The sequence below is a fragment of the Nicotiana tabacum genome, chromosome 24, assembly GCF_000715075.1.
Source record: "Nicotiana tabacum cultivar K326 chromosome 24, ASM71507v2, whole genome shotgun sequence".
NCBI lineage: Eukaryota > Viridiplantae > Streptophyta > Magnoliopsida > Solanales > Solanaceae > Nicotiana > Nicotiana tabacum.
This window is the reverse complement of record NC_134103.1, coordinates 63500372-63644550: the sequence shown is the minus strand read 5'-3', so window position 1 is coordinate 63644550 and position 144179 is coordinate 63500372. Positions and strand designations below refer to the sequence as shown.

Below are 144179 nucleotides of genomic sequence, written 5' to 3'. Positions count from 1 at the left end.
AAAAACTTAATGCTTTGTTAGTCTTATACTTGGTATATAAAATATATTTTTCATATATAAATTTATTCGGTAAGGTTCGGTATTTTTTCGGTTTATTTTTATAAAATTAAAAACCTACCCTATTATTTGGTATGGTTATAAGTTTTTACATTTTATTAAAATAAACCTAATAATCGGTTCGGTACAATTCGATTCGATCAATTTAGTCGGATCCATTTACATACTAGTATATAGTTATACTAAGTTCACAGTCATAATCACAGAAATAATAGGTGCAGTAGTATAACTAATTCCCTTTGTCTCTATCATTTCGTTTTTAGTCCGTATAAAAAAGAATGACATATTTTTATATTTAATAACAATTTAACTCTAAACTTTTTATTTTAGCCTCATGAAATGATTTATAACCGTACAAATTTTTATGATCTATTTTAGATCATAAGTTTGAAAAGTTTTTATTTTTTTTTAAACTTTATGCCCAATCAAACACCATTATAAAAATAGTAACGGCCACTAGAGTATTAAGCAGCAAGCTGGGCATGTAAAATTTCTGATTATTTAAAATTTCTTGCTATCTCTTTGGCAATCCTGAATGTATTTGGGAACTAACAGCCCTGCAAACATGCAGGATTTTCGATCTGTGTAGTCATTTGGGATCAGCTCACCATCAAACTTGGATTATAGAAGCAGTTTGTTTCCAAAAATCCACACGGACCTTGATTTTGTCGAGTGCTGTGAAAAGTCAAAAACGGAATTTTCAAATTCAATTTTTCAGAAACTTGAAACAGACACCAAGGAAAATACAAAGCAATAACATCAACGCCTGGGGCACAGTTGGAAGATGCATGGTTGTGTTTATATTGTGTCACAGGTCCTTGGTTGGTATTAAATCCTAGTTTTGGATTGTGTGCACTATATACGGGTGAAACCGGACCCATAAGCAAACCCGATTACCGATAAAATAAATCAAATAAGGAACGCGATGACAAGGAACCGGAGCACAACGTCCACCCTTGAGTATATAGAGGCCATGACCTCGGGATCGGTCCAAATCTCAAAAGACTTTGGAGAGCATTATTGGGCAATCTAACACGATTAACGGGAGGACGTAATATCCGTGACCAACCGGGTATCATGGCGCGGATCTCGGCAAGTACCGACGGGAATCCAGTAATTAGTTAAATGGGATATTTTTGCATTTTATGGAATTGTACCTAGAGTGGGATTCCCCTACTATATAAAGGGGGGGTCTCATTATTCATTGAACACATTGAAACACGCATCCCAAAGCAATATACTATTATAATTCTTTAATTCATAGCTCTTACATTGTTGATCAGTGTTTCATTATTATAAGCCCGAGATCGAAGACGTATACCTCGTTGAGGCTGCCCTCGAGTCCAGAATCATCCCCCCTTTATTTTCAAGCGGTTTTATAATTTATTACATCTCTTGCCAGTTTATTCTAGTAATCCTTACCGTTTGTATTGAATAAATTCACGTATCGTTAAAACCACTTACAAATTTAATTGTTATCTATTTTTTAAGGTAAACAGTTTGGTGCCCACCGTGGGGCTAAGGATAATAGTGACAATTTGATACAAATTTCCATAACACATCCTATTTTACACTTGTTTTTTAAAGTGTCTTCAATTTCACGTCAAAGTTCAAAATGTTGAACTCCCAATCTGTACCTCTAAACGTGGATACTGAGTCTGGTCACCACTTCGAGAACAACAATATAGTACCCAGTAACGAGGTGCCCCTGTCGATCCCAGCGGAGTTCCGGTCGCAGACCCGATCAACGCTAACTCATATGTGGCCATCAATGCGAATCTGCCTACCGATCCTGAGAACAGCGTCCGCGGGGAGTCCGATCGACAACCCAAAATACACACGATGGTAAAGGAGATGAGATCAACTTGCGAGTGATCTTCGAAATGTTGCAAGCCCAACAGGAAGCAATAGCCCAACTGCAGAACCAAAGCCGTGCCCCCAGCAGAGTTGAGCCCGAGCCGTCCCGGGAAATCACTCGCAGAAACGAACCAATCACGGAGAGGCCGAGTGAAGCTGAACCAGGGACTAACTCCGAGATCATAAAAATGCTCTAGGAACTGACAAAACGGGTAGAAACGGGAGAAAAGTAAATCGAGGCAAATGACAAACAGGTGGAAACCTACAATTCCAAGGTCGGCCAAATCCTAGGAGCACCACCGATATTGAAGGGTCTGGATTTCAAGATGTTTGTTCAGAAACCTTTCCCTCCGAGCGCAGCTCCGAAGCCAATCTCAAAGAAGTTTCGCATGCCCGAAATTCCTAAGTACGACGGAACAACTGACCCAAATGAGCATGTGACCTCCAACACATGCGCCATCAAAGGGAACGACTTGGAGGATGATGAGATTGAGTCCGTCCTGCTAAAAAGGTTTGGAGAAACTTTGTCAAAGGGAGCTATGATATGGTATCACAACTTACCCCCTAATTCTATTGACTCGTTTTCTATGCTTCCAGACTCCTTCATGAAAGCACGCATTGGGGCCGTCAAGGTCGAGACCAGGAAGTCGGACATTTTCAAAGTGAAACAAAGAGATAATGAGATGCTCATGGAATTCGTGTCCCGGTTTCAAATGGAACGAATGGACTTGCCTCCGGTCATGGACGATTAGGCCATTCAGGCCTTCACCCAAGAACTCAATACTCGAAGCTCGTTGGCTTCACAGTAGTTGAAGCAAAATATGATAGAGTATCCGGTTGTAACTTGGGTCGACGTACATAACCGGTATCAATCAAAAATTAAGGTCGAACATAATCAGCTTGGGGTCCCTTCCGGGTCCGTTTATCCTGTCAGAGCTATTGACAGGTCCAAAAGAGACATTGATCGTGAACCACGATCGAATAGGGACCGGTATCAACCATACAATGGATACCGAAGAGGTAATGGGTCTAGGCAAAACCCTGTGAGAACTGAAAGGAGAAACTATCAAGGTCAAAATAACCGGGGACTCATGAGCAGATGCGGTTTCGACAGGCCCATCGGGCCTAAGGAAGCGCCGAAGTTATCGGAGTACAACTTCAACATCGATGCTGCTACCATTGTATCTGCCATTGGGTGCATCAAAGACACCAAGTGGCCTCGACATTTACAGTCTGATCCAGCCCAAAAGGACCCCAACCTAATGTGCAAATACCATGGAACCCACGGCCACAAAACTGAAGATTGCCGACAACTGAGACAAGAAGTAGCCCGGTTATTCAACAACGGACATCTCCGAGAGTTCCTGAGCTATCGAGCCAAAAACCATTTTAGGAATAGGGATTCTAATAAGCAGATCGAGCAAGAGGAACCTCAGCACGTCATTAACATGATCATCAGTGGGATCGATGTCCCCTAGGGGCCAATGTTAAAGCGCACCAAAATATCCATCATAAGAGAAAAACGGACTCGAGATTATGTGCCAGAAGGAACCTTATCTTTCAACGACGAGGACGCTGAAGGCATCGTGCAGCCACACAACAATGCACTGGTAATATCTGAACTCATAAAAAATCTCGAGTTAAACGTGTGTTAATTGATCCAGGTAGCTCGGCCAATATCATCAGATCGAGAGTCATAGAGAAGTTGGGTCTACAAGACCAAATTGTGCATGCAATCCGAGTTCTAAACGGATTCAACATGGAATGTAAGACCACTAAATGGGAGATAACACTACCGGTGAACACCGCCGGAACCATCCAGGAAGCAAAGTTCTACATGATCGAAGGAGATATGAGATATAATGCTATGTTCGGGAGGCCGTGGATTCACAACATGAAGGCAGTGCCCTCGACACTGCACCAGGTGTTGAAATTCCCAACGCCACGAGGGATTAAAATAATTTACGGAGAACAACCGGCCACAAAGGATATGTTCGGGGTCTACGAAGTGGTCCCGATATCCGCACTTTCAACACCAAAGTGTTCGAGTTTGGTCACCAAGGAAGAGGCCAAATAGAAACCACCAACACTGCCCCCAACCGAACTAGAAAGACAGGGGACGGGTGAGGATGACGACTAGGGAGTTCCCAGGTCTTTCATAGCCCCGACGATTCCAACGCCACCAAAGGAACTGGAGCAAGTCATATTGATCGAGTACTTACCCGATCACAAGGTACACCTAGGCATGGGGTTAAGCTTCGAGCTCAGGAAAAAACTCATTAAGTTCCTTATAGCTAATATAGATTGTTTCGCTTGGTCCCGCCTTAACATGACAAGAATCCCGCCAAAAATAACTACTCACAAGCTGAGACTGGATCTGAAGTTCCACCCGGTCAATTAGAAAAGGAGTCCTCAGTCTGAAGTCAAGCATGCATTCATCAAAGACGAGGTATTGAAACTCCTTAAAATAGGATTCATTCGAGAGGTTAAGTACCTGGATTGGTTAACAAACGTAGTGGTAGTCCCTAAAAAGGGGAATAAATTAAGAATGTGTGTAGACCACAAAAACTTGAGTAAGGCATGCCCCAAGGACTCTTTCCCTTTGTCCAACATCGATCGCATGATTGATGCCACGGTCGTCCACAATATCCTCAGTTTTCTTGATGCCTATTCCGGGTACAACCAAATTCGGATGGACCCGGACGACCAGGCAAAAACATCCTTCATCACTAAGTACGGAACCTACTGTTATAACGTAATGCCATTCGGGCTAAAAAAATGCCGGTGCCAATTACCAATGCCTAGTAAATCGAATGTTTGAATAGCAAAATCAATGGAGGTTTATATTGACGATATGTTAGTTAAGTCCCTGCGAGCAGAGGACCATTTGAAACATTTGCAGGAAACCTTCAACATATGAAGAAATACAATATGATCTAAACCCGGAGAAATGCGCATTCGGAGTCGGGTCCGGAAAATTTCTCGGATTCATGGTGTCTAATTGGGGAATCGAGATCAATCCCGATAAAATCAAGGCCATAGAGAACATTACCGTGGTGGACAATGTCAAGGTCATTCAAAGGATAATGGGTGCATAGCCACGTTGGGCCGATTCATTTCAAGTCCTCCGACAAGAGCCATCGGTTCTTCTCGTTATAAAAGAAGAAGAATATTTTCTCATGGACACTGGAGTGTCATCAAGCCTTAGAAGAACTCAAGTGGTACCTTCCGAGCCCGCCTTTTCTTCATACTCCAAAGGCAGATGAACAACTGTACCTAAATTTAGCAGTATCCGAGATAGCGGTAAGTGGAGTCTTAGTTCGAGAAGAGGAAGGTATGCAATTTCCTATCTACTATGTTAGCAGGACTCTAGGCGAGGCCAAAACTAGGTATCCTCACCTGGAAAATTTGGCGCTCGCTTTGCTAAGCGCCTCCAGGAAGTTAAAACCATATTTTCAATGCCATCCCATATGTGTCGTGAATACTTACCTGTTGAGGGGCATAATGTATAAGTTCGAGCTCTCGGGACGATCTGCCAAATGGGCCATGGAAATCAGCGGGTACGATATCGAATATTGACCCCGAACCTCCATCAAATCTCAAATTTTAGTGGACTTCGTAGCTGACTTCACTTCGGCGCTAATACCTGAGGTCGAGAAGGAGCTGTTGTTGAACTCAAGGACCTCCTCCGGAATCTAGACCCTCTTTACGGATGGTGCCTCGAACGCAAAAGGGTCCGGACTTGGCATTGTATTGAAGCCACCAACGGATAATGTAGGTAATCTATTTGAACTGTAAAATTGACTAACAACGAGGCCGAGTATAAGGCCATGATTACAGGTATCGAGCTGGCTAAAAAGCCCGGGGGCCGAGGTGATTGAAGCTAAGTATGATTCCCTCATTGTGGTGAACCAAGTCAATGGAACATTCGATGTCAAAGAGGAATGAATGCGAAGGTACCTGGATAAACTACAGGTGATGTTACATCGGTTCAAGGAATAGACTTTTCAACATGTACCTCGAGATCAAAACAGCGAAGTTGGTGCTCTTGCCAACTAAGGATCATCGATTGATGATGATGAATTCAACTCGGGAACGGTCGTACAACTCATGAAATCGGTAGTGGAAGAAGGCCACGTCGAGATAAACTCGACAAGCTTAACCTGGGATTGGAGAAATAAGTATATAGATTTCCTGAAGACCAGAAAACTGCCCTCGGATCCTAAAGAATCAAGAGCTCTGCGCACAAAGGCGGCCAGGTTCAGCTTGTCTGAAGACAACACCCTATTCAGGAGAACGTTCGATGGCCCACTCGCCATATGTATGTGATCGAGAGATACCGAGTATGTTTTGAGGGAAGTTCATAAAGGCACCTGCGGGAATCATTCGAGTGCCGAATCGTTGGTTCGTAAGATAATCAGAGACGGATACTACTGGATCGACATGGAAAAAGACGCAAAGGAGTTCATACGAAAATGTGATGGATGTCAGAGACATGCACCAATGATTCATCAGCCCGGGGAGCTGCTACATTCGGTCTTGTCACCCTGGCCATTGATGAAATGGGGAAGGGACATCGTTGGCCCCCTTGCCATGGGCACCCAGTAAGGCTCAATTTATATTATTTATGACTGACTATTTTTCTAAATGGGTGGAAGCCCAGGAATTTGAGAAAGTCAGGGAGAAAGAAGTTATTGACTTCATTTGGGACCACATAATATGCCAGAATATCGGCTGAAATCGTATGCGATAATGGGAAACAATTCATCGGCAATAAAGTGAGTAAATTTTTCGAGGACCATAAGATCAAAAGGATCCTATAGACACCCTACCACCCTAGTGGGAATGGGCAGGCAGAGTCTACGAACAAAACCATACTCCAAAATCTTAAGAAGAGGTTGGCCGACGCCAAAGGGAAATGGAAAGAAATTTTTTCCGAAGTCCTGTGGGAATATCGAACGACCTCAAAATCTAGTGTCGGGGCCACCCCGTTCTCGTTGGTCTACGGTACCTAAGCGCTAATACCGATTGAAGTAGGGGAACCGAGTCTTATGTTTCGATATATGACCGAAGAGTCAAACGATGAGGCCATGAGCACGAACCTGGAACTGTTGGACAAGAGGCGCGAGGCCGCCCTCATCCGGTTGGCCGCCCTAAAATAACGGATCGAAAGGTATTACAACCGGAGATCCAACCTACGGAACTTCAATATCGGGGACTTGGTGTTAAGAAAAGTGACACTAAACACTCGGAACCCAAATAAAGGTAAGCTGAGATCGAATTGGGAAGGTCTGTATCGAATTATCGACATCACCGGCAAAGGATCGCACAAGCTCGAAGTAGGGAACGATGAGCGACTACCGAACAACTGGAACGTGACCCACTTAAAATGGTACTACTGCTAAGGTATGACCCCATTCATTCTTTTCTACATATATTATGAATTGAACTAACACTTGCAGGCAACAACCAAATAATGATGCGGTTATTAGGCCTGAAAGCACGCGTTGCACTCTTTTTTCCTTGAACCGGTTTTGTCCCAAATGGGTTTTCCGGCAAGGTTTTTAACGAGGCAACAGTAGATCGTGCTAACTTAGAATTGAAGACCGCCTATGAACCGGAGTCGAGGGTCACATCAACAATATCCGATCCCTCTTTACGATTGTCCTCGAATACTGGCGGCCATAACCCTCGGATAATGATCTTATCAAGGAAAGAAACTTTATGCTCAAACAGTCTGGGCTCGGTGGATAGGATTTATTGTAAGGGCCAAACTGTCAAATGAACCGTGCCCACATAGACCACTTAGGCCATAACACGAAGCTTGTACACATTTACAATCTTGTATGTTGCGCACAAAAATAAAAGAAAGTTTCTACCTCGTAGATACATATTTTATCTCCTAATAATTACTACATTTTGTTCCTTAAGGACATCGAACCCAAGGGCCATCTCTATCCGGATCCAAGAGATCACCCCCACTCAGGGACTGTCGTCCAAGGCAAACTCGGACGACTCGGGATGTCGAAGCCCGGGGACACAAAAACCTATTGGGCAGTGCCAGAACTTTAAAGGCTACGGCCACCCCCACTCGGGGACTGTCATCCTGGGCAAGCCTGGATGGCTCGGGTATCGAAGCCCGGGGTAATAAGCCTATTGGGAAATACCCAAACTTAAAAGGCTACGGCCATCCTAGAAACGGCTCAGAGACGTCCGAAACCCGTAACCAAAACATAAGGCCTTCAAAATTTCCAAACCAGTTCAAAGGCTACCCTCGACAAAATTATAATTTAAAAACTTCTAAGTGAGCAGTTTGGGGAAAGCTTACGGTCATAGCAAGCCCCCACGAGGTTTTAGCAAAATTATATCGAGAACAAGCCTTGTTCGAACCTCCGAACTAGACCTTATTACTACGTGCTAAGGCATTTAAAATCTTTGCAATTGTAAAGAAAAAGCGAAAAGAAACAAACTTGAAAGTTTCCAAAGGGAAAAAAGAAAAGCCTTGTATATATATAAAACGATCTTTACAAAGTCCAAACGGCCTCAACAAAATATACAAAAATACAAAAACAAAGAAGATCTACAAGGCACCTAAGCCTGATCTTCGCCGGAGCTCACCTCGTCACCGGGACCATCGGGATCTTCTCTATCCTCGGATTCGCCGGCACCCTCGTAGCCTTCCTCATCCTCGGGATCTGCCAACTTTTTGGTCTCGGCCTCTAGCCTCTTAGCGTTTTCGATCTCGGCCGATAGGTCGAAACCCGGGGCATGAACTTCCTCGAGAGCCTCTCTTCGAGACTGCCACTTCACGTATTCGGTGGTGACTTTCAGGCTGTCCTGGGCTGCCTTAGTGTCAGCCCTATACTGGGCCACCATCTCTGCAACATCGGCCCTGGTTATTTCCGCCGCTGACTTGGCTATCTTAAGCTCATTGTCAAGGGTATCCCATTCAGCAACGGTCGAGCTCAGTTGAGACTGGAGGTCTTTCGATTTTTTGGGACCGGGCCTCAGCTTTCTCTCTCGCCGCTCGAAGTTGGACTTCAGTAGAGGACAACTGCTCTCGGGCAGTCTCCTTTTCCGAAGCCAATCGGTCAATTTTTCCTTTCCACTCTTCGGCCATAGCCTTGACCTCGTCCATCTCAGCTCGAAGCTGGTCGATTCGATCAAGCTTCTACTGGACCTGTGGGTTTTGACCGTTAGTCACCATGCATAACTCATCATCACTAACTTCAAAGATCTTTCCCTGTTCCACCAGGGCGGCATGTTCTTTCTGAGCCACGTCCAACTCAACTCAGAGATTCTTGACTTCTCCCTCACGTTGCTCACTGAGAAGCTTATACATGTCCCTCTTCTCAGCAAGATTTTTGACTTCGGCCTCGAGTTGGCTAAGCTCATCCCGGTACCGGAGAAAGGTTTCATGGTGGAGCACCCAGGCCTGTAGAATGTGAAAAAGAAAAGGCATTAGAATCATCAAAAGTTGAATTCGAAGATAAAATAGTGTGATAACATTTTACCCAGTTCAGCGCCTGTTGCGTTTCGTTAAACAAGCATGGCTATCCACCTCGTTCATCTTTGATTGGTCTTCTTCGGTTACTAGGCACCGGAGGTAGCTAGCTACCCCGGCAGGGGCGAAAAGAACCCGGGCATCCTCCGGGACGGTGATAACTACTGATCGCTTCCGGCCAGGATTTATGCTCGGAGCGGGGAGCTGGTTGATCAACCTCGGGCTCGAGTTCGGCCCACCGACCTCCGAGGATGGACTTTTCTCGGCACCTCTAATTCACCCAACCCGGAGAAGTCTTCCAGGGCGATTGAGTCTACACCATCAAAGAAGCTTCGGAGGGGATCGTCTACTCTATGAGCCCCTTTATTGGATCGCTCATTCGTCGCTCGGGCTTTATCAAACATAGACTCTATGAATGAGGGCGATCTAGAAATTTCTATAACACCAGGAGGGGCGGAGACGGCGACTCAAAAGGTCTCAACCCTCACCTCTGTACAAGCCTCGTGAACTTTAGGGGGGTTAGCCCCCTTCGTTTCCCCCTCGGCTGCCACTTGTTCCTCAGGAACGGACGGCTCGCGGGCCGCAAAAAGGTCGTCCTCCTTGGGCTCGTCCCTGAGCCGGAAGAATGAATCCGAGTCAAGCACTCGAGAGCTAGAGCATTCCTTTGGCTTACGAGCCAACCTTCTCCTCGGTTTCTTCTTCTCCTAGCTCGGGGAACTCGGGGCCATCCTCTTTTTCTTCTCTCCGACTGTGACACCAGGCTACCCCGAAGCAAGAAGATCGGTGGGTAGGTCCTCTCCCCCTACCAAGGGCCTAAGCTCGATGGTCTTAGGCAAGCCTGTAAAAAGAAAAGAGAGAAAATAAGCAATGGGGACATAGTAGTGAAAAAAGAAGGTTTAAGGCTACTTATCCAGAGAAAGGAATCTTACCGTGAGATCGGGCCTCCCAGCGGCCCTTCGAGAGCTCGCGCCACGAGCGCTCAGCATAAGGCATCTAAGAACAAATGCCTCTGATCCACTCCTTGAGCCGAGGAATGGCTTTTGGAACTCGAGCTAGGGCTGCACCACAACAAACACCGATGGGAAAAGGGAAGATAAAGCATGAAATCGACGTTTAAAAGGAGTTATACTTACGTGATACGTTCCACTTCTCGGGGAACGGCCTCCACTAGGCATGTATCAGGTCGGCGGTCCTCACCCCGACAAAACGTCCTTGCCAACCCCGATCCCGGTCCTCGTCGATACTTAAAATTAGGGCTTTGCTAGCCCGGCGTACAAACTTTATCAGTCCCCCCAGAATATTTGGGGACTGTATAAGCGGAGCAGATAATCAATGGTAACCGTGCACGAATCAATTTTTTCACAAAGAATCATAGGAGTATCACGATCCTCCACAATGATGGGTGAATTTGGCCGAGACATACGTCGCACCTCCTGCAGAAGTCCAAGATGACCGGGTCCACCGGGCCCAATGTAAAGGGATAAGTCTAAACACTTAGATATCCCTTAACATGTATAGTCATATCGTCATAGGGCCCTGGAATCACTACATCCTTATCCGCCCAGCTGTTGTCCTTTCAAACTGCAGGAAGAACGGCCTCGGTAATAAAGCAGATGTACTGTGACACCGCCTCGCATCGGCCTTGAACCAAAGAGGGCTTTTCAACCTTGAAGTCGTCATTGACCTAACACCCACCGGGGACGAAAATTTTCAACGGGGGCTCGGCTGTCGGTTCATCAGTGTCCGCGCTCGGAACGGACTTCTCGAGGACGACCACATCAGGGGCGGTCTCCTCGACCTCAGTGGTCGGCCGTGAAGATGAAGGAGCATCTTTCTGGGGAATGGTCTTGGAAGTCTTTGCCATTTCTTTTATCTAGTTAAAAGGGTTTGAAACTATGAAGGAGAATGAGGAGATGACGGATGAGAACTTGCTAATAAAAACAAGCACACTGGCTTAAGTAAGGGGTAAAAGAAAGGTTATAACTTGAAGAATGAAGGTAAGAATATTGAGGGATGAAAGAAGACTGTAATATCTTAAAAGATCGAAGGTATAATCTTGGTCCAAAGTAAAAAATGAACGAAGGAAGGGGTATTTATAGGGGCTTGGTGTTGTTTCACATTCAGGCACGACCTGCCGACGGTTGACACGCGTTAGGGGTCATTGTGACGCTACTGATGGGACATTTCGGTTTCTTTGTCGTTTTGTGTCGCAGGGTGTTGAAGAAGAGATCGAAGAACTCATGTCGTTCCTCATCGTTTCAATAAAACTTGCTCTCTGAGAAATAAGGGGACTATCTGTATACGGGTAAAACCGGACCCATAAGCCGGCCCGGTTCCTGATAAAATAAATCGAATAAGGAACGCGATGACAAGGAACCAGAATCGAGGTAAGAGACTCATCGAGTCATGCACCGGGGACACGACGCCCGCCCTCGAGTATATCGAGGCCATGACCCCGAGATCGGTCCAAATCCCAAAAGACTTCGGAGAGCATTATTGGAAAATCGAACATGATTAACGGAAAGCAGTAATATCCGTGACTAACCGGGTATTACGGTGCGAATCTCGGCACGTACCGATGGGAATCCAGTAATTAGTTAAACGGGAGATTTTTGCCTTTTATGGAATTATACCTAGAGTGAGATTCCCCTACTATATAAAGGAGGCCTGATTATTCATTGAACACATTGTAACACGCATCCCAAAGCAATATATTATTATTTTTCTGTTATTCATAGCTCTTACATTGTTGATCAGTGTTTCATTATTATAAGCCGGGGATAGAAGATGTATATCTCATTGAGGCTGCCCTCGAGTCCAGAATCATCTCCCTTATTTTCAAGCGGTTTGATAATTTATTACATCTCTTGCCTATTTATTCTAGCAATCTTTACCGTTTGTATTGAATAAATCCACGTATCCTTAAAACCACTTACAAATTTAATTGTTATCCGTTTTTAGGGTAAACACGTACCTAATTTTAAATTGTCTCTCAATAATGAAGAAATTGATTATATATAGTCACATGTAGAGACAAATATTTTTGAATGATTTTCAATTTAGTGTATTAATTTAATTAGAAATATTGTGATTGATTATAAACCCCTTTCTTTTATAGATTGGATAATTAACTTTTTAAAAACGGGTCAAATATGGATAAGAACCATATTATTCACTTAGAAAATGGATAACCAAGTGGATAACCAATGGATAACTAATGAGTTTAACTTTTAATTTGTAAAACCACAAATTGAGGGTTCTTCAAGTTTGAGAGACTTGAAATTTTTCCAAAAGTGATCATATTCAAGAAGTTATGAATAATATGGATATTCATATTATCCACCGGTTAACCCGTTTTTATCCGTATTAAATATGAGTTAGGTCGGATAATTTATCCGATTTTGCATTATTCGTTTTCGAACCGTCCATATCTGACCCGCCCGTTTGCTTGAGTATGCTTCAATAGAGAAAGTTGCAATTGAAGACGAATTAGAACGACAAGACCAAAAGAAAAAAGATGGACTTTTGAAGGAAGAAACATACGATATAATTAACAAGGAATATATTAGCTCAAATTTCAGACACAACACCAACGTTAGAGGAAGGAATTAATGAAGCGAACAACATGATGAGCACAGAAGGACTAAACAGGAAGTTTGAAGAATTTATAAGAAAGATGAAACAAGAAATAAGGATTGAATTAGCTCACCAACATCTTATAGCTGTTTGATCTTTTTTATAAGTTGCAAAGAATTTTTTCTTCTTGCATGTTTCCACATCATCAATCTTGTCTTTTGTTTTATCCTTTTCCCCACGTCTGTTCATATTAGATTAATATTAGATGTAACTTTGATCATGTGTTAATGTTTGTGCCTTTCTTTTCTTTTTTTCTTTTCCTTGTAGGTGCTTTCATCATGTTCGATTCCCAATGCCGCTGGCCAAAAATGTCTTTAACTATCTGAAATAGCTCAAAAATATTTTTCATTTATTTTTGGTATCAAAAATATCTCCGCCGTCAATATTTTGGACTACAAATGTCCTTAAACTGTTAATCTTGTCATTGAAAGTGACATGACAGTCCAACTGGGTTAGATTTGCTTACATGGCTATCCACCTAAGCAATCCAACATGGCAAAATTATTTTTTCGAAAAAATTATTTTTTTCGAAAATTTTTTAAACTACAAAATCAACACTTATTCCGAAAAAATTAAAAATAATTCTGAAAAAATTATTTTCCGAAAAAATAACTTTCCGAAATTTTTAAAAAAATACAAAATCAACACTTATTCCGAAAAAAATAAAAAAAAATTCGGAAAAATAATTTTCCGGAAAAATATTTTTTTACTTTTTTCGGAATAAGTGTTGATTTTGTATTTTAATAAAAATTTTCGAAATATATAATTTTTTCGGGAAATTATATTTTCGGAAAATAATTTTTCCAGAATTTTTATTTTGTATTTTAAAAAAAAATCTTGAATTGTAGGCAATGTCAAGAAAGAGTTCATGTAGGCGACACCATTTATTTTATTGTGATTAAGATTTAAAAGCTGTTATTACACTTTTATCAGTTTCAACGTATACTCTAGTAAGAGATTTACCTTTCCGTGTATGGGTAGTTCAGAAACTCTTATTACGTTTTAAGAATTGTTATTTCTAATTGGAATGAAATGAATGCAATTAGAGCAGAAAATACACATAGGATTTATATAACCGACCTTACTAATAGCTAGCTAGAACGGATTTATATAGCAGATCAAGCTAATTTGATACTGTGACTTAATTAATTTGAGCAGAAAACTTTTTTCTTTTTTCGGAATAAGTATTGATTTTGTAATTTAATAAAAAATTTCGAAATAAATAATTTTTCGGGAAATTATTTTTTCGGAAAATAATTTTTCCAGATTGTTTTTTACTTTTTTCGGAATAAGTGTTGATTTGTATTTTAAAACAATTTCCGAAAAAATAATATTTCGAAAAAATAATTTTGCCATGTTGGATTGCTTAGGTGGATGGCCATGTAAGCAAATCTAACCTAGTTGGACTGTCATGTCACCTTCAATGACAAGACTAACAGCTTAAGAGCATTTGTGGTCCAAAATATAGACGGCAGGGATATTTTTGGTACCAAAAACAAACGGAGGGCATTTTTGAGCTATTTCATATAGTTCAAGGGTATTTTTGGCACTATTCCGTAGAAAAAGATTATTCAGCCTAAACAAAGTGGATAATTTAAAGTTAACCAGCGATTTATCAATTCTAAGGTTGGCAACTTGATTTAGAGGGTAGAAATCACTAGAAAAATAACGTAATAAAGCTGAGAACATGGAATTTAGAATCTAGATAGATTATCTATTTGGTATAATTACAATTTCGGTACTTAAATTAAGCATGTTGTACAACCAATTGGATAAAGAAAATTGTGTTATTTTCCTAACGAGATTGCATCCAAAGAAGACACTGATAATTGTACCAAGAACAGTTCCTCTAAGGAACAGATATCACCTGACATTACTTTATTGATGAAGAGCCGCGTTGATAGCATTATTTAATTAAACGCAAATTAAATTTGAGATATTATATATAGTTAAATTTAGCAGTAGATGCATATATATGCATGTCCAACCCTATTATTTGTTAAAAGAACTTAAACATACTACGTTTACCCTTACCCATGTGGCCATTCCGCGGAAGGGCCAGCTTCTCCAACACCAACACTAGACAAACACTAGAAGAGATTTGAGGTGTGTTAGATATATAGCACACCTTCTTGAGAGCTTGAGGACGTGAATTTCGATCCATTAGGGTGGCTTCGATAAACCTTATAATAAACTGTGTAATTAACATCTCCATTAGACCAAAAGAAACCAATAAAATTATCAAAATTTAATTTTCTTATAATAATTGTACCCTCATGTCTAAGAAGCAGCCCCACAATACTCCTAAACCATGTTGTTCAAATATTTCAGTTTGTTTTTTCCTTTTAATTTGTGCATTTAGATTAATTTTCTTCTATCCATCATGAGATAATAATAATATTAGCTTTCCTAATTATAACAAGATTTTGTAATATCATTTAGATTGTTCAAAGAGAAATTATATTCTTTTGGGTATGACAAATCATGTCCAGCGAATGGTCCCTAAGGGATTAAGGTCCATGCTGATTCTATTTGGGCTTTCAGGGAAGGTTGGGCTCGCCCGAGAGCTAGTGTAATGGAACCTTGGATTGGGAAAGACAAAATATAAAAAATACAAGGACAACTCGATAAAATTAGTGGCCTAAAGCTAAATTTTAATCAGTGCCCTTAAATTTTTTTAACTATATGTTTTCATATATATAAACACACAAGTTAGTGTTGCTTTTAGTTCTTGTACTTGTTTACAATGTAGTATATGTATAGGATAAAATTGGTTTACATTAAATGATCGAATGGTGTGACACATAGAACCGGAGACAGGCAGAAGACAAGTCGAGTAAGAACCAATACCGGGAACAACAGCTGCAGTTCGCATTGGATAGACCCCGAAGGGAGCACAATCAACATGAACAGGTCCGATGTTTGCCACCGAATGACATTCAATGAAAAATATCCCCTAGCATTAAATGGGCAGCCATTGCAGAGAATATTAGCATTCATGCCATGCCGTTACATATTCATCAATGGCCCCTTTATTGTCATTTAAGATGGGCTTGATCCTAGGATCTTGTTTCCCTAGGTATGGCTATAAATAGTAGTTTCAACAGTCATTGTAAGAAGACGAAATTCTTGGCAAAACTTATGCTACATTCCATTCTCAAGCTCAATAAGCTAATTTTTACTTGTTCTGTCATACTATTCTTACTTCTGTCCTCGGAAGCATCGCTCCCGGAGCCATGCCTGCCATTTTCTTTGATTTTAATCGCCAAGTCTTATTTTTAATCTAGTTTATTTATCATTTTTGGATCAAATCAGTTCGCATGTCTATAAATCACGTAATAAATTCAACTATACCGTTTTATGGGTAAACAGTTTGGCGCCCACCGTGGGGCTTAGATAATTGCGTAATTGAGTTGATCCATGCGTTTATTACTAACTCTTTTGATTCTCTATTCCTTAACAAGAAATCGAAAATGGCAGCTAACGATGTCAACATTGCAGACAACGTTGAGGCATATGAAAATCTGCCTCAGCCCGAGGATTCAATCAGCGACACCTGCAACGAAGGGGGCGAAGCAACCCCGGTCCATGGAGGACAATACCCCCAACATGTACGAGACCAACTCCCGATGACGTGGAAGATGAACATGTTGCGGAAACATTAAGGATCTTGAGAGAGCAACAGAAAGCCATCATGGGCCACCTCTCAAGGCAGGACTAGGTCATGACGAAATTGAAGTAAGCGTTGTTAGGCGCTTCCAACAACGCAAACGGAAGAGACCAGGTTCCTCCCCACGTTCCTGCAAATCAGACAGCTCAAAGAGTTGATAACAATACCCCGATGGGTGAGATCAGCTTTGATGGTGTCGGGGGGGCCGGTAGCGAATCCGATAACGACAACGGCAATGATACCTTCAAAATCAAACTCATGAGATTCATGATGGAGATGAACGAGTGGATGGATCAGAACGCGAAAGATTTTCACGCCCGAATGGATCAAATTCCAGACGCCACAAATTTTGAAGGGTCCAGATTCGAAAAAATATACTCAGTTGTCGTGTAAGCCGAGCGCAGCACCGGAGTTAATTCCGAAATGGTTTAAGGTGTCGGACATACCAAAATACGATAGGACTTCGGATCCTCAGGAACACATCACAACTTATACAATAGCGGTGAAAGGGAACAATTTGGCTCAACATGAGATCGAGTCACTCCTGCTAAAAAAGGTTGGAGAAACCTCACAAAGGGGGACTTGACGTGGTATTCACTCTTACCCGAGCATTCAATAGATTCTTTTGAAATGTTTGTAGATTTATTCATTAAGGTCCATGCCAGGGCCAGAAAGGTCCAGGCTAGGAAGGCAAACATATTCAGGATCGCATAAGGTGAGTCTGAATTGATGCGGGAGTTCGTGATTAGATTCCAGAAAGAGAGGATGTTTCTACCGGCCGTACCAGACGAGTGGGCAGCGGAAGGCATTCACAAAGGGCTTGAATCCGAGGAGCTCAGACGCCTCCCGAAAGCTGAAGGAAAGCATGCTCGTGTTCCAGGCGACCATATGACGGATGTTCATAACCACTATGAGTCAAAAATAAGGATAGAAGATGATCATCTCGGGTTTCCAACATCAACCAAAGGACGAGACCGAGACAAGAACCAGGAAAAATTCAAAGGTGATTTTGATGCAAACTAGCAATCTTCTAAAGGCCATTTCTTGCCTTACGAGAGAGCCGAGGGACTCGGCAGCAAAGGGTTCTGGTCCTCGGATAGGTCCGCTCATGATAGAAGAACTGACTGTGGCCGGAATAGCAGATCGTTACAAGAAAAAGAGGTATCGGGGACCCGGGATTCTACATATCTCAGGTTGTCAAATTACAATTTCAACATCAGCGTGGTGGAGTTGGTATTGGCAATGAGAAATACCTAAGAAGCATGATTTTCGAAGCCAATCAGATCTGATCCAAAGTCAGAGGGATCCTAACCTATGGTGCGAATATCACGGGACACACGGACAGAGAACGGGGGATTGCCGGCATCTGTAAGAGGAGATGGAAACGCTGTTGAAAAATGGCCATATCAGGGAGTTCTTGAGCGACAGAGCCAAGAGCAATTAAGGCTGCAGCCGAGACAACGTGGAACCCTCGAAGATAGGAGAAGACCCTCCTCGGTTGACTATTAACATGATTTTCAAAAGGAATGAAATCAATGGTGTAACCTTCTCGGTGACCAAGAAGAGAAAGGTATCAGTGACCCACAACAAGAGACTCCGAGAAGTCGCCGAAGACGACATAACCTTCACAGAGGAGGACGCTAATAGACTTCTTCTGCCGCATAACGACGTCCTAGATTTCAAGATTAAGCGTGTTTTGGTTGACCTAGGAAGCTCAGCCAACACCATTCAATGGAGAGTGATGGAACAAGCCAAATTAACCGAAAGTATCATTCCGGCAATGAAGCTCCTCGTCGGGTTCAACCTGGCAAGTGTGAACGACCGATATTACCGAAGGAAGCAGTTGGAGGATGGTGTTAACAGTTGCAGGATCAGATTCAACATCAACCTCCGTATTTTTGTCTTTCTTCAGACCTTCACCGAAGAAAAGATCGGTATTACCGAAGGAAGCAGTGTATGAAGATATGGTGGTAAGAGGTTTGCAAAATAAAGGTTTTGCTGAGAAAGTTGAAGGCAGTAAAAGATTTCTAAGTAAATGCAGAGAAGGAGAAAAACTTATAAAAATTGTGAAAGTAAAGAAGTAAAAATGATGAGTAGCGAAAATATTTGCTGAATCGTGAGACAACACGTGTTCGGGGTATTAAATGCGAGAATACGCGCGTCCTTTCAAGCGTCAGAGACTGTTCAGGAACTTTTTCGCCAAAAAAGGAATCTTCACTTACTTCTCGGTAACACTAAGTTACGTCACCGGAAAGTAGGGAGACTATCTGTATGGGGTAAAATTGATTGATAACAGATGGTCAAGTGATAACATGATACGTGGAACCGAATATAGGCAAAGGATGAGTCGAGAAACAACCAATACCGGATACAACGGGCGTGACCGATACCGGATAAATCCTAAAGGGAACTTAGTTGACGATAGGAGTTCATAGGTTTGTCGTCGGATAGCATTTAATGAAGGAATATTCGCTAACCTTAAATGAGCGACCGTTGCAGAGAATATTCTCATTCAAGGCCTACTGTTACATGTTCATCAATGACTCTTTTATTATCATTTAAGAGGAGCTTGATCCTAGGATCGTATTTCCCTAGGTATAGCTATAAATAACAGGGTCAACAGTCATTGTAAGGGGATGAAACATTCTATACAAAAAAGCTATATTTTACTGTTTGCTGTCAGATTAACAACTTTCTTTCACTTTGTCATTATTTCCAATTCTTCTCTCGGAGACACCGAGATCGGAGCCATGCTTGTTATCTTCTTTAATTTCAATCGTTAAATCTTAGTTTTAATTCTATCTCTTAATTATTTTTAGATCAAATCAATTCATTTGTCTATAAACCACGTAACAAATTCAACTGTATCGTTATACGGGTAAACATAAATTTAATTAAGTGAGTTAAAATTAAATAATTTTCAGAAAGTATAGAAACAACTAGGAGTACGAGGCTTTTACATATAGAGAGAGTTTAAAGAATAATATATCTATTTTATTGTGCTTAAAGTTAGTCATGCCGCAAAGTGCTACGAGGCTTTTACTTCTAGAGAGAGTTTAAAGAATAATAAATCTACTTTAATATGCTTAAAGTTAATCATGCCGCAAAGTGCTATAGCAAATGACTTATGATGCAAAGTTCAGATTGGTCTGTGGCAGCCAGATAATAAATATGGCAAAGAGAAAAGACATAAGTACCACCTGGCCTATAGCTAGATTTTTAACTACACACTTAAACATTGTAGGGGTCCTATACCCCTGGACTATTTTAAAGTGAAATAAATATCCCCTTGAGAGATGACGTGAGACAAAAAGTGTGTTCACTTTCTTGGAGGCATGTGAGAGCATGAAACTAACTTAAAAATTTATTAATATCTACCTATGTCATTTTACAGTTGGATATGTTATAATTTTACATCTTATTAACAAAATAATCTCTAACCCGTTCCCTCTTATTCGGTCGCTATAAGTGATTCCCACAAGAACTCGGGCGAACTCCTCGCCAATAGAAAATGGAGTCCAGCTCACCATTTTCATCTTCCTCCACTTTTGTTTTCACCCGTTGTTGCTCCCAAACACACACGCAAGTATACGTGGTCGTACAAGTAATAAAATAATAAGTCGAGTATCGAACCCACAGAGACTTGTATTAACTACCTACTAAATTCACCATTTTTGTTATTCAGTCAAGCTAAATTCGAGTGCAAGAATGTGATTCTACTAAACTATAATTTTAAGTAATAACTAAATTATCAAGCAGTAAAATGATTGTTATGTATTCAATAGAGACGAATATTCTAGGGTTGTGATTGATTCATCAATCCTATTGTGTTCTAGTTAACTCTCCCTTTTATACAATTCATTCATGATTGTTAATTAATCGATAATTTCTCTCATAGCCTTCTCTCGAAGTACTACTCCTCTATTCAAAGTAGATTTAACGCCTATATTCCTATGAAATCAATCTATTAAGAACGTATTAAGACTACGATATTTAATTAAGCACGGTGACTATGTATATTCCTATCATAACCACAAATCCGCCCCCCTAAGAGTTAAGATCATGCTCTCTTCAATTCTTCTCTAATCTAAATATGGCTTTCCCAAGCATAGCATAGATAGTAAATAGAACCTAACTGTTGGCCAGACAATTAAGCAATTAATCACAGAATTGAAGAAACAACCATATATTAGTGAATTGTAATCAAGGTTAAGTCAACGTTAAACAACAATATTCATGGCTAAATCACAACCCCAGAATTATGGATTTTAGCCACTCATGATAATAGAAAATAATTTCATAAGTGTTGGATAATTGAAAATACTAAAAAAAGATGAAGAAAACTGAGATCTCTTTGCTCCCGAATGTTTATCGTGTGTATCCTCCCTTCAAAGTGGCGTCTCCCTTCTAAAAATAAGCTTAGTCCTGCTTTTATACGTGTTGGGTAGGTTTAGGGATGAAATAACTTTATCCCGGGCAAAGTTTGACAGAAATCCCATCACCAGCATCCAGCCCAGCGCTAGGCACCATCACTGGCGCTGGTAAATTGCACATTCTGTCTGGGGCACCACAGGTAGCATGGGGCGCTGCCTGTGGCACTGGAAATGCCCCTTTCCCTTTTTTCATCCGTTTTGGCGCTAATCTCGCACCTTTCGCCCCCAGTTTCCCCTGGATCATTCCTACACATAAAAACACCTCGAATTCATATAAATCAACACATTTTACATACTAAATCCACGAAACAAGAGTAAAACATGAGGCAATATACATAAAAATATATTTACTTTAAGCTAAACATCAACACCCCACACTTAGACTCTTGCTCGTCCTCGAGCAATGGACTATCAAATATACCCCCAACTACGTACAAATCTCAACTATAAAGGAGCACTTCAACTTTTAACCATACATTCTACCCTTGACTATGATCAATACCGACAATCAAGCATGAACATGCAAAATATCACATTCTTCCCGTTTTAATCATGCCCAATTATAACATTTCAATTCAATCAATTCCAACAACCTATTTGTAACCACCCAACCTCAAAAATCGACTTGTTACCACTAAGCACTCTCAACTCGCGCACTCACCCAACAAGAAAGTTTACAACATTATCAATCATCCATGAGATCATGTGCCCTCACCGACAACAAAAGAGTGAATATAGACTAGTCCACACATTCAAATATGCTTTTGAATATAAATAAAAACATCACACAATTGAACAAAATTCGCTCACTCTCACAAAGAATTTATATGCATCCCGTGGTGGCACCATAAGCTTGCCCGTAGTGTACATCTTCACTAATCTAAGCTAGCCAAATCTAGGATCTATTAGGACTTTCAGGTTATAATGTAAGCCAAGGGATGGGTATGATACATTTAGAAATAGTGACTAACACTCCTAAGCACTTTAATACTCTACACTCACAATTCGAGCACATATTCTTCTCAACCAATTCACTTGCTACAAACCATATGCAACATAGCCCTTACTTTCATTAAGCACTTCTATACTCCCACTAGCACAAATTAATAAGATTTGGAGGTGTGTATTTTTCTGCACACTTTGACTATCATTTTTGTTTCTTTTCTTGCAATTTTTTCTTTTTTTCTTCACACACTCCATACATTAAAGTTCATCGGCTAGTGACTTTTGATTTCAACTTTAGTGCACTAAAGAGTCTTTCCATAGTTCCACTCAAAAATTACTCCCCAATCTCTCATCTTACTTTTTTTTAGCAACTAAGTGCCTTAGGAGGTAAAGGTTCAACAATCTTAAATTAAGAACAAAATAGGGGTACGACTTGTAATGTGGGTGCCAAAAGAAAGGTCTATAGGCTCAAGGGGGCTAGCAACGGAAAATTTTATTTTTGTGTGACAAGCACATCTATGATCAAGCAAGAAACGCCTATATCATATCCTAGATTAGCACAACTTAACAATTTCGCTTCGATTAACAAACGGGGCAAGTTCTAGACTACACAGGATAGCATAGAAGATCACAACTTCTCACACACACATTGCACATGACTCAATCAAGACGGTTCTGTTCAACTCTCAAGTCAAGCAAGCACACATAATTGAGAAAATTCAAGAAATAATACACTATGTGGCATACAAGTCAAACAACTGAGGAAAAAAAACATCACAAAATAGGCTATTTACTTTACTTAGGCGCCACAATTCAAACCAAATATATGGGAAGATAGAATGTATGTCATAGCCTAATGTGCCAGTACCAAACATGTCATTAAGTAGCTCAGAGCAACTCAGTTTCTTCCTAACCTACTTAAAAAAAGAAAAATTAAGTACCCGGTTCGAGCTACACTCTTGGAAAAGAACCAGTGCCCAAAGAAAAACCAAGGGATACTACCTAACTATCCTAAAAAAAAACTTTTTAGTGTTTTTAATCAGACTCTATCCCTCAAGAAAATTAAGTCATAGCCTAATGTGCCAGCACCAAACATGTCACTAAGTAGCTCAGAGCAACTCAGTTTCTTCCTAACCTACTTAAAAAAAGAAAAATTAAGTACCCGGTTCGAGCTACACTCTTGAAAAAGAACCGGTGCCCAAAGAAAAACCAAGGGATACTACCTAACTATCCTAAAAAAAAACTTTTTTGTGTTTTTAATCAGACTATCCCTCAAGAAAATTATCCAAAAGATCCATCGTCGGGAAAAGTTTGAGCTTTTTCTAATTTTTTTTTTCTAAAACAAACTAGACTAAAACTAGTAAAAGAAATAAAGTGATACAATTTATACAAGTACCTCACAAGCAGTATTCCTCCCACCCTACACTTATATTATGCATAGTCCCCGATGCATATGAAAATGTATAACAGAGTAGGGTGAAAAGAAAACTCCCTGTCAGTCGGAGTCCTCCTCCTCCTCAGCATGCCCTCCATCCGCAGCTCCGGGCACATCATCATCAGGTCCTAGAGGAACCAAAGCCAGGGCCCCCGTAACATCATCACCCATCTCGTCCTCTATGTCTGAGCCCTTAATAGTGTTTGCATCCTCCGATGAGTGAACTGGGCTGCCAGGTGCAATCCCCAACATCTCCTTAGACGAGCTGGACAAGTTATTGCGTAAATGCATACGCTCCTCCTCTGAAACACCAGCCCTGCTCATGAGTAAATTTAAAGAGTTATAGAGGTACCTGTTGAAGTTCTCATCTCGTTAGTTCCATGCTGCCCGAGTGAGCTTAGACGACGTCTCCAACAAGGATGTGATGTCCAACAGTCCTGTAGGCACCTCCACCGCCTCATCATACTCTGGGTACTCCGGCACTCCTCGGGAAAGCATATATTGCGTAAGTGAGTTGCCGAAGAAGAACCTCCTAATCTGCCCCCAAATCGCGTGCAGGCCATCTCACTGAGTATGATCTCACCCACATTAATGGGTCTGCAAGTCATCAAAAAGAATATGGCACACACTTGAGCTCGAGTGCAGTCTCTGTTGTGCTCTAAGGGCTTGAGTCGGTCTTGCACAAAATTCTGCCACACTTTGGCTGTCTTGTTGAAATCAGAGCGAACCATACGAAGGTGAATATCGCCTTGATTTCTGGTCCACTTGAAATTTGAATCGACGCCACAAAGAGTGTGACGTATCCTTGTGTAGTTTGGGCTTTGGACAAATTTCTGGAGCCTCCTCGGGTCAGAATTCTCAACCCCCAAAAATGCACATAAGGATCGCCTATCCAGTGGCATGTCCTTCCCACGTACATGTGACCTGAACAAGTTTGTATCCCAGTTGGCGTACAGTTCCCGAACCATGCTCAAATTTGCATGCTCGGGGCATTCTATGAGTTTGTCCATGTTCAGTGCACGCAACCGGCCAAGTACATATGGGAAGTTTCTCTCTAACGTTTTTACATTAATCCCCATTTCCGAAACGTATCGCACAGAGAGCACGAAATCCCTATGCCATGCAATAGCCTCATCAGTACTTAAATTCAAGCGAGGTCGCGGTCACAATGGTGCTTATTGTGATCCCTCGGCAACTTGTTTTCCTTTAGCTTGCCTCGAGGATCCTTCTCCTTGCTTGCGCTTTTTGGGCGCAGGGGCTGTGGTGGAGGACTTTCCTATTCCCTTGCCCTTGCTTGCCATAGCAACCTGCAACATAGATAAGCTTGAATGTGAGAACGAATCAACAAATCCGCCTAAGGTTGTCGCACGCGTCAAAAATGACCCCTACTTAAAACCGAAAGCTCAGTATATATGACTTCACAATTTTTGATCTAAAATGCACAAGTGTTGCACTCCAAAACCATGGGTACTCAAGACTTCCCCATGCCGCACAATAGATAAAATGCACTAATGATGCCACAAAAACAAGTGAGTGATCATGGCTAAGTGAATTCACCTTAATGCAAGCAAGTGGCATATGGTACTTTAATGTCCACAACTATTACAACTACACTAATTTATCTCACTCTACAATGTTCTACAATATACATAATATAAGATACATGGTGTGGGCAATATGTGTGCATTGAAACCAAACTCCCAAGCATGTAAAATTATCATCACATACCCCACACTTATCCCAATATCATATACAAATACACTTGGTTACTCAGACTTCACCGGTGCACAAAATACTCATTCAAACATTTTAACAAATACCTTACGGGTATGAAGTGTGTGCATTCTAGTTGAACAATGGTAGAACATGGTGGCCCTCCCAAATTTCAACGAAGTAGAGGTAATTCTAGTTTACTACTTCTTATACAAAATAACCACACAATATTCGACCAATCTAGACCACCCACCACAAAAAATTCTTAAGAAACTACATAAGGAAAAATTTGGGGATTAGGGTAATTGGGGAGATGAGAAATTCATGGCTATTGACCTATTAGAATATAAAAAGAAGAAGAAGAAGAAGAAGAAGAAGAAGAAGATAAAGAAGAACATACCTGTAGAGTTTAGGAGGAGAGCAAGAGAAGAACTTGAGAAATTTTTGAGAGAGGAGTAAAGAAGCTCGGCAAAAGCTGAAGCTAGAGAGAGAGAGAGAGAGATGCGTTTTAGTTTTGGGAGGGGAGTGTTTTAGTTATGTTCTTAATTTATGTTATGGGTGGGTATGGGTTATAAGATGGGTTATAGTATTAGTGTAGATGGGTATATGGGTTGGGTTTTATGGGTATGTGTTATTAAACTAATAAATAACTAAAATAATAATAAATAAATAAATAAATAAAACACAATTTACCTGATCACCCCCAACCCAGCGCTCCACGCTATGCCTGGCGTTGGGGGTTTTGAATATACTGTCTTGAGTGCCCCAGGCAGCATGGGGCGCTGGCCTGGGCACTGTTTTTGTGTTTTTTTTTAATATAACATCTCGATCCCCTGAGCCTTTTATATACCCAATTTACATGTCCCACACTATTCTACCTATAATTTCTATGCCTGCAAAGGAAATGCAAACTCTATTCTACTATAACTATGAAGTTAAGAAGCTAAACTATGAAAGCAATAAAAATTGGGTTGCCTCCCAACAAGCGCCTAATTTAACATCGCGGCACGATGCAGGGCCTCGCTTACTCATCAGCGAGTACAACTTTGGTCTTCTCACGATCAATTATTCCTCCCCAATAGTGCTTTACTCTGTGTCCATTCACTATAAATTTTCTCTCACCATTTAACGCGCGCAGCTCAATTGCACCATAAGGAGTGACTCTCACCACCTCAAATGGGCTTGACCATCTTGATTTTAACTTCCCAGGAAATAGACTTAGCCTAGAATTGAACAGTAATACATGTTGGCTTGGCTCGAAGTGACGCGACTTGATATGTTTGTCATTCCATCTCTTTGTCTTTTCTTTGTAAAGCTTAGCATTTTCATAAGAGTGCAGCCTGAACTCATCTAATTCATTCAATGCAAGAGTCTTTTTTTGCCCGCGGCTTCAAGGTTCATATTCAACTTTTTAATGGCCCAATACGCTTTGTGTTCAAGTTCAACAGGCAAGTGACATGCCTTCCCATAAACAAGCTTATAAGGCGACACCCCAATTAGCGTTTTGTATGCAGTTCTATATGCCTACAAGGCATCATCTAACTTTGCAGCCCAATCCTTCCTATTCACACTCACCGTCTTCTCTAAGATTTGCTTTATTTCTCGGTTCGACACCTCAGCTTGTCCACTTGTTTGAGGATGACATGTCGTCGCAACTCTATGGCGGACTCCATATTTGGCTAGAAGGTTATTCAACAACCGATTGCAAAAGTGTGTCCCTTCATCACTTATCAAAGCACGTGGAGTCCCAAACCTTGAAAATATGTTCTTTTTCACAAACGCAGCTACCACCATGGTATCATTTGTTGGTAATGCGATCGCCTCTACCCATTTTGACACGTAGTCAACTGCTAGCAAAATGTATTTGTTTACTCTGGACAATGGGAATGGTCCCATAAAATCTATCCACCATACATCAAAAATATCGACCTCCGGGATATTATTCAAAGGCATCTCATGCCTCTTTATGATTGTTCCTATTCTCTGACACTGGTCACACTTCTTAACAAATGCATGGGCATCCTTGAATAATGTTGACCAAAATAAATCGGATTGTAATACCTTTGCAGTTGTTCTATCGCTACCATGATGGCCCCTATAGGGTGATGTGTGGCAGTCATATAACACTAGTTCGACCTTCTTTTCTGATATGCATCTCCTCATTATTTGATCGGCACACTGCTTGTACAAATATGGCTCATCCCAATAGTAGAAGTTCACATCATGTAGAAACCTTTTTCTAGCTTCAGATTCAATTTCAGGAGGAAGTACCCCACTCACCAGATAATTCACATAGTCTGCGTACCATGGGGGAGGGTCTTGGGTGATAGCAAAAAGTTGCTTATCAGAAAATTCTTCTTTAATTTTGCCACCCTCCTCCACGTGATCGTGATTTTCCAGCCTTGATAGATAGCCAGCTACTTGGTTCTCTGTGCCCTTTGGATCTCGTATTTTCACATCAAATTCCTGTAACAACAAAATCCAGCGCATCAATCTAGCCTTAGATTCTTTTTTTGTAAATAGATACCTGATTGCTGCATGATCGGTATGGACTATGACTTTTGTTCCCACCAAATATGCCCGAAATTTCTCAAAGGCCCACACCACAACTAACAACTCCTTTACAGTGGTGGTGTAATTTAGCTGCACATCATCAAGAGTCTTACTCGCATAGTAGCTGGAATAAAATATTCAGTCCTTCCTCTGGCCTAGCACTGCCCCAATAACATGGTCACTTGCAACACACATAAGCTCAAATGGTAAGGACCAAACAGGTGCCGCAATAATGGGGGCAGCCACCAACTTCCTTTTGAGCTCTTCAAATGCTTTCAGACAGGCGTCATCAAAATTGAAAGTTACATCTTTTTCAAGCAACCTGCATAAAGGAGTAGCAATTTTAGAAAAATCTTTAATAAAGCGCTGATAGAATCCCGCGTGTCCCAAGAAACTCCGGACACCCTTCATAGAAATGGGTGGAGGTAATTTTTCAATTGCCTCCACCTTCGCTTTATCAACTACAATGCCACTCCTAGACACTCTGTGACCCAACACGATGCCTTCCTGCACCATAAAATGGCACTTTTCCCAATTCAATACCAGATTTGTTTCTTCACAACGGGCTAACACCTTGCTCAAATTCTTCAAACAATCATCATAAGAAGACCCAAAGATTGAAAAATCATCCATAAAAACTTCCACAAATATTTCCACCATATCAGTGAAAATAGCCATCATGCATCTCTTTTAAGTGGCTGGTGCATTACAAAGACCAAACGGCATTCGCTTGAAGGCGAAAGTGCCATAAGGACAAGTAAAAGTGGTTTTCTCCTGATCCTCGGGGCATCTGACGATCTGGTTGTACCCCGAATAACCATCAAGGAAGCAGTAATATTCATGCCCCGCTAATCTGTCCAACATTTGGTCAATGAATGAAAGTGAGAAATGGTCCTTGCAGGTTGCTTTGTTGAGTTTCTGTAATCAATGCAAACTCTCCACCCCGTCACAATACGATTAGATATTAGATCATTTTTTTCATTCTCAGCCACAGTCATCCCTCCCTTCTTAGGCACACATTGCACTGGGCTTACCCAGTTGCTGTCAGCGATAGGAAAGATGATACCTGCATCAAGCCACTTAATCACTTCCTTCTTCACGACTTCTTTCATGATAGGATTTAATCTCCTTTGTTGCTCAATACTGGGGCGGTGTCCATCTTCAAAAAAAAATTATGCATGAAAAATGATGGACTGAGTCCTTTGATGTCAGCAATTGTCCACCCTATAGCCTTTTTATGCTCGTGAAGTATCTGAGCAATTTTTCTTCTTGTACATTAGTCAGGCCGGACGAGATAATTACTGGCAATGTTTCTGAGTTTCCCAAATAAGCATAGCGCAGATGTGCTGGAAGAGGCTTTTATTCTAACTTTGGAGCTTCCTCAATAGATGACTTAGGAAAGGTTAGAGTAACAGGCCTGCCCAATTCCTCAAACTTCCTAAAAACATGGACATAATTGCATGATGTGTCAAGTACTTGCTCAATTTAGCCCATCATCTTATATTCAATGTCTTCTTCATTCCCAATCAAAGCTCGTTCAAGAGGATCTATGGGTCTCATATAAGGCACCAATGACGTAGCATTGCTTTCCACTACAGAAATTATGGATAGCTCTTCATAGTGGGCTGGCAATCTGAGTGCTTTGTACATATTAAATACCTCCACTTGATCACCTACTCTCATCGTCATCCTTCCTTCACATACATCAATAATAGCTCGGCCCATGGCTAAGAATGGACGCCCCAAAATAGCTCGTAGTCCAAGATAATGAAATCAGCAGGGAATATGAAAAAACCCACTTAACCTAACACATCTTCAATCACTCCTTCTGGAAGAGCAAGGGAGCGATCAGCCAACTATAAGATTACCGTTGTTGGGAGTGGCTCACCTAAACCTAATTGTCTGAACACATAGAGCGACATCAGATTGATGCTCGCTCCAAGATCACACAAAGCTCGCCCGACTGCATGCTTACCAATCGAGATTTGGATAGTGAAACTACCTGGATCCTTCAATTTTTGAGGTATCTTGCGTTGGATTCTCGAGCTACATTCCTCAATGAGTGCCACAATCTCGAATTCAGTCAGTCTCCTTTTATTTGCCACTATGTCCTTGATGTGTTTTGCATATTTGGGCACTTCTTGCAAGATGTCTACCAATGGAATATTTATTTGCACCTGCTTCAAAATATCAAGAAACCTTTTATACGCGACATTATCCTTCACTTTCTGCAATTTTTGAGGGAACGGAGGTGGTGGCCTCGCAACTAATGGTGGGGGTTGCTCAGCCACCACTTCTTCAGCTGGCTTCTCTGATTCCTTTGATTTTTCTGATTTTGATTCTATAGTAGATGGCCTCTTATTAAAAGTTACATGTTTTCTCTTTTTTGAATGGACTTCTTCTAATTGTATCTCATTCCTAAATGACACGACATTAATGGATGCCTTAGGATTAGCTTCAGTGTTACTTGGAAGAGCTCCAACTGGTCGAGTATTTTGGGCACTGGCAAGTTGTCCCATTTAGCGCTCCAAATTTCTCATTGTTGCGGCTTGGGCCTGCTGGTCAACCATCACTTTCTTTATCATCTCTGTTGTGTGGGCTTGTTGGTCAGCCATCAATTTCTTCATCATTTCCTCAATGTGACTTGTTGAGTTTGCATGTTGTTCAGCCTGAGGTGGCCTATATTGTTGTTGAGGTGCTTGTGGTCGGTATTGATTTTGAGCACCTTGATTTTCACCCCAAGAGAAGTTTGGGTGGTTCCTCCAATTGGGATTGTAAGTATTCCCATACTGGTTTGTCAGGCCCCTATTTGCATTACCCACAAATCAGACAGACTCTGGATTAACTAGGCATAAGTCGTTTGTATGACCCTCTCCACATACTTCACAAAACAATTGAACCTGTTGCACTGGTTGAGCTTGTTAATAACCAAGGTCATCTAATTGATTTGGTTGGTCAGTGTAGAAATCTGTGCTGATAATGCCGGGATGATATCTAACTAAAGAACCCCAGCAAATTTTTGCACCGCGTGTCTGCCCATTTCTCCTTGCCAATCCGGATAGCTTTTGGAGAATTTGTTCAATAATGCATATATCTCGTCAAAGCTTTTCTGCAACACTTGACCTCCAGCTGCAACATCTACCACAATTTTTGTTTCAGGATGTAGCCCCTCTATGAAAGTGTGAGCTAACACTTTGTTGGTCTGATTGTGATGAGGACAGTCTCTGAGCAGCCCTTTGAACCTCTCCCAAGCTGAGTATAAAGACTCCCCCGATTTTTGTTTGAAGGCGACTAACTCACTTCTGATCTTTGCAGTTTTGCATGAAGGGAAGAACCTTGCCAAAACTTTCCTTGCTAGATCATTCCATGATGTAATAGAATTAGCCGTTTCTGCCTTCAGCCATCGCTTTGCTTCCCCCAACAAAGAGAATGGGAAAAGTGTGAGCCTCACGTAGTCTGGAGTGACTCTGTTAGTGATATAAGTATCACTAATTTCCAAGAAATTCAGGATATGCTATTGTGGATCCTCGTGTGGAAGACCCATAAACTGCACATTCGCATGAAGTAGCTGGATCATGCTCTGTTTTAGCTCAAAGTGCCCAGTGATCCTGGGCTTCACAATGCTGGAAGTGACATTAGCAATGATGGGCATTGCCACCTCCTAAATAGCCATATGTTGCTCCTCTGCCATGTTCACAGGAAATTGAACAAGTGCCTGAAGATTATTTGTATCCTTTGCTTCCCTCAGCCTCCTATGAAATGTTCTCTCAGGTTCGGGGTCAAAGCCTTGAAGTCTGTCCTGGCTTCTGACCCTGCGCATTCAATTAAAGTTCTTGAGATCAGAGAAATAATCAAGTGACGTTAGACTCGATGAAATAAATAATGAAAGTGAAAACTAGAAAGTAGTCAATATTCAAGTCCCCGGCAATGGCGCCAAAAACATATTGCTCCCAAACGCACACGCAAGTATACGTGGTCGACAAGTAATATAGGATAGTAAGTCCATATATCGTACCCACAGGGACTTGTGATTAACTATTTACTAAATTAAACTAATACAATTAATCTACTCAAGCAATTTTCTAAAGTGTGATTATTTAACTATAACTAATCTAGAGTAGCAAACAAAGAGATTAAAGGAAACAAGTTGGCAATATTAAAGACGAATTCAATGGGAGAAAATATTCCAGAGTTATGAGTTGGCTAACAATCCCGTTGAGTTTTCCACTTAAATCGTCTAATTAATTTATCTGGTTTATTGGTTGGCAGAGTTAATATTGCTCGTAGCCTTCTCCCGAAGTACTACTCGCCTATTCAAGCTAACCTAACACCTATATTCCTATGAAATTAGGATTAACAAGAACGCATAAATAATTCCCGTATAATAACCAAGCAAGGCGATTAGGTATATTCCTTTTCTAACCGCAAATCCACCTCCTACTCAGAATTAAGATCTTGCTCTACTCAATCTTATATGCAATCTAGAATTTCCTCTCCCGAGTTCAATCCTAGATTCGTAGATAGTATTCAATTGGTGATCAAGCAATCAAATAATTAAGCACAAAATTTAATAAATAAACCAATATGATAAAATAATAAGAACAATTTAAACTTCAAACTACAACATTCATGTAGCACCCAAAACTCTAGAACTAATAAACTATAAAGTTAAAGGAAGAGAAGAGAAGAAAACCTAATTAGAAGCCTCCTCCAAGTGTGGTGTGTGTTCCCCCCACATGAATTCTCCTTCAAAGTATGTTAGATATCCTCCAAAATAGGTTTAGAACTTCTTTTATATGAGTTGGAGGGGTCTTGGGCCGAAATAACCTTGTCCCGAACGAACTAGGAAAAGTCCCGTACCCAGCGTCTAGGGCAGCGCCTCGCGCTGGCCCTGGCGCTAGAGGCAGTAACGTTTTTGCTTAGCTTCCATTTTTTTTTCTCCCAAATGCACACGCAAGTATACGTGGTCGTACAAGTAATAAAATGATAAGTCGAGTATCGAACCCACAGAGACTTGTATCAACTACCCACTAAATTAACCATTTTTGTTATTCAGTCAATCCAAATTCGAGTTCAAGAATGTGATTCTACTAAACTATAATTCTAAGTAATAACTAAATTATCAAGCAGTAAAATGATTGTTATGTATTCAATAAAGACAAATATTCCAGGGTTGTGATCGATTCACCAATCATATTGTGTTCTAGTTAACTCTCCCTTTTATACAATTCATTCATGATTGCTAATTAATCGATAATTACTCTCATAGCCTTCTTCTGAAGTACTACTCGTCTATTCAAAGTATATTAACACCTATATTCCTATGAAATCAATCTATTAAGAGCGTATTAAGACTACGATATTTAATTAAGCACGATGACTATGTATATTCCTATCATAACCACAAATCCGCCCCCCAAGAGTTAAGATCATGCTCTCTTCAATTCTTCTCTAATCTAAATATGCTTTCCCAAGCATAGCATAGATAGTAAATAGAACCTAACTGTTGGCCAGACAATTAAGCAATTAATCACAGAATTAAAGAAACAACCATATATTAGTGAATTGTAATCAAGGTTAAGTCAACGTTAAACAACAATATTCATGGCCAAATCACAAACCCGAAATTATGGGTTTTAGCCACTCATGATAATACCAAATAATTTCATAAGTGTTGGATAATTTAAAATACTAAGAAAAGATGAAGAAAATCGAGATCTCTTCGCTCTCGAAGGTTTTCTGGGAGCCTGGGTAGTTTGCCTTCACGATCGCGAGACCTCTTCCGCAATCGCGAAGAAGGATTGTTGGGCAGTGGACTTTAATAATATGGGACTTTGGCATATTTCGTTCATTTCTCTCATCTTTTGGCCGATTTTAGAGCTTCTTGGAGAGGGGTTTTTACCTAGCTATTGAAGGTAAGTGATTTCTATATAATGTAAGTTAAATACATAAATTATGGGTTGATTTTAACATGTAAAATATGAAAAATTTTAGGAGTTTGTTGAAAAACCTAAATTTTGATAAAAATGAGATTGGACTACGAAAATGATTATGAAATTGGGTAAAAATTATATATTTGTGTTGATGAGGTTATGGGTAACATTTATTTACGAAAATTTTCAGAATTCGAGTACGTTGGCCAGGGGTGAATTTTAGGAACCTTTCATATTGGATTAGGTAATCACTCTAATAGTTAAATTATGAACTTTTGAGCAATTAATTATTAGTTTTTACAACATTTATCTAGTTTCAGATTGTTCAGCACCGACTTGGGGCTTTTAGAGTGATTTGTGGACCGGAAACTAAACTTGGGAACGAGGTAAGTCTCTTGTCTAACTTTGTAAGAGGGAATTAACCCCATAGGTGTTTAAATTGTTATTTTCTACTAATTGTGGGTGTTACATACGCACTAAGTGATGAGAGTCCGTGCGTAGCTAAAATTAATGTTATGTCCGGGTAGACATAGGCCTTATTATGCTATTATTTGCACTATTTGAACTCAACTTGCTAGTTTAATTACTTGAATTAATAAGTAAAATTTGGTTAAAGATTATGTTAAATCGAGCTTCATTACTTAGAGATTCGGCATAATGTTTAATTATTGATGGAAATTTATATTCTTTTATGGGCTTACCTTGGAGTTATAAATATATAATTCGTAATCCGAAGAGTTTTCCTATTCATGTGGATCGGGTCGAACGCCTCGAAAATATTTATATATATTATGGGATGCATCCATGGATCGGGTCGTATGACCTCGGTAGTATATGTACACGATTATTACGGATCGGGCCATACGACCTCGGCATAACTCGTGCGTGTTGTTACTCGGAGTCCGATTATATTTGATATATCTTTCATGACTTGTGAATTTATAAATACATATTGGCCCCATACTTGTTGAGATTAGCATGTGATATTTGGGGGCTTTTAATTGTTATTTTGTTAAAGGATCATTTAATTATTGCCTCTTATTCCATTATTGATGGTGTATGTCATGCCTATTAAATATTCTTGCACATTATGTATATTGCCCACTAGTAAGTGTCGATGTCGACCTGTCATCACTACTTATTCGAGGTTAGACTAGATACTTATTGGGTACACGTTGTTTATGTATTTATTGCCCACTAGTAAGTGTCAATGTCGACCTCTCATCACTACTTCTTCGAGGTTAGACTTAGATACTTACTGGGTACACGTTATTTACGTACTCACGCTACACTTCTACACATATTGTGCAGGTTCTGAGGCATGTGCATCTGTAGTTCGTCCGGGCACACATCCGCATTACCCGGAAGCCTAGTGGTGAGCTTCTTCTCATGCTCCGTTCTGCAGCACCCGGAGCTTTCTCTTGTTATGTTTTATCATTTCTGCCTATTTTATTTCAGACAGTAGTTCTTAGAGAGTTTTTTATTTTCTACTAAAAACTCATGCACTTGTGACACCGGGTTTTGAAAATTCTAGTAGACACTCGCGGGTTTTGATTATTTAATTCACTATCTTACTAGTTGTCGCACATGAGGAGCTTGGTCACATGAGGAGATCACCGCACTAGTTGCCGCACCAGTTGTCCGGCCTACTAGAGGTGGAGGGCAGGTGTGTAGGAGTCGCCCTAGAGGTGGAGGCCAGTCAGGTGGCGCTCCAGCTAGGTTCTATGCTTTTCTAGCCAGACCAAATGCAGTAAACTCAGATGTCGTGATCACATGTATTATTTCTCTCTGCGGTAGGGATGCTTCAGTACTATTTAATCCAGGGTCTATATATTCATATGTTTCTTCTCTATTTGCTCACTATATGGATGTCTCTTGTGAGTCCTTGGGTGCTCTTGTATATGTGTCCAAGCCAGTGGGCGATTCTGTTGTTCTAGATCTGGTTTACCGGTCCTGTATTGTGACTTTCTGTGGTTATGAGACAAGAGCAGATCTACTGTTGCTCGACATGACCGATTTTGAGGTCATCCTGGGCATGGACCAGTTGTCTCTTTATCATGTCATCCTTGATTGTCGTGCCAAGATTGTTACCTTGGCGATGCAGAGTTGCCTAGATTGGAGTAAGGGGTTTCATCTATCAGTACATCTAGTCAGGTTATCTATTTCTTGAAGGCTCGACACATGGTCGAGAAGGGTTGTTTGGCTTATCTGGCTTATGTTCGAGATACCACTGCAGAGACTCCTACGGTTGATTCAGTGACCATAGTACGAGAGTTCTCTGATATGTTTCCTTCAGATTTACCAGGCAACCCACCAGATCGTGATATCGATTTCAGTATTGATTTGGCACCAGGTACCCAGCCTATCTCTATTCCAATGTACCGCATAGCTCCGAAAGAGTTGAAAGAGTTGAAGGAACATCTTGAGGAGTTGCTAGCGAAGGGGTTCGTCAGGCCGATTGTGTCGCCTTGGAGTGCACCGGTATTATTTGTGAAAAAGAAGGATATTAGTATGCAGATGTGCATTGATTACTGCCAGTTGAATAAAGTTACCATTAAGAACAAGTATTCGTTATCGCATATTGATGATTTGTTTGACCAGTTGCAAGTGCTAGGATATTCTCTAAGATTGACTTGAGATCTGGGTATCATCAGCTGAAGATTCGTGCTTCGGATATTCCGAAGACGGCTTTCCGAACTAGATATGGCCACTATGAGTTTCTAGTAATGTCTTTCGGCTTGACCAATGCCCCGATGGCATTTATGGATTTGATGAACCGGGTGTTTAGGCCATATCTTGACTCATTTGTCATTGTCTTCATTGATGACATATTGATCTACTCACATAGTATGGAGGAGCACGAGCAGCATTTGAGAGTTGTGCTTTAGACCTTGCGGGAACAGAAGCTATATGCTAAGTTCTCCAAGTGCGAGTTCTGGTTAGATTCTGTAGCATTCTTGGGAAATGTTATATCAGGTGAGGGTATTAAGTTGGATCCTAGGAAGATCGAGGAAGTCTAGAGTTGGCCTCGTCCTACCACAGCGACCGAGATCAAGAGTTTCTTGGGGTTAACAGTTTATTATCGTCAGTTTGTGGAGGGATTCTCATCTATTGTAGCACCTTTGACTAGATTGACCCAGAAGGGTGCTCCGTTCCGATAGTCCAATGATTGCGATGCGAGCTTTCAGAAGCTCAAGACCACACTGACTACAGCACCGGTGTTAGTGTTGCCTTCCGGTTCAAGGATGTATATTGTGTATTGTGACACTTCACGTGTTGGCATGGGTTGTGTATTGATGCAGGAGGGGAGAGTTATTGCATATGCTTCACATCAGTTGAAGCCCCACGAGAAGAATTACCTCGTACATGATTTGGAGTTGGTCGTGATAGTTCACGCTCTCAAGATTTGGACGCATTATCTTTATGGGGTGTTCTGTGAGGTTTACACCGATCATCGTAGCTTGCAGTATTTGTTTAAGCAGAGGGATCTTAATTTGAGGCAGGGAAGGTGGCTTGAGTTACTGAAGGACAATGATATTAACATATTTTACCATCGAGGCAAGGAGAATGTGCTTGCGGATGCCTTGAGAAAAAATGTCGAGAGTATGAGTAGTTTGGCATTTATTTTAGCAGAGGAGAGGCCATTGGCTTTGTACATTTATTCCTTGGCTAACAAACTTGTGAGGTTAGATATTTTAGAGCCCAGTCGAGTTCTTACATGTGTTGTGGCTCAGTCTTCATTGTTTGAGAGGATCAAGGCTCGTTAGTATGATGATTCGCACTTGCTGGGTCTTAGAGAGATGATACTACGAGGTGGTGCCAAGGAGGTTACTATTGATGAGGAAGGTGTTCTGCGACTCCAGGGCCTATGTGTTCCTAATATTGATGGCTTGAGGAAGAAGATTCTAGAGGAGGCACACAGTTCTTGGTATTCTATTCATCCAGGTGCTACAAAGATGTATCGCGACCTGAGACAGCATTATTGGTGGTTGCGGATGAAGAAGGACATAGTTGAGTATGTAGCGAGGTGTCTAAATTACCAGCAGGTTAAGTATGAGCACCAAAGGCCAGGTGGCCTACTCTAACAGATGGTTATATCGGAGTGGAAATGGGAGCGGATCACTATGGACTTTATAGTTAGGTTGCCATGGACGTTGAGGAAGTTTGATGTCGTTTGGGTCATTGTCGACAGCTGACCAAATCGGCACACTTTATTCCGGTTGTGACTACGTACTCTTCATAAAGATTGGCCCAGATTTATATTCAGGAGATTGTCCAGTTGTATGGTGTACCTATCTCCATCATTTCAGATAGAGGCCCTCAGTTCACTTCACATTTCTTGAGCAGTACATAGCGAGTTAGGCACCCGAGTAGAGCTCAGCACAATCTTTCATCTGCGGACCGACGGTCAGTCGGATAGGATAATTTAGATTCTTGAGGATATGCTCAGAGCGTGTGTGATTGACTTCAGAGGGCAGTGGGATCGATTCTTTCCTTTGGCTGACTTTCCTTATAACAACAGTTATCAGTTCAGCATCGAGATGACTCAGTTTGAGGATTTATATGGTCGGCAATGTCGCTTACCCATCGGATGGTTTGAGCCCGGCGAGGCTAGGTTATATGGCACTAATTTAGTGAAGGATGCCTTGGAGAAGGTAAAGTTTATTCAGGAGCGGCTTCGTACAGCACAGTCCAGACATAAGAGTTACGCGGATCAGAAGGCGTGTGATTTATCATTTATGGCAGGCGAGAAGGTTCTCTTGAATGTCTCGCTGATGAAGGGTATCATGAGGTTCAGGAAGAAGGGCAAGCTGAGTCCAAGGTTTATTGGCCCATTTGAGGTGTCGAGGCGAGTTGGGGAGGTTACTTATGAGCTTGCTTTGCCTATCAGTCTATCGGGAGTTCATATGGTCTTCCATGTGTCTATGCTCCAGAAGTACCATGCCGACAGGTCGCATGGCTTAGATTACAGCACAGTTCAGGTAGATGAGAGCTTGGGTTATGAGGAGGAACCAATTGCCATTATTGACAAGCAGGTTCGCTAGTTGAGGTCTAAGAAGATTTCTGTGGTAAAGGTCCAGTGGAGGGGTCAACCAGTAGAGAAGGCGACTTGGGAGACCGAGGAGGACATGCAAAACAGATATCCACACATATTCAGCACTCCATGTATGATCCTAGACTGGTTCGCGGACGCACATTTATTTAAGAGGTAGAAAATGTAATGACCCGACCGGTCGTTTTGCTTTCTAGATCTCCGTTCCCCTAATTAAGACTCCTTGTATGTGCTTTTATTGTTTTATAATTTGCGGGGATGGTTGGTTTGGGTTTGGAAGGGTTCGAGTTGAAATCGGAACACTTAGTTCTTTAATAGTGGCCTATGATGGCCAAGTTTGACTTGAGTCAACATTTTGAGTAAATAACCTTGGAACTGGGATTTTATGGTTCCAATAGGTTCGTATGATGATTTTGGACTTGAGAGTGTGTTCGGATCGGGTTTTGGGTGATCTGGGAGCATTTCGGCACTTGATATTGAAAATTGGTTCGTTGAATATTTTCTAGTTCTTTAAATTTTGTTTGGAATAGACTTTGGAGTTATTGAGGTCAGTTTGGGATTCCGACCTCGTAACAGGTCCGTATGGTGATTTATGACTTGTACGCAAAATTTGGGGTGATTCCGAGTAGTATAAGTTTGATTCGGCGCGTTTGGAGCTAGTTGAGAAGTTTGAAGTTCATAAGTTGATTCAATTTGGTTTTGGGGTGCGATTCTTAGTTTAATTTTATTTTATGTGTTCCGAGGTTTCGATAAAGGTCCGTATTATGATTATGGACTTGTTGGTGCAGTTGGACGAGGTCTCGGGTGGCTCGGGTGTGTTTCGGACCGCCTGGAGCTAAGTCCAAAATTTTTGCACTTGCTGGTTCTGGTTTCCTTCTTCACGAACAGAGATTGCCTTGCATTCGTGATGAAGGAATGGGACTGGGGCAGGTTTTGTTCTACGCGTTCGTGAAGAGGAGATCACGATCGCGATGCTCTGGGCCATTGTTCATAGCGTTCGCATGCCTGTGCCCGTGTTCGCGTAGAAGTAATTGGGTCTGGGGGGGTCGCTGGCCAATTGTACTTCGCGTTCGTGAAGGTAGGGCTGCGTTCGCGAAGCTTTGGTCAGGCAGGCTTTCACAATCGTGTGGCCATCTTCGCGTTCGCAAAGTACATTTTCTGGGAGCTTGGGCAGTTTGCCTTCGCGATCGCGAAGAAGGATCGTTGGGCAGTGGACTTTAATAAAAACGGGACTTTGGCCTATTTTTTTCATTTCTCTCATCTTATGGTCGATTTTAGAGCTTCTTGAAGAGGGGTTTTCACCTAGCTATTGAAGGTAAGTGATTTATATACAATATAAATTAAATACATAGATTATGGGTAGATTTTAACATGTAAAATGTTGAAAATTTTAGGAGTTTGTTGAAAACCCTAGATTTTGATAAAAATAATATTAGATCACGATAATGATTATGAAATTTGGTAAAAAATTTATATTTGTGTTCGTGAGGTTATGTGTAACATTTATTTATGAAAATTTCTGGAATCCGGGCACGTGGGCCTAGGGGTAAATTTTACGAACCTTTCAAATTGGGCTGGGTAATCACTCTAATAGTTAAATTATGAACTTTTAAGAAATTATTGATTAGTTTGTACAACCTTTGGCTAGTTTTGGATTATTCGGCACCGACTTGGGGCTTTTAGAGTGATTTGTGGACCGGAAAGTGGACTAGGGAACGAGGTAAGTCTCTTGCCTAACCTTGTAAGAGGGAGTTAACCCCATAGGTATTTAAATTGTTATTTACTAATAATTGTGGGTGCTATGTACGCACAAAGTGACGAGAGTCCGTGCATAGCTAAAATTCATGTTATGCCCGGGTAGACATAGGCCTTTAATATGCTATTATTTGCACTATTTGAACTCAACTTGCTAGTTTAATTGCTTGAATTAATAAGTAAAATTTGCTTAAATATTATATTAAATCGAGCTTCATTACTTAGAGATTTGGCAGAATGTTTAATTAATGATGGAAATTTATATTCTTTTATGGGCTTACCTTGGATTTGTAAATACATAATTTATAATCCGAAGAGTTTTCCTATTCATGTGGATCGGGTCGAACGTCTCGAAAATATTTATATATATTATGGGATGCATTCATGGATTGGGTCGTACGACCTCGGTAGTGTATGTACACGATTATTATGGATTGGGTCGTACGGCCTTGGCATAACTCGTGCGTGTTGTCACTTGGAGCCCGATTATACTTGATAAATCTTTCATGACTTGAGAATTTATAAATACATGTTGGTCCCTTACTTGTTGAGATTAGCATGTGATATTTGGAGGCTTTTAATTGTTATTTTGTTAAAGGATCATTTAATTATTGCCTCTTATTCCATATTTGATGTTGTATGCCATGCCTATTAAACATTCTTGTACATTATGTATATTTTCCACTAGTAACTCCTCGTCACTACTTCTTCGAGGTTAGAATAGATATTTACTGGGTACACGTTGTTTACGTACTTATTGCCCACTAGTAAGTGTCAATGTCGACCTCTAGTCACTACTTCTTCGAGGTTAGACTAGATACTTATTGGGTACACGTTGTTTACATACTGACGCTACAATTCTACATATATTGTGTAGGTTCTGAGGCATGTGCATCTGTAGTTCATCCGGGCATGCATCCGCATTACCCGGAAATCTAGTGGTGAGCTGCTTCTCATGCTCCGTTCTGCAGCACCCGGAGCCTTCTCTTATTGTGTTTTATCATCTCTGCCTATTTTGTTTCAGACAGTAGTTCTTAGAGAGTTTTGTATATTCTAATAGAAATTCATGCACTTGTGACACCGGGTTTTGGAAATTCTAGTAGACACACGCGGGTTTTGATTATTTAATTCACTATCTTACTTTCACGTTTAGTTTATACTTTACATTACTACGCTTACTTCCTATTTATTTCTTTATTAAATAAAAATCAAAGAATTTAAAAATATTAAAATGAGCAATTAAATGGATAGTTCACCGTTGGCTTGCCTAGCGGCGACGTTAGACGTCATCATGGCCTATAGTAGAAATTGGGTCGTGACAGATTAATTGTAGTCACAGAAATTTTCGATGAATCGAAGAATGTTCTCTTCCGTTTCTGCAACTTAATTTTAAGACCTAATAAATGGGCTTCCTTATCTTTCCCAGATTAACTTCCAGTTTTGAAGAGTTATGTTCATTCATGGTGTTTGAGAGCTCAGATTGTGAGAATCAGAAGATTTGAAACATATTGAAATCATGAATGTGGTTCGTGGAACAGCACCAGGGGACTTGCAATAAGAGAGATGGTTGATGAGTGATGGTGGATTAAAGTGAAAAGAAAAAATAGTCCCAACAATTAATAAGGCAAAAAAAGATTGACAGGGGTAATTTGGGTAAATTAAAAGTGGGTACAGTACATGCTACCTTCATGAGTATGTTGTCAAGACTCATATATATATATATATATATATATATATATATATATATATATATAAAAGGTTTTGCTAACCTACTACATAGTTATAGTAGGTTAGCAACGTATGCATATTCGATTTTCTAAAAGTTCCTTTACTTATTTTATCCAGCAAATTAAAATCAAGGACGTTTTCGTTAGTTTATCAAAAAACCCTCAATTCATTTCCCTCCCCTAATCACAATCACCCAAAACTAAATAGAACCTCTAGGGTAAAAGAGACGAAGCAAACATCCATGGTTCATCTCTAATATTTCTACTTTTTTTTCTTTTCTTTTCGTACTAGTACAGTAGCACCACTACCAATTTCATTAATTCCTTAACCGGAATCTTTTACTCATGTTCTTTAATGAAATTATCTTCCTCTACTTTTGCTTTGTTTTTTTACTTTACTCTTTAATTTGTTACAAGTGAAAATGAGATAAGTAAAGTTATGTTCTCAACTGCTCGAGTCCAAAATGGGTGAACATACTGCAGATCTGAAAATTAATTTTATGACATTTACGTGAAAGAAATAAGAAGAAATTAGAATACTTAAGTGGAATGCAATGACAGTTTATTGTGTGAAAAAATAAAAATGAAGCTTGAGTTGTAAAACAATTTTGCTCTCTGTAGTGGCATTATATTAGGAGCTATGATAGAACAAAGAAGAGAAAAGAGGAGGGTTCGGATGGGCAGTTTATCTCTAATTGGATTTCCTTTGTTAATAGAATAGCAATTGAATTGGGGGGAATTTTTTGATGAAAAGACAAGAAAAGCCGTATACTAAAAAGAAAATTAAGGTCATTTTGAGAAAACCAAATAGTGAAACACTTTCTCTTCCAAATGGAGGTGAAATTAAAAGAAACATCACTGAAAGAGGAAAGTATTTTCTTTGTAGCTTGAAATTATAACACTTATAATAGATATAAATGAATTCAAAAATACCATCTTAGATTTCAAAATTTGTTTTTCTCCGAATACCCAATATTTCATAGCTCCAAAATACTTGGAATCAGTAAATATAAAAAAATATCCAAAAATAAAGTGAACTTGGATATAATAATGAACATATGGCGTTAAATATATGTTTACTAAAACTCCAAAAGAAGAGTACACATTCTACGAGGGATGATCAAGTGAGAAGAGATTTGATTTAATTTGGTTAGAGATAGAATCTAGAGTTTTGTGGGAAAAGGGGAATTGGGGAAAATTTGGATGGAAAGACAAAAAAAAGTCCATACATTTAATGAGGTGGCAAGAAATAGTAAGGTATTTTGGACAAATCCAAAGTGTATACATTACTAACCTACCTATAACTATGTGATATCTTAGCAAAACTTTGATTTTGATATATATATATATATATATATATATATATATATATATATATATATATATATATATATATATTGACAAAAAAAAAAATAATTAAATATTACTCCATTCATCCCAATTTATGTGATATTATTCGATTGACGTATAAAATTTAAGAAAGAAATGTTTGACCCAAATTTAGATCTAGGTTTCAACAATTAGATTTTCTAATAGAATAGAGTTAGTCTTAGTCAATATTAATATTCAAAATATTATTTAACTGATTTCGTGGCAGAATGTCACGAGTTCCGTTTGAATAGCAATAAATGTGTAACAATAAACAATATTCAATGGCCCGAGAATAAAGAGAATATCATTAAATAGCAGTAAATGATATATAATGGTATTTATGTAAATAAATTCAAGTGAGGTAACCGAAAAAGGGGTGAGATTCTGTGATATTCCTCTTGACAATGATAAATGATTGATGAGCCTTTGAATATTCGGATTCTCCTTGGATCGTGGGAGAAAAGTTATACATTGATTTGAGGAAAATATGTCTTTTGTATGTATGTAATAAAGTAAGAATCTTCAGAGAATGTCAATATATTGTTCTTTATAATGGGCCACAAGACCCTAATAGTACAGATTCCAAGAATATTTACTGGAATATTCTCTTTAAAGTCGTATCTCTAAAACTAGTTGTTACTGCTCTATTAAGGAGAGTACTCGTCCTCGTCCTCGACCTCGATCTCCGTTGACTCCTCGACCTCGCCTTCGTCCTTCGTTGAAACCAAATTGATAACATGTGGCGGCCTCCGAAGGCTTTCTTAATATCGATTAGGCTCGCATATAAGTATGGTAATTTTCGGCCCATATAGTTAGTCCCTCCGCTTGTTGAGGTCGTCTTCGTGGGCAAGTTCAATGAGCGAATAACAACGGTCATATTCATTGTGACAAGAGAGTGACGTGTCTCTCCCGAGTGATTTGCTGGAACCATCTGGTCCAAGAGAAGAAGTGATATCATGACGTCATGCGTCATGATGATGCCGATTCCCGAAGCATTGTGTCGATTCACGTGTGACCTTTGATTGGTTCTGTCGTTTCGATTCTAGTGCCAATAATGATGAACCATTTCGGATTTGATGCCTTAATTTCTATAAATAGGGATTGTTTCTTCATTATTCAAACTTGACTTCCTTCCATACTACTCTTGCTCTCATAAACTTCGTTTCTTCTCTTGAATCTTCTTAGCCTTCTGAGCTATAATTTTCTTTTATACTCTCATTTTCCTCCATAACCATGTCTAACCTTTCTTCTAATGTTGATGAAGAGATCCACGTCGCCCCTTTGGATGTTGTGTTCCCTGCTCACAGGGAGGACACTGTTACCGTCGCAGAAGATGAATCCTTTCCTTCAGTGGAGGAGATCATCCCTTGCAATCCTGAAGCTAGGTTCGACTTTTAACGGTCACGGATGCGACGCCTGGGAAAATTCCTATCATAGATGGAGCCTAAGCAATTGGCTGAATTCAAAGACAAGTTTGGTCTTCCCAACCACGTTGAATTGATCCCCGCTGATGAGAACGAAGTGCACGTTCACCGTCTTGGGTATTGTACTCTCTACGCCTACCCGTTTACTATTGGCTACTCGTTCCCCGTTCTCCCGCTGGTAGAGGAGTTTTGCCGCCATTATGGCATTATCCCTGCTCAGCTCGCCCCTTATGTTTATAAAAGCATCAATATGTTGTCCAAATTTGCTGAGCTTGCCGGAGTCGAGATGACGGTGCGGCACTTGGTGCATCTATTCGCACCGAGCTTCTACAGGGGGATGATGTTAAACCTTTGTCACCTTGAGGCAAATTCTTGGTGGTGAAGATGGACGATAAGGGTAGTCGGCAATTCTAGCTCGACTACTTCTATGTCAAGACTGAGATCGTCGTGGCTAATGTCGACGGTTTCCCTGAGGCCTGAAACCATACAAGTAAGTGTTCAAATTTCTTTTTTTTATTACCTTTTGAAGCACTTCTTTTATTTCGAATTGGTCGAATAATTATTCTTTCCCTGCAGCCAATAATCGTCATCCCCCTGTAGCGATACATATCGCTGACTGGGTCATTTAGGTTCTTCCCCACAACGTGGGGATTCGTGACTAGCCGAGCTTATTTTAGAAGTTCAGACCGGCCCTCTCTTCGACAGGTAATTTTTCTCTTATGGTCGTGATCGTTTTTTATATTGGTTTGTGTCATTGTAAACCCCTATGCTTCTTCTTTTTCAGGTTCAATTAGGGGGTATCCCACAAGGAATATGGCAACCGTGCCCACATTCAGGAGGAGAAGGGCTGTCATGCCTTCTGTTTCTGCCCCCGCCGCGGCTACTGCACGTTCTGCATCTGCCCCCGTCCCAGCTGATACACCCGCTCCTCAATCATTTTTCACTTATTGATGAGGATGATGAAGTCCCCCCTGTGATGGGGACCTAAGGCCCTGCAAAAGAAAGGCTATGGATGTTGTGGGGGGGGGGTTCCCTTGGCCGTCGATTCAGTGAAGGGAGACTTCATTTTATGGGAGACGGCGACGATACACATCGGAGATGATATTGGGGCGAAAGAGGCGAATGTGAGCATGTCGTTGTGTCCTGAGGGGGAGATGGTCGTGGAGAGGACACTTGGCTATGGCTCTGTGCCACCGGGGAAAGAAGAGGCTTCGTCTTTTAGGCCGGGAATGAATGTTTCTCTAGCCGATGAGGGAAAAGGAAAAGACGTCGTTGTCGAGGGCGATGAGTCAGGTTCCGACATGGACCCTGACGACCTTAGGATGATTAATGAGGGACTCACCCACATCAAGGTGAGGATGGAGGGAGGCTCGAGGACTATCACGATCCTAATGGATTGTGATTTTCTTAAAAATACCCAGGAGGTGCTCCCCTCTCTCGGTCCTCTCTGCTCCGATGCCGAGGGTGTGACCCTCAAGGAGATAACTGACAGTACATTGTCAAAGAAAATTGTTGGTCTTGCTCTGAGGGTGAGTATAACTGTTGTTCGTTCTTTTCCTTTTGCCTTAACTTGTTTCTGGATTTTGACTCTTGGCTTTTCTTTGATTTGCAGACAGTCAATCTGGCAGCACTCAGAGGGAGAAGAGACGAAAATATATTTATGTGAAGTTAAAAGGTAAGTATGAAGAGTACCATGGCAAGTACCAGGACCTTCAAAGGCAGTTTCATGAGGGGGGCGAAGAAGAGCTAAAGAAGAAGGACGAGGAGATAATGGCAATTGTGGAGAGATTTAGCGTTCTTGAGGGAACTTTGAAGAGAAAAGAAGAAGAGCTCGAGCTAAGTTAGGGCGTGGAGGCCCAATGCAGTGACCTTCAGACTCAACTGGTTCAAATGCGAAGCCAGTTGGACGGATGCCAGCTCAAAATTGACACTCTTAGGGAGGATGTCGTTGAGACGCAACAGATGCTCGAGAATACGGAGTCTTCCCAACTGGATGCTCGGAGAAAGACTGGCGTTCTCGAGCTGGCGAATAGGACTCTCCATTCTGAGCGGGAAAATGATTTGTCAACGGCTAGGGCTAAGGAGGACCGTCTTGAGGAGAGGATTGGGGAGCTGGACAAGGAAAACTCCGAGCTGCATGATCGAGTTGCTGCTCTTGAGGTCGAGAAGGCCCAAATTCTTGCACGTCCTTCTTCTACTTATCCTAATATTCCTCGGCAACTGTACGAGGAGTGGATCCATGCTGAAGCCCAGCTGGATATGCTCCGTGACTTGAATACGGCGGGCTCTATTTATGAGTCGGCCCTCGAGGATGCTCGAGTCAAAGCTCGTGAGGCTCAGGTCATTTGTGATTATAATCCCGCCACGCCTTATCCTGGATCCGAGGAGTATAAGGAAGAGGGTGTAGACTGGTTCATGGATGGTACTTGGTATAACTCCGCTTACGGTCAAGGCGAGGATGGAGAGGATTTCGGAGGCCGAGCTGGTGATGGACACTAGTTTTTGTTTTAACTTCTTGTATTTTTTGTGGCGTCTTCGAGCGCTTTTGTAAAACCTTCTTCATCTGAATATCAAGGTTGACTTTTGTTTTATACGCACCCTTTTCAGTTATGCATTTTGTTTCTGTACTTGCATGTTTTACTTTTGTACTTGCATATTTTGCTTCTTTATTCCTTTTGTTGTTATCCTCTAGGTAGCCGTAACCTTTGGACCGAATAGCTATGGGCTGTATCGGCCCTTTGTTTAAACAAGTCGAGTATGTCTCTTAGTTGAGATATGGCCGTGGGACGATAGGTGTTGTTCGAGCTAATCCAACGTAACTTTAAGTTAGATTGTGGCCGAGGGCCGATAGGTGTTGTTAGAGCTTGGTCAAACTTAACCTTTCATTAAATCGTGGCCGAGGGCCGATAGGTGTTATTCGAGCTTGGTCGAACCTAACCTTTCATTAAATTGTGGTCGAGGGCCGATAGGTGTTGTTCGAGCTTGGTCGAACTTAACCTTTCATTGGAGCAATTCTGATAAACATGTAATTCTATTATTTTGACATTGTTGCTCTCATTACATCATTTTGCCCTTTGGCAAATTTTGGAGAAAGTTACAAGTTTTGGTTGTTGGCTGACGTTCCAGCCCCAGTCCCAGAATATCTAGTCCCTTCATTGTTCGACTTGGAGAATTTTGGGGAGTCGGGCAATGAAAAATATGTTTGCTCTCATGCATTCTAACTCGAGGTGTTCCGCTCGTCTCCTCGTTAAAAACCTCCTTGAGAAAACCCTATTGGGACAAAACTCAAGTAACGGAAAAAAATAATACGGCTTACGGGGCACTTCTTATTTCTTAGAAGTTGAAGTACTTAAGGTGGCTGATATTCTAATTATTTGGTAGGATCTTCCCTTCTATAGTTTCCAATTGGAACGAGCCTTCATCTGCTTTGCCTACAATTTTGTACGGTCCGTCCCAGTTCGTTCCTAATTTGCCTTTTTGTGGATCCCTGTTTGCTTGCGTTTTGGCTTTGAGTACGTAATCTACGACCTTGAGTAATTGAACCTTTGTCCTTTCGTTGTAATAGCATTCTGCTCGCTATTTCTGAGCGACCATCCTTATCAACGCCATGTCTCATCGCTCCTCGACCTTGTCGAGATCTTTCCTTATATTCTCATCTTTGCTGGTGCCACTTTCATGGGAGTACCTCAGGCTGGGATCTCTGACTTCGACTGGTATGACTGCTTCTGTTCCGTAGACGAGGGAGTAAGGTGTCTCTCCTATGCTCTTCTTTGGGGTAATTATGTGCGCCCATAATACTTCTGGGAGTATTTCAGGCCACAGTCCCTTCGCCTCTTCAAGTTTCTTCTTCATGATTTTTAGTATAGTCTTATTGAAGGATTCCATTTTTCCATTGCCAGCTAGGTGGTAAGGAGTTGAAAGTATTCTTTTGATATGCCATTTTTCGAAGAACTCGGCGGTTCTTCTTCCCGTGAACTGGGATTCGTAGTCGTAACTTATCTCTTTAGATAGGCTGAATCGGCAGATGACATTTCTCCATATGAAAGTGATTACCTCTTGCTCGCAAATTTGGAATAATGCCCTTGCATCCACCCATTTAGAGAAATAGTCAGTTAAAATAAAAAAATATCTTCCATTACCTCGTCCAGGCGGGAGTAGACTCACGATGTTCATTCCCCACTTAATAAATGTCCATGGAGAGGTGACCAAATGAAGGTGTTCGCCTGCTTGGTGCATTATTGGGGCGTACTTTTGACATTTCTCGCATTTCTTCACGAACTCTGAGGCGTCTTTCTTCATGATGGGCCAATAGTACCCGGCCCGTAAGAGGCACATGACAAGTGCTCGATCACCGAAATGAGCGCCGTAATGGCCTTCGTGGACTTCCTCGAGAATGCGTGGGGTTTGGTTTGGACCTAAGCACTTTGCCAAAGGACCGCCATATGTTCTCTTGTATAAGTCGTTATGAAGGAGGCTGTATCTAGCCGTTTGCATCCTTAGTTTTTTAGCTTCCTTTTTGTCATTTAGGAGGATGTCATCCTGCAAATACTTAATAATACAATTGCACTAGTCCCAAGTCAAATTTACAAATCTTACCTCGATTTGGTCTAGTGATGAGTTAAGGAGGTGGACTACGCTTTTGTCTCTGACCGTTATGCTTTTGGTGGTAGCGGCCAATTTGACGAGGCCGTCTTCTTCGTTGTTTTGAGTTCGTGGGATCTAGTAAAGCTGGCATTCGTTGAAATTAGGCAGCAATTTGCAGATCTCGGCTTGATATTTTTGCAACCTTTGTTCTTTGATTTGGAAAGTCCATGTAACTTGGTTATTACAGATTCCATGGATATTAACTGAAATATTCTCTTTAAAGTCTAATCTCTAAAATTAGTTGTTACTGCTCTGTTAAGGAGAGTACTCGTCCTCGACCTCGATACCGTTGGCTCCTCGACCTCACCTTCGTCCTTCATTGAAACCAAATTGGTAACACGTGGCGGCCTCCGAAGGCTTTCTTGATATCGATTAGGCTCGCATATAAGTATCGTAATTTTTGGCCCATATAAGAAAGATTTGAAATTTATAGTCTAAAGTAAACCTTATACACATTTGTGTGTAACTACAAATCATCTCACTAAAATAAATAAAAATTTCAAGGTTAGAATATTTCTAAATATAACAAGATGTCAGGGCAGCTAACGACATCTAGTTTGAATTTGCTACTAGAATAAGTCTATAACTAGAAAGAGGAATGATTTCTTGAGACATGCTCACATTCCCCTACCCACCCCCGGTAGGAAAATACCAAATATTATGACGATCAATATTTTTTCTAAAGAAGTGTTATCTAGTTGCAGCAATATCTTCAGTGTCATTTTATTAATTGTAAACTTCATTATTACACAAAATATATACTCCAGTAATTTTACAAGTGGGCAGAATTATATTGTTGGCAACAGCACCTACATCTGTAAGCATGGTAACTAGCTTTCCATGTTGATGTTTCTGCATTATGCCTGCATTAAACACAAGAAGAAAAAGTTTCACTCAGAAAATATTTTCTTTTCTTAAAAAGATCTTTTCATTGGTAAATGAACACACGGAGTGTAAGTAAATTAAATAATCATAACAAGACATAATTAGAGAAGTTATTCAGTAAAGTAGTTAGAAGCAATACGGGGCACGTGAAATTACTCGCTCACCTTCCTGATCAAATTCAATAACTTTAAAAACCAGCGCAAAAGCATTGTTTAGCTTGTTTTGAAAGACCGAAAATGTTTTTAAGTCAAACAAACCAAAATAAGTTTAAAGCGGGCGAGAAAAGAGGAAAATTTAGACCTGAAGACGACGATGGGGTAGGAAGAAACTATCTCCTTGAGCCATATTTAATGGGTTTATACAATTCTCTGCTAATATTGTTTTTCTACCATTACCAGTTTTCTGTGGAAAGTAAGGCAGCTTCGATAGTAGGAAGGATCAGGAATAGTGCAACAAAGATGAAGAAAGTAAGTCGATATTTGTATAGGCCAAAATCCGTCTTCCAAATATTTAGTGTAATATGACATTAAAGAAATTTATCGGTCGAGCTCGCCCAAGACACAGCGAGGTCAATGGCCGAGGTGCCGACATGAGTCGTAGTCAAGATATCGACGGTTATCGCAATCAAGATATCAGCAAGGGTCGGGGTTGAGATCGACTGTTGATGATAGGACTTGTAACGGCTAATTTGTCAAGATAGGGTACTAAAAGGGAATATACTAGTGAATATTTCCTGCATTTGTACTATTAGGATTTCCTAGGAAAAATGCCCCATATATATAGAAAGAAAAGACAATGATAGGGGCATGTAATATTCATTTTCTAATAAAAACACTTTTGAGAATGAGACTTTCCCTCTTACAAAAACACAAAGATTACCTTTTTACAAAGATTCTTGTTGATATTTTTCCCCACTTTTCCATCAGATTCGAGGACCGTTTATGCGAATCTTAGATTTATCTGTCATTCATCACTGTCAGGCAAATTATTCGTTCAACCCATCCATTATTGGGTGAATCATTCTCCTTATTTACTTAAATGTCATTTATTGATATTTATTGCTAGTTATATCTTCCTTAATGTTCTTGCTTTAAGTGTATCCTATATTTATTGTCACCAGTCATATACGGAATCTGTCCCAACTAACATACGTCTTAGTGCTTAAATGTCTAGAGTTAATATCCTTGGCTAAATTTAACCCTTCCCTATATAAATTTAGTAATTTAAACCCAAAATAAAAATCTCCTTCTCTCTGCATGCATAGATCTAACATGGAAGGTAACAGAGAAGAAAGAATGAGAATAATGAGTGACCTCCCAATGAACCTCATAGACGTCATCCACGAAAGCTCTGAAGTAGTGGACGAGGGCACGACGCCCAATGCCTTCCCTAGGCGAGGTGGATCACCTCCCCCCCCCCTCCCCATTGCAGTATCACAAAATCCCTTGGCAAGACAGCCTCCACGTCCGTGGGAGAGGAGACATCGCCAGCGATAAAGAAACTCCTTGAAGCCTGGCTGACTGAACTGACCAGCGTCCTCCATAAGCCCGTTCAGGACGTGGCCGCAGCAAACGCGAGGACTTGTGCTACACCACCTGTGAACGAGTAATATGATCAACTTCGCCCCCCACCCACCCACCCGCAACGACAGGTATCACTCACAATGTTGTTAATAATGCAGGCGATGACGCTCTTATAACCATTCTGAAAAGGATGGAGGAAATGAAAAACGAGAACAAAGCACTTCGAGACCAAATGAGAGAGCACCAAGAAAGGGTCAATAAAATACCAGACGCTCCTAAGCTATTGCCTAAGAGAGATGCCGCTCGGTTCGTCGAGCAGCCATACAGTTACAGTGCTGCCCCACACGCCATACCAAAGACTTTCAAAATTTCGCCTTACCTGAAAATATACGATGGCACGACCGACCCCGAGGATCATGTGACTGACTATGTCACCGCTGTGAAAGGCAATGACCTCGCCAAAGAACAAGTATCCTCCATTATGCTGAAAAAATTCGGGGAAACCCTCACGGAGGGGAATTACCCTGGTACTTGCAACTGCCAGCTCGTTCCATCGAAACTTTCGAGGAAATGGCCGATAAGTCCGTGACGGCCCATGCCGGGGCCAAGAAGGCCGAGGCGAGAGTGAATGATATCTTTGCTATCAAATAGTCTCCAGGAGAAGGACTGAGGGACTTCCTTGCCCGTTTCAACCGAGTGAGAATGACTTTGCCCAATGTATCAGAAGGAATGATGATAGCCTCTTTTCAAAACGGACTGAACAGAAATGGTTCGAGATAGACAAGAAAATTATTAAGTCGGCTCATGAACAGATATGGTTCGATCATGTGGATGGTGCGGGCTGGCGAGGGTGGCTTCGGCGGCCCTTGATGTTGTTCTCGTCCCTTGGAAAAGTTGGTTCTTCCTCGATCGCTTAGCAATTCTTTTAGGTGTCCCTGTCGCAACATGTTTACGACCTCCTATCTTAGGGCGATGCAATCTTCGATTTTGTGTCCTCGCTCCTATCTTACGGCATCTCCCATATGTCAGAACTACCGTCGTATCCTCACCTCGCCATGAAGAGGTCGCATCCCGATCAAGAACAGGGACTCACCGAAACGAAAGAGGTATGCCTCATTTATTTTCCACTCACAATTTTTGCGTGTCACATACAGATATCGTCTACGCCTTGAAGAAGCTCGGACCAAAGGTAAAGTGGCCACAAAAAATGAGGTCAGACCCGAACACCAAAAAATCAGACGCCCTATGCGAGTTCCATCAAGAGCGATGACACAAAATCGAAGATTGCATCGCCCTAAGATAGGAGGTCGTAAACATGTTGCTACAGGGACACCTAAAAGAATTGCTAAGCGATCGGGGAAGAACCAACTTTTCCAGGGGACGAGAACAACATCAAGGGCCGCCGAAGCCACCCTCGCCAGCCCGCACCATCCACATGATCATCGGCGGAGGAGACGACGCCTCCATCAACAGCGTGAAGTTCACCACAACCCACAAGCTCAAACGGTCGATCACCCACGAACGGTATGATGAACTCGAAGAAAGTATCATCTTCGATAAGTCAGATACCAACGGTTTGACATTCCCTCACTATGACGCTCTTGTTATTACTTTACGAATTTTAGATACCGACATAAGACGGATTATGGTAGATGACATGAGCGGCGCATGTATTATCCATCCCCGAGTACTCACACAAATGAAACTCTAGGACAAGATAGTATCACGCTGCATCACACTAACAGGATTTAACAATGCAGCTGAACGAACGTCTGGCGAGATCACACTCCCCGTCCTGGTGGGTGGCGTCACTCTGGAGACCACATTCCATATCATGGACCAGGACACGACATACAAAGCCATAATAGGGCGGCCATGGATACACACCATGAGAGCCATACCCTCCAGCTTGTACCAAGTCATCAAATTTCCAACTCCATGGGGCATATTCAGCATAAGCGAGGAACAACACACATCCCAAGAGTGCTACCGCATAGCCCTAGACTATACGGCTACCCAACAAATGAGAAACAAAGAGAAGGAAGCACAGTAATCAACAGGGTCGAGGTCGATAGGTGACGACATCGTAGACGTCATCAGAGACCCCGATGTGGCCGAAGCCACAGGATCGACCATAGAGGACCTCAACCCCGTTTAGCTAGACGTCAACCACCACAGCAAGAAAGCTTACATCAACTGCAAACTCTAAGAACCGAGTAAGTTTCACAAATTTCTAATTGCTAACGCGGACTTGTTTTCTTCTAGCCATGCAGATATGCCAGTTATCCAAAAGGAGATCGCCGCACACAGATTGAACATCGATCTACTCTACCCCCCGATAACGCAGGTTCGACATAAGTTCAATTCCGCAATCAACGACGCAGTGTGCAAAAAAGTGGAAAAATTATTGGAAAATGGCTCTGTTAGAGAGTCGAAGTACTCCCAATGGGTCGCCAACGTGGTCATGGTGAAAAATAAAAACGGCAAGTGGCGGATGTGCGTAGATTTCACCGACCTGAACAAAGCATGCCCTAAGGATTCATTTCCACTACCTCATATCGACCAGCTCATCGATGCGATAGCCGGGCATGAGTTGCTGAGTTTTTTGGATGCCTACTCGGGCTACAACCAGATCCTTATGGAGGAAGAGGACCAGGAAAAGACCACCTTCATCACCCACCAGGGGACGTACTGCTACAGGGTCATGCCTTTCGGATTGAAAAATGCGGGGGCAACTTACCAAAGGCTGGTGATGAAGATGTTCAAAGAACAACTCGGAAAAACAATGGAGGTATACATCGACGACATGCTGGTCAAGTCCAAAAAGAAAGAAGATCAGATCGACCATTTAAGAGAAGCCTTCGGCATACTCAGGCAATACGATATGAAATTGAGCCCTGAAAAGTGTGCATTCGGCGTGGCGTCAGGAAAATTCTTGGGTTTCCTAGTGTCGCAGAGGGGTATCGAGGTCAACCCCGACCAAATCAAGGCCATCAAGGGTATACCCGAGCACTTGACCACCAAAAAGCAAGTCCAGAAGCTAACCGGTTGTATCGCCGCTCTGTCAAGGTACATCTCGCGATCCTTCGATAGGTGCCACAAGTTTTTCGGCGTACTAAAAAAGGAGAACGACCTCCAATGGACCCCTGAGTGCGTCCAAGCACTGAAAGAGTTAAAGGCGTACCTGTCTTCGCCATCGTTGCTCTCAAAACCGGAGCCAGGACAGCCTCTCCTCGTCTATCTCGTCGTGTCCGAAGTAGCTGTGAGCTCAGTTTTAGTCCAAGAAAGTAAAGGTACACAATCCCATATCTATTACATTAGCAAGACACTAGTCGATGCCGAGACGAGGTACCCCCACCTTGAAAATTTGGCTCTAGCTTTGGTCGTAGCTTTATGGAAGCTTAGACCGTATTTCCAATGCCACCCTATCTCGGTCGTCACGACTTTCCCCTTAAGAAGCATTTTACACAAACCTGCAGATTGGCCAAATGGGCCATCGAACTAAGCGAGCATGATATTACATATCGACCGCGAACGGTGATAAAGTCTCAGGTCCTCGCCGACTTCAGTGCGCAAATACTGCTCGAAGTCGAAAGGGAGGCCATCCACACTTCCTCCAGAATACACGACCTCTGGGTCCTATACACCGACGGTGCATCTAACGCGTCAGGGTCTGGGTTGGGACTCGTACTCGAAGTCCCAACAGGCGAAGTGATTCGCCAGTCCATAAGGTGCCCGGACATGACTAACAACGAGTCTGAGTATGAGACCGTAATTGCAAGACTAAGACTAGCACTCAAATACGGGGCGAAGCGGCTAAGGTTGCGTTGCGATTCTCAGCTCGTGGTCAACCAAGTCACAAGGACTTTCTAAATCAAGGAGAAAAGGTTACAAAAATGCCAGACTGAAATCTGTAAAGAAACCACCCGAGTTCGATGAATGTCAGCTCGACCAGATCCCCCGAGCGCAGAATATCGAGGCGGACGGCCTCGCCAAATTAGTGGCGGCCACCAAAAACATCACAACCGGAGACCAAAATATGGTCCACCTCCTCAACTCGTCGATAGACCAAATCGAGGTAAGAACTATAAATTTAACTTGGGATTGGCGCAACCGTATTATTACATATTTGCAGGACGGCACACTCCCCAGTGACAAAAAAGAGGCCAAGAAGCTGCAAATGCAAGCGGCCAGGTACAACGTCGTTCACAATGCCCTGTACAAAATGACATATGGCGGCCCCCTGGTGAAATGCTTGGGCCCAAATCAGAAACGACTCACCCTTGAAGAAGTGCACGAAGGCCACTGTGGAGCTCATTCTGGCAATCGAGCTTTGGTCAGGTGCCTCATACGAGCAGGATACTATTGGCCCACCATGAAAAAGGAGGTCGCAGATTATGTGAAAAAATGTGAGCAATGCCAGAAGTACGCCTCAATGATCCACCAAGCAATCGAACACTTACACTCAGTAACTTCCCCTTGGCCATTTATCAAATGGGGAATAGATATCGTGGGCCCCCTGCCGGACGAGGTAACATACGATTTCTCTTAGTTTTAACTGATTATTCTCTAAATGGGTGGAAGTAGGAGCATTCGCCCAAATACAAGAACAGGAATTAATCGCCTTCATATGGAAGAACATCATATGTCGTTTTGGTCTCCCCAAAGAAATCAGTTGCAACAACGGACATCAATTTGCAGGAAAAAAGGTCACCGACTTTTTCGAAAAATGGCACATCAAAAGAATACTGTCAACGCCTTACCACCCCGCGAGTAACGGGCAAGCGGAATCCTCCAACAAGTCAATATTGAACATCATGAAGAAGAAGCTCGAAGACGCCAAGGGACTGTAACCAAAGATATTACCAGAAGTACTCTGGGCCTACGGAACAACGCCAAAAACGAGCACAGGGGAAACGCCATACCCGTTAGTCTATGGGGCTGAAACAGTAATACCAGTCGAAGAGCCCAACCTAAAGTTGGGGACTACGTGCTGAAAGCTAAAACACAAGCAAGCAAAGATCCACGGGAAGGCAAACTAGGAACAAATTGGGACAGCCCCTACAAAATCACGGCAGCGGCAAGCAAAGGGTCATTCACATTAGAAACAATGGAAGGAAAGCGACTACCAAACAACTAGAACATTACACACCTCAAGTACTTCAACTTTTAAAGGATGAGGTCCCCAAAGTCGCATTCTTTTTCCCTCACTCGAGTTTTGTCCCAATTGGGTTTTCTCGAGGAGTGTTTTAACGAGGCGAGGACGGGGATACTTCAGGATAGAGGTACGCACAAACGAGGACAATGGGTGACTAGTTCATTGCTCGATCTCTCACTATTTTTCCAGTTCGACCAATGAAGGGACTAGATAGACTGGGACTGGGACTGAACTACCAGCCAACGCTCGAAAAAAATATGTAAATCTCTCCAAGAATATGAATAAAGCACAAGCACATGAAATTTGTCCCCACTCTCCCCAAGTAAAGGTTACATTCGACCTCGTTCGAATTAACACCTATTCGGCTTACGACCTCAAATAATTAAAGGTTACATTCGACCTCGTTGGAATTAACACCTATTCGGCCCATGGCCTCAATTAATTAAAGGTAACATTCTTCCTCGTTCGAATTAACACCTATTCGTCCTACGACCTCAAATAATTAAAGGTTGCATTCGACCTCGTTCGAATTAACACCTATTCGGCCTACGGCCTCAATCAATTAAAGGTCACATTCGACCTCGTTCGAATTAACACTTATTCGTCCCACGACCTCAATTAATTAAAGGTAAGATTCGACCTCGTTTGAATTAACACCTATTTGGCCTACGGCCTCAAATAATTAAAGGTTACACTCGACCTCGTTCAAATTAACACCTATTCGGCGTACGGCCTCAAATAATTAAAGGTTATGTTCGACCTCATTCGAATTAACACCTACTCGGCCCACGGTCTTAACTAAATGAAGGCTACTTTCAACCTCGTTTAGCCTACTCAAACGAATTAGTTATGACAAAGGCAATCAAGCAACAAAATCAGAAAAGCGCACAAACTCGAACAACGAAAAGAAATCAAGTACGAATAGCAAAACACTTCATACTTTGAATATTTGTTCTTTACAAAGGCTCGAATCCACGCCTACAAAAGGTATACACAAATCTGCGGCTAAACAAAAAAGAACAACTAATCACCACCAGCTTTATCGCCCAGACCGTCTCCACCTACCTCCTCGCCATCGCCATCGCCATCGCCAGCGGGATATTCATCCTCGTACCAGGCGGCCTGTTCAATCTGATCCACGCCCACATTCTTCTCCTCGTCGCCGACTTCCGGTGTAGCAGGAACATATCCACAAGCAAACCGAGCCTCACGCACCATAGCACGAGCATCCTCGAGGTCGGCTTCTGAAATAGCCCCCGCCCCCATCAGATCCCTGAATATGTCCAGCTGGACCTCATCATGAATCCATTCCTCGTACAAATCCCGCAGAACATCAGGAAAGGCAGAAGTCCGGGATGAGGACGGCTGAGCCAACAACTGCGCCTTCTCGGCCTTGGGAGCAGCAACTTGATCTCTAAGGCTCGAAGGCTCTTCTTACAGCTCCACTACCCGCTCATCAAGCCGCTCCTCTCTAAGCCTGGCCGTCTCCAGGGAACTCTCCCTCTCAGAAGGCAGAAATTGGATCACGATTGTAAAACCTTCCGCTCTTCTCACAGCCGACAACTGAGTCGACTCTGCCTTCTCTAAGCTCTCCGCCTTCTCAGCAACCTCACCACTCAGACCATCCGTTTTGAGTTGGTACTCCTTGAGCTCGGCGCGCAGTGAAACAACCTGAGCCTGAAGATCGACGCATTGGGCCTCAACCCCCTTGTTGACCTCAAGTTCTTCCTCTTTATCCCTCAACGCCCCCTCGAGGACGCTGCATTTTCTGATGACCCTTACCAACTCGTCATCCTTCTCCTTCAACTCGTCTGGGAGAGCCCATAAATTACTGCTCCCGCCAAACCGCCTGCAAAGCTCACGGTGTTTATCACGGTATTCGCGATACTTCCGCTCCATCTTCTGAAAAATGGCCTTACGCCTCTCCTCCCGACGGGAACTCTCGATCTCCTAAATCATGGTCTGAAAGAAAGACAGAAAACGAGGAATAAGAACAAAACTAAGCTCAACAAAAAAAAAATCAAAAGGCTCACCCTGAGAGTGAGGCCGGCTATACTCCTCGACAAAGTAGCATCCTTCAACTTCTCCAAGGTCTTACCCTCCACATCGGAATAGAGAGGGCCAAGAGAAGGGACCACGTCCTCGGTATCCACCAGCAAATTCCGATCCGAGGGGATCGCAATGGTCCGCGTGGTCCCCTCCAATCTCACCTTAAGTCGAGTAAGCCCTTCCCACATCATCCTCACCTCCTCGGTGTCCATGTCGGAGCCCGTTTCGTAACCTTCTTCGGCTATACTTTTACCCTCTGTGTCAACCCGGGAAGAAGGATCCTCGGCAGGTAGCAAGGCCGATGGCTTATCCTGTCGTAAGGCGTCAGGGACTCTCGCCGACGGCCCTTCAAAGTTCATCACGGTCTCGGGGAGAGACGTACCCTCCTCGGCACCCAGCGACGGCAAAATCGTGGGCGGCAACTCAACGTCAACTCCGACGTTTATGGTCGCCATTTCTCGAACAACGAAATCACTCATCGCCGAACTCGCCGCTCGGACGGCATCATCGCCGACATCTACAGATCGCCTCTTACGGGGGAGCAAGTTATCATTATTCGGCGACAACTCCTCCTCATCATCCTCGTCTACTAGATGGCATAGAGGGGAGGTCGAGATCTTTGCCGCAGGTGTAGTCGACAACCGAGCGGACCTCACCGCAGCATAAGGAATAGAAGCTGCCTTCCTTTTAATGAACGCCGGAGCTGGAGCCTTCGACCTCCTCGAAGAGCCTCGAGCTGAAAAAGAAAAGCCAAAAACTTTTTTAGAAGTCACCTCTTGTGAAAAATCGTGGCGAACAGACGACAACTCTGTCAAAACGACAGAGAAAGGATAGCAAATGTCCCTGTATAAATAAACACATATAGACGAACTCACCAGTCACGGAAGGTGCGGGCCCGAATTTCTTAATGAAGGCCGGCCATTCACGAATCCCCACTGTATGAGGCAAGACTTGGATGACCCAGTCGTAGATGTCCCCAACCAAAGGAGGGGGCAAAGTCTCGGCTGCACAAAGAAAGGACGGAATGTTAGATCACGACTAAAACATATAAAACAAGTTCGAAAGAAAATACTTACGGGCATAATTCCAAGCCTCAGGAAACCCGCTTGCGTTGGCTACCACGTCCTCGGTCTTGACGAAGAAATGGTAGAGCCAGAACTGACAATTCGCCTTATCGTCCATCTTCTCCACCAAACTCTTACTTCCTCGGTGGCAAAGATGCAGCATCGTCCCCCTATATAAACTGGGGGCGAAGAGATGCATGAGGTGGCGAAGAGAGACCCCACGGCCAGCCAACTCTGCATATTTCGTCAACATGCGGATAAGCTTATAGACGAGGGGGAACGTTGAGTCAGGCAGATGCCGTAGTAACGGCAAAACTCCTCCGCCAATGGGAGAAGAGGAAAGGAATAAACTACATAGAACGGGTACGCGTAGAACGCGCAATAACCCAGGCGATGTATATGTACCACATCGCGCCCCACCGGAATCAGATCAATGCGAGCCGGGATTTTGAACTTTGCCCTGAACTCGGCAAGGTCGACCTCGTTCATCATCGACTCTGAGGCCTCGGAATCATCTTCAGGCAATTTCGAAAAATCAAATCCATTCTTACTGCGGGGAATTATTTCCTCTACTGTAGGAAACCTCTCGTCTTCAAAGGCAACGAGACATCGTCGCCGTGAGGAGCCATACGCATCGGCAAAGGGGTAGGACTAGCCGCCATGCGAGAACTAGAAGGTGCGTTAACCATGTTCTTGAGAAAGAAGGTTTTAAACGCAGAAGGGTTGAAAATAGTAAGAATCACTAAAACTGCTAAGGAGCTTCGAACAATGGAGGGAGAAAAAGATACAAAGTATGTTGAGTATCAGAGGATTCGTAAATGTTAAAACGTTGCCCACACATCCCTATTTATAAGGATACAGGCATCGAAACCGAGAATCAGGCGATCATTACCCAGCGCAGATATTGAAACGTCAGAGGCGCATGAAACGAAGCAACGCGTCGGGAAAACGTGTCATAATGACGCATGATATCGTGACATCATTCTGAAACAATGCATCCCCAAAGTTTGTGTCTCACGAAGAGTCATGTTGCCACCTCACCTAAAGCGTCACTACCCAGCTCGCTCGCCTCACTTCGTCAACTACGACATACGGAGTCCGCTCACCAAGGTCGTCTGAGCTCTGGGTTAATAAGAGGAGGCACTAACTGCATAGGCCAAAATCCGTCTTCAGGATATTTAGCGTAATATGACATTAAAGAAAGTTATAGGTCGAGCTCGTCCAAGACTCAGCGAGGTCAATGGCCTAGGTGCCGACATGAGCCGTGGTTAAGATATCGATGATTATCGCAATCGAGATGTCAGCAAGGGTCAGGATTGAGATCGACTGTTGATGATAAGACTTGTAACGACTAATTTGTCAAGATAGGGTACTAAAAGGGAATATTCTAGTGAATATTCCCTGCATTTGTACTATTAGGATTTCCTAGGAAAAAGGCCTCATATATATATAGAGAAAGAAAAGACAATGATAGGGGTATGCATTATTCATTTTCTGATAAGAACACTTTTGAGAAGGAAACTTTCCCTCTTACAAAAACACAAAGATTACCTTTTTACAAAGATTCTTGTTGATATTGTTCCCCACTTTTCCATCAAATTCGAGGACCGTTTATGCAAATCTTAAATTTATTTGTCATTCATCACTGTCAGACAAATTATTCGTTCAACCCATCCATTATTGGGTGAATCATTCTCCTTATTTACTTAAATATCATTTATTGATATTTATTGTTAGTTATATCTTCTTTAATTTTCTTACTTTAAGTGTATCCTATATTTATTGCCACCAGTCATATACGGAATCTGTCCCAATTAACATACGTCTTAGTGCTTAAATGTCTAGAGTTATTATCCTTGGCTAGATTTAACCCTTCCCTATATAAATTTAATAGTTTAAACCGGAAATTATATTCTTCAGTCAAACAGCATTACGCATGGAACTCATTTGAAGCAAATATAAGGGGCCAAAGTGCAATTTGCTCATTTTTGTTGTGCGGAGTTCCAGCTTTTGATTATCATGTATTAAGACACTGCAATCAAATGGACATTTCCATATCATGAAAATTTTAGAACAAAGCAGCAGCTGAAGGATACACAGAAATCAAAAGACAAAATGACACCTTTCCCTGTTTGCATCATTTTACCAGCAACACTGAAACTTGACACAACTGCTTAATGTATTACCATGCGGAGTGATCATATATTTTCTCAAATAAAGTTTATATTTGACTCATAATACAACAATTGGAGGAACACGTCTTACCACAAAATGATACAATAGACATAGGAGGAAAAAGAAAGCTTTTCCCAGATTCATGAAATATCCTCGGGCGATTTATTGCCCCAACAATCACACTTGCATTAGCTTCATGTTGCAACAATTACTGTCAAACCTGATAAATTAGCACTTAAAACAAGCAATTCTATTTGGCACCTCAAACAGGCTTGCGATCACCCACTCATACCAAGAAGTTCTATCTCTTCAACTAGTGAAGTGCCTCGTGTTCTTGTTTCACGATAGTATCTTTTTTTTCTTTTGCATCTTTTAGCCCCCCTCAAACAAGCAATTCTTTTAGCACCTCAAACAAGCCCCTTTTTTTCTGGGGAAAACCTAAACAAGCAATTGCAGGGAGAAACCTGCAATAACAGATGATAAAATCACACAGCCAAAGAAAGGCTTCTCTGACTAGGATAATTATGTGGTTTTATCTCCCACGATTCAGATTCCTCTGCTTCTTCTGGTAGGATGAACGGCAAAGAAATCTCTTGGATCATAAGGTCACCACAAAACGGGCAATCACTGGCTACAGCATCATCCAGTTGTGACCGGATCTGCAGCATCCAGTTTGGCAAACAATCAAATACGGAAAGCCAGAAACTAGGGCTACATTGTCTAGATGAATCAACATCGAGTGAGCTCATACGATTGGTTTTGTCTCAGACAAGATCCTTTCAGTTTGAAATGGATCATCTTTTCATCAAAAACTAAGACACTCAAAATGACTGGAAAAAAAAAACTTCTTTTATAATTAATTAGCCACTTAAAGGGAGTGATATTTTATAAGCATAAGACTAACCTTATGCATGGGAGTCACGCTAACTAGTGGTTCTTCAGACAAGCCACCATTTGACACATTCTTAGGTTCAGCACCAAGTAAAGTAAGTTGCTTCTGCAGATCCAGAATGTATTCGGCCTGCAATACCATTTTAAGGAAAACATTATAGAGACTGTCAACCCAAGTAATTTCCAAAAGCAAAGACATTTCTTCCAAAGACGTAACAGATGGTATTGGAGGACATATACGTGGCCCTCTCAGGGATATTTATGATTGCAAGTATCAACTGCAAGATTATGCTTATTTGTCCTGTTAATTGGTCATTGCGGAAAAGCAGAACTGAAATAGATCTACTTTTCGTTAACAATTATTAGAAGCAAAGATATTAAACCAAAGAGGTAACAGATAATATCCGAGCACATTATATTTGGCACCATCACGGACAACTTATCAATGCTAATATTTACGCATAAAGGATATTTTCACGTTAATTAAAGAAGAGAATCTGGCTCATTGCTGGAAACAAGAACTCAAAAAATCTGGAGAACATATCTGAAGAACAGGAGGAGGAAGAACAAATCAACTAATTAAACCTGACAGTTCTTTACAAGCAATGCTTTCAAAAGTGAAGAGCGCGAAAAATAATCGAGGTTCATTGGCCTTGAAGCAAAAAGTAAGAAGTGAAGCGCATACTTAATTGAAATGAAGCACACAATTTACGGAGAATTTAAAAATATCAAACATATACGAGTTTAGTCCTCTAAGAATTAAATTACAATTAAAGTAACTGTTAGTTTACAGTATGTATATAGTGTAGTATTGTCCCAAATTGGTAGAAGAATAGTATGTCCTTGTATAGTATAGCTATAAATAAGGACCTCTTGTATTGTATTGTTCATCTAATATCAATAACATATTTTCTCTCGTGCCTTCTCACATGGTATCAGAACAATTGTGAGAGACTTATCGCTGTGCATAAATTCCAGCGATTCCGGAAAAGAGAAATCGCTGTGCATAAATTCCAGCGATTCCGGAAAAGAGAAATCAATACTTTTTTAAGGCTGTTTTCCATCTGCTTCATTTCTGTCAGTGTTGTGCAAAATCCAACACTACCACAAGAGTCGTAACTGTCCGGCGACCAAACCCCAGTGAAAAACTCCGGCAGCAGCCTCCTCACGCGCCTCCACACGCCATCAGAAGCTCACGAGCGTGAGCTCACGCGCCGGCGCGTACGACCACTTCCGGCCATTTTTTGAAAATCTTCCTTCAGAACAGTTGAGTCGCCTGGTAATTCCGATCCTACCCCTACTGTTTTCATTTCATTCCGACAACTTTGAGTTTTTTCCGGCAGCTATAGTGTTATTCCGACAGCTACAGTAGATTCCGGCAGTTACAGTATTTCAGTATTCTGTTTTTGTGTTTCCGTACACTGTTTCAGTGGATTACAGTTGATTCTTTCTCCTATTTGGTAATAATTTGAAACAATGTCTTTGGGATTTGATGCTTTTGGGTCTAGAAACATCGAACGCTTTCATAATTACAAAAATTACCATAAGCGTCCCTCATTTCCAGATATTCAATATGAGGAAAATTATTTCCTTGCCTCTACTTCTCACGAAGGAAGAAGTATAATTGAATGGAACATTGATGCTTTGGCAGAGCATCAAATTTACCGTAAACTTCATGAAATGGGAGTTTGCATTACAGCTTACAAGATAAGAGGATCTTCTGACAAAGAAGTCGCCTCTATGATTGTAGCCGGATTTACAGGCATGTTGAAACATTGGTGGGATAATTATTTCACCGAAGATGTTAGACAGGCCATCTACTCTGCTACGGCTGTTGAAACCGTAGTCAAAACCGAAGGAATTGCCTCTACTGCTATGGTTATAGGTACTAGTTATAGGTACCGAAGGAATTGATACTAGTGATGACCGTAAGGCCGGGAGCTTGAGGTAGCGAAGTCTTATCTTTAGTAAGACGAAGATCGATAGAGTTTTCATTCTCAGAATGATACTCACTTTCATGAAGTTCAGGTCCTTCTTCATTTTCTGACTTATATTCATAAGTCTCGACCTGTTTAAGAACCTGTTCTGTTAAGACATCAATTTTGACTTTCCCAAGTCTAGATTTAATATCTTTGATTTCTTCTTTAAGTTCTGAAACTTCGTGTTTCAGATCAGAAATCGAAGGTTCAGCTGGTTTATCGAAGCGAGCCCTGACTTGCTTCATGCTGAAAGGTTCAACAACTGACCTAGTCTTAGGTCTGTCACTTTGATGAGTCAGAATAAGGTTCTTGAGTTCAATCAAGTATTTCTTCCTAGACTCATCATCTGCGATGTATTGGACAACATCAAACAGAGCTTCTTTGGAACTATCTGAAAGTACTTTGATGGAGACTGGAGTTTTATCACAAGTACAGAAAGCTCCAGAACAATGGCATTCATTGCCAGATTGGCTTGTTACAGAAGCTTTTATTTCTTGAACATTAAAACATAGTAAAAAATAAGAGAATGCAGGGGAGAGAGGTCTTAGAAAATTGGGGGAATTTTCTTCTGCCTCTTACAATGGGAGATGGGAATCTTATATATACTAAGTGTGGAATGCCTTTAATCTTTAGGCTTACAATTGTATGGTCAGATTTGATCGACAAACAATAATGGGTTGTCCAAACAGTGAAAGTTGTCTTCTTTTTAAAAGTAAACAGTAAAAAGGATAAGATTCCTTTGTTGATGCAGACTTTGTCGGTCTTGGTTGATGTAGACTTTTTAGTCGTAATTTGGGTCCATGTACGCCAAAGCAATCCCCTTTGGATCGCACATGTCTCCATTACTGCTTTCTCCTGTAGAAGCAGCGTCTTCAATCAATTGCATGATTTGGCTTTCTTCATAGTTGTCTATGTTCTGTAAGGCTTGTTTCAGCTTTTCTTTGAGAGCTGCCTTGGAGGGTGAAGCTTTGTTGGATATTCTTCGGAATTTTGGGGACTTGCTGTTTAGGAATACATCCTTTGATCTTGACTTCTTTAGATAGATATTTCATTCTATCAAATTCTGCCTTAGTGAAATTCCAACTGATAATGAAGGATATACGTTTCTGAATAAAATACTTGCACATTTTAATGTGCTCAGGTAAAGTGGAAATGGCCTCTTTGGTCTGAAAATCATCAAACCTGCTGAGGAATTGTTGTGGGAGGATTTCTCGGTTTCCTCCGAATAGGTTCCACCATTCGTAGAACCACCTAGGAATTATAGCTTTAGTGATATCTAAGCTATACTTGACGAACCAAGTATGTCCTGGCCTATGATACAGAAAATTAAACCATGCTGCTTTATAATCGTGCCAGTTATAAGTCTGGGGACGATGTGTCATGGTAAGTGCTACTGGTGTGTGCAAATGATCTACAAACCACTCAAAAGGTGATAAGATTCTTTTAATAGGTAAACCTAGAGTAATTAATGAACCCTGGTCTATTATCACATAAAGTATGTTCTACTTCAATGGAGTCTGTATCGATGAGGATAGCTTCGTAGAATCTCCTCGTCTTATATGGACTGTCAGTATCCACATAATTGAAATCCGTAAAACAAGGTTTGATTAGGTCTTCTATCCTGAGACCTTCATACTCCTTATCTAGAGCCAATATGGGTAATACTTGGATGGTAATGTAGTCGAACTTTTCTTCTTTGTGAAGATCTTCTTGTGAATTCTTCTTTGTTGAAGGGTTGACTGCTTCTGCGAAAGTTTCTGGAACTTTCATGGCGTAGCTCTCTTTTGTCTGAACTGAAGAGCTGGATGCTGATCCTTTTTCTAAAGGCTTAGGTTATGGGTTGGTAAGTTTCTCTGAGGGGACTGGAATTGGTGTTGGTAATTTCGGATATTCAGCTAGAGTTGTATATCGGTTTTGAAAAGAAAGTTGTGGCCTTTGAGGGGCTGTTGATTTGCTAGGAGTGATAGGAAAAGGAGTAAATGGTCTAGCCATTTGTGGTTTACTGATTTCTTTTCCTTTGGAGGGAGTGTTAGGCTTGAAAGACCTCATTTTTTTCCTGTAAAAATTCTCTTGTTAGAAAATCAGGTAAAGAGTTATTTTCTCCTTTAATGAAATCAAAGCTAGACAGTATAGCTTGCCATCTAGCAAATATCTGTTTTGAAACAAGATTTTTGACATCTTTTTGAAGAATTTCTTTAGCAGATTTACAATCTACTCTAACCAAAAATTCTTTGTTAACAAGATCATCTTGAAACTTAGTGATACATAGCACTATAGACAAGACTTCCTTTTTAACAGTAGAATAATTTTTCTGGGCGGAATTCCAGATTCCTGAAGTAAAGCGAACCAATTGTTCAGAAGGCTCAATGGAAATCTTTTGTTTAAGGATTCCTCCGTAACCTATGTCTGAAGCATCTGTTTCAACAATCATAAAAGCTTCTGGGTTAGGGATTCCTAAGCAAGGAAGGTTTTGTACTAATCCTATACCAAGGATCTCATAAACCTATTTGTAGAGCCATTGAGTTCTCGTCTAAATTCCCTAATGAGATTACGGATAAAACCCAACTAACGAACGACTTAGAAAGAATCATGTCCCTTGGAGCAAAGAACTGCATTTTCCTTTCGTTAAAACCCTTTCACAAGATGAAAGTAATTTCATTAGAGAAAATACTATTTTTCGCATAAACAAGCTTTCTCAGCATATAACCTTTTTAAAAAATGAAATTAGAGTTAAGAAAATCGAGCAGATTTTAAAAACCCTGGAGATGGTTACTAAGATAGCCAACCTTCGAAACATTTTCGAAAAAGAAATATGGTCTGATTTTCCTAACGCTTTTTGGGAAAGAAAAAAGCATTTAGTCGAGCTTCCATACATTGAGGGATTCAATGAACAAGTCATCTCTACCAAAGCAAGACCTATTCAGATGAATCAAGAAATGATGGAAACTTGCAAAACGGAGATTTCAAATCTTCTTAAAAATAATATTATTCGCCCTTCTAAATCTCCCTGGAGTTGCTCTGCGTTTTATGATCAACTAGCAGATATTTTCACTAAGTCTCTTACTGGTTCTCGTATTAGTTACATGTGTAACAAGCTCGGTACATATGATGTGTATGCACCGGCTTGAGGGGGAGTGTTAGTTTATAGATATGTATAGTGTAGTCTTGTCCCACATTGGAAGAGGAGTAATATCTCCTTGTAGTGTATAGCTATAAATAGGGACCTCTTGTATTGTATTTATCATCCAATATCAATAACATATTTTCTCCCGTGCCTTCTCACATGGTATCAGAGCATTAGTGAGAAAAGATCGCTGTGCGTCATTCCAGCGTTAACCGGGAAGAAAGAACTTAGTCATCGTGTAATTTTTTCGGTGACCTAAGGCTTGTCTAAGTGAAAGTCACTTTCTGTCGGTGTTGTGCTAAAACCAACACCACCACGAGGTAGATCACCCTCCGACTACCAACCCCTGAAATTTTATCCGGCAGAAAAGCCGCCACGCTCCTCCACGCGCCGGGAACAACTTTTGCGGCGAGGGTTTCGGCCACTTTCCGGCCATTTTTTCGCGAAACTTCTTCAGGACAGTGTGTTCTCCTCAAAATTCCGAGCCTACCCATCTAATTCAAATCAAATTCCGGCCACTTTTATATTTTCAAGCTATTTCTTCAGTTTTCTCCCAGGATTTACTTATTTCCACTATTTCAAGTTAACCATACTACTACAAATTGTAGCGACATGGGAACCGATGCTTTGAATAGTCGGATGGTTTCTTTAGCAGAGTATATTGAGTTCCTTCAGTATAAAGCATGTAATCAGACATCTTCTGAGATAGCTTCTGTTCTTCAAACAGGTAATAGCGTGACTTGTTTCTCCCAATCTTCATCCTCTGAGTCTTGGGTCATTGATTCAGGTGCATCATATCATATTTCTGGTAACAAATCTCTTTTCACTACTATTTCGTATTCTCAATCTCTTCCAAAAGTCGCAATGGCCAATGGGTCTCAAACCATGGCAACTGCAATAGGTCAAGCAAGCCCACTTCCTTTCTTACATTTAGATTCAGTCCTTTATGTTCCCAATAGTCCTTTTAATCTCATAGCTGTTAGTCGCTTAGCCAAATCACTTAAATGCGCTGTTTTATTTCTTGATGACCATGTTTTTATACAGGAACGCAGTACGGGGCGGATCATTGGTACCGGGCGTGAATCAAACGGACTTTATTACCTTATCCTTGCTAAATCACATGGACTCACATCTTGTCTTCCTTCTACAACTTGTCCTGTTACTGATTCACCAGATTTATTACATAAACGGTTGGGACATCCCAGTTTGTCAAAACTTCAGAAAATGGTATCTGGTTTATCTCACTTGTCAGCTCTAGAGTGTGAGTCATGTCAGCTCGGTAAGCATACCCGCTCCCATTTCCCTCGGCGCCTTGATAATCGAGCAGAGTCACCTTTTACTTTAGTCCATTCAGATGTTTGGGGTCCTAGTCGGGTCAGTTCCACCTTAGGATTCCGCTACTTTGTCAGTTTCATTGATGATTATTCTAGGTGCACTTGGATATTTTTGATAAAAAATCGATTTGAGCTGTTTTCTATTTTCCAGACCTTCCACGCTGAAATTCAAAATCAATTTGGGGTTTCTATTCGCACATTTCGTAGTGATAATGTCCGAGAGTATTTGTCTTCCCCATTTCAGCAGTTTATGAAATCTCATGGGATTATTCATCAAACATCTTGTCCGTACACATCTCAACAAAATGGGGTAGCTGAAAGAAAGAATAGACATCTTATTGAAACTGCTCGTACCCTACTCATACAATCTCATGCTCCGTTGCGTTTTTGGGGATGTCGTTCTTACATCTTGCTATCTTATTAATCGTATTCCATCTTCAGCTCTCCAGAACCAAGTTCCATTCTCTGTCATGTTTCCCCATTTACCTTTGTTCTCTCTTCCACCCCGTATCTTTGGAAGCACTTGTTTTGTCCATAACCTTACTCCAGGAACAAATAAGTTAGCTCTTCGTGCTCTTAAGTGCGTAATTCTGGGTTTCTCGAGAACACAAAAGGGGTATCGATGCTACTCTCCTGACCTCCAGCGGTACCTTATGACCGCTGATGTTACCTTCTTTGAAACCCAATCATACTTCACAGGTTCGGGTCATCACTTAGATATTTCTGAGGTACTACCAGTTTCATCTTTTGGAGATTCAGTCACTCCAGCTCCACCACCTACAGCTCTAGTTGTAGCTCTACCACCTATAGCTCTAGTTGTAGCTCTACCACCTATAGCTCCAGTTCCACCACCTACAGCTCCGGTTGTAGCTCCACCACCTATAGCTCCAGTTGTAGCTCTACCACCTATAGCTCTAGTTCCACCACCTACAGCTCCGGTTGTAGCTCCACCACCTATAGCTCCAGTTCCTCCACATAATCCAGGTCAACCTTCTGCAGCTCCACCACTCTTGACTTATCATCGTCGTCCACATCCAGCATCAGGCCCAGGTGATTCACGCCCCGCATCAGATTCTGCACCTACTGCGGACTTGTCTACTCTTAGTTAACCAATTGCACTCCGCAAAGGTGTACGATCCACACTTAATCCTAATCCCCACTATGTCGGTTTAAGTTATCATCGTCTGTCGTCACCACATTATGCTTTTATATCTTCTTTGTCCACTGTTTCTATCCCTAAGTCTACAGGTGAGGCACTATCTCATCCAGGATGGCGACATGCTATGATTGACGAGATGTCTGCTTTACATGCGAGTGACACTTGGGAGCTTGTTCCTCTTCCTGCAGGTAAGTCTACTGTTGGTTGTCGTTGGGTTTATGCAGTCAAAGTCGGCCCGGATGGCCAGGTTGATCGGCTTAAGGCTCGTCTTGTTGCAAAAGGATATACTCAGATTTTTGGGCTTGATTATAGTGATACTTTCTCTCCCGTGGCTAAAGTAGCATCTGTTCGTCTCTTTTTGTCCATGGCTGCTGTACGTCATTGGCCTCTTTATCATTTAGACATTAAGAATGCTTTTCTCCACGGTGATCTTGAGAAAGAAGTTTATATGGAGCAACCACCTAGTTTTGTTGCTCAGGGGGAGTTTAATGGTTGTGTGTGCAGATTGCGCAAGTCACTATATGGTTTGAAACAGTCCCCTCGAGCTTGGTTTGGTAAGTTCAGCACAATTATTCAGGAGTTCGGCATGACTCGTAGTGAGGCTGATCACTCTGTGTTTTATCGGCATTCTGCTCCTAATCTGTGTATTTATCTAATGGTTTATGTTGATGATATTGTTATTACTGGTAATGATCAGGATGGTATTACTAATCTGAAGCAACATCTCTTTCAGCACTTCCATACTAAGGATCTAGGCAAATTGAAGTATTTTCTAGGTACTGAGGTCGCTCAATCTAGCTCAGGTATTGTTATTTCACAGCGGAAGTATGCCTTAGACATTCTCGAGGAGACTGGAATGATGGGTTGCAGACCTATTGACTCTCCTATGGATCCGAATGCTAAGCTTCTGCCTGGATAGGGGAGCCTCTTAGAGACCCTACGAGATATAGGAGGTTAGTTGGCAAATTGAATTACCTCACAGTGACTAGACCTGACATTTCTTTTCCGGTGAGTGTTGTAAGTCAGTTTATGGATTCTCCCTGTGATAGTCACTGGGATGCAGTTGTTCGCATTCTTCGGTATATAAAGTCAGCTACAGGCAAAGGATTATTATTCGAGGATCGAGGCCACGAGCAGATTGTTGGGTACACAGATGCTGATTGGGCAGGATCACCTTTTGATAGACGTTCTACGTCTGGATATTGTGTTCTAGTAGGAGGTAATTTGGTCTCGTGGAAGAGCAAGAAACAGAATGTAGTTGCTCGATCTAGCGCCGAAGCCGAATATCAGGCCATGGCTATGGCGACGTGTGAGTTAGTTTGGGTCAAGCAGTTGCTCAAGGAGTTAAAATTCGGAGAAATCAGCAAGATGGAACTAGTGTGTGATAACCAAGCTGCTCTTCATATTGCGTCAAATCCGGTGTTCCATGAGAGGACTAAACACATTGAGATCGACTGTCACTTTGTCAGAGAAAAAATACTTTCAGGAGATATTATTACAAAGTTTGTAAAGTCGAATGATCAACTAGTAGATATTTTCACTAAGTCTCTTACTGGTTCTCGTATTAGTTACATGTGTAACAAGCTCGGTACATATGATGTGTATGCACCGGCTTGAGGGGGAGTGTTAGTTTATAGATATGTATAGTGTAGTCTTGTCCCACATTGGAAGAGGAGTAATATCTCCTTGTAGTGTATAGCTATAAATAGGGACCTCTTGTATTATATTTATCATCCAATATCAATAACATATTTTCTCCCGTGCCTTCTCGCAAAAGGGATCTCTTGAAAAGAACTTACAAAGCCAACGTTTATAGTAAGTTCGATATGAAATCTGGTTTTTGGCAAATTCAAGTCGCCGAGAAAGACAGATACAAAACAGCGTTTAACGTTCCTTTCGGCCAATACGAATGGAATGTGATGCCGTTTGGGCTCAAGAATGCCCCATCTGAGTTTCAGAACATCAAGAACTCAATCTTTAACGATTACAGTTATATGTCTATTGTTTACATAGATGATGTCCTTATCTTTTCTGAGAACATAGATTCCCATTTCAAACATCTCAATACCTTCCTTAATATTATTAAGAAGAACAGTTTGGTAGTTAGTTCTCAGAAGATTAAACTCTTCCAAACTTCCATTAGATTCTTAGACCATGACCTATACCAAGGATCTCATAAACCTATTTGTAGAGCCATTGAGTTCTCGTCTAAATTCCCTAATGAGATTACGGATAAAACCCAACTACAGAGATTCTTAGGAAGTCTCAATTATGTTGCTGATTTTATTCCCAATATTAGACAGGTCTGTGAACCTCTTTACAAACGACTTAGAAAGAATCCTGTCCCTTGGAGCTCAGAACAAACAAAGGCCGTAGTCCAGGTTAAAGGATTAGTACAAAACCTTCCTTACTTAGGAATCCCTAACCCAGAAGCTTTTATGATTGTTGAAACAGATACTTCAGACATAGGTTACGGAGGAATCCTTAAACAAAAGATTTCCATTGAGCCTTCTGAACAATTGGTTCGCTTACTTCAGGAATCTGGAATTCCGCCCAGAAAAATTATTCTACTGTTAAAAAGGAAGTCTTGTCTATAGTGCTATGTATCACTAAGTTTCAAGATGATCTTGTTAACAAAGAATTTTTGGTTAGAGTAGATTGTAAATCTGCTAAAGAAATTCTTCAAAAAGATATCAAAAATCTTGTTTCAAAACAGATATTTGCTAGATGGCAAGCTCTACTATCTAGCTTTGATTTCAAAATTGATTTCATTAAAGGAGAAAATAACTCTTTACCTGTTTTTCTAACAAGAGAATTTTTACAGGGAAAAAATGAGGTCTTTCAAGCCTAACACTCCCTCCAAAGGAAAAGAAATCACTAAACCACAAATGGCTAGACCATTTACTCCTCTTCCTATCACTCCTAGCAAATCAACAGCCCCTCAAAGGCCACAACTTTCTTTTCAAAACCGATATACAGCTCTAGCTGAATATCCGAAATTACCAGCACCAATTCCCGTTCCCTCAGAGAAACTTACCAACCCACAACCTAAGCCTTTAGAAAAAGGATCAGCATCCAGCTCTTCAGTTCAGACAAAAGAGAGCTACGCCATGAAAGTTCCAGAAACTTCCGCAGAAGCAGTCAACCCTTCAACAAAGAAGAATTCACAAGAAGATCTTCACAAAGAAGAAAAGTTCGACTACATTACCATCCAGGTATTACCCATATTGGCTCTAGACAAGGAGTATGAAGGTCTCAGGATAGAAGACCTAATCAAACCTTGTTTTACGGATTTCAATTATGTGGATACTGACAGTCCATATAAGACGAGGAGATTCTACGAAGCTATCCTCATCGATACAGACTCCATTGAAGTAGAACATACTTTATGTGATAATAGACCAGGGTTCATTAATTACTCCAGGTTTACCATTAAAAAAATCTTATCACATTTTGAGTGGTTTGTAGATCATTTGCACACACCAGTAGCACTTACCATGACACATCGTCCCCAGACTTATAACTGGCACGATTATAAAGCAGCATGGTTTAATTTTCTGTATCATAGGCCAGGACATACTTGGTTCGTCAAGTATAGCTTAGATATCACTAAAGCTATAATTCCTAGGTGGTTCTACGAATGGTGGAACCTATTCGGAGGAAACCGAGAAATCCTCCCACAACAATTCCTCAGCAGGTTTGATGATTTTCAGACCAAAGAGGCCATTTCCACTTTACCTGAGCACATTAAAATGTGCAAGTATTTTATTCAGAAACGTATATCCTTCATTATCAGTTGGAATTTCACTAAGGCAGAATTTGATAGAATGAAATATCTATCTAAAGAAGTCAAGATCAAAGGATGGACTCCTAAACAGCAAGTCCCCAAAATCCCTAAGAATATCCAACAAAGCTTCCCTAAAGCTTCACCCTCCAAGGCAGCTCTCAAAGAAAAGCTGAAACAAGCCTTACAGAACATAGACACCTATGAAGAAAGCCAAATCATGCAATTGATTGAAGACGCTGCTTCTACAGGAGAAAGCAGCAATGGAGACATGTGCGATCCAAAGGGGATTGCTTTGGCGTACATGGACCCAAATTACGACTAAAAAGTCTACATCAACCAAGACCGACAAAGTCTGCATCAACAAAGGAATCTTATCCTTTTTACTGTTTACTTTTAAAAAGAAGACAACTTTCACTGTTTGGACAACCCATGATTGTTTGTCGATCAAATCTGACCATATAATTGTAAGCCTAAAGATTAAAGGTATTCCACACTTAGTCTATATAAGACTCCCATCTCCCATTGTAAGAGGCAGAAGAAAATTCCCCCAATTTTCTAAGACCTCTCTCCCTGCATTCTCTTATTTTCTACTATGTTTTAATGTTCAAGAAATAAAAGCTTCTGTAAGTTTTAAGGGCTTTTCTTTTTACTGTTTTAAATAGAATTTTATACTGCACTTCGTTCCGCCTCTCCTTGGTATCAGAGCCATGTTGGCAGTATACGTATTTAGCATGAGCAGCTAAGTACATAAACTGTCTAGGGCATGGCAAAATTACTTTTATTATAAAATTTTAAACTTTAATTATACTTATATCTATTTTATATATAGTTCTTTAAATTCTGGTTCTAAAATGCTTCAAAGTTCCATATGAGGTTATTATTTTCTCTATAAGTATGAAGTAACCGATTAATATCCGGCTCAGACGTTGGCTAGCCTGAAAGAGATAGGTTGTTGTTGCCGAGGTAGGCTGTTAAACTTTGCTAGGTGATCCCGTCGCTAAGATGACTTTAGAGAAAAGGATGTAATGCCAAGAAGACACCATTAAGAAGCCTTTAGATCTAAGAAGTTAAGGTACTGTATCTAATAGATATATGCATATTTACTGTTTATTTATACGTATTGAATAGTTATTTTAGCTCTATAAGCCCCTAGACTGTATTTTCATATCATGAATTCAAACCAGCATATTTTAAATAGTGTTAATTTATCTTCTGCAGCAACTAAGATTGCTAAACTAGAAACTGATTTACAAAATTGGAACATCCCCAATGAACCTTTTAAAAAGATTTATGAATTAGGAAATTTCAGTTTCATTAAGAAGCATAACATTAAGACCTGTGAGTCCACTATTGCTATTAATAATTCCTTAGAAATTATTAAATTACTTTCTGAGCAAGATTTGAATAGATATAGACGTCAATTCAATTACTTGCATATTGGTCTGGTCCAGATTGCTGTCAAACCTCTTTTCAGAAAAGGTTTAGACGTACCCATCTGCGTCCTTCTAAGAGATGCTCGTCTCTTGAACTTCGACGACTCTCTCTTAGGAGTCCTTCAAAGTAACCTAGCCAATGGCCCGGTATACTTTAACTGCTATCCTACTTTCTCTGTAGATATCAATGACCCTAATGTCATAGATACTTTGATCTTGAACGTCAAAACCAAGAACATGAATAGCAAAATTAATACTCGTGAAGTAGCTATCATTCACAGAGTCTATTACAGACTCATGGACACTACTCTTGCACCTAGAGCTCGAGTTGAAAGTGTCAAAGGAGTCACCATGCTTATGGAAGCAAATACTGATCATAGCACGGTATTTGTTCCTAGACTCCTTAACTGGAATGATATACTCACAAGTGATGAATGACACTTCGATGCCATAACTCAACCTTCTACTTCGAATCTTGAAAGATCTCAAATTGAACAGGTAATTCAATTTTCTGATGGATCTATTGACCTCAAATTCTTAGGTTCAAGTTCCAATCTTCCGAGCAGAACTAATTCTTTTAGAAGAAGGTCTATTGTTCCTTCTGTACCTTTTTCTTCTAAACCCCCGGAGGACAGCGTAACTGAAAACGCAACTTCCGTTCTGATTACTGGTAATGACAAAGGGAAAGTCACGGGAGCAGACTTCTCCCATACAGTCCCAAAAGTCTATTACCAAAATCATCCAGCTAGTCCAACCCCTAGCGATATGTATCCTCCTCAGGAAGAAGTTCCTGAATTTCTCAAAATGATCAGATCCGGTGATCCTTACACGTTGGATCAAAAGAAGATCGACCGTCAGTGGTCTCATCCTGACAATATACCTAAAAGAAAATGGTATGTTGCCACTTATTCTCTCAAACAGAGAGAAGACTTCAGAAATTGTTGGATATCAGACATGAAAAGAATGAGATGTGAAATTGATTTCTTTAAGTGGTTTGAAATATCTGGCAAATACGAACATCAGAAAGACTGCCTGCAAGTCCTCATAAACAAGTGGTATACAGGTAACAACAAAGTTGTTGAGTCTGTCACTCCTCCTCTAGAAGGAATAAAAATCCCAGTTTCCAATACTGTTATCTCTGCTTCTCCTTTTAAAACCAAAAGCGAAAAATCTACGAATATAGTTGCTTGTTCAGATCTTGATCGAGTTATTGAACAAAACAACTACTCAAATCAACTCCTTCATGTCATCTCAAGACAAATAGAAGACTCCAAAGAAAAGTCTCTATTTAGTGGAAAGCCAACCTTTTCACAACCCAGTTCTAGTCAGAATATTGAACCAAACCCAGGTTTCAAAATCGCTGAGTTTTCAAAAGACAAATATCCAAAACTCAAAGATACCTTTGAAGTCAGTGGTAATGTTCTTGACAAGATCAACAAACAGTTGGCCAATTTCAATATTTCCAAAGAGGGTATAAAGAGGGAAAGATATCCACTATCCAAGAGAAGGAAGACCTTCTCCAAAAACTTTCCAACGAACGCTTTCATAATTACAAAAATTACCATAAGCGTCCCTCATTTCCAGATATTCAATATGAGGAAAATCATTTCCTTGCCTCTACTTCTCACGAAGGAAGAAGCATAATTGAATGGAACATTGATGCTTTAGCAGAGCATCAAATTTACCATAAACTTCATGAAATGGGAGTTTGCATTACAGCTTACAAGATAAGAGGATCTTCTGACAAAGAAGTCGCCTCTATGATTGTAGCCGGATTTACAGGCATGTTGAAACATTGGTGGGATAATTATTTCACCGAAGATGTTAGACAGGCCATCTACTCTGCTACGGCTGTTGAAACCGTAGTCAAAACCGAAGGAATTGCCTCTACTGCTATGGTTATAGGTGGTACTTCCACTCCTATGGAAACTACTTCCCAGATAACTAGAGAAGACGCTTGTGCTACCCTTCTCTGCCACATAGCAAAACACTTCATCGGAGAACCAAAACTCTTCCAAGATAGAAGTTTACAAATCCTAAACAATCTATCATGTCCATCCTTAGATGACTTTATCTGGTATAAAAACCAATTCATCAGCAAGGTTATGATTAGACCTGACTGTCATCTAGATTTCTGGAAAGAACGCTTCATCAGCGGTCTCCCTCCTTTATTCGCTAGCAAAGTCCGCACCAAGATTCAAGATCGTTGTGAGGGTAAAATTCCTTACCATCAAATGACTTATGGTGACATTGTTAGCATTATCAACGTTGTAGGTCTAGAACTCTATATTGACATCAAACTCAAAAATCAGCTCAAAAAAGAGCAACACTCTTCTAGAAAAGAATTAGGAAGTTTCTGTCAAGACTTCGGTTATACAAATATTGTTGCTCCTTCTACTCATTCTTCCAAGAAGGACAAAGCCTACAGGTCTTCCAGAAAGACCCGTCGCCATAAAACTAGGAAAATTTCGATGATTCACCTAGAAAGAAATCCAAATTCAGAAGACCTACAAAGTCTTCCAAAACCAAAGATATCTGTTGGAACTGTGGTAAAACCGGTCACAGGGCCAGCCAGTGCAAATCTGATAGAAAGAAGAAGAAGATTAATCTTCTTGAAATCAGTGAAGATGCCGAAAAGGAACTCTTCTCTATTCTGGAAGAACCCAACTCAGATTCTTCCCCTGACTATTCGACGGATTCGTACAGTGATGATGAAGATATCAACATCGCCTCTCCTTGGTATCTGGAAGCTCTAGTGCTATTATTACCTCGAAACCTTTAATGGGAGGTTCAAACTACTTAGCTTGGGCTTCATCTGTCGAGTTATGGTGTAGAGGTCAAGGTGTTCAAGATCATCTAATCAAACAGTCTAGCGATGGAGATGAAAAGGCAATAACACTTTGGGCAAAAATCGATGCTCAGTTATGTAGCATCTTGTGGCGATCTATTGATTCCAAGTTGATGCCCTTGTTTCGTCCATTCCAAACATGCTATTTGGTTTGGGCAAAGGCACGCACTTTATACACTAATGACATATCTCGCTTCTATGATGTGATATCACGGATGACAAACTTAAAGAAGCAGGAATTGGATATGTTTACTTACTTGGGTCAAGTATAGGCAGTCATGGAGAAATTTGAGAAGTTGATGCCAGTTTCTGCTAGTGTGGAAAAACAACAAGAGCAGCGACAGAAAATGCTTCTCGTTCTTACTCTCGCTGGACTTCCTAAAGATTTTGATTCAGTACGCGACCAGATTTTCGCTAGTCCGTCTGTCCCGACAGTTGATGAATTATTCTCTCGATTGCTCCGCCTTGCTGCAGCACCAAGTCCACCAGTGATCTCATCACAGATACTTGATTCATCTGTTCTTGCATCCCAGACAATGGATGCTCGGGCATCTCAAACTATGGAGCATAGACGAGGAGGAGGTCGTTTTGGAAGATCTAGACCCAAGTGTTCTTATTGTCACAAACTTGGACACACTCGTGAAATGTGCTATTCCTTACATGGTCGTCCACCCAAAAATGCTTACATTGCTCAAACCGAGACTCCAGGTAACCAAGGATTTTCTTTATCTAAAGAAGAATATAATGAGTTCCTTCAGTATCGAGCAAGTAAGCAGACATCTCCACTAGTAGCCTCAGTTGCTCAGACTGATACTTCTGTTACTGGTAATTCTTTTGCTTGTGTTTCCCAGTCTAGCATTCTTGGCCCATGGGTCATGGACTCAGGCGCTTCTGATCACATCTCTGGTAATATATCACTTTTGTCAAATATTGTATATTCACAGTCTCTTCCCACTGTTACTTTAGCCAATGGATGTCAAACTAAGGCAAAATGAGTTGGACAAGCTAATCCCTTGTCTTCTATCACCCTAGATTCCGTTCTTTATGTCCCTGACTGTCCTTTTAGTCTTGCATCTGTTAGTCGTTTGACTCGTGCCCTCCATTGTGGTATATATTTTATTGACGATTCTTTTATTATGCGGGACCGCAGTACGGGACAGACAATTGGTACAGGACGTGAATCAGAAGGTCTTTACTACCTAAACTCACTCGGTCCTTCCACAACATGTCTAGTTACAGATCTTCCAGATCTAATCCACAAACGTTTAGGACATCCGAGTTTATCCAAACTTCAGAAGATGGTGCCTAGTTTATCTAGTTTGTCTGCATTAGATTGTGAGTCGTGTCAACTTGGGAAACATACCCGAGCCTCCTTTTCGCGTAGTGTTGAGAGTCATGCAGAGTCTGTCTTCTCCTTAGTTCATTCTGATATATGGGGTCCTAGTAGAGTCAGTTCATCCTTGGGATTTCGTTATTTTGTCAGTTTCATTGATGATTATTCAAGATGTACTTGGCTTTTCTTAATGAAAGATCGTTCTGAGTTATTTTCTATATTCCAGAGTTTCTGTGCTGAAATCAAAAACCAATTTGGTGTTTCTATTCACATTTTTCGCAGTGATAATGCCTTAGAATATTTATCTTCTCAATTTCAGCAGTTTATGACTTCTCAAGGAATTATTCATCAGACATCTTGTCCTTATACCCCTCAGCAAAATGGGGTTGCTAAGAGAAAGAATAGGCACCTTATTGAGACTGCTCGCACACTTCTAATTGAATCTCGTGTTCCGTTGCGTTTTTGGGGCGATGCAATTCTCACAGCTTGTTATTTGATTAATCGGATGCCTTCATCTCCCATCAAGAATCAGATTCCGCATTCAGTATTGTTTCCCCAGTCACCCTTATACTCTCTTCCACCTCGTGTTTTTGGGAGCACGTGTTTTGTTCATAACTTAGCCCCTGGGAAAGATAAGTTAGCTCCTCGTGCTCTCAAGTGTGTCTTCTTTGGTTATTCTCGTGTTCAGAAGGGATATCGTTGTTATTCTCCATATCTTCGTATGTACCTTATGTCAGCTGACGTCACATTTTTTGAGTCTAAACCTTTCTTTACCTCTGCTGACCACCATGATATATCTGAGGTCTTACCTATACCGACCTTTGAGGAGTTTACTATAGCTCTTCCTCCACCTTCGACCACAGAGGTTTCATCCGTACCAACCGTTGAGGAGTCTAGTGTTGTTCCCCCTAGTTCCACAGCCACAGGAACACCACTCTTGACTTATCATCGTCGTTTGCGTCTTCCATCAGGCCCAACTGGTTCTCGTCCTGCACCTGACCCTGCTCCTGCTGCGGACCCTGCTCCTAGTACACCGATTGCACTTCGGAAAGGTATACGGACCACACTTAACCCTAATCCTCATTATGTCGGTTTGAGCTATCATCGTCTGTCATCTCCCCATTATGCTTTTATATCTTCTTTGTCCTCGGTTTCCATCCCTAAGTCTACAGGTGAAGCGTTGTCTCATCCAGGATGGCGACAGGCTATGAGTGACGAGATGTCTGCTTTACATACAAGTGGTACTTGGGAGCTTGTTCCCCTTCCCTCAGGTAAATCTACTGTTGGTTGTCGTTGGGTTTATGCAGTCAAAGTTGGTCCCGATGGACAGATTGATCGACTTAAGACCCGTCTTGTTGCCAAAGGATATACTCAGATATTTGGGCTCGATTACAGTGATACCTTCTCTCCCGTGGCTAAAGTGGCTTTGGTCCGCCTTTTTCTATCCATGGCTGCGGTTCGTCATTGGCCCCTCTATCAGCTAGACATTAAAAATGCCTTTCTTCACGGTGATTTTGAGGATGAGGTTTATATGGAGCAACCACCTGGTTTTGTTGCTCAGGGGAGTCTCGTGGCCTTGTATGTCGCTTGCGTCGGTCACTTTATGGTCTAAAGCAGTCTCCTCGAGCCTGGTTTGGTAAGTTCAGCACGGTTATCCAGGAGTTTGGCATGACTAGTAGTGAAGCTGATCACTCTGTGTTTTATCGGCACTCTGCTTCAAGTCTCTGTATTTATCTGGTAGTCTATGTTGATGATATTGTTATTACTGGCAATGATCAGGATGGTATTACCAATCTGAAGCAACATCTCTTCCAGCACTTCCAAACTAAGGATCTAGGCAGATTGAAGTACTTTCTAGGTATTGAGGTTGCCTAGTCTAGCTCAGGTATTGTTATTTCTCAAAGAAAATATGCTTTAGACATTCTTGAGGAGACGGGGATGATAGGTTGCAGACCTGTTGACACTCCGATGGATCCGAATTCTAAACTTATGCCAGGACAGGGGGAGCCGCTTAGCGATCCTGCAAGCTATAGGCGGCTGGTTGGAAAATTAAATTATCTCACAGTGACTAGACCCGACATTTCTTATCCTGTGAATGTTGTAAGTCAGTTTATGAATTCTCCCTGTGATAGTCATTGGGATGCAGTTGTCCGCATTATTCGATATATAAAATCGGCTCCAGGCAAAGGGTTACTCTTTGAGGATCGAGGTCATGAGCAGATCATTGGATACTCAGATGCTGATTGGGCAGGATCACCTTCTGATAGACGTTCTATGTCTGGATATTGTGTTTTAGTAGGAGGAAATTTGGTGTCCTGGAAGAGCAAGAAACAGAATATAGTTGCTCGGTCTAGTGCAGAAGCAGAATATCGAGCAATGGCTATGGCAACATGTGAGCTAGTCTGGACCAAACAATTGCTCAAGGAGTTGAAATTTGGTGAAATCAGTCGGATGGAACTTGTGTGCGATAATCAAGCTGCCCTTCATATTGCATCAAATCCGGTGTTCCATGAGAGAACTAAGCACATTGAGATTGATTGTCACTTCGTCAACGAAAAGATACTTTCAGGAGAGATTGCTACAAAGTTTGTGAGGTCGAATGATCAACTTGCAGATATTTTCACCAAGTCTCTCACTGGTCCTCGTATTGGTTATATATGTAACAAGCTCGGTACATATGATTTGTATGCACCTACTTGAGGGGGAGTGTTAGTTTACATCATGTATATAGTGTAGTATTGTCCCACATTGGTAGAAGAATAGTATGTCCTTGTATAGTATAGCTATAAATAAGGACCTCTTGTATTGTATTGTTCATCTAATATCAATAACATATTTTCTCCCGTGCCTTCTCACAGTAACTAATTTCAGTATCCAATATACAATGATGCGGATATTAGTCCAACTCCTCAAAGTTGAAATTCAAAGAAGCAACTAATTCTTGCCAGAATCACTTTGTGCGTCATTATTTTTTAATATTTTTCTTTTGTAAGAAGCAAGTATTCACTTTGTGCGTCATTGTTTAAAGCATACACTCTCTAAAGCGCATGACTTCACCCATGAAGACCCTTACTTTGCATAGCTTCATAGCTTTACGCAACGAAGTTATGGCTTTTATTAACATTGTTTACAAGTCAGCTAATGGCAATCCTTGAACAATAGCACAGCAACACCAAGAAGATGATTTCCATTTCTACATACATTTGTCTGATGAATGCAGCGAGTATATACTGTGACATAAAAGATTTCGGACCTGAAGTCAACACTTGCAATCCACTCTATTTAAGGCTATTTGCTATTATCAGTTGTTCCACGAATGTTGAGCTTCACAGAAAATTACCCATAATCATCTCACCCTTTCTAACAAATGTAATTTATAAATGTAAGAGCGAAGGCATCAAATCAGTGTTCACCCACCCAGGTTTTGAGAACATTTCCAACTAATCCAATTACTAATCGTTTAGTCACTGCCTAAAAGGCCCCACTCATATCCATGCAAACTTGTTAAACCAAGAAATCTCTTCAAAATTTCTAAAGACAACTAAATATTGAGAAGACCAGCATAACACCAGAAAGAAAAAGACATTATCATCAGAAACACTATTACTTACTCTGAAAACCTAGCAACCTGCAACATAACTATCCGCATCAGTGTTGTCAAAAGCGAAAAGCTCTAAAAAGCGCTCCAATTCAATTGGGGCTTTAAGCGCAAAGTGCAACTAAAGTGCGGGCTTTAGTATAGAAAGGCGCAACTAAGAAAAAAAGTAAAAATACATATGTAATACAAGAAAAAAGAAACAAATTCATTCCTAATGTTTTCCTTAACAGTTAATACACTTATTTGCCGATAATATTTGTTGTTTAGTACCGCTAGTCCAAGATAGAACTCATGGGCAATGAGGTGTACGCCTAAGTGCCTTGCCTACACAAAAACGCAGCTTAAGAGAGGCGAAGCGCCCTCCCTGAGCTTTTTGGGGCTTAAGCGCGCCTTAAATGAACCTTTGACAACACTGATCTGCTGCGTTGGTTTAATGTTCAAAGCTTAGACCATAGCCAGGAGGTCCTGAGACTGAATCTCACCTTTACCTCCATCCCTTGCGCCGAATTTCATAATTCCCAAAAAGTGAATAAATTTTCAAGCAAATAACCTAATTCATAATTGCACTAAGCAAAAGTAACAAGATCATTTTCAACATGGTTTGCCAATGTCAATAATGCAAAATACAGATAAGACAATAAAAATGTGCTCTCACATATATGAAGAGATGAGAAGACAAAGCAGTACAACCACTATTCAAATGATGAGAAGAAGCTGAGCAGGAAAAGACACTCCTGTTACTTACTTGAGCTTGATTAGTACACCTAGTCACGTGAGCTATCAGGCATTGTGCATGAAACGCATGACCACACGGAAAGACATAGAAGGGAGCCATTGGTCCTACAGCCATATAACCTCTAGTCATCCGATAATCACCACCCACATTTAATATTTTCCGCCGACAAACCTAAAAATGAAAAAATATTGGAGTGAAGCTTAGTAAAAAGGAAAAAAAGAAAGAAAGAAAGCCAAAGGAATGCATGTACATCAGTCTACGAACAAAAAATATTGCAGATACGATGAAGAATAAAATACTAGCAGGCTACACCTATTATCCTGAAGTCTGCGACAGAATCAGATTATATGCCTAAGAGAGAAAGAAATAAGCAATACAGATACAAGCATATAATGGAGGTAATGCTAAAGAAATGCAAAAGAACAAACATCAGGAGACCATTACCCCACATTCCTCATCCCGATCAATGACAGTATATCGCTGAGCAAGAGCGCTGATGTCATTTCTAATGTTATCGGCACCACAGGTTGCATCATTCATCTCCTGCTTTAATTTTTCAATTTGCTCGTTGTAATCCTCTAAGGATGAGCAAATTGCTTCCTATAAAAATTAAGGTGACCCAATGTACACTGTTTACTGACCAACTAATGCTGAAATTACTCAATTGATCTCAGTACCAAAAGAAAAAAAACTAAATTGATCAGAAAAGACTGAAGCTCAAGCAACTCTTAGCTAGGAGCAGAGGCGGATCCAGGTATGAGTTCATGACTCATGTTCCAACCACTGAGCCCATCACCTTGTTTGAGTTTTGGGTTCATAGTTCAGCATTTTCAGCAACTTCAGTGGATTTTACATAGATAAATCCAAGTCTAGGCTAAAAGTTATGGGTTCTAATGAACCCACATCAATAGTGCTAGATCCGCCCCTGGCTAGGAGTTGGAAAACAGAGACTGAAAATTGATTGTCCAAATAAAATGATTTGCTTGATGCAAACGAATTAAACCATGAAGAAAATGGAAGAATGAGTATTTTTTAGATTTTCTGAACCAATCATAAATTTAGTAACACAGTCATGATAGAATTGATAAAAGAAGAGATCAAAGCATGGTAGGTAAGGTAGTACAAAAATCTCAGACTCAGCCAAATATTCTGCCTTTTATACAGTATGTGTTGTCAACCTGCAGATGCAGGACCATCGAACTTCTCATTGAGACCTACTAGTTGCTCTTAAATTCCACATCTCTTTTCTTCCTTATCCGATTCTTTGACTTTACCTTTTAAACTTCAACTGGTTGATCAGAAACAGCTATCTATGTTCTTTTCCTTAGACAGGTTAAGGTGAGGCTGTAATTTATCTGGTAAGCTATATTACAACTTTCCAATGAAGAAATATAAAGGATTAAAACCAACAAATATTAGAAGCAGTGAAGTATTAAGCCAGTGGAACTTACCTTGAAGTCATCAATTAATGCAAAGTCTGGGAAGAAGGGTAAGATGTCCTCAATCTTTAATAGACCATCAGTTTCCTTGAGAAAAGCAATTGCCTTTCGTATATTCTCCCTTTTGGTTCCTTTTTCCTGCTCAATGACATGCTTAGCAATCATAAGCCAAAGCTTCTTCCTCAAGTCCTCATCATCTTCAACCTTGTCTGCTTCAGCCATCGCAAGCTCTGGATCAACCTATTGAATTAAAGGAAGTTGTGAATGGTGTCTTCTCCGCGAGAGACTTATGGAAAAGATTTTGAAAGTGATGCCAAAACCTGACAGGATCTATAGGTGAAGCATAGAATTTCTGCGTAACACATACATTTTTTTTATTTTTTTTCCTTCTCCCGCATCTTACATCGCTAAAGTGGGCACCGTGCCTAAAACCCAGTAGACGTTAGTGTTTGCTTAAGATATTCTCCTTTGGAAACATTGGCTCAAATACTCTTGAAAGCATTTTTGTTACTTTCAAAAATAAATACAACGCCCAGACAACAATTGTAAATATCAGTAAGCAAATAAGGCAACATAAACTTGGTATATTAGGACTAAAATTAGAATCATAAAAGAAACAAGTTCAGTCTACATCAAGCATTGGGACCAAAAGGAAAAGAAGAAACAGTCGGTAGCAGTAGAAATTAGAAAGGAATGTTTAGATGATATCCAAGCAATCAAAGTGTGGACATTTGATGACTATATGATTAGCTCAACGTTGTTTGTCTAGAATGAAAATATGTCATTTTTCATCATACACAAACTCCACCATGACCTTGATTTTTGGAGCAACAACTTGAAAACAAATAAATAAGGAAAAAATCAATCAGATAAGTTTTGTCGATTTTACACTTTCTTTTTTCTCTTTATTTAGTGTATGTAACAAGTAAAGCTTGTGCTTGCCAACTTATCCTTAGTTTTGTTTTCCTACGCATGTGTCACGCAACAGTTAATAGACCAACCTCATCCCTTCCACTTTTCCATTCAGCTTAAGCCCAAAGGACAGTAAATGATGCATGAAAATTCCTAACATGACAAATCAGCTAGCTTTTTTTAAGCTAATTTTCCACTAGGCGGAATCAGCTAACTTAATAGTTAATGTAGTCATAAATTGCAGAATATAAGCAGGAAGGTTAAAAGACCCACTAGACTACCAGCAAACACAAAGAAGGCAATCAGTATTGGAACAGAACCTGTAGTGCTAGTGCAACTGCTTCTTCATGCATAGACATCATGCTGTATATATGAACACAAGCTCGCATTCTCTTTTCCTTGAGGCAAAGGCGTAGCGCATATTTGGGATCATAAAAGAATTCAGGGCCACCTGGTTGCCCTTTACCAAACTTGCATTCTAGGAAACGCAGAAGAGCATTCTCATCTTCCTACTTGCAAAGAAAAAAGTGAGAGAAAAATTAGGCACAACTAGGCATATTTCTACTTGACAAGCATGCAAATAGACATCTAGCAAGTTGTTGAGTGCATGAAGGCATTCTTGATTCTCCTGAAAGCTATGGTCAATGACTTAATATTCACATTTACATGATAAAAGATCAAAATTTACCCCAAAGCAAAATAGACCTATATAATATGTGCCCCTTTCCTATAAATGGAGGTAGGCCCTGATTCCTTGTGTCAATTCTCCATTGGCCAACTTCTTTTGGCTTGGAATTAATTTGTTTCAGGGACTAAGATAATCCAACACTCCTCTGACGAAGAAATACCAAGTTATAACCAATTACGCGGTACGGAAGAAAAAGCAGAGCACATAAAGAAGTCCTGAGTTCTCCCAATTCTTGCAAAGTATAACTTGTAAAATGTGTTGAACGGGCCTGTGCACCCCCGGGATTAGTCGGGGCTCAAAGAGACTCGGACACCCGGTGCAAAATCAAAAAAAAAAAAAAATGTGTTGAACGGAAAAATAATTAAGCAGTATCACAGTATAAAGCAGATCATGTAAACAAAGCAGTCCTGATTTCTCCCAGTTTGTGCAAGTAACATTTGTTTATCTTGTTACGGTGAAGTGTAAGCTACCTTTTATAAATTTGAATAAACTATGAATGAACAAAATGAAATAAAAAATAATTTTTCAAGATGAATAGCTATAGATAGGAAAATTAACATAATGCTTAAATTTTTCCGTGGTTTCTTCACATTTGCAACAGAAAAAGGGAAGAAAGATGAATGTGAAAGATTATATTCTGTAAATGAGTAAAATTAGATGCAAACAGACCATTCGAAGATATCATGGATGTGTTATTATTTGCATATTTAAAAAACCTCAAAGAAAATGGAAAGATGGATAAATCCCGCATGCACATATGAGACCAGATAAGCATTGCAAAAGCTAAATAACTTGAACCTTTTTGGCGTATAAGGAAAGTAACAGATTGTGAACGCCAGGATCCTCATTTTGTAAACGATGAACACAATACTCCAGGTACTTGATTACTTCATGAGTTTCATTCCTGCAGGTGGCATACGGTAGAAACGATCTCATAAAAAATAGTAGAACTGATATTAACCGAAAAATACTAAGACTATGCATATAAAGGATATCTTGAATGCGGGAAAAAGAAGGAAAAGGAGGGCCTTCAGAGTGAAGAAACTCATGCTGCACATTATGACATACTGCTATTCCACATATATTGCTAGAGCACACAAAAGTCTTCAATTTCTGTAGAATCCTAGATGATTGAATGAGATTTGTGCAGTTTCTTTTTTTCTCTAGTATAAAGTATTAAGTAATTATCGGAAAAAAACTAAAAGATATATGGAAATCAACATGAATTTACCTTTGCAACAAGTCAAGGAGAATTCACAGAAGAAACAAAGAGAACAAAGCTGAATCAAAGCTTTTCAATTTACAAAAGATCGGTTGAATGCAAACCAAACTGACAGTTCTTCTCCTAAATAAGTGAAGAATCACAATATCCAGATCACCTTAAAGTTCTGGAAGTTGAAGGCTCAAGCCATTTGATGTACAGAAACACTATAACACAGGATACTTAGAAAGACTTAACCGTATGAAATCCTAACAAAAACCCAGCAAATGATGTTTGCTTCACAAAATAAACCTAGATGGTAAGGCCTATTGGTGTTTCTACTTTCTAGCCTATAAAGCTTCATGTTTTAAGCGAGTTCCAGCCTTCCTACGAAAGATACCATAGTGACCGCTATAAGAACTTTGGCAGGTACTAAACATTGCCTTACCTTCTCAAGTCCACCTTTAAATTCAGAAGAAGCAGGGGGGGTAAATATGTTGAGCCAAGTGTAGTATGGTCTAGTATAGGCACTTCTAGGCCCCTTCTCTGCTACTGGATCACTCCAGTGCTTTGGGTACTACAGAACCTCTGCCATTCATTGCAGCAGAGCCGTTCCATGAGCCCGGGTGTGCGCTAAGCGCAGTTCTTTGAATCAAACATTGAATGAAATCGATTCTTTTTTATATATCAAAATCTAAATCGGATAGTATAGATGGTGGATATATCTTTCTGTTTGTATTTTCTTTTTATTTTGTTTGAGCCCGTTTACCAGCCTTGAACCCTTGACCAAGTAGTTTCAAGATAACTTCCCACCACTATGAACAAGGATGGCCAGTATCTTTCTGTTTGAATATATTACTAATCAAAATGGATTTACATAGTGTTGTAGCATAGCAAGAAGCCCCGATAGTGTTGTAGCATAGCAAGAAGCCCCGAATCAACAAAAGCAAACCACAACATTTGCTTTCCGCCACTCAGGTTTCAGCAGAAATTTTGAGTAAATTACAAATAACATTGTAATATCACAAACCAAAAGTACTCCAGATATTAAAGAGGGTACCGTCAGCCATTATACAATCACTATTAGAATGTTCAGTATTAGCATTTGTGTTTTAAATTAGATATTGTCCCACATTGAACAAATATCATATGTGTATCTTGTTTGACATCTATAAATAAGTATCTTGCATGATTAAGTCATCTCTATGTCTCTTCTCTTCTCTTATTTTTGACATGGTACCAAAGCATTTACAATTCTAGTCGAGGCTTATGTAGCTTTTGCCTACCAGTAAAGGTAGCCTTATGTTTGCCGGATCAAATTTTATTTCTTTTCACTATTTCCTTATTTCCCCTTCTTTCTCGTGGACGTTCAGGCCACACCTTGTCCAGCCATAATCTACCATTCTTCCCTATTTCTAGTGACCTTTTCGGCCACATGTTGCATATTTACGGTGATTGTCCAACAACATTGTGCCTCTTTTTCAAAAATTGCTCCTACAGCACAGCACCTCTTTTCTGGTGGCTATTCCAGCGCCACCACTTCTCTCCAATCGTTCCGGCAACTTTTACTATGAGATTCCAATGATCAGAACATTTACAATGACTTTCAAGCATGTTTTTTGACAACGTGAGTTTAGACACCTAGTAGTTACACAGTGTAGTAATTACACAACTTCGTAAATTCAATGACTTGTTTGTTTGCAATAACATAAATTACATTGTTACTACCAACATGTTACAGTGGTAATTGCATAATTAGAGATTTTGTTAATTAAAAATGAATATTAATCTTATAAAAATTAAATATGCTTTTTAATATGAAAAAGTAAATGAGTTTCAACGGCTGACAGATATGTATATCTAAGAAATATTAAATCATTTACTAGGTAACTTAAAATACATATTTTTGGTCAAAAATATATTACATAATTGTAATTGCATAACTAATATTGCGAACAACCAATGATATCTTTCAAAACAATTAAATCTAAAAAACATTAGATCATCATTATTACTAGGTAATTTAAAATACATATTTCCTATTGAAAATATATTAAATAGTTATAATTGCATAACTAGTATTGCAAACAGAAAATGGTATCTTTCGAAAGAATAAAATTTTAGTTCTAATTAATTGATAATAAACCAATTACAACTCAAAATATTCCAACCAACTCATTTGAATATTATTTTTAACTAAAAATTCATTTCATTTTTAAAATGATAATATATATATATATATATATATATATATATATATATATATATATATATATATGTGTGTGTGTGTGTGTGTGTGTGTGTGAGAAAGTATTATCTATAAACAAATATTTGCACTAATGATTAGATTTGGAGTATGTTTAACAAGAAAACAAGAGTAGAAAAATAAAAGTATTAAGGAGTAATTTATATTTGTAAAAATAACAAAAAATCACCTAAAAGTAATTACAGCATGTAATTACCACCAATTAGTGACCCCCCCCCCCCCCGGGGGGGGAGTTGGGGGTGTAATTGCACTCCTTCAATTACAATTAATTCAATGTTGACCAAGTAATTACTTGGCCAAATAAACAAGCCAAATTGTGTAATTACAATCCAATTCCATGTAGCTTTCCAAACACACCCTTAGGCAAGTTTTCGTTTGACAGCTTGTTTTCGAGTTTTCGGATTATGCAAACTCAGGTAGATTTGCCCACCTTGCTTCAAGGAACATGTCAGAATTTTAGTGGTAAACAAGTATGCATCGGTTCCAAACAAGTTGGAGTCGGCATATGAATACACATTCCTTTTACTATAGTCCAATAGTGTTAGACTATTATACTTCCTCCGTTTCAATTTATGTGGGCTCATTTGACTGATCATGGAGTTTAAGAAAAGAGAGAAGACTTTTGAACTTGTGGTGTAAAATGAGGCACATATATTTTGTGTGGCTATAAATCATTGCATAAAAGTAAATTATTTCCAAATAAGAAAAGAGGTCATTCTTTTTGGCATGGAGTAAAAAAGGAAATAGGTTCACATAAATTGAAACGAAGGGAGTAGTAAAATACTAAAGGGTTAAATTCTAAAATTAAATTTTGCCACATGGACAAATACCATATATTTATTGTGACTGACACATAAAACTACGCAATATTGTATAAACAAGTCATCAATATATCATTTATCCTTCTATTTTCTTGTTTTCTCAAACAGGAGAGACAAGAGTAAACAGGAGAAATAAACCTCCAAAAATACCAGGATGTAAGGTCGTTGCGAATTCTATCTACTTCTTATTGATTAGAATATCTCTAGATTATTTTCACATATTAGCACATGTTCTCATGTATATTTTATATTTCAGCAACTGCATAGTAATTAGTAAAATGTAAATTAGACAACCTTTTGAATGGCATCCCATAACCAGTAGGATTGGAATGTAGTTGCAAAGAAAGCAATATTTTACAGACAAATATACAAGGACATTACTCTATGCAATCTCATTCGTTTAGTCTGCAACATGCACTTAATGAACATGTCACATGGCTTTTCTTGGAGAAGCACCTGAAATTTTTGGTAATGAGTGACAGTCAGACACAAACCAAGACTCTACCCACTCCTGTCCCATGTTAAATTGTGTGAAATAAAAGGGCAGCCCGGTACACTAAGCTCCCGTTCTGCGTGGGATCCGGGGAAGGGCCGGACCACAAGGATTTATTGTAAAAGATTTAATAGTTGAAAAGGGAAAACTTTAATATTTGTTTATATATCTTTCGTATACAACAAATAGATGTCACTTGCGGTTACTAGGAGTTCAAATCAATTAGATGTCAATCAACTGAGGCAGTGTCATTAGACCTTAATCTATGTTAAGACCAATTTGCAGGAAAAAAGAACACAACATAGTCCTAGAAACAGTAGATTAGTGACAATCAGTCATAGACGTAGTCTCAATACCAGGAAAAAATATATAATCCTCACCCATGCCCTGTAGCCAAGGTTTAGTTGACTGTCAAAAATTGCCATCCCTCTCTACCCATTTGCTCAAGAAGCAGAGAAACCTTCACTAACAATAACTTGCGATTGACCAGTCAGTTAAAGGAAACTTCTAAACCAATGCACCATCATGGAGGAAGGAAGTGAAATAGGAACATCACCAGAAATGATGCACTTTCAAGGTTTTGCAACTCTCAAGCACAAAGAAAAGAGAAACAAAAGCACCCCGCTAAAGTTTTTCACAAAACTAGCGAAAGCGTTCTTCAAACTCACTTGAGAAGAATGTGAGATGAAAAGAACCTTAGCCACACGTTCTTCAATCCCGCAAGATTGCAAGAAGCGTTGAATAAAGAAAGACGAGTCAACCAAAAGAGAAATTACGTTTTTGAAGCAAGAGCTTAGAAAAACTAATCACCAACCTTTATTTTCAGCATATTGAGTCGTTTAAATAGTCCTTACAATGAGTAAAATTGAAGAGGTTAAGGTAAACTAATCCTAATTGAACTAGACTAAGAATAAGGTTAAGAAAAGCCTATTCTAACTAAAATAGAAAAAAAAATTCTAGTAGGAATGGAATATCAACTAACAATCCTAGTTTGACTAGAACTACAAATATAATCCTACTAAAAGAGAAAATAAGAAATCCTAATCATTATGGAAAAGAAATCCTAATCTTAAATGGATTCTTGGACTTGTTGATTTCTTGGATTCTAGGCCTTATTGATCTTGCATCATTCCCCCCTGGTTGAAAAAAACTCGTCCTCAAGTCTAACAACTTACATAGATGGTGCAAGAATTGCTATGGTAAAGAATAGGTACCCAAATGCTCACCAGGTTTTAAATTACATCTTGCTAGCTTATCATAGAGCTTCTTCATGTTGGAAGAAAATTTAGAATGTGGTCGAACTAAATCCCACTTTCTAAGTTTCAATTTTCTACCAAGCCGACTCTCAAACTTCAACTTACAATATGAAGTTATTGATGTCAGAACTACGTGAAACTTAGCCAAATCCATGTCTAGCTTTGAATTAAGCATTGAGATCAACGCTCTTCTTGAGACTGCATCTATTCGTATGCTTGTACGCCAACAGTCACTTTCATGATGGCCATATATATTTATGAGGTGAAGACATCTTGTTTCTCCAACATACCTTAAACTCTCCATTATCCACTCATTTTTAGGTAATCCTTCCTCGTGTTCATGCATATTTTTATGGACTTTAGGATTAACGCAGTATGCTGACTTGTTTGGAATGATCGCGTCAACAATCAAGTCAATATTGTATTGAGCATCTCTGAAAGGCGGAAAGTCAATGACACACATAGCTGGATACTCCAATGGATCATCGTAAAACTTCGGTGGTAAATCCTCAACTTGTGGATCCAATGCATGTTCCTCGTCTCTTTGATAATGGTTTTCATCAGTTTCGTCCTCTTCACGCCCTTGATTATTTGTATATTTATCATATTGGGCATGGGACCTTGGGACTCTTACGCCTTGGTCAGCTTCAACCTCTTCAGCTTGCTCAATATATCTTGTTCTTTGTGGTTGAAGTGGTGGATATCGAAGTTGTAGACGTGGTGATAGCACTGGTATGTTATGTGGTGGTAGAGGTGGTCGTGGTGGTGGAGGTAGTAGGCGTTGTGATAGATTTGGTGGCTGATTTTGAACCACCATGTGTTCAACTAATTCAGCTAAATTCTCCATTGATTCCTTCAGGCCATTTAGCTTCACTTCAATTTCTTCATCGTCTCGTTCAAGGACTGTAGTTCTTAATTTTTTGAATTTTTAATTGAAGATCGATTAGAGAGAATCCCGAACTTGCTACTTGCTTGTCTAGTGACACGAAGAATAAGATAGCAAACCAAGAATTCGAAACTGGAACATATGCTTTGATACCAAATTGATGTACTTTCAAGGTTTTGAACCTATCAAGCACAGAGAAAAGAGAAAAACAAAAGAACCTTCAAACTAGCGAAAACGTTCTTCAAACTCACGTGAGAAGAATGTAAGATGAAAAAAACCTTACTCACACGTTCTTCAATCCCGCAAGATTGCAAGAAGCGTTGAATAAAGAAAGACAAGTCAACCAGAAGAGAAATCACATTTTTGAAGCAAAAGCTTAGAAAAACTAATCACCAACCTTTATTTTCAGCATATTGAGCCCTTTAAATAACCTTACAATGAGTAAAATTGATGAGGTTAAAGGAAAACTAATCCTAATTGAACTAGACTAAGAATAAGGTTAAGAAAAGCATATTCTAACTAAAATAGGAAAAGGAATTCTAGTAGGAATGGAATACCAACTAACAATCCTAGTTTGACTAGAACTACAAATATAATCCTACTAAAAGAGGAAATAAGAAATCCTAATCTTTATGGAAAAGAAACTCCAATCTTAAATGGATTCCTGGACTTGTTGATTTCTTGGATTCTAGGCCTTCTTGATCTTGCACCAAGAAATCAGATAAGGTCTCCTAAAAGGAAAGATTATCGAAGTTGAAGCATCAGTAAAATAAGATAGGCTAGGACGCACATTATATGCACGTTGGTTACATGACAACTCTTTAAGGACTAAAGTAGGTCACACATGGAAAAGAATCCAATTCAACTTCCCCCTCTCCACAAAACTAACATACAACTAAAATGAAAAAAAACTTATCACATAAAAACGAAAGGTCATGAAGAACATGTCAGTAAGAAGAACATCACAGAGCTCGATGTGAGGTAGAGATGCACATTACTTTGCATGTGGTTCACTTGAATAACGCATCATTGCAGGAATGAGCTTTCTCGGGTTCAAACTTTTAGTGGTCATCCATGACTCAACAGTTTCATATGCATCAAGCATGATGAGGTCTGGCGCAAACTTGTACTGTAATAGAACAAAAGAATCATCACTTCAAGCAATAAAAATTTCACAGATTCCGGCTAAGAAGTTCTCAGCCAAGTAGGGGATGGTGCTTTACAGTAGATTTCAAACATAATCACTACTTAATACTCCCTCCGTTTCAATTTAGGTGAGGTAGTTTGACTCGGCACGGAGTTTAAGAAAAAAAAATGACTTTTGAAACTTGTGATAAAAGCTCAAGGGGTAAAGGTTTTGTGGGGTCATGACATTTGTTTGGTTATAAAAGCTTCTCATTAAGGGTAAAATGAAGAATTTAAAGTTGAATTATTTCCAATTGTAGAAATGTGTCATTCTTTTTGGAACGGACTAATAAGGAAAGTGTGTCATCTAAATTGAAACAGACGGAGTAGATTTTAACGATACCTGAAGTTCCGTTGAAACATTAGGCTTCTGAAGAACCTGTAACGCCTTCTTCGCTTCTCCTTGCTGTGTATTTACATGGAAAAAGAAAGACAAATTAGGTTTCACGCCAACAATCAACTAATGCATCAAGTTAGTGTTACTATGAGCACAAAATGCAGAACACATCCAAAAAGATCCAAGAATTATTTTTCTTCCCTTGGTCTTATTCATAAGTGTGCATAAAGCAGAAGCATACAAGTTGACAGAAGTTCATGCTATATGCCTATTGCAATCTCAAAGAAAGAAACTTCGTTTCTCAGGAAATTCGCGCAGCGGAAGATCCTGAATTTGAGACGTCCTACACCAAAAATATTCTCTTAAACAAAGATATTCGCGCTTGGATGGCGGCCCAAGATCAGCCTCATGAAAACCTTATAACTCCTATTTTGTAGCTGCTGCGCAGCTACTTATTTACTGTAGGAACTATAAATGTTTTAATCATTTTTGCTTTGCTGTGATGTTCATGAATGGTTCAGAATGTAAGTGTCCATATGAGGTTGGGGTGGGGTTGGACCGAGATCTCCAAAGATTATACAAGGAAAAAGGTAGAGGAATCAGTAAAAAACAATACGCATTAGATGCATCAAACACTCTCCAGAGGAGTCCATTGAAAATGAGAGTAGACTGGGAAGTCCAAGCAAAATGCAAATATCACTCCATTTCATCTGCGCATTTAAGAGTATAACCCGAAGAAGAGAGCACCATGGCAGAGTACACTACTAACAGTATAACAAGGTTCACTCTCTGAAAGTAAAAAGGCTACCAGAAGAACAGTAGCTCTGAAGCTCCAGTACAACCTCAAAAATGGGTACTACTAGCAAATCTCAATGTACTTCCAACTCACAGTATGCCATAGTATCGTTAAAAAAACATGTAACTATTCCAAATCTGCACCAACTCTTATGCCTTTTAACCACCCACATCCACGACCTTATTCGACATCCCACTCTCAAGCATTCCATGATAATAATAAAAATCAAGGTAGAGAGAGTAGATCACCATGTTGCATACAACTGTATGAAGAGAAAGATACGTTAACGACTCCCTACGAGAAGGATCAGAAATCATACTCTTCATATGTGAAATAGGTCCTCGGAACCCATTCAATGTTAAATCTAATTCTTTCCAGTATATTTAAGTCTTAAGAGAGAAAACTGAGCTGACAGTCATACGCGCAAACTACCCACAAGTACTCGCACCTACCTCTGAATCTAAACATTTACGACCAACAAATCATTTGCTAACTTTGGACTTAGAGAGAGAGAAAGAGACTCCTACTTCTCTATAGAAGCAAGGAAATTCAACCTTTAGTTTTATAAGGATGTCTTGACTTGGCCAGCTCTGGACATGGAAGAAAGCTGTCGGAAAGTCGAAGCCGGTTTAGAACCCAGGTTTAGAATCCAAATGAATACGCAGAGAGAAGAAAAATACTTTTGAGAACTTGCTTAGTGAGTAACTTGCAAGGTGGGCTGGTTCTTCAGAGATGATCTCAGACTGGACAGCTGAAGCTTGGCGAAAGAAAACGGGATTAACATCAAAGCAGAACTGTACTTTCTTTTTTAGATTTTAGATTCATATCAGAAAGGGAAGCTAGAGGGTTTTTCAAGAAGTCCAAAGATGGATGAAATGGGAGTATTTTGAAGCTGGAGAGATTGTCGGAAGGTGTAGGCTGTGTAGAGAAAAGGGTGCGCGAAGGTGTTATTGCAGTGAATATTTTCCGCGTTCCGGCGCACACGTGGAGTGTGGACTTGTTTAGAAGGGTGGGGGATATCTGTGGAGCATAAACGATATGTCCAGAGTGAGTTTTTGTGAAGAAAGGGGAAAAATTCCCAGTATCCATGGTGGTGGTGGCTAGGGAACTCTGTTACTGGTTATGACTTTCCGAATTTGAGCCGGAGGTGCTTAATGCTAATGGGGAGGTGCACGGAAGGAAGGAATGGACGAAGTGAAGGGATCGTATGGGGGAGAACAGTCGGAGTTTAGAAAATTTGAAGGTCGGACTGTCTGGCTGAAAATATGGTGTTCAAGCCGGTAACAGTTGATTGGAACGAAGTGGGGGAGGGGGAATTCAAATTGGTAAAAATTAAATATAGAATAAAAATGAAAGGACAGCAATACCCCTGGATTAGTGAACCGATTTAGAGGAAATTTTGAAGCGATTCACTGAAAACTTTGGCTTTAACCGTGAGGAACCATCTGGGTCGACCAGTCCAAAGTATATCCCCCCGGAACGAAAGTGTCACTGATTTGATGATCACTATTAGGCAGTGATAGCGCCAGAAAAAGCCATGGCACTGCATGGTAGAGCTCACAGATGACCATTAATGGAGTACAATCAAAGGGAAAGGTGAAGGGAAGTGTCCTGAGGCCCAAGAGAGTGTCCAAACTCGATGGGCTCACTTCCTCCCGCGAGTAGTAAGCCAGACAGCAGTTGCGAGGCAGTTGAAAGGGTCGTCAGAAGTTGGCGGGGGCTGGAACAAGCCAAAAATGCATAGAAAGCCACATAACCTTTATTTCTTCAATTTCAGAAAGAGCGACAGGCTTGGGTAAAAGAAAGGAAGGGCTGAAAAGTACTGGAAGAGGTCTTCCAAAGCAGGATACTTATTTTTCAAGGTCAAAACCCATGCAAAATGTTTCTTGGCAATCACTGAAAAGTCGATATTGTTGAATTTTCTGATGGTCGGGCATCTAATCAGTGTCATTTAAGGATCAAGGAGATCAGGGGTTGGTAGAAAGGGATGGGGTGGTGGAGGAGCAGCAAAAACAGGTTGATAGTTGAGGGCAGGCGGCGAACTCACTTGACCCAGCTTTGGGATGTTTTGGAGTTTCATTTGAAGGAAAGGTGGATACAGTTATTGGACACTTACTTGATATAGAGTAATAGAACGAGAGTCAAAAGGAGATGTAGGCGTAGAAAACAAAAATTTTAAGAGGGGAAGAGGCACTAGAGGGTGACACAAAAAGGGGACGGCAATATGGTGTCTACGATAGGAGGAATAAGGAGATGGGAAGGGGAAAGGAGGTGGGGAAAGAAACAGTTTTGTTTGATGGATATTAAAATCATCAGTTGAAATGTTTTAGAGGGATGACTGACTCGAACAAAGGGCTGTCATCAAGGTGCAGATTAGAGAATGATTGGGTAGCGTTACTGTCTTTTCAGGAAACTAAAATGGGAATGGTGTCGGATAGTGTTGTGAGAAATGTATGGGGAGGAGATGGGTAAAATATGACTTTATACCTACTAGGGGGAGCGCTGGAGAAATACTTTTACTTTGGGATGAAAAGAAGTTAGAGAATATGGAGGTGAAGAAAGGCGAGCTCATGTTAGCAGCCCGATTTAGAAATATGGGAGATGGAGTGGAGATTCCAGATGTGTATAGTCTGTGGAGTAAGGGTCTAAGATAACTTTTTGGGATGAGATGGTGGGTATTTTGAGGGTATGGAATATTCCAGGATGCTGGGAGGGGACTTTAACACTAATAGATTCCCGGGGGAAAGGGTTGGTTGAAGGGTGATGCCTAGGTTAATGTAGGAGTTCTCGAAATTTATAGAACACCATTTTCTTATTGGTCTTCTTTTGCCAGATTCACTTGGCCCATGTTGGAGGACTCAATGTCCAGATCGATTCTTGGTATCCGGTACTTGAGAGGAGTTGGCTCCGAATGCGATACAGATTCCCCTTCCTCTATTGATAATAGTACTACGTCTCCGAGAGGTCCAAACACTATTTCCTCTAACAGCTTTCTGATAAGGAAGGAAAAATTTTATTAAAAACTTCAGCACAAAGGGGATACTGCAAGTGTACAAAAGTAGAGATGGACTAGACTCCCTTAAGTAAGATTTCCTCAATCAGCTTTTGGTAAATATGTAAGATCTCTTAATTATTACCTTTGCATCCTCCATACTTGTCCAGTTATACAGAGCTATCAGATGCAACTCTCACCGTCCTAGTTTATGTGAAGGTGTTTGACTGGACACGAAGTTTAAGAAATAAAGACTTTTGAAACTTGTGATGTAAAACAGGCTAGAAATCATTTCATTAAGGATAAAAAGAAAAATTTAAAGTTGAATTGTTACTAATATAGATATGTGTCATTTTTATTGAGACTGACTAAAAAGGAAAGTGTCACATAAATAGGGACAGAGGTAGTATTAAATTGGCAGCGAGAACTTGTAATCTTGTGGATAAGTCAGGTGCTCCAATATCCTTCATTTAGCCAAAGAGACGGGACTTCTGCCTCCATGGTATCTCTATCAGCATATGCCACTTGGTTAAGCAATATTTTGTGTTCGTCTCTCTAAATTATCTCTATCAGATGAGAGATGACCTATGTTGCTCAATAAGGTCAAAAATGTGCAACTCGTCCAAAGTATCTTTTTCCTCAAATGCCACTAGCAGAAAACAATTCTGTTTTAAACTTTTGATGTTTTCTTTTAGTAGCTTTAATTTTTTTACAAAAACAAAATCTGGCCTCCTACTGATCTGACAAAACCCCAACAGCTGAATTTCTACAACATATTCTTCTTGCAGCCGTAAGTTTTCACATCTTAATTACGATTAACTCTTGTTCCAATCCCCACATTCAGCATGATATTAATTTCAAACTCAACAACTGGCAGAGAAATCAATTGCATCTATTCTGGAGAAGGTGGTTTAATAAGCCTGTCCTCTTGCTGAGGCAAGTCGAGTCCCTCCAAATCGTCGAAGAAGAGTGAAACTTCCCAGACTAGTTTATGTCTGCTGTGATTGTTAACTTTTTCTAAGATAACCCTCCATGTTGATCAATGAGTGCACTCTGGTAGATCCTAAAGATCACTCACATCCAATAATTCTTCCCATATCCAATCTCCAACAATTCCGAGTGGGGAATATTCTCCTTAAAAAAGGATGGCTAAATTGAGCTAAATAGATTCCCAAAATCAGGAAGTTGAATGGTTAGCAATCATTTTGTCGTAACAAGTGAAACCTATGTTGTCTCACATCAAAGAATTCCCCCGGACACCCGATTGCAACTACAGCCATCCAATTCATGCCGTGCTAGCTGGAAGTCTATCAGAATAGGAAATGCATCCAGTTAATGACGTAAACTTATACTCTAAACTGGTCAATTTCAGTACTTCATTAATCGTGACTGGTCAGAATTTCAAATCCCACCTCCAAACTTACTTCCAGGTAGCGGTCGGTTCAAGATTTCCAATCTAATATTCACTAACCTATCCATCAACTTCAACATCATAACCTTAGTCCTCTGAAGAGTTGAAGATAGAGGTGATCCACTGGCCAAGCTTTCCTCATTTGTATCTGTACATAACTCATGGAGGCAGAAAACTGGCTCATCACCAGTTGCCAGCCAATCACCTGCCAGACAAATCCTCATGCTTTGGAGCCATGTCCACCTACCCTATGCTAATTTTGAACCACAAGGATAATCACTATTGACCTTTTCCTAGGTAAAATGATTCTACACAAGCAAATCCACTGAACGGTAGAAATTCTGAACAACATATGGTATCATAAACATGCTCCAAACAGCTCCATTTTCAGAAAATCTTACCTTTACCTTCTGATCATAGCTCCAATTAAGTGGTAGCACCCCAGAAACTTATATCCTCGACCAAATTGTGCTAATGAAATGTTTCCTGCATTCAAATATTTCATCTCAAGTCTTCTTAATGTTATGTTTGACTACCTCTAAGGACTTTAGCCAAGCTGTGAAGAAAATCATCCTCACATGTAATTCATGGATTAGAGGAGAGAGCACTCTGATATCATGTGAGAAGGCACGGGAGAAAATATGTTATTGATATTGGATGTTCAATACAATACAAGAGGTCCTTATTTATAGTTATACTATACAAGGACATACTACTCCTCTACCAATGAGGGACAAGTGTCACGGGCCCAAATCCTTACATTGGGTAGCGGCACCTGCTCGCCCGTGCGGCGCCTGCAGTTCCCCTCGCTGCAGGCCAACCTTTTTCCTATCCCAGGATTCCCAAGCACGATCCTGTACCTGTTGGTGGGACTCGCCCATAGGCTTGCCCCAACTTGTGCCGCCCATAAGATGTCTAGGCCCTTGGCCCTAGACATGTCGTGGCGCTTCATCTTAGGATCACTATTCATGCACACCCTGGGGGATTGGCTTAGGACATGTCTTGTCCCTCGCCCGAGCATCGCTCCCGCGTGCACCTCAAGCTTGACACTCGCCTAGTGCATCCGCGACTAGCTCGTGCCTCGCCCGAGTAAGGCAACCTTTAGCCCTTGGCCATTGTCATGCGCGTCTTTCGTGCCATGCCCATACATTGCCCTCGCGACACGCTTCCATCCCGAATAGTGCAGCGTCGCCCCACAACTGCACCTTTAGGCCAACGGACCCTTGCTTGCATGGTTGAACCCAAGCCATGCTCACAAGTCGACACATGATGCCCCTATGACAGGTGCGTCAAGTATCCAATCGGCACGGAGGTCTCGTTCCAACATTCGGCAGCCCGCGGGGCTGGCCGTCCCACACATCGAGCCTCCAGCACCACTTTGATGCCCAGCGCTAGCCCGAAGGCGTCGCGCCGCCCATAGAGTTTCCCTAACTCGTATGAGTACCTTTGACACTCCTTTGAGTCATCTAGGCAGGCCCTTGAGGTTGCCCCCAAGGTAGCTCGTTCTATACGGCTCGGTGGCAGCACGTATGGGGGAGGCAGGTCGGAGCTTTCATCACCTATACCCCTTATATATGCTTAAAATTAAAAAGCCAAAGTTGCCCGAGTAGACAGTTCTACGTCAGACCATCAGAAGGACCTTTTCTCACCAGTTCTTGGCCGAAATCACAACTCCAAATTGCGAGTTGTGACATCCTCCCACACTCATAATGTCATCGTCCCCGATGACACATCATGGCTTAAGACATCCCGGAGTCTGCCCCCTCAGGTATGCCCATTTCAGCTCCCTTTGTCCCGTGGGTTGGACTTCCTCGAAGTCCTTTCTCAAAAGGAGTCGTGCCCCATGCACTTCTCCCCCAAGTATCTTCCAAGCGTGCCTCTGCACTTCACCTCCATTCGGTGTTCACTTGGAAAGTGCCTCCGCACTTGCACCCTCTGGTGTTTAACTTTGTGATTGACCCACACTAGTCAATCACACCATGACCCTCACGGCCTTCATGTCCGTCTGAAGCTTTCCTTCACAGGTTAGCACATCAATGTGCTCTTTTGACGCCGCTCCCATAGCCTTTCGCTCCCGTAACATTAGGACGCCCTCTTTGGCATAGCTCTCGTAGCCTTTCGCTCCCGTAACATTAAGACGCCCTCTTGGCATAGCTCCCGTAGCATTCCGCTCCCGTAGCTTTCCTTGCCCTCACTACCTTGAAGATGTGTTCGCTTCCAGACCCACGACTTCGCCCATATGCCTCTTGCATAGGCGGGATCCTCCCACACTCAATGTGGAGGATACATCTTAGCACTGTCGTCCCACTTGGCATTTGGCCAGCTCTTGGGACGACCTTTGGTGAGTACTACATTCCCAAAGTCATAGCGTCGCCGCATTCCCGAACAAAGCTCTTTGTTTTCCAACTGTCACTTCCTCAGCAAGTAGCCAATGCTCCCGGTAGTACTTCAATACTCGCCCTATAGACAGGCACCCTCTTGGTCCTGCTAGCACGGCTTCCCGGTTCGGTGTGCCTCGCACCTGGACACTCACGGTCCCCGATCGTTCTACATACTCCTTTCCAGAATGATGACACCTTCTAACTTGGAAAATCGCCCAATTTCGAAGCTTCGCTATACCCTCGAATTCGTTTCCTCACCTTGGCAATGCCCTCAGGTAACCGAAAGGTCTTCTCCCGTAGGAAAGACACTCAACTTGATGCGTTGCACACATCCTTGGCAAGATCTCCACAATGATCATGCCCAAGTTTATAGTCCATGGCTCCCACTCTTCGCAATATGGTTGCACGACCTGGCAAACATGGCTTTCTCTTGGCCATCCGACTCATCGGCATATCACCTAATTCAGTAGCACCTTAGACTCACGAAAGACAATGGAATCACCCATTTCTTTCGTTGACCATCAGTATCGGGTACTCGATCTTTGGTGGCATATCAACATCAATCTCTGCTTTGACGTGATCTCTGCACTGACATCCAAAATGCGCTCGCCATATCCACCCTTTGCCTTCACATTGTGCCATGGCATAGTATGGCCTTAATCAGCTCTGATACCAAGTGTCACGGGCCCAAATCCTTACATTGGGTAGCGGCACCTGCTCGCCCGTGCAGCGACTGCATTTCCCCTCGCTGCAGGCCAGCCTGTTTCCTATCCCAGGATTCCCAAGCACGATCCTGTGCTTGTTGGTGGGACTCGCCCATAGGCTTGCCCCAACTTGTGCCGCCCGTAAGATGTCTAGGCCTTTGGCCCTAGACATGTCGTGGCGCTTCATCTTAGGATCACTATCCATGCGCGCCCTGGGGGATTGGCTTAGGACATGTCTTGTCCCTCGCCCAAGACTGAGCATCGCTCCCGCGTGGACCTCAAGCTTGACACTCGCCTAGTGCATCCGCGACTAGCTCGTGCCTCGCCCGAGTAAGGCAACCTTTAGCCCTTGGCCATTGTCATGCGCGTCTTTCGTGCCATGCCCATACATTGCCCTCGCGACACGCTTCCATCCCGAATAGTGCAGTGTCGCCCCACAACTGCACCTTTAGGCCAACGGACCCTTGCTTGCATGGTTGAACCCAAGCCATGCTCACAAGTCGACACATGATGCCCCTATGACAAGTGCGTCAAGTATCCAATCGGCACGGAGGTCTCGTTCCAACATTCGGCAGCCCGCGGGGCTGGCCGTCCCACACATCGAGCCTCCAGCGCTGATGCCAGCGCTAGCCCGAAGGCGTCGCGCCGCCCATAGAGTTTCCCTAACTCGTATGGGTACCTTTGACACTCCTTTGAGTCATCTAGGCAGGCCCTTGAGGTTGCCCCCAAGGTAGCTCGTTCTATACGGCTCGGTGGCAGCACGTATGGGGGAGGCAGGTCGGAGCTTTCATATGTACCGAGCTTGTTACATATATAACCAATACGAGAACCAGTGAGAGACTTGGTGAAAATATCTGCAAGTTGATCATTCGACCTCACAAATTTTATAACAACCTCACCTGAAAGTATCTTTTCGTTGACGAAGTGACAATCAATCTCAATGTGTTTAGTTCTCTCATGGAACACCGGATTTGATGCAATATGAAGGGCAGCTGGATTATCGCACACAAGTTCCATCCGATTGATTTCACCAAATTTCAACTCCTTCAGCAATTGTTTGGTCCAGACTAGCTCACATGTTGCCATAGCCATTGCTCGATATTCTGCTTCTGCACAAGACCGAGCAATTACATTCTGTTTCTTGCTCTTCTAGGACACCAAATTTCCTCCTAATAAAATACAATATCCAGACGTAGAACGTCTATCAGAAGGTGATCCTGCCCAATCAGCATCTGAGTATCCAATGATCTGCTCATGACCTCGATCCTCAAAGAGTAACCATTTGCCTGGGGCCGATTTTATATATCGAATAATGCGGACAACTGCATCCCAATGACTATCACAGGGAGAATTCATAAACTGACTTACAACACTCACAGGATAAGAAATGTCGGGTCTAGTCACTGTGAGATAATTTAACAATACCTGAGCTAGACTGGGCAACCTCAATACCTAGAAAGTACTTCAATCTGCCTAGATCCTTAGTTTGGAAGTGCCGGAAGAGATGCTGCTTCAGATTGGTAATACCATCCTGATCATTGCCAGTAATAACAATATCATCAGCATAGACTACCAGATAGATACAGAGACTTGAAGCAGAGTGCCGATAAAACACAGAGTGATCAGCTTCACTACGAGTCATGCCAAACTCCTGGATAACCGTGCTGAACTTACCAAACCAGGCTCGAGGAGATTGCTTTAGACCATAAAGTGACCGACGCAAGCGACATACAAGGCCACGAGACTCCCCCTGAGCAACAAAACCAGGTGGTTGCTCCATATAAACCTCATCCTCAAGATCACCGTGAAGAAAGGCATTTTTAATGTCCAGCTGATAGAGGGGCCAATGACGAACCGCAGCCATGGATAGAAAAAGGCGGACTGAAGCCACTTTAGCCACGGGAGAGAAGGTATCACTGTAATCGAGCCCAAATATCTGAGTATATCCTTTGGCAACAAGACGGGCCTTAAGTCGATCAATCTGCCCATCGGGACCAACTTTGACTGCATAAACCCAACGACAACCAACAGTAGATTTACCTGAGGGGAGAGGAACAAGCTCCCAAGTACCACTTGTATGTAAAGCAGACATCTCGTCACTCATAGCCTGTCGCCATCCTGGATGAGACAATGCTTCACCTGTAGACTTAGGAATAGAAACCGAGGACAAAGAAGATATAAAAGCATAATGGGGAGATGACAGACGATGATAACTCAAACCGACATAATGAGGATTAGGGTTAAGTATGGTCCGTATACCTTTCCGAAGTGCAATCGGTGTACTAGGAGCAGGGTCCGCAGCAGGAGCAGGGTCAGGACGAGAACCAGTTGGGCCTGATGTAGGACGCGAACGACGATGATAAGTCAAGAGTGGTGTTCCTGTGGCTGGGGAACTAGGGGGAACAACACTAGACTCCTCAACGGTTGGTATGGATGAAACCTCTGCGGTCGAAGGTGGAGGAGGAGCTATAGTAAACTCCTCAAAGGTCGGTATAGGTAAGACCTCAGATATATCATCGTGGTCAGCAGAAGTAAAAAAAGGTTTAGACTCAAAAAATGTGATGTCAGCTGACATAAGGTACCTACGAAGAGCTGGAGAATAACAACGATATCCCTTCTGAACACGAAAATAACCAAGGAAGACACACTTGAGAGCACGAGGAGCTAACTTATCTTTCCCAGGCTAAGTTATGAACAAAACACGTGCTCCCAAAAACACGGGGTGGAAGAGAGTATAAGGGTGACTGGGGAAACAATTCTGACTCATGTCATGTACCAATTGTCTGTCCCGTACTGCGGTCCTGGATAATAAAAGAATCGCCAATAAAATATATACCACAATGGAGGGCACGAGTCAAAAGACTAACAGATGCAAGACTAAAAGGACAGCCATGGACATAAAGAACGGAATCTAGGGTGATAGGAGACAAGGGATTAGCTTGTCCAACTCCTTTTGCCTTAGTTTAACATCCATTGGCTAAAGTACCAGTGGGAAGAGACTGTGAATATACAATATTTGACAAAAGTGATATATTACCAGAGATGTGATCAGAAGCGCCTGAGTCCATGACCCATGGGCCAAGAGTGCTAGACTGGAAAACACAAGCAAAAGAATTACCAGTAATAGAAGTATCAGTCTGAGCAACTTAGGCTACTTGTGGAAATGTCTGCTTACTTGCTCGATACTGAAGGAGCTCATTATATTCTTCTTTAGATAAAGAAAATCCCTGGTTACCTGAAGTCTCGGTCTGAGCAATGTAAGTATTTTTGGGTGGACGACCATGTAAGGAATAGCACATTTCACGAGTGTGTCCAAGTTTGTGACAATAAGAACACTTGGGTTTAGATCTTCCAAAACAACCTCCTCCTCGTCTATGCTCCATAGTTTGAGATGCCCGAACATCCACTGTCTAGGATGCAAGAATAGAGGAATCAAGTATTTGTGATGAGATCACTAGTGGACTTGGTGCTGCAGCAAGGCGGAGTAATCGAGAGAATAATTCATCAACTGTCGGGACAGTCGGACTAGCCAAAATCTGGTCGCGTACTGAATCAAGATCATTAGGAAGTCCAGCGAGGGTAAGAACGAGAAACATCTTCTGACGCTGCTCTTGTTGTTTTTCAACACTAGTAGAAACTGGCATCAACTTCTCAAATTCCTCTGTGACTGCCTGTACTTGACCCAAGTAAGTAGACATATCTAATTCCTGCGTCTTTAAGTTTGTCATCCGCGATATCACATCATAGAAGCGAGATATGTCATTAGTGTATAAGGTACGTGCCTTTGCCCAAACCAAATAACATGTCTGGAATGGACGAAACAAGGGCATCAACTTGGAATCAATAGATCGCCACAAGATGCTACATAACTGAGCATCGATTTTTTTTGCCCAAAGCGCTATTGCCTTTTCATCTCGCTAGACTGTTTGATTAGATGATCTTGAACACCTTGACCTCTACACCACAACTCGACAGATGAAGCCCAAGTAGTTTGAACCTCCCATTAAAGGTTCCGAGGTAATAATAGCACTAGAGCTTCCAGAACTCATGTTTCTAGACACAAAAGCATCAAATCCCAAAGACATTATTGCAAATTATTACCAAATAAGAGAAAGAATCAACTGTAATCCACTGAAACAGAGTACGGAAACACAAAAACAGAATAATGAAATACTGTAGTTGCCGGAATCTACTGTAGCTGACGGAATAGTACTGTAGCTGCCGGAAAAAAACTCAAAGTGGTCAGAATGAAATGAAAACAGTAAGGGTAGGATCGAAAATACCAGGCGACCCAACTGTTCTGAAGTAAGATCTTCAAAAAATGGTCGGAAGTGGTCGTACGCGCCGGAGCGTGAGCTCACGCGCGTGAGCTTCTGGTGGCGCGTGAGGAGGAGGTTGCCGGAGATTTTCACTGGGGTTTGGTCGCCGGGCAGTGACGACTCTTGTGGTAGTGTTGGATTTTGCACAATACGAGATGAAGCAGATGCAAAACAGCCTTAAAAAAGTACTGATTTCTCTTTACCGGAATCGCTGGAATTTATGTACAGCGATAAGTCTCCCACAATTGCTCTGATAACATGTGAGAAGGCACGGGAGAAAATATGTTATTGATATTGGATGTTCAATACAATACAAGAGGTCCTTATTTATAGCTATACTATACAAGGACATACTACTCCTCTACTAATGTGGGACAAGACTACACTATATACATAGTTGTAAACTAACAGATTTCATAGTGGCCGTAGTCTATCCGTTGACATTGACCTCATGAATAACACATAGGTCAAGGGGAATATCTCATATCTCTCATTGCATAAAATAGTTGAAAGCCCCACACGAGGAAGCCCCAATAATAAGGTTGCCGTTTTGCAATCTAATGACATCCGACAGGAATACTTGCGAGAATTCTATTATACACCAGATCTAAGAAGAAACTCTAGCATGAAAGACAACATTCCACCTCTGATTGTGGAGGGAAATAATTTTCTCCAAACAAAGGGAAAACAAGACAAGTATCCAAAATCATAAACATTCCTCTGGCAACCACTTACAAAAATAAAGAACAGCATGAATGTGGAGATAAGAAATTATTTAACAAATGAAAAAAGACAAGCCAATGAAGTAAACCGGCATCTCAAAAGATACATAAAAAGAACAAACCTGAATGTAGTGGAGAAGCACAATTTCGTATTGCTCCTTTAGACTAGCAAAGAACACTAATTCGTCAACCCTACCGTAGCTACAACAGAAAAAATAACAACAAAGGGGACAAAAGGTCAGCCAAAAACTATTACAACATATTAGGGAAGGAACAAATGACAAATATATGAAGGGAAGAACACTGAACTTTTACAAAGAAAGAGTCCTTCTAAAGAGTTCCTTCTTTCTTTTCCCTAGATAACAATAGATTTCATATTGTTTCATGAGATTTCAGCTTGAAAAAGGTTGCGGGTCACAGCACTTAAAATGTCAAACACGTACGCGAAGTGAGACTGTGACATGCTCACTTTTACAATCAGCAATTAGCATGATATGAAAAATACGTACTATGTTTCTTGGAGGAGGAGGAGATAAAAAAGATGAGTAATTGGACTGTAAAGAGTAGAAATTTATAAGAATCAGATTCTAAACCAAGCAAGAGATCAATTGCCAGATAAGCTACCTTTCTAGTAGCTTCATTGTGGTTGCTTCATCCAATACATCCTTGCAGTCACTTAGGAAAGCACGAAACTCCTTAATGAGTGATTGGTACTCGGTATTATTACTGTCCAACGCACTGTCATCTTCCAGAAGCAGCCGATTGATCTGCAAACAAGATGTACGAAATCAAATCTAGAAAAGGCCAATCATCTATGTTCAAATAACAGCCACCATGTAATCACTTAAAGAATACACTTTGGTCTGAAGACGGATAAGTGGAATCATTCCATAATGTTCAGCTTCCTCATATCACATTATGAGAGCGTAAGAGAGAGCTATTGATGATTTAGTCATTTGGTACGAATGACGGACCAATATATAGGTGTCAGGTGTCAGACACAATACAATTATGATACTTGTAAATATGACAATATCTAACTTAAAGTTTAATATTTTAAACATTCTAGATTTTGATATCCGATTAAAATTGAACATTATAACTTCCATCCTCAAACTCAAGATGGAGAAACATAGAAAAATAAATAGTCGTCTGAATAACAGAAAGTTGCCAAAAACAATCAAAGTCCAACCAAGAGGTTTCAGAGAGATTCAATGTTGAAGCGCTGAGGCGGATCCAGGATTTGGAGTTCCAGGTGCCAGTGCTTAGAACATAGATGTGTTGCAATTTATACGGTCCAAATATGGTATATATTTGGCCGGTTTAATCTATTTTGAGTTTCGGTTCGGGTTATTCATCTTTTTCATTTATATAGACAAACCAATCGAACAAAAAATTTAATAATTATGACAACTTGGAGCAAAGTATAAAACTTTAAAAATTTTACTAATATCATAAAAGTACATCATTCATTTGCAATTATACTCGACGAATTTTCATATTCTGAAAACTGCCACTAGAATTAAAAACACTTTCTTACAAAACAAAAATTTAATCCAACTCAATTTAGTAATTTAGTACAATCCCAGAATTAAAATATGGAGTATGTATTTTGTACAAGAAAAAAGAGTTCGCTATCGATGCATATTTAGATACTCAAAGCAGACGCCGAAAGATATAAGAAGAGTGAAAAAAGAAATACATTTGTCGAACGACCAGCCAATAGGTAAAAGCTTGAAAGTTACTTGGTCTCTACTACGATCATAAAGATTCTGACATCATATGAGAAAATAAGAGAAGGAAAGAAATATATAAATGATTTGATGACCTGATGAATAAAGACACCAAATTACAAGTGTCAGATACAATACATCTGTTATTTGTCGAGAGTGGACGATATCTAACTTACAAAAATAACGCTTCGTCATTTCTTATATTCTATTTCAACACACTAACACAACACTCAACATTTTAACACCCAAAACCAAAGCATTTAAATATATTTAAAAGCTTCATATCCACATACATTTTCCATTTAGAGTGCTTATTCTTTTCTGAGTTTGTTAATGGTGATCAGTCAACACCCCAGTTACTTTTCCACTCTTAATCCTCCGACCTAGAACTCTAGCAATAACTAGTGTAGTAACTCTATTTGATATAAAGATTTGTTAAGTGACAAAAATGATTAACACTGAGTCAGAAGTTAGCCCGTGGCTTAGCAGGGGCAGATCCAGAACTTGACCGCAGTAGCTCCTACGAAAGGCTAAAAAAAGGACAGCATTGTGTGCTAAACTTCCATTATACACGGCGCTTGAGGAAGATCAAGACCACAAAGGATTTATTGTATACAATATTACCTTAGATTTCTGCAAGAGGTTTCCACGGCTTGACCCGTAACCTCTTGGTTCTACTAAAGACTGAGGCTAAAAAAAACATAAAAAGAATGCAACTTGTCAAACGCAAATCGCATGTTATTAGCCCCCACTCTTGAGGGTTTCACCAATGAACCAAAGTAGTTAAAAGCAAAAAGCACAAAAAAAATGCCAAATTTCAGTGGGGCTTTGAGCACAAAGCTGAACTAACATGTGGACCTTAACGAACAAAGGCGCTAAGAAAAGTTTTCACATGTAATGCAATTAAAAATAGCTACAAACAATGACTATTAGGACAAAAGAATTCAAATTACTATATTTAAGCTAATTATAGGAAGTAAAAATGGGAAAAAGCATTAAAAATCCCAAATCTAAAGTAAGCGCCTATGACCTCTATACTTGTCCAAAGTGAAACTATTATCACCTTGAGGCATGGACAAGCAGACTTGTGGTAGGCAATGCTATCTACGTGTCGTCACGTGTATATACCGTTAAAGACTTTTCATCTTTCTTTCTTCCTCGAAAAATGGATGTGTGCCGGAGTTTTGGTTCTCCAACCAAGCTTTTCCTTTCAGACATGGAGTTTAAGAGTTTGGTAGAAGAAAAGGAGATGAGAGGGAGAAGAGAGGTGTTTTGGGTAAAGAAAAAGGGAAGGAGATTGGTTTGCCGACAATGGAGTTTGCTAGCACTTCTGGTCTAAGTTGCTCGGACTCTTCACTTTCAGTGCCGCACCCGTGTCGACACGACGTGGGTGTGGGTATGGGTGTGGGATCCGTGTCGGATTTGGTCAACCGATTTTGGGTACTTTGAACAAAATCAACGGAGAAATTTGGGACAGATACAATGATTTTTAAAAACAAATCAAAAGCTAGGGTGATATGGAAGAAAATGGAATACCTTGTATATATAAATTTCTATATCAGTCCTTTTCCTTTTATCTCCTAAAATTCTACTCTTGTTCAATATTTTCTCCTTCTCGGAATACCTTGTAAGTTTTTCACATAATGTCTCATAATTTAGACATATTTTTATAACTTTATTTTTAAATAATTGAATTATTTTTAGCCGAATCCCCGCACACGTATCCGTACCTGGATCCGTACCTCCGAAATTTAGATCATGAAGGATCTGACCTCTAGATCTGCACCCGTATCGGACACCCGCACCCGAGTCCGAGCAACTTAGCTTGTGGCAATTTCCTTTTGGGATTGGAGTTTTGGTTTCCCTTTTCAAATCTAGAGTTTAATTCTCTGACTAAAAGATGGATTTGAGAGAGAATGATATAATTAGCAAATAGAAGAGAAGGAGATGGGTCCAGTGAATACGGAGCTTGCCAGCGACGAGCAAAGTTTTGGATTTTTCCCTTTTCAAATCCAGAGTTTTGGTTTTTTTTCTTTTCAGACCTAGAGTTTTGGCTTTTCGACTAAGAAATGAATTTGAGAAAGAGTGATTAGCGGTAGAGAAACCGAGAGAAGGAGATGGGTCCACCAATCATAGAGTTTGCCAGCAACAGCAAAGTCGAATGATCAACTAGCAGATATTTTCACTAAGTCTCTTACTGGTTCTCGTATTAGTTACATGTGTAACAAGCTCGGTACATATGATGTGTATGCACCGGCTTGAGGGGGAGTGTTAGTTTACAGATATGTATAGTGTAGTCTTGTCCCACATTGGAAGAGGAGTAATATCTCCTTGTAGTGTATAGCTATAAATAGGGACCTCTTGTATTGTATTTATCATCTAATATCAATAATATATTTTCTCCCGTGCTTTCTCACATGGTATCAGAGCATTAGTGAGAAAAGATCGATGTGTGTCATTCCAGCGTTAACCGGGAAGAAAGAACTTAGTCATCGTGCAATTTTTCCGGTGACCTAAGGCTTGTCTAAGTGAAAGTCACTTTCTGTCGGTGTTGTGCTAAAACCAACACCACCACGAGGTAGATCACCTTCCGACAACCAACCCCTGAAATTTTATATGGCAGAAAAGCCGCCACGCTCCTCCACGCGCCGGCAACAACTTTTCCGGCGAGGGTTCCGGCCACTTTCCGACCATTTTTTCGCGAAGCTTCTTCAGGATAGTGTGGTCTCCTCAAAATTCTGAGCCTACCCATTTAATTAAAATCAAATTCCGGCCACTTTTATATTTTTCCAGCGTGAACAGTGACCTTTCTGGCCATTTTTTGAAAATATTTCTTCAGGAGAGCTTGCTCGCAAAGGAATTCCGAGTCTATCCATCCTGGTTACAACAAATTCCGACAACTTTGGAATTTTCCGGCGAGCTACAGTGTTTCCGGCATGTTTCCGGCACAGAACAATGTTCTGTTTTCCTGCTGTAAACAGTGTTTTTCAAGCTATTTCTTTAGTTTTCTCACAGGAGTTACTTATTTTCACTATTTCAAGTTAACCCTACTACTACAAATTGTAGCGACATGGGAACCGATGCTTTGAATAGTCGGATAGTTTCTTTAGCAGAGTATATTGAGTTCCTTCAGTATAAAGCATGTAATCAGACATCTTCTGAGATAGCTTCTGTTCTTCAAACAGGTAATAGCGTGACTTGTTTCTCCCAATCTTCATCCTCTGAGTCTTGGGTCATTGATTCAGGTGCATCAGATCATATTTCTGGTAACAAATCTCTTTTCACTACTATTTCGTATTCTCAATCTCTTCCAAAAGTCACAATGGCCAATGGGTCTCAAACCATGGCAACTGCAATAGGTCAAGCAAGCCCACTTCCTTTCTTACATTTAGATTCAGTCCTTTATGTTCCCAATAGTCCTTTTAATCTCATAGATGTTAGTCGCTTAGCCAAATCACTTAAATGCGTTGTTTTATTTCTTGATGACCATGTTTTTATACAGGAACGCAGTACGGGGCGGATCATTGGTACCGGGCGTGAATCAAACGGACTTTATTACCTTATCCTTGCTAAATCACATGGACTCACATCTTGTCTTCCTTTTACAACTTGTCCTGTTACTGATTCACCAGATTTATTACAGGAACGGTTGGGACATCCCAGTTTGTCAAAACTTCAGAAAATGGTATCTGGTTTATCTCACTTGTCAGCTCTAGAGTGTGAGTCATGTCAGCTCGGTAAGCATACCCGCTCTCATTTCCCTCGGCGTCTTGATAATCGAGCAGAGTCGCCTTTTACTTTAGTCCATTCAGATGTTTGGGGTCCTAGTCGGGTCAGTTCCACCTTGGGATTCCGCTACTTTGTCAGTTTCATTGATGATTATTCAGCTCTGGTTGTAGCTCCACCACCTATAGCTCCAGTTCCACCACCTACAGCTCTGGTTGTAGCTCCACCACCTATAGCTCCAGTTCCTCCACATAATCCAGTTCAACCTTCTGCAGTTCCACCACTCTTGACTTATCATCGTCGTCCACATCCATCATCAGGCCCAGGTGATTCACGCCCCGCATTAGATTCTGCACCTACTGCGGACTTGTCTCCTCTTAGTCAACCAATTGGGCTCCGCAAAGGTGTACGATCCACTTAATCTTAATCCCCACTATATCGGTTAAAGTTATCATCGTCTGTCGTCATCACATTATGCTTTTATATCTTCTTTGTCCATTGTTTCTATCCCTAAGTCTACAGGTGAGGCACTATCTCATCCAGGATGGCGACATGCTATGATTGACGAGATGTCTGCTTTACATGCGAGTGACACTTGGGAACTTGTTCCTCTTCCTGCAAGTAAGTCTACTGTTGGTTGTCGTTGGGTTTATGCAGTCAAAGTCGGCCCGGATGGCCAGGTTGATCGGCTTAAGGCTCGTCTTGTTGCAAAAGGATATACTCAGATTTTTGGGCTTGATTATAGTGATACTTTCTCTCCCGTGGCTAAAGTAGCATCTGTTCGTCTCTTTTTGTCCATGGCTGTTGTACGTCATTGGCCTCTTTATCAGTTAGACATTAAGAATGCTTTTCTCCACGGTGATCTTGAGGAAGAAGTTTATATGGAGCAACCACCTGGTTTTGTTGCTCAGGGGGAGTTTAATGGTTGTGTGTGCAGATTGCGCAGGTCACTATATGGTTTGAAACAGTCCCCTCGAGCTTGGTTTGGTAAGTTCAGCACAATTATTCAGGAGTTCGGCATGACTCGTAGTGAGGCTGATCACTCTGTGTTTTATCGGCATTCTGCTCCTAATCTGTGTATTTATCTAATGGTTTATGTTGATGATATTGTTATTACTGGTAATGATCAGGATGGTATTACTAATCTGAAGCAACATCTCTTTCAGCACTTCCAGACTAAGGATCTGGGCAGATTGAAGTATTTTCTAGGTATTGAGGTCGCTCAGTCTAGCTTAGGTATTGTTATTTCACAGCGGAAGTATGCCTTAGACATTCTTGAGGAGACTGGAATGATGGGTTGCAGACCTATTAACTCTCCCATGGATCTGAATGCTAAGCTTCTGCCTGGACAGGGGGAGCCTCTTAGAGACCCTACGAGATATAGGAGGTTAGTTGGCAAATTGAATTACCTCACAGTGACTAGACCTGACATTTCTTTTCCGGTGAGTGTTGTAAGTCAGTTTATGGATTCTCCCTGTGATAGTCACTGGGATGCAGTTGTTCGCATTCTTTGGTATATAAAGTCAGCTCCAGGCAAAGGATTACTATTCGAGGATCGAGGCAACGAGCAGATTGTTGGGTACACAGATGCTGATTGGGCAGGATCACCTTTTGATAGACGTTTTTCGTCTGGATATTGTGTTCTAGTAGGAGGTAATTTGGTCTCGTGGAAGAGCAAGAAACAGAATGTAGTTGCTAGATCTAGCGCCGAAACCGAATATCGGGCCATGGCTATGGCGACGTGTGAGTTAGTTTGGGTCAAGCAGTTGCTCAAGGAGTTAAAGTTCGGAGAAATCAGCAAGATGGAATGGAACTAGTGTGTGATAACCAAGTTGCTCTTCATATTGCGTCAAATCCGGTGTTCCATGAGAGGACTAAACACATTGAGATCGACAGTCACTTTGTCAGAGAAAAAATACTTTCAGGAGATATTATTACAAAGTTTGTAAAGTCGAATAATCAACTAGCAGATATTTTCACTAAGTCTCTTACTGGTTCTCGTATTAGTTACATGTGTAACAAGCTCGGTACATATGATGTGTATGCACCGGCTTGAGGGGGAGTGTTAGTTTATAGATATGTATAATGTAGTCTTGTCCCACATTGGAAGAGGAGAAATTTTTCCTTGTAGTATATAGCTATAAATAAGGACCTCTTGTATTGTATTTATCATCTAATATCAATAATATATTTTCTCCCGTGCTTTCTCACAGTTCCACTTTGAACAAGAAGAGGGGAATTAGGCCGCTCACAAAGTTTAGGTGTATAACTGTCTGGGACAAGTTTGAGGGGTGTACTTGTGCCTTTTTCCAAGTAAAACTTACCAATCAGGTTTAAAACCCATCTTAAAATTTTCATTTATATGAAAAGATGTAATTTTAAGTTTTCAAAAAATAGTTTTCTTGTGAAATGGCAATCTGTTAACCACCACTCCTGGGACGAAATAAGGTCTTCCCATTGTTTTTGCTCTTAAGTCACTACAGCAGAAAAAATTGGATCCTGCGAGATCTTTTCTTGAATGATAAGAGAATGGTGAGGATGGGGAGTAGGCCCCGTCCGGGGGGAATGAGAAGAACCAGGCTGATCCGGGTATGTGTTTGCACCATAAAGAAAGAGCAAATAAATAAGACTCCCCCTCCGCTTGGAGATGACTCTAGTAAATATTTTATTTCCTATACCTGATCACTAGACCTTCATTCAGAACGTCTTTTAACAATATATTATCAGCTTACCAACTACTTTTGGTGTCTAGTACTGCTCTTATAAAGAGAGAGCTCATGGGTGATGAGACGCATGCCTAAGCACTATAGGGGGTACACTAAAGTGTCACCACCCACAATCTGACTTTAACCAACGTTTGTTTTACATTTTCACGGTCCAAACCAGAACCCACCGGGTTGGGCCAAACCAGGCCAACTGAGCTGGAACTGTTACTGCTAATTCAATCATGAAACACTCCACTGGCAATGCAATTTTGAGCTTTCCAATCTGATGCCTTTCACCGGCACAAGGACCTATGGGTAACCAAGGAAAGTGCAAAGGGAATGTTAATGTCCTTCTCCTTACAAGATCAAATAGGGAACCCGTGAATCATCAGAGAGAGCTCGCAAGAGATACGATTTATCCAGTCCATTAACTCATTCTGTCGAATAAAGTACACACTTCTCACAGGCAGTAGCAAGGTCACAGTAGAATCCTGTATACTAATCAATGTTCCATTGGGTACATACAGTTGTTTTTTATCAACATACAGTTTGTTAGAAAGTTAGCCTTAGTTAAATATGTAAAAATGGATTAACGTAAAGACTAGTGTCCTACATCTGATTAGAAGCACAACATACATGGTAAAGTGTGTCCATAACAGACTTCAAGCATAAGACAGTTGTCTTGAGCATTCTTCCAATCTTTCTCATATCCTCACAGACCATTTCTGCTTCCAGAAGCAGACCAGTTCCTACTTTGCCTTTCATTATACTCCTTCATAGAGCTTTCCATGTGGATGCATCATTGATTGGTTCTCTATCCCAATTTGGGCTCCATCTTTTAAACAATGACCGCAACGCTTGATCCTTCAAAGAACTTCCAAATTCATGTTCTTAGTATGGCTCTACTAAATACCCTCAAGTTCCTAACCACTAAACCTTCCTTATTAGGAAGGTCACTGTTTTCCAATTAATAAGATGGTACTCTTTTACCTTCCCATGCCCTATAGAATATTACTTAGTACTTTCTCCAACCTCTGTGCCAGACACCAGTACGGGTGGCAAAGACATGTTGTACATTGGATGATCCAGGAGACCTATCATCCACACATAATAGGAACTGGAAACAGAGATATTTATAAGGCTAGCATTCAGAACATATTTACAGTTGGTGAAACCAGGGAAAAGAAAAATAACAAACTTTAATCAAACAAACTCAGTTCAAAAAGAGATGAACCTTATCAAGATATAATTCAGTTGCCCATGTGGAAATCATTGTTATTTGGCACTTTTCATCCTTTGAAAGATTATCAAGCTTCCGCAGGAGAAATGTTCTCAATGCATCCTGCAAGCAAAGGGTGTCATATCCTGGAAATTTCCAAGTAATTCTATTATTTGCGGCTGTTTTTCTTTTCAAAGTTGCAGATATTACAAGTCAGAAACTGAAAAAAAAAAAAAATCAGCCATAGACCAAGAAATACCTCTCATTATAACATGAGGAAAATTTAATAGTGGCTGGATATGAAGACAGCAATAAGGATCAGAACTAAGATGAAACTAGAGATTTGTTGTAAAAAGAGGATGGCATATATACGCAAAGATAGTGTCATTATCTTCATAAAGAAAAATTGCTTCATAGTATGACATACATAGGACTACTAAGCAAGAAGACAATTACGAGAAATTAAATTTCAATGGTTCTAAACTACTAGAATTTTTTCTAATCAGTAAACAATAAAAAGTTTCATTAACAACCAGCACTAAGATGGTACAGCACATCAGTACAAAGAAGTTCCAAAAAGAATACTGGAATATCTATTCTATAATCAGCAGACAAAAGCAACAGCATCACTCAAGAGTCAAGTCCTGGTGTAGACTGTGTAAAATAAACATGGGTATACCTCTTGTATACAGGTGTTTTCAATTCGCCCTTCACTCAATAATATTTATTACCTTATCAAAAATAAACATGTTTATCAATATGTTTAGTATTTTAACAGTTGACAGACCAATAAAAATTCGGTATGCTATGTCTGGGTTTCAGAAGCAATAATTTCATATAAGTAACTCAACACTAAATGCAGTAACCTAAAATGAGTCGCTGCAACGGACTCCAAATGTGAAATATGAAAGTTCTAAGAAGTTTCTACAGACTAAAAACCTGAGTCTTGAAAATGGAACAGTGGGGAAAGTAATATTCCTTTATAGATATGAGTGTAGTTACTACTACAGATCATTGCTTCAAATGAGCAAGATCAGTCAAATTCAGATAAATTTAACCTCTTATTTGCAGATGATATTGTATTGATTGACGAGACGCGAGGCGGTGTGAACGCGAGGTTAGAGGTGTGGAGGCAGACCCTGGAGTCTAAAAGGTTTCAAGCTGAGTAGGACCAAAACAGAATACTTGGAGTGTAAGTTCAGTTGTGAGACTCAGGGAGGGGAAAGGGAGGTGAGGCTGGACTCGCAAGTCATCCCTAGTAGAGGTAGTTTTAAGTACCTTGGGTCTATTATTCAGGGGGATGGGGAGATTGATGAAGATGTCACACATCGTATTGGGGCGGGATAGATGAAATGGAGACTCGCTTCTGGTGTTTTTATGTGACAAGAAGGTGCCACCAAAACTTAAAAGTAAGTTCTACAGAGTGGTGGTCAGACCGACTATGTTATATGGGGCTGAGTATTGGCCTGCCAAGATTGCCCATATCCAGAAAATGAAGGTAGCAGAGATGAGGATGTTGAGATAGAAGTGCGGGCACACCAGGTTAGATAGGATCAGGAATGAGGTTATTCGCGACAAGGTGGGTGTGGCCCCCATTGAGGACAAGATGCGGAAAGCGAGGCTTAGGTGGTTTGGACCAGTGTTATCAAAAGCGAAAAGCGTAAAAAAGCTCTAAGGTCCGTTGGGGCTTTAAGCACTAAGCGCAAATAAAGCGTGGGCTTTAAAGAAAAAAGGCGCAACTGGAGAAAAAGTAAAAATTTGTATATGTAGTCTAAGACCAATAATTATAAGCATGAATAACAAATATATGGACAAAGAAATTTAAAAAAAAATTATGAATAGTGAAATATCAATTGCTTAATGTCACCTTTTCAGGATTACACTCATTGACAAGGAAAAGTATGTCTTAGAGCCTTGATGCGACACTGAAGCGCCCACAAAGCGAAGCGAAGCGCTCAACATGTTTTGAGCCTTGCTTCAGGGCTTAAGCGCGATTTAAGCGCGCCTTTGACAACACTGGTTTGGACATGTGAAAATGAGGAGCACAGATGCCCCGATGAGGAGGTGTGAGAAGTTGACATTAGAGGGCCAACGGAGAGGTAAAGGTAAGCCGAAGAAGAAGTGGGGAGTGGTGATTAGGCAAGACATGACGCAACTTCAGCTAACCGAGGACATGACCCTTGATAGGAAGGTGTGGAGGTCGAGGATTAGGGTAGTAGGATAGGTGGTAGATTGTTCATACCAATAGGATTAGTACGCACTCTCGCATTCTGTTGGTAGTAGGTTTCTATGAATACCCGTCATTTTCTTTCATTTTGATTATCTTATTATCGTGTTGTTTCTATGCTACTTTTACATGGCTTTTTGGTGTTGTCCCTCATTGTCTATCTTTTTAATTAATGTGGTGCTTATGTTTCTGAGCCGAGGGTCTATTGGAAACAGCCTCTCTACCTTCACAAGGTAGGGGTAAGGTCTGCGTACACACTACCCTCCCCAGACCCCCACGATGTGGGATAATACTGGGTATGTTGTTGTTGTTTTTTGCCAATAAGTGAAAAAAAATTTATTCTTGCATCACCATAAATCAGTGTTCTCGGATAGAATAGTCATACCTGTTCACTTATGCTAATGAACTTCAATGAGATCTCTTCAAATGATAACACATAGTTAATCTGCAACAATCATTTCCTTGCATTAGAAAGGGCTCCAGTTCTAGGAATAAATACGGATTACTAGCAAGCCTACTATGTCAAACATAGTAAAAGAAAAGAGAAGAAAGGGACATAAAAGGGAAGCTGCCTCAACACCGTTTATGTCATTCTTCCTCAAGCAATAAATACGCCAAAGGAAACAATTTTAATGCTGAAAACATGCTTTTTACGCGGAAATATTCAAGATGATAATCAATACATTTACAAGGATATATTCAAGACGATAATCAAATTGATATAGTATTGAAAATGTTAGGGACAGAAGTTTTATGCAGAGAACATTAGTTTTTACGAGGAAATACTCAAGATGATAATCAAATTGATACTAATGAAAATTTTAGGGATTATCTGTAGCTGACCTTCTTAAGGAGGGATTATTGGTTTTCCCTCGGGGTATTATTGAAGAAAGTATTTTTATTTATCAGGAAGAAATTTCCAGTGGTCTTTGTAAAACAGAGTAGACATCGACATTGATTGCTACAGCAGTTTGTGGAAATATCCCTTTTGCTGGTCGCAAGGAAATTAATAATTGGAAAACAAGGATCAATTTTAGCAAAGTACAAAAAACAAAACAAAGAACAGAGCATAAATGGAAACTGAAAGATTTGAAAAGCATTTAAAGTGGAAAATGACAAAGAACACAAAATGAAGGAAAAACAAATAAGTAGAATAATTACTTTTGCATAGAATGATGCAGCTCTGAGGAACTCCTTGGCAGCAAAAGCAGCTTCAGCCTGCATAACATTAGGTCTATGATGAAAAAGCCAAAAGAAAAAATTCAGCCTCACAAGCAATATAGTTTCTTTTGTTTATGACATTTTAGGAGATAATATTGCAGCATATATCCCAGGGGAAAAGAATAAGTCCAAATCAGCCGCGACCTGAACCAGATAAACTTGGTCTCTCTGCAGGGCATCACGACAATTAGCCAAAGCTGCAGCATATTCTTTTAAGTCCAAGTACACTTTCCACATGTCACGGCCTTCATCATTTACAGACACCTAAATTCAGTTTGTCGATTTCAGAAACTGAAGCAGAAATTTAATGGGTACTACCACATCACACAAGATTCAGATAATGACTATTACCGCACCTGGAAGATGGAATTTTGGTCATATGCATAAAACAACCCAGCTGAGGCATCACTACATAAGCCAAAAATACCTCTTGAAACTGCGTCAGGTGTCTGATCAAAATAAAGTTCTTCTACTATTTGTTCACTTATCCTGTTCACCACCTACAAGACGTAAACTATAGCATAACTATACAAGGTATTTAATGGCGAAATGTCCATCCTTCAGAATAAAGTGTTTTTGCTCAATAATTGCACATTCAGGTTCTTGCCCCTGTCCTAAATCGTTGTTTCTCTGTCTTCTTTAATTTGGTAAAGGGAGGACCTTTCTCATCCTCATATTTAACAATGTAGAACAAGATAGATATTGCAAAAGATAGGAGGATTAAGGATGCAATACAATCACATCTACCCCCATTGTTATAGGTCGATTTCTAGTCAATAGAAAATGAAATCCTCAGTGGTCTTCCAAAATATTCTTCAAAAATATATTAATATTTATGGATAATGGCTGGCGAAAGCAGATACTATCAAGAGAAACAAATGGAGTCTTTTATGTCAACTTAAGATTAATGTACAGTTGATGAATCTCAAGATTAAATACAAACTTAGTCATCAATACCAGCTCTGAGAAATAGAGGTACGCGGACAACAGAAATTTAAGGATATTGTCGCTAGCCTTATTAGGTCTAAGACTTCAACAAAATTCTGTTTGAAGCTAAGAATTTGTATCAGTTGGCCATTTCTGTTGAAAGAAAAAGCTTGATTTTAGGCGTCAGCAAAACACTGCCGTCTGTTCCAAAAACAAAAGCCCCTTAGAGCCCCGGGACGGGAGTGGGGGACGGCCCTACGCGCAGGCAACAGCAGCACCGGCACTACGAAATGAGAAGAATAATAATTCAAGGGCGTGAAGCGAGTACTTCTAGCTGCTTCGCCTACTTCTTATTATGGCGGCTATGTTTTGGTGGAGAAAATGAACGAAAAGCGAGATGAGCCTGCTATTTTCAAATCGATTGATAGATAGCCTGATCTGTTCTGATAGATCGAAAGAGATAGAGAGGGAATCTCTCAAGAATAAGGGGTTTTCCCTGAGCCTGTCTGTGTTGAATACGCTTTTTCCGTGTAGAATAGAGATTCTCTCTAAGGTTGATAGAATATACGTTTTCTTTCTCTGATTAAAGGTTGTCCAAAGAGGACTAAGAGACAGATATTGTGCTTGCAAGCGTAGCGATGAAGTCGAACAGGGTTGGTAAATTCACCGGGTGACTCAAAAGCAGGCTCTTAAAGACCACTCATTCCAACTGCACGAACGTAAATCTTATCTATGTCACAGGTTTGATGATCGCTAATGCACACAAAACCAATCTCATAACTTTTTTTTGCACGCAGAAGGAAAGAGGAAACGAGCGAAACAAAATGGAGCGAGGGGAGGAAGGAAATGTAGAATCCAGTGGTTGAGCGACGAGCTTTTTAAATGAAACCCGAACTCCGATTGAATTTCTATCAGCGGTAAATAATGAGTTGTTCGATATCAAAGTTTTAGAGTTAAAAGCGAATCTTCAGGATCAACTTTTTAATCTCTTTCTCAATGAAGACCTGGGAATCAAAAAAATGAAAGGATAAGGGAGTCACAGCCCCCAACCAAGGGAGTGGTTAAGTTCACTATGTCCCCCTTTTTCCCGACATGCTATGGTGCCCCGGGGCTATTTGAGATAGTTGAAAAGGGGTGTAGCAATAGAAAGTTTTGAATCAATAATTCCTCAAAAATCATTGCTAGTACGTTTAATACCTTCTCTTTGGAAAGATTTTTCAGTATTTTCTTATGATGACCTGGTCGAGAGAGAACGATACATCGGTGTAAAAGATTTCCACAAACCACAAAAAAAGGAATTGCCTATAGAGAGCAAGTAGGCTTTAGACAAAAAGTGCCTCTTGTGCCCCTAGTAGGGAAAGCAGCTGAGATAGAGAGAGCAGCTCTCCCTTAAAGTCCTTTATAGATTTCTAGTCGGGAATAGAGTTGTGGCTTCCCCTTTTTCAGCCTGACATTACAAAGGTAGACTTCATCCACCGGACGCCCTGGCTTTCTTTTTAGCTTTCCAATTTTCGTTGCCCGAACACGATTGGTGCTAACCACACTAGGTGCTACCGTGGTAGCAAGAGAGGCCAGGCGGTGACAATTGAGAGGTTGCATCGCTCTCTCCAGGAGGTTGGCCACCTATCTTAGATCTTCCTATTTCCAAGAAGATCCCAGGCTCGATCTGGTTTAGTATCAAGGTGATTCTTTTTCTGTCAGGTTCTTTATTGCATTCCCTAAATAGGGTTCTTTTCACCTTTCCCTCAAAATACTTGTACGCTATCGGTCATTGAGGAATACTTAGGCTTAGATGCCAGGTTGTCGAGGACACGTCTGAAGAGGAGGCGGGGATCTTTCCCCATAGCTTTCTTTCTTTATTCTTTATCGTTTCGGAATTACCAGGGGAACTGCTTCCAAATAAATCAGTCCACCTGAAGCCCCTTCCTCCAGCGCTCTCACCTGATCCTGAGCAAGATGAAGAAAGTGAAACTAACCCTGAAACATCTAATCTTGATCATACAATTGCAGTTAGGAAAGGGGAAAAAGAGCTTGTACCTAACTCCCAGAGCAGCGGGAAGGTCGGAATCTAATGAATCTGTCTTTAGAGTGTAGCTCCGCACCTTACCCATCGTGTAATGACAGTGTGCCTTCACCCCATGATACGTCCATCCAAGTATTTTTGCCCTTACCCTTTCGGTCGAGCACAACCTCCCGAGCGCTAGGTAGGTGAGTCAACCTACGAGCACGGAAGAGCATGGAACTAGAGTTGTCACGATAGAAAAGATAAATAAATAAATTACTATAAGGAACCAACGATTCTCTCTTCTTAAACGCCCTATATCATATGACTTTCACTGCCCTTAGAGAAGAAGAGAAGAAAAGCCCTAGAGTAAGGGAAGGGAAGCCTCACAATAAGAGAGACAAGACTTAACATAAATGTAGCCACTGGAGCCATACTATAAAAAGGGAGAAATTAGCACTACTTGGTGAAATAGGTTCTTTTAGAATCAATTTCAAAGTATCTCCGGGGCACAGTTAACCATTCTCCTATGTGCCAATCGCTAGCGCATCCAGGGCCCCGACGCCCAGCTCAGCTGGAGAGGCCTCCTCCACCCTTTCTGACCTCTACCAACTGAGTGACGAATTGGATAACCCATCCAGTCCTCTATCGCATCAAATTGACGAATTCAGTACTTATTGCTTGCCAAAAATCCTACTTCTACAATTGGTAGGTCACCGGGTTATTCAATTAAGTCGTGTTTTCCGTGGTTTTCCCATGTTACAACTTCCGTACCAATTCGGGTTCCATTTCTTCTAAGATAGAATAAGAATAAGCAGAATTGCTTAAGTAAGATACCAATTAGTAGTGATTGAATTCCTTCTATGGTTCCACATGAGAAATCAGTACGAATATAACTTACATGAGCTAGAAGTCTTTTTACTTTCGTTTGGGCCATGGCGGCCAGTGCTCCTAAGAACATAGAAGCAACTTGCTTTATATCTCTCAATCTCCCCACTTGGCTGGAATTTCACTGTGTATACCCATTTACATTTAGATCCCACAGTCTTCTTTCCAGGAGGTAAATCAACAATCTCCCATGTCTCATTCTTCTCAAGGAGGAGGTAAGAGTCGGGTTAGGCGCTCTAGGAGTTCCCGTTCTCGCTTTTCTTGATCTTCCAAGCTTGAAGCTCGCCTGGCCTGCTTTGAGCCTTGTGCGCCCTGCAAGAGATTACCGGGGGTCTCGGTACCGAGGGGGCACGGGAACAAGAAACTCCAGTAAATAAAAGAAAGACAATATGAGTCCTCTCAATAGCCGAGGGCCCGTCTTTTCATGTCGAAGACACGGGTTCGATTCCAGTAAGGGATAGGTACTCATTCCCGTCACACGGGTCAGTGAAGGTGGAAGTCCAAAGCTTAATAAGGTGGAAGGAGAAGCCGAGGCAATCTTGAATTGCGTATAGAAACAAAACGAACCACTTTTATTCTCGGATCTTCACCCGGCTTAACCACTAAGAACCCCACTGCACAAGGAACATAAACATCGTCGTGGAGAGCAGCCTCTATATCGGCAACAATGAATAGGCTCCTTTTTATTTTCTTAATTGCTTTCCGTGTCCTTGAGTCCTCTCTATGCCTCTCATGTCCTTCTTTCCTTCGCTTGGGACTCACTAGCACACTCTTTGCTGCTTTCGTGCTTGATGGCTTCTGATGAACCAATGATGCTTACCAAGCCATCCTGGCTTTCACTCCTCCAGTTAGATTATTCTGTTTTGTCTCACCCAGGCGGCCTACCCGCTTTCCTTTCGTTCAGCTGCCCTCAACAGCGCTGATTTTTCGGAGGAATTTATAGCATCCATCTGCTAATGTGTAATGTGCTGCCTTGTAACAAATCACCAACTCAGGAGTCCTTGAAATAGGCCGTTTGTTATTGCTATAAGGAATGCTCGCCTTTATATGGCTTGGCTTCGCTATCGCTCGTAATGGTCGACAGTATTCCTGCCATACCAGAATTCCAATTATTTAGAGCTAGAAGCTTCGCCAGAAGCAAGCAAGATGAGGTCGCTCTGCTTCGTAGACAAAGCTCGCTCTGTACTTTACTTACGAGCTCGTGTAGTACTCACCCGTATCTCTAAAGGGGCTTATGCACTCCACTCGCTGTCTACTAAACGAGCGTTAGAGCGAGCGAGCGAAGCCCTCAATTTAGTGGCTTCCCTCACCCTCCTCTTTCATTTCCGCTTAAGCTTCCCCGGTTTGTGGGATTAATTGGTTGGATACCCGAGACCCATAATCTTTCCTAGGAACAGCTTCTAAGATGATAGGCATAAAGGCATGATTAGTTCCACAAATCTCACTGCATTGACCATAGTAAACTCTTTCTCGTTGTACCGAAATAGAGTTCTGATTTTTGGGCAATGTCTTTCTTTTCTTGAATTCAAAAATTCTCCACCTTTTCTCAGCTTGACACCTACTTTAGAACCATCATTTGGGAAATTACATCATATCTCTTCATGTGTAACAAACCAATATTTGTTTCATATCATGAAGTCATGAAGCATCGAAGCTTCGTGACGAAGCAGCTAAAATTTACGTCAGAACAAGGCTGACACATATATGATTTGATGCACGCTAAAGAATATCCAAAGTGATGAAGTGGAAGAATATAAGCATAACTCAAATTATTGCTTCCAAACCATTTAAGTTACAGGTTCCTTTTTAAGGTAGGCAATTACGCCATATACAACCTAAGAAAAAATTTCATACAATTCTTGTCTTTCATTTGAGCAAAGAAAAAGGCCTAGATATATCTTACTTCTCCTTATAAAGCCCAAGGTATATATTACATAGAGACAAAGGCATGCATGTACCATAATTCCAACTTTAAAAACTGATAAAACGAATTTGATATATTAAAAGGTAGATAAAAGAACAAAGTCATGGAAATACCATTAACACACCTTAACCTTGTTACCTATGAGAAGTAGGAAATGAAACTCGGATACAGCAAGAGAGCTAGGTTTGACACCTTCAACTCCTTCAGAGAATTTAGAGTAGTCTAGAAGAGCTTTGTTTTCCACAAAGTTTTCATCCCCGTTTGGCGAACTACACATGAGGTTTTCAACAATTGTAGAAAACATCAAAAAACAAAGTGATTTAAGTATAGAACTGTGGAGTTTAAAAAGGAAATTGAACGTAACCAAGATGTAAACAAATAGTTTTCTTTCTTGGCTTAAAACGAATAGTATATATTTTTTGATAAGGAAAAACGAATATTATATATTATAAGGACAGGAGATGAGAAAAAGGATTGCAACAAAGCAAAAAAGTAAAAGAATAAGCAACAGGGGTTAGATCAACCTATGTTGCACTCCAAATTTTAGGTCACCATGGTAGATTCCTGCTCCAGAAAGCCATGCGAAGTGTACAGCCCTCCTTTGCTTGATAAAAAAGTGCAGTTCACTGAAAAAAGAGAATTCGATTACTCAAACATCACTTGCAAATGAACAGATTTCCTTTTCTGCAAGTACTTGCAAATGAACAAATACATAAAAAGATAGCAACTCTAATATGGTGCAAGCTTAAAAGTGTCTTCACAGACGATGAAAGTTGTGACAGCTATAACCAATGATGACGATGGAACATTATTCGCTGTGAAGGAGAGTAAGTGTAAGTGCAGATGGAACACAGGTGAGAATATTTGTCAATCCATGCCAAGACAAAGTATCAAGCTCTTGACATATGTCTGATCAACCAAAAATTATTACCATTTCAAGAAAAAAAAATGCCTGATCAACCAAATCCAAACCCCTCCATATGCCTGATCAACCAAAAATTATTACCATTTCAAGAAAAAAATGCCTGATCAACCAAATCCAAACCCCTCCATAAATCACTTGCAATGTTCGGTCAATCATTCTCTTGAAGTGGCAAATATTTGAATGCAACGAGAAGGTATCTATTAAAACATGATTGTGCACCAAAATGTTTTTGATATATGAAGTCAGTTCTAGTATGAACAGTAAAATGAAGTTTTTGGAAGGCATAAAATGGTTCCCCGACTGAAAGGTGCCTCTTTTTCATTTTCCTCCCAGACTTCGCGACAATTTGTTCAACTGGTTGGCAAAATGCTTCACTTTGCACATGTTGAGAAGCCACAAACGTCTCTTCCTAAACTGTAGGCCCCTTTGATGGTGGCCGGATTCCTCACTTAGCACAACCGCGTGGAAGTGTTTATTTTCTTTCTTCTAATATCTTCTTTAGTGCCATGTAGAATTATGTGGTTCTAGATCATCTAAAAGCTTAAGTTAAAGACTTCCTTTCCTTGCAATTTTTGACAATATCATAAGTAAAGAACTTGCCTGTTAGGTATTTCACCAGGAAGTTCCATGAAATGAACTGTACGGTCCACATAGCTTGCAAAAACAGCCTACGCAAGCCACAATGCATCAATTCAATTGAAATTTATTAATCATTTTATGATCACAAAATGCCAATGAACTAGCAAAACTTTATTACAATAATAACAGGAAAGAGTCTCCAACAAACAGTATCTCAAATGAGAGTTAAGGCACAAAAGGTGTACAAAATGTTAACAATTTTCATCATTGGGCTGGTGTATATAGGCACTGATGGAGATAATATACTAGCCCAAGATATTACAGCCGATAAAGTATACAGGAAAAGCTGACAAAGGAATAGATCAACAGCTTTTGTACAAATTGATCCTGCAAAGTAGTTGGGAACAAATAAAACTAAGTCCTACATTGTGTTCAAAATTTCTTCAACAATAAACAAGATTCTATGTACTGATAAAGAAGGAAAAGGAAGACCACAAGTAAGTTAGTAAAGCGTACCAAGTTTAAGTGTTCAAAGAAGTCAAGGAAGCCAGCAACAGTAGCACAGTGTACCCAAGATAAAAGAGCCCAATAATTTCAAATTTCCAAACTAAAGAAGTACAATTCGTCAGTATGGATAGCTAGAATACTTGATACAGATTTCAAGGATGAACTCCCATACCAGTCAGAACTCCAATCACACATATAAGATATTCTACATAATAACTGTGAAAATTGCGCAGAAACATAGACAAACCCGAAACTTAATTAAGAAAGAAGCTATCTTGGGTATTTCGGCAGCAACACGCGCAGGTAAAGAGAAAGTGAAAAGAAAAGGAAGGAAGTAGCTTGTTAGATGTTGAGGGCAAGGAGCCAGTTAAGATGTGGAAATGATTACTGCTAGATACAAACTTACTTCAAGCGAGCCAATCCCTGTGAACGAATAAAGTCGAGTAGGTGTAACAGCCATCACATAAAATCTGGTACCATTGTGCACATTTGCTGTTTCCATCTACAAGGAGATGAAAGGAAAGCAGGCTTTCATTAACATCATCTCGGTATGAAATGGTAGGAAGTACATGATCAAATTAAGAAGGGAGTAAAAAGGAAACAGGTAAGCCAGTTGGAGGATGCTTTCTCCTTTTTGGAGGAAGAAGTTAAAGGAATGAAAATAAGGAAGAAAGAAACTACAAAGTACTGAACCTGCAAACCGGTGAAAGCCTCAGGTAGTTCTTTAAGTTCAAACAGTAACTTTACGTACTTCTCCATTTTATCCTTTACATCTACAGCCATCTCACAAAGTTGGCCATTGTCCGTGCCCATAATGATTTCTCTAGTTGAAGCTGAAACCATCATCCACAATTAAAAAGAAGAAAAGAAAACCACAACCATTCTGAAATTTCTGTAAATCGTCAAAATCTTGTACGAAAACACAAGGTGATACCATGATGACTACCTTCTGTTATATGCTGTCTATTCCAGGCAACAGCATTGACAACAAGACCTTTTAATTTGCTTAAAATTCGAGGCTTTGTCCATTTAGCATGAGTATAATATGTATCGGTACCACTACTGCCAATAACAGTGGCAATACAGTGACTCCCTCCAGGGTCAACGAAAACCTTATGAACAGATTGTTCCCCAGGCCTGCCAACAGAAAGATCTATATCTGCAAAAATAGTCAAAAACAGTTAACCTCTTTCCACTTGTAGATCTTATACAAGTAGTGGAAATAATATGCTTAGATATGTAGAGGTCCAACACTTAATCACAGTCAAGTTAGGTTTGGGTTTGCACAAACTTAGACGGTACATGTACTCTATGCAGAGCTGACCTCAAAAAAGAGTAGGCTCTGCATAAAAGACTCGATTTTGATAGAACTTTGTAACAACAAAACCATGCTTTTACCCTGTATCTTGAAGATTTGTGACGTTCATATCTGTAATTAGTCTTTCAGTTCCTTTTTGGGCTAAACATTCTCATATCCCAGAAGCTTTTACGTCTTAGCATAATGTTTATTTTTTTCTTTCTTTTTGGGTAAAGGTTTAGCATAGTGTTTCTTATGCTAGACTAGATTGGCTGAAACAGGGTAGCCTGGGATAATCCAGCATTGTAGTCTTATTGAGGAGTTCAAATAGCAGTGATAGTAAAACTGTTAGTTTACAGCATGTATATAGTGTAGTATTGTCCCACATTGGTAGAGGAGTAGTATGTCCTTGTATAGTATAGCTATAAATAAGGACCTCTTGTATTGTATTGTTCATCCAATATCAATAACATATTTTCTCCCGTGCCTTCTCACATGGTATCAGAGCAATTGTGAGAGACTTATCGCTGTGCATAAATTCCAGCGATTCCGGGAAAGAGAAATCGTTGTGCATAAATTCCAGCGATTCCGGGAAAGAGAAATCAGTACTTTTTTAAGGTTGTTTTCTATCTGCTTCATTTCTGTCAGTGTTGTACAAAATCCAACACTACCACAAGAGTCGTCACTGTCCGGCGACCAAACCCCAGTGAAAAGCTCCGGCAGCAGCCTCCCCACACGCCTCCACGCGCCACCAGAAGCTCACGCGCGTGAGCTCACGCGCCGGCGCGTACGACCACTTCCGGCCATTTTTTGAAAATCTTCCTTCAGAACAGTTGGGTCGCCTGGTAATTCCGATCCTACCCCTACTGTTTTCATTTCATTCCGACAACTTTGAGTTTTTTCCAACAGCTACAGTAGATTCCGGCAGCTACAGTATTTCAGTATTCTATTTCTGTGTTTCCGTACACTGTTTCAGTGGATTACAGTTGATTCTTTCTCTTATTTGGTAATAATTTGCAACAATGTCTTTGGGATTTGATGCTTTTGGGTCTAGAAACATGAGTTCTGGAAGCTCTAGTGCTATTATTACCTCGGAACCTTTAATGGGAGGTTCAAACTACTTAGCTTGGGCTTCATCTGTCGAGTTATGGTGTAGAGGTCAAGGTGTTCAAGATCATCTAATCAAACAGTCTAGCGAGATGAAAAGGCAATAGCACTTTGGGCAAAAAAATCGATGCTCAGTTATGTAACATCTTGTGGCGATCTATTGATTCCAAGTTGATGCCTTTGTTTCGTCCATTCCAGACATGTTATTTGGTTTGGGCAAAGGCACGCACCTTATACACTAATGACATATCTCGCTTTTATGATGTGATATCGCGGATGACAAACTTAAAGAAGCAGGAATTGGATATGTCTACTTACTTGGGTCAAGTACAGGCAGTCATGGAGGAATTTGAGAAGTTGATGCCAGTTTCTGCTAGTGTGGAAAAACAACAAGAGCAGCGACAGAAGATGTTTCTCGTTCTTACCCTCGCTGGACTTCCTAATGATCTTGATTCAGTACGCGACCAAATTTTGGCTAGTCTGTCTGTCCCGACAGTAGATGAATTATTCTCTCGATTACTTCGCCTTGCTGCAGCACCAAGTCCACCAGTGATCTCATCACAGATACTTGATTCCTCTGTTCTTGCATCCCAGACAATGGATGTTCGGGCATCTCAAACTATGGAGCATAGACGAGGAGGAGGTCGTTTTGGAAGATCTAGACACAAGTGTTCTTATTGTCACAAACTTGGACACACTCGTAAAATGTGTTATTCCTTACATGGTCGTCCCCCCAAAAATGCTTACATTGCTCAGACCGAGACTCCAGTTAACCAAAGATTTTCTTTATCTAAAGAAAAATATAATGAGCTCCTTCAGTATCGAGCAAGTAAGCAGACATCTCCACAAGTAGCCTCAGTTACTCAGACTGATACTTCTGTTACTGGTAATTCTTTTGCTTGTGTTTCCCAGTCTAGCACTCTTGGCCCATGGGTCATGGATTCCGGCGCTTCTGATCACATCTCTGGACCGCAGTACGGGACAAACAATTGGTACAGGACGTGAATCAGAAGGCCTTTACTACCTTAACTCACTCAGTCCTTCCACAACATGTCTAGTTACAGATCCTCCAGATCTAATCCACAGACGTTTAGGACATCCGAGTTTATCCAAACTTCAGAAGATGGTGCCTAGTTTATCTAGTTTGTCTACATTAGATTGTGAGTCGTGTCAACTTGGGAAACATACCCGAGCCTCCTTTTCGCGTAGTGTTGAGAGTCATGCAGAGACTGTCTTCTCCTTAGTTCATTCTGATATCTGGGGTCCTAGTAGAGTCAATTCATCCTTGGGATTTCGTTATTTTGTTAGTTTCATTAATGATTATTCAAGATGTACTTGACTTTTCTTAATGAAAGATCGTTCTGAGTTATTTTCTATATTCCAGAGCTTCTGTGCTGAAATCAAAAACCAATTTGGTGTTTCTATTCGCATTTTTCGCAGTGATAATGCCTTAGAATATTTATCTTCTCAATTTCAGCAGTTTATGACTTCTCAAGGAATTATTCATCAGACATCTTGTCCTTATACCCCTCAGCAAAATGGGGTTGTTGAGAGAAAAAATAGGCACCTTATTGAGACTGCTCGCACACTTCTAATTGAATCTCGTGTTCCGTTGCGTTTTTGGGGCGATGCAGTTCTCACAGCTTGTTATTTGATTAATCGGATGCCTTCATCTCCCATCAAGAATCAGATTCCGCATTCAGTATTGTTTCCCCAGTCACCCTTATACTCTCTTCCACCCCGTATTTTTGGGAGCATGTGTTTTGTTCATAACTTAGCCCCTGGGAAAGATAAGTTAGCTCCTCGTGCTCTCAAGTGTGTCTTCCTTGGTTATTCTCGTGTTCAGAAGGGGTATCGTTGTTATTCTCCAGATCTTCGTAGGTACCTTATGTCAGCTGACGTCACATTTTTTGAGTCTAAACCTTTTTTTACTTCTGCTGACTACCATGATATATCTGAGGTCTTACCTATACCGACCTTTGAGGAGTTTACTATAGCTCATCCTCCACCTTCGACCGCAGAGGTTTCGTCCATACCAACCGTTGAGGAGTCTAGTGTTGTTCCCCTAGTTCCCCAGCCACAGGAACACCACTCTTGACTTATCATCGTCGTTTGCGTCTTCCATCAGGCCCAACTGGTTCTCGTCCTGCACCTGACCCTGACCCTGCCCCTGCTGCGGACCCTGCTCCTAGTACACCGATTGCACTTCGGAAAGGTATACGGACCACACTTAACCCTAATCCTCATTATGTCGGTTTGAGTTATCATCGTCTGTCAACTCCCCATTATGCTTTTATATCTTCTTTGTCCTCAGTTTCTATCCCTAAGTCTACAGGTGAAGCGTTGTCTCATCTAGGATGGCGACAGGCTATGAGTGACGAGATGTCTGCTTTACATACAAGTGGTACTTGGGAGCTTGTTCCTTTCCCCTCAGGTAAATCTACTGTTGGTTGTCGTTGGGTTTATACAGTCAAAGTTGGTCCCGATGGACAGATTGATCGACTTAAGGCCCGTCTTGTTGCCAAAGGATATACTCAGATATTTGGGCTCGATTACAGTGATACCTTCGATATATAAAATCAGCTCCAGGCAAAGGGTTACTCTTTGAGGATCGAGGTCATGAGCAGATCATTGGATACTCAAATGTTGATTGGGCAGGATCACCTTCTGATAGACGTTCTATGTCTGGATATTGTATTTTAGTAGGAGGAAATTTGGTGTCCTAGAAGAGGAAGAAACAGAATGTAGTTGCTCGGTCTAGTGCAGAAGCAGAATATCGAGCAATGGCTATGGCAACATGTGAGCTAGTCTGGACCAAACAATTGCTCAAGGAGTTGAAATTTGGTGAAATCAGTCGGATGGAACTTGTGTGCGATAATCAAGTTGCCCTTCATATTGCATCAAATCCGGTGTTCCATGAGAGAACTAAACACATTGAGATTGATTGTCACTTCGTCAGAAAAAAGATACTTTCAGGAGAGATTGCTACAAAGTTTGTGAGGTCGAATGATCAACTTGCAGATATTTTCACCAAGTCTCTCGCTGGTCCTCGTATTGGTTATATATGTAACAAGCTCGGTACATATGATTTGTATGCACCGGCTTGAGGGGAGTGTTAGTTTACAGCATGTATATAGTGTAGTATTGTCCCACATTGGTAGAAGAGTAGTATGTCCTTGTATAGTATAGCTATAAATAAGGACCTCTTGTATTGTATTGTTCATCCAATATCAATAACATATTTTCTCTCGTGCCTTCTCACAAAAACCTCCAATAGCTCAACATTATTTGCTGATAAACTAACTTAAAAATTGAGATTTATAAATCTTCTGCTATGTGATCTCTGAAAATGTTTTCTTGAATCAAAAATTATATAATATTTTGACATCTGGTCTACAGTGTTATCAAAGGCGAAAAGCGCAAAAAACTGTAAGATCTGTTGAGGCTTTAAGCACAAAGGGCAAATAAATGGTGGGCTTTAATGAAGAAAGGCGCAAATGGAGAAAAACTACAAATACGCATGTGTAGTCCAAGACTAATATCTATAAGCATGAATACCAAATATATGGACAAAGAAATTGAAAAAAAAATTACGATAAAGTGAAATATCAATTATTTAGTGTCGCATCTTCAGGGTTACGCTAGGAAAAGTATGCCTTAGAGCCTTGATGACAACACCGAAGCGCCTACTAAGCGAGGCAAAGCGCTCAGCATGTTTTGAGCCACGCTTCAGGGCTTAAGCGAGCGCACCTTTGATAACATTGGGTCTATCTAAAATAACTCTGGCATTTAAGCAAATGAAAATATTCTTAATATTTAGCTATAAGGTGGGTTGCGACAAGAAAAATTGTCCCTAATCAAAAAGAAAAGTTGGAAGTCGTACCATAAGAATCGCCCACTCCAAAGTCATGCCTGATTACCCAGCCTTTGCTAGTTCCCAGAACGATGACATCATTGCCAGTCGCCATGCATGTAATGGCTCCACGGCCTTTTGTGGCATATCTTTCAAGAAGATCTACAGAGAAAACCTGATGTCTTCTTTCCATTCTAGTAAGGAAATGACAGAAGCAAACCAAATAAAAGTTGGGTCAGACCACAGTATTCGGATCTTTAGTTATGAAAACTAAGCGCAACACTAAACTTTAGCTATTGAAAAAAAGGAATATCAAGATGATAAATCAACAACTTCATGGAACATGTAGAAGAACTTAAACTAAGGGGAGGGAAATATAGGTGCATGAGTATTCCAATCATACTTTAGTAGTCTTCATAGACTGGCTTTATGTCAAAGGGTGCAGGTTATGCTTAAAACAAGCTATATCAAAATTCCTTTTACAATTCTCGCCACAAGATATCCTTCATAAAAATTAACTAGTTTCCTTGAAATCAAATAATAAGATATTATCATTCAGAAGACCACTGATACCAAAGAGAAAACAAAGTTATACTGCCCCGTCACAAAAATAATGGCAGAGTACGGAGCATGAGGCAAATATAGCTAATTCTCTATATAAATTGGGACATTGATTGACTAGCAATTTTTCTTGGGGGGAGGGGGGGTTATAAATAAAGAAGTAATACGAATCACAACTTTTACAATTACAACTATTATAAAAAATGATATTGAAATTATCAATACAATCAAATGATTCTATCCAAGGGATCTTTCCCCCTTTCAGAATTGCATAGAATTTTTTTTTATTCGTCATTGATGAATTGAAAAAAATATTTGACTCCTGAAAAAGTAATCGTGCCAAACAAAGTAGGAGAGAATCATCAACAATAAGCATGTTTAGCTTTGGAATCACTCACATTTAACCGTTGCAAAATGGAAGTCCAAAAATTGTTTCAACTGGTCAAATCACCTTGAGATTCCAGTTCCACGATCATTCCATAAATTACTTTGGTCAACAAGTTGTGCTATAACTCCATAAAGACTGTGAAAGGCCTAAAATCAATTTATCGCCTTTGTACAAAACATTGCGACCTACATCACATTCCGAATTCTACTATAACAATTGTTTAAAAAAAGGGTAAATACTTTCTGCCTGAGCGGGATCAGTAAGAAAAGTGTTTTTTTTTTTACCTCAAGAATTTAATTCAGGAGACAAGTAGAGAAACTTACAACTCGACTTCGCCGGAAAAGATATCAGCAGATGAATTCACGGCAGAAAATATTGAGACGTGCGGAGACAGACCGACGGATTTTGAAGCTGGCCGGAAAATAGATGCCGGAGTAACTTAGATGTGAGTGTTAATAATCTGCAGTGTTTTCCTTCCAACTTGAAGGGAGTGTTGCCGGAAAATGTTGGGTAATCAAGCCACCGATGGAAATGGTTCGAAACAAACGAGTTCTACTTTGCTTTACTGGAAGAATTAATTAATACATGTAGGCTGCTTGGTAATTCAGCTAATACGTGTTATTTATGTTTTAGTAACTTTAATTGTGATTTTTTTGGTTAAAGAATTTGTTAAATAACTTATTTTTGATAGAATTAATTAATTAAAAATCTTAATATCTATATCTATCTATATATTATTAAAAGGTGAGAAAAAAATACTCTCCTTAAGCCAAGTGGCAGCCTAGAAAAAAATCATATGGCATAAGTAGTAAATAATTAGTTATTAATTATTATTTTTTAATTTAAATATCTATAAAATAATAAAATAATATATTTTATAATAAAAACAAAAATTAAAAAAAAAATGTTCATTCAAATTGGAGTGTAGTTTCAAGTTGGAATTTTTAAATTCTATTTCTATATATTATTAAAAGTGTATAAGTAGTTAATAATTAGTTATTAGTTATTATTTTTTAATTTAAATTTATATATTATTAAAAGGAGAGAAAAAGTACTTTCCTTAAGCTAAGTGTCAGCCTAGAAAAAAATCACATGGTATAAATAGTTAATAATTAGTTATTAGTTATTAGTTATTATTTTTAATTTAAATCTATATATTATTAAAAGGAGAGGAAAAACCCTTTCCTTAAGCTAAGTGACAGTCTATAAAAAAGTCACATGGCATAAGTAGTTAATAATTAGTTATTGGTTATTATTTTTTAATTTAAATATCTATAAAATAATAAAATAAAGTATTTTATAATAAAAAACGAAAATTAAAAAAAACTTCACATAAATTAAAACGGAGGAAGTATTTCTTATTCTCTGCGCAACGCACGAGTACGGATACTTGTAATCTATATATTAAGTGGTAGCCTAGAAAAAAGTCACATGGCATAAGTAATTAATAATTAGTTATTGTTATAAAATAAAATAAATTTAGTAAAACATGAACAAGACATTTTATAATAAAAACAAAAAAAAAATGTCCATTCAAATTGGAGAGTAATTTCAAGTTGGAGTTTTAAAATTATTTTAAAATAAAAAATCAAAATTAAAAAAATTGCCAATTTAAAATTTCTTTGTTTTTTTAATAATTTTTGCTTTTCTTTTTAAAAATAAAAAGCTTAGTTATTCAAAAAATATTATTGAGAATAATAGAATAAAATATAAAATATAATGAAGGCCACATGAAAAAATAAAATACTATATATTAGGTAATGTAATAGCAATAATTAAAAATTTAAAAACATTTAAAATTATAAATAGAAGGGAAAGATGATTTGAACTTGAGATTAGATTAAAATTATGGTAAAAATGCTCAAACTATGGATAGGACCGCAAAATTAAAGTTTTACTAGATAAGGAAAAATAATAATAGGATAACAAATTAAAATATTAAGAATACAAAATAAATGTCTCATGTAGATAATTTAGTAACGAAAATAAAAGTTAAACAGAGAAGTAGAGAGAGAATCTCTCCTTTCTCTCTAGTTTCCTTCTAAATTTTAAAAACACTAAAACTATCCTTCAATTCAATCACCTCTAACCTGGATATTGAACAAATCCCTCCAAAGCTGCCGGATAATTCATTAACTACTCAAACAATGGATGGTATTAATAGTCCAGCTACCCCAAACGACAAAATTTCCCAAACGTTCAAAGAAAAACTTTTGGGAAAAGATGACACAATTAATATCTCCACGGACCATTCATCTACCCTCCTGCTCCCAATGGACATTCAAGAATGGGAGCTAGACTCTCATCTGAATGAAAATCTCTCTCTCTCCGTCCCCATAACCTTGGAAGATAAACAAAGAATTTATCATCCATGGAAATATTCCCTAATAATAAAACTACAAGGCAGAAGAATCCTCCATCAAATATTGAAACAAAAAATCCAAGACTTATAGAAAATCAGTGAAAAATTTCCCCTCATCGACTTGGGCAATGACTACTTCATTGTCAAATTACAAAAGGAAGAGAATATGAACCTAATCCTACAAAAAGGTCCATGGTTCATCTATGGAAACTTTCTATCGATACAGAGGTGGCAACCTAATTTTGTTGCAACAGAAGCAAGACAAACCTACTCAGCGGTATGGGTTAGACTCCCTCAAGTGCCAACTGAATTCTATGATGGTAAAATGCTCCAGAAAATAGGAGGAGCAATAGAAAGGCTATTGAAGGTAGATGCTTGCACATCCTCTTCCCTGAGAGGGAGATATGCTATACTATGTATCGAATTAGTTATGGAAGAACCGGTGAAAAAATGTATCTACATTGGTACACATAAGCAACATATTCAATATGAAGCACACAACTTCCTTTGCAAAAAACATGTGGCAAGCTAGGCCATAAAACCACCTCTTGCACATTTATAAGATCATCAACAAATGACATGATCTCCACCGCAATGAACCATACATCAACATATAATCCTAACCCAATAATAGCACAAGAGGAAGGGTGGCACATAATTCCATTTACAAGGAGCAGGAAGTTCCCGAACACAAAATCAAATGAAGCAACCGGAAAGTTTCAAGACTCAGGTATTAATGTTAAGTTATTCAACGCATCGACATGTAAGTACATCGTAACCCAAAAATTAAAATATATTCCTAAAATTACTAACAGTTCTTTTAATAACAACCAAACCTCTGATCAATACCACAAACAATCCACAAATCAATCTGATAATAATCTCTTAAATACAAAAAATCGAGTCTCAGCTATCAACCTAGACTATCAGCAAATGGTTTTAGATAATACCACTATTGAAAGTAATCAAAAAACCACTAATTCTAGGTGCATGAACCGGGCACATAAGACAAAAGAGATCCAAAATAATCTTGCCTCACTAAAAGACAAAATAGCAAATACCCTAGTAACACCCCTTAATAAAATCTCTACCCCAATGAGAGGATATCTCTTTACAATCTACTAATAACCATGATGCCCTAAACACCTTGATTAATACAAATTACCAATCAAACTACAATTCTAATTTGCATGCGGACCTACACTCGTCCAACCAAAGCCATCCCTCAAGACAAATATCTTAAAACTCGGTACACGTGCCTAAGAATATGCATGCAAACCCCTCTATTAATCCTAACATGCTAAACCCCTCAAATGCCATGCAAATAGAGGTAATCATTCCCCCTACCTCTCCATCAAACCCCTTAAATCATCAACTCCAATTTCAAAACAATGCCAAGAATCCCTTTAAGTCATCAAAGGAGGAGATCCAGATTAATTCAAATACTAAGGAACCAATGTACACAAGCAATGAAAAATCTTCCTCCCTTTCCTCCCCAGTTCCTAAACCTTCTCATAATTTATGCTTACCCCCCCCCCCCCCATCCTCAAGATCACCATCCAACTTCTTGGATAAAGTTAGGGCTAATGGGGAGGGGTGTATCACTTCAACTCAACGTCAATGGGCAGGAAAGTATCATAGTGATCCAAAATCCTCAATTCCTAGCACAACTAGTATCCGAGGGTCTACACCTAGCAATGAGCAATTACACGAACCACATTTGGGTAAACAACATAATGCAACCACTAGCACCGGGAATGAACAACAATTTGATCCAAGCAATGCGTGCACAGTGGAATCTACCACCACACTACAACCAAAATCCATATCTACCTCAAAACATGGGGTTAGATCTTCCCTTTTTTCCTCCCCAAGAGATCACTGCTCTCAACCCAATCCTAATGATTTAGGATACACTTTTGAACAACATGTAACCACAAATTTCGGTGAACCTAGGACCAATGGACCAACAAGTTCCACAACCTCAAATGCCTCAAAATTTGGGAAACCCAATGGAGGAGGTAAAAGAAGAGGAAATCAACCTAGTGGGGGAATTTATGGTAGAATCCACAAACCTGGACGAAGTAAAAGTTTATCTATTCGAGGAGATGCGAGAGAAGAGGCTTATTCTAGCCTGTGCAACTTCACTGTTCAAGTACACCATGGACATGCGACCACCCCATGATACCACCTTGTCACGACCCAAAATCCAACTAGTGATGGCACCTAACCCAACCCGCTAGGTAAGCCAACTTTCAACTATCCAATTCCAATAATAATTATTTAAAGTAATTTAAGTGAATAAACATCTTAATCTTATACATCCCCCAAGAACTGGTAGTACAAATCATGAGCTTCTAAGAATAGAGTATACAAAGCGAAAATGAAATAAATACATAGTCTGTTTGAATAATACATAAACAAAGCTTTTATAAATCTAAGGCTACCCTGAACAAAAGGCAGCTACAACAGGAACGCAGGTACATCTTCAAGTCCCGCAACTATTGAGCACAACAACAACAGCAGCCAACATCTGCACGCAATGTGCAGAACTGTAGTATCAGTACAACCGACCACATGTACTGAGTAAGTAACAAACCTAGCCGTAGGTTGAAAGTAGTGACGAGCTTCTACCAAGTCGGGTCCAAAACCAATAGTCCACATCCATAACAACATAAAGCAAATAATATCAGAAATAACTCAGGGATAAAATACTCAGCCAAATAATGATTTCAAAAATTATAGTTCTTCCTTTCAAAAATCTCAGTGAAAACCCATATCGTTTGTCGAAGTTTCCAATAATATAAATAGTTTGAAAACAATAAATTTCTTCCAAAATCTTGTCAATAATAAATAAGATGTTTCATTTTTCTTCCGAATAACCCGTGTAAAAACAAATACATCACTATGCCCATCTGTCAAAAATATGTGAGAAATCATGAATGATGTGATGTTGTACAGCATGAGAAAAAATACATCTCTATGCCTGTATGTCATGTGTGCATGCCAATGCGATGCAATTCAGTGATAAAATCATAAATAGCCCCTCGGGCAGAACATCACTCATATACAGCCCCTCGGGCAACCTCATAGTCACTCGTGCCACTCGGGCATACCTCACAATCACTCTTGCCACTCGGGCATACCTCACAATCACTCTTGCCACTCGGGCATACCTCACAATCACTCTTGCCACTCGGGCATACCTCACAATCACTCATGCCTCCCAGTCACTTAGCACTCGGCACTCGCACTCAGTAGGTACCTGCGCTCACTAGGGGTGTGTACAGACTCCGAAGGGGCTCCTTCAGCCCAAGCACTATAATCTGCACGGACAACTTACGTGCGATAATAATAAAGTATGCTGCAGGCGGGCAGCCCCGATCCACACTCATCCTCACAAATCAGGCCCTCGGCCTCACTCAGTCATAAAGTATGCTGCAGGCGGCAACCCCGATCTACACTCATCCTCACAAATCAAGCCACTCGGGCATTTCAGTAAAATAGGACATTCGGCCCACAACATTTATATGCATAAAAATAGAGTCATAAAACTGAGTTATGATATGCGATGAAATGAATATGACTGAGTATGAATTTTCAATTTAACACAATAATTCATAGCAATATGACCTCTGTGGGTCCCAATAATACTAGCACATAACCTCAACATGATTTTTAATATGCTTTTCAGGTCAATTTCTTTGACACATAAAACCGCATGGAAAATGCCAAGATTATTTAACTATAAAATTCCACAGAAATAATTATGTCACAATTTCTATAGTGCACGCCCACACGCTCGTCACCTAGCATGTGCGTCACCTCCCAATAATTCACAAAATACATATATTTAGGGTTCATACCCTCAACTCCAAGATTAGAAGAGTTACTTACCTCGAACAAGCTGAATCCAATATCGAGCAAGCTAAACAATGCTCCAGAAATCCCATTATGTGCGTATCAACTTCTAAACGGCTCGAATCTAGTCACAATTAATTTGATTCAGCCCACAAAATTTATAGAAATTAATTTCATATCAAAATACTAATATTTTCACAAAATCTGAAATTACGCCCCAAAAATCACCCGCGGGGCCCACATCTCGAAATCCGACGAAACTCACAAAATATGACAACCCATCCAATTACAAGTTCAACCATATTAATTTTACTTAAATCCGACTCCAAATCGGTATTCAAACTTGAAAAGTTCGTTTTGTGACATTATAAAAATTTACTTCTATTTCTCTTGAAGATTCAAAAATCTTACACCAAAAATGAAGATGAATTCATGGAATATAATCACAAGAGAGTTAAGAACACTTACCCCAAGTTGTGTGAAAAATTTTCTCTCCAAAATCGCCCAAACCGAGCTCCAAAATGTCCAAAATGAGAAACTTTCTCGGAACCCTCGTTTTTAAACACTGCCCA

General features: G+C 40.4%; 2 protein-coding genes across 4 annotated transcripts in view; one reads left to right on the top strand and one right to left on the bottom strand.

Annotated features, from left to right (window-relative positions):
• Positions 1-931, top strand: part of LOC107795077 (uncharacterized) — a 3138-nt gene extending 2207 nt beyond the window's left edge. Inside the window, exon 3 of the mRNA XM_016617644.2 lies at positions 629-931. Coding sequence (XP_016473130.1) covers positions 629-684 — 56 coding nt within the window. The 3' untranslated portion in view covers positions 685-931. The remainder of the gene's footprint in view (positions 1-628) is intronic.
• Positions 932-62550: 61619 nt separating this feature from the next.
• LOC107829786 (vacuolar sorting protein 18) lies at positions 62551-137978 on the bottom strand. Of its 3 annotated transcripts, none has more exons than XM_075248223.1 (25): positions 137708-137978; positions 137395-137569; positions 136466-136629; positions 131125-131337; positions 130872-131011; positions 130585-130680; positions 129693-129760; positions 128692-128793; positions 128292-128436; positions 122783-122926; positions 122571-122690; positions 122367-122423; positions 121591-121650; positions 118994-119101; positions 110220-110362; positions 109718-109796; positions 96277-96339; positions 95747-95877; positions 88624-88729; positions 87458-87646; positions 86238-86465; positions 85231-85386; positions 84796-84957; positions 63469-63585; positions 62551-63223 (listed from the first exon to the last, which is right to left on the bottom strand). In XM_075248223.1, exons 3-25 carry the CDS (start codon positions 136626-136628, stop codon positions 63050-63052), a joined length of 2964 nt encoding a protein of 987 aa, XP_075104324.1. In that variant the 5' UTR covers position 136629; positions 137395-137569; positions 137708-137978; the 3' UTR covers positions 62551-63049. The 3 variants fall into 3 exon arrangements, with proteins under 3 accessions (XP_075104324.1, XP_075104325.1, XP_075104326.1); XM_075248224.1 differs by having other exon boundaries at positions 137395-137519; positions 137708-137974; XM_075248225.1 differs by lacking the exon at positions 137395-137569 and having other exon boundaries at positions 137708-137938.
• Between the last annotated feature and the right edge of the window lie 6201 nt (positions 137979-144179).

What these genes read in the sequence shown, in the direction of transcription:
- LOC107829786 (XM_075248223.1), bottom strand. Translation starts at nt 136,628, where the DNA reads ATGGAAAGAAGACATCAGGTTTTCTCTGTAGATCTTCTTGAAAGATAT. An exon ending in CTGAATTATATCTTGATAAG is followed by an intron (nt 110,363 to 118,993) that starts GTTCATCTCTTT and finishes TCTTGTTTGCAG; the next exon opens with ATCAATCGGCTGCTTCTGGA. An exon ending in TGCTTCTCCACTACATTCAG is followed by an intron (nt 96,340 to 109,717) that starts GTTTGTTCTTTT and finishes GTAAATACACAG; the next exon opens with CAAGGAGAAGCGAAGAAGGC.